The 144179-nt window shown below is 39.7% G+C and overlaps 1 protein-coding gene and 1 long non-coding RNA gene across 3 annotated transcripts; one reads left to right on the forward strand and one right to left on the reverse strand.

Moving 5' to 3' along the window:
- Nucleotides 1-2186: 2186 nt before the first annotated feature.
- On the reverse strand, nt 2187-105535 carry LOC110130462 (uncharacterized). 2 transcript variants are annotated; one of them, XR_011485689.1, is made up of 5 exons: nt 105421-105535; nt 90468-90750; nt 84979-85027; nt 39217-39271; nt 2187-2989 (listed from the first exon to the last, which is right to left on the reverse strand). It is a non-coding gene; the product is annotated as an uncharacterized lncRNA (long non-coding RNA). The 2 variants fall into 2 exon arrangements; XR_011485688.1 differs by lacking the exon at nt 90468-90750.
- CCN2 (cellular communication network factor 2) lies at nt 104595-107909 on the forward strand. Its single transcript, XM_070461725.1, has 5 exons — nt 104595-104961; nt 105076-105298; nt 105599-105850; nt 105977-106188; nt 106560-107909. Exons 1-5 carry the CDS (start codon nt 104896-104898, stop codon nt 106854-106856), a joined length of 1050 nt encoding a protein of 349 aa, XP_070317826.1. The 5' UTR covers nt 104595-104895; the 3' UTR covers nt 106857-107909.
- Nucleotides 107910-144179: the final 36270 nt, after the last annotated feature.

Consider the following 144179-nt stretch of genomic DNA (forward strand, 5'->3'; position numbering starts at 1 on the left):
ACCATAGCTTTTACTAGATGGATCTTTGTTGGCAAAGTAATGTCTCTGCTTTTTAAAATGCTGTCTAGGTTGGTCATAACTCTTCTTCCAAGGAGCAAGCATCTTTTCATTTTATGGCTGCAGTCACCATCTGCAGTCATTTTGGAGCCCCCCAAAATGAAGTCTCTCACTGTTTCCATTGTTTGCCCATCTATTTGCCATGAAGTGATGGGACGAGGTGCCACGATCTTAATTTTCTGAATGCTGAGTTTTAAGCCAATTTTTTCACTCTCCTCTTTCACTTTCATCAAGAAGCTCTTTAGTTTTCTTCGCTTTCTGCCATAAGGGTGGTATCATCTGTATATCTGAGGTTGTTGATATTTCTCCCTGCAGTCTTGATTCCAGCTTGTGCTTCTTCCAGCCCAGCGTTTCTCATGATGTACTCTGCATATAAGTTAAATAAGCAGGGTGACAATATACAGCCTTGACATACTCCTTTGCCAGTTTGGAACCCACCTAACACCAATTAAATCAAAGTCATTGGTTTGGAGGTAAATGCAAATAATGAAGCAGTAGATTATAATGTAATAAATATAAAGATTGAGATAAATAAAGGAAACTTTGAAATAACATAGAAAGTACACATAATTCAGATTTGGGGCTGAGTAGCATGTTTTAAGAGGCTTCTCTTGTAGCTCAGTTGGTAAAGAATCTGCCTACGATGCAGGAGACCTGAGTTCAATTCTTGGAACTCAGAGAAGGAAATGGCAACCCACTCCAGTATTCCTGCCTGGAGAATCCCATGGACTGTAGCCTGCTAGGCTCCTCTGTCCATGGGGTCACAAGAGTCAGACATGACTTAGCGACTAAAGCAACAACCACCAGCAGCATGTTTTAAATGATAATTTATCACTTATTTTAGGAAACAAAGGGAGTGAGGCCATTCAAGACAAAAGGCATATGGAATTCAAAGGCAGAGAGGCACATTTCTGAGAGAGTACAGAGACAGTTATTTGTTATGAGTTTAGCATGCGAAGCCCAAGGTTAGAAGAGAGATATAGAATCATAGGAACTGGACAAGAAGCAGAGCAAGGAAATTCAGATTCTCAGGCTAAGACTCTGGGAGTTTCTGGATTATTTCTGATATTTCTGAAACAAATGGAGCTTTGGAGGTAATCTAAACAAGAGACTAGAGTGATCATTGCCCATTTACTCCCAGGCCATGGATATTTAAATATGGCAAGTCCTGAAGCAACAACATAGTAACCCCAAATTGTGTCATCTCTTAATCACTGGAAGAAGTCAACACTTGATCTGCTACAGCTATCTGTAATTAGTCTACTATTCTATTGAATATGTGTCCAGCTTTCTCTAGATCCCTTGAGCAAAACCAATCACCTGTCTTGCTCTTAAGACTTTTTTCAAGTCTAAGCCCTGAAGTGATGCTGAAGACAATTACCACTCTTATTCACAGGAAGGAGAGAAAGTACAGGACTCTAGAAGAAATGATCTGAGTTCAGCACAGGCCTCCAGTGAAAGAAGGAAGTAAATATTCTAAAATTGTTTTCAAAGAATATTGTCAGCTTGCTTATTTGATAAGGCAAGAAAGATTTTTTTTTTCCCCTGAGAAATAATGGTCATTTCAACTTTTTTCCAGACTGTCCTATAATTGCCTCTATGGGTTTCATGAAGCCCAAAACATGTTTTTGTTATTTATAACCCCTTGTTTTCCCCCACTACTCATGAAATAGTGAAAAACGGTTCTTACAAATAAGAGAGAATTCAAGTACAGTACCTGCTTGTTTGGCTCAATATTTTAATTTGATTTAAAAACCAATAACTTATTTTAACTAAATGACAGACATTTCATTCCTAGGTATACAAAGAACCCAGAAAATTCCACTCAATCTCCTACATCCCGTTTGGTCGTGACAGAGAGAGACTACATTGACAGGAACTATTCCCGGTTCCTGTCAAGAGTCATTTCAGAAAGAGAGCTGAAGCAAAAGCCTCAAGCTATTATTTTTTATTTTAAAACCTGGTGCACTGGGAAGACCCAGAGGGATCGGGTGGAGAGGGAGGTGGGAGGGGGGACCGGGATGGAGAATACATGTAAATCCATGGCTAATTCATTTCAATGTATGACAAAAACTACTGTAATGATGTAAAGTAATTAGCCTCCAACTAATAAAAATAAATGGAAATAAATAAATAAATAAATAAATAAATAAATAAATAAACAACTAGTTGTTGGCCCCCAGGGTCTTCTTGGTTCTGCAAGTGGAAACCTTGGGAGGAAGCAGCTTCATGCTGGTAAAGGACCAGGTTGGCCAGACTAACAGGGACCAAAGACACAACCCCAATGTAAGTACTAGCCTTCTGTAGCCACAAGTCAGACACGGGGTTTTCTCCCATTGAGCTCTGCTAGTAGCCTTCATAGCTGATCCCATGAGACTAAAACTCACATGAGACAAATTTGGGTATTAGTTTCCTTTTCAGAAGAGTCAGGTAGCAGAACACTATATCCTACAGAATAACAGCAGCTATTGTTTGATGTCTTACTCTGTTCTAGGCACCGCGCCAAGTGTTTTTACACACATCCATTTATTTAACTTACACAATAACTGTCCCAAGAGCGTTACATGCATTGTACTGATAGAAAAACAGATGCAGCTAACAAACGGGACAGACAGGATTGGAATTCATTTTCTTGACACAAAACTAAGAGCTCAAAAACCACTATCATTTCTGTTTCTCCACCGTTAAACACATTTTCCATGCATGTCATTATTATTCAGGATACAGATGGTGCATATGTGAAAAAGGCATCGAGAAATGAACTGCTGCTCTCTGATCCATTACATAGAGGTTTGTGCTCTTCAGGTACGTGTCCCGAAACTACAGTATTTACATCTCCAGTGAGGCTCCAGCAATTAGCTGTGGACCAGCTGTAGGTCACCAAGTCTTGCAAAACAATCTCAGTGGTATGTTCATGTAGCTCTTTCCAGCACTGCAGCCAGGAAAAAGGAAATGGAGGATTATCAATGATGCTTTGTTTCAGATCTGCTAATTGAAGTAGATTAACGGTCTGCCAAAATATTTACTCTTTTTTTCCCTGGTGATGTCATTCTCATAGCTACTCTTGATAGAGCTAACAGATTACCACTTGAAACTCTTTTTGACCTCTGAATTCTCCCTGCTGCTATTCTGACTCAGTGATTTAAAAAAATATCTTGTTATTCTCATTCTGTCATTCATTTCCTGACTTTTCTAGTTCAAATTAATGGAGCGATCATCCTGAATAGCCTCCGTGATACCTGTTACTCAAGTCTGTATTTGAGAAGGCAATGTGTCCTAGCTAGAAATAGTCTGGTTTTACAGTAAGACTGGTTTAAAGCCTGGTGCCAATGCTTAAGTGACTTAACCTCTACAGCTTTAAGATCCTCTTTTTTTATAGTTGAAAATTAATGCCTAACATACAGTTGTTAAAAGAATTATATATAAGATATATGTAGGTCAAGTATTTTTCAAAATAAGGCATAGACACTTTAAATATGGCATCCATGGTCTTCCCCTTAAAGGCTGTTCCAATTCTTTCTTGTAAGAAATATATCAAAAAACTAAGTTATAGCAAATACATAGACACTAATAAGATTCTTTACACAGAATCATTAAACAGGAACCTCAAGTGCTACTTTTCTCTATTTCAGTCCTTATTAAACATCACAAGGAAGAAGTGTAGAACTTTAAAAACACAATTAGGAGTCTCTTTTATGTAAATGTGCCTATGACTATAAATTCCACAAAGATACTTTTAAAACCTCATTTATTTAATCCTTTCTGACAAATGTGTAAAATTCACCTTCGTCATAATCAACAGAGTGTCAGTAAATGTCCATGAACATAACAACGGACTAGACCATGAACTCCTACTGGGTGAACATCCTACTGGGACATCTTAGTGTCGTGGTCACAGGACATTTGGAATCACACTTGGGCTTTAATGCTGGCTTTGACATATAAAGAGGTTTGATCTCCCTAAACTGTTTCCTAATCCATAAGCTGAAAATGTAATACCTATTGTTGTGTGTGCATGTGTGTGCATGTCCAGCTGCTCAGTTGTGCCCACCTCTTTGAGACCCTAGAGACTGTAGCCCACCAGGCTCCTCTGTCCATAGGATTATCCTGGCAAGAATACTGGAGTGGGTTGCTAGTTCCTCCTCCAGGGGATCTTCCCAACTCAGGGATTGAACCTGCATCTCCTGCATCTCCTGCATTGGCAGGCAGAATCTACCACTGAGTCACACAGGAGGCCCATTATACCTATTACTACTACCTCTAAATGCAAGGAGGGTAATGAAGGTGTGTATATAGTAAGGGCTTAATAAATATGTTTCCTCCTCTCATCTCTATTTATCTTTAATACTAAATATTTGCACTTATCAGGCTTATTGAATTGAATCAATATTGTCTTAATGTGTGAGGTAAAGACTTTACAAAGCCGTACTAAGCACATTACCTTTTTCTATAAGTAGGGAAACATGTCTCTCCTCAGCTCATTTCCCAATAGCCCTGTGAGTCCACATCTGTACACATACACACACATCACACACGTGTGCAGATATGTTAGTTGCTCTGTTTAGTCCCAGTTAATATCAACAGGCAGAGTTGGGCAGCATCATCACCAGCACAGTTTTGTTTAGAGCTCCCTGGGGTCCCAAACAATTGTCCAAGTGAAATGCTTCATGTCTTCGTTGCTGGTGGGCAGCAAAGCCATTTCTACTGTTGCAGGAAAAGCTATGCAATTTTCCACTGAGAATATGATTAGCCACATCAGAAAATATGAAGTCCATATCCAATTTGTAACTCAAAAGACATTGTGACATCTTCCTGAGGCAAATAGCTGGTTATGTGATTTCCAACAGAAGTATAATAATAGTGAAAGGAAGAAACATAGATACCTCTGAATTTAGCCCAATATATAAAGAATCTCAGAATTTCATAGGTCACTCCAAATCCATTCTATTTTTTATGTGAAAAAATAGAAAAAAATTAAAACTCTTTCATATCCTTCTCAGGTGAAGATTTCACAGTGACAAAGTTTAAAATGCTCTAAGCAAAAAAGCAAAACAAACAAAAACCAAGAAATTTGCAATGATGCAACTTATTTATTTATCCTTAAATATATTTCCCTGATCTGTTATACTGGGAACCATTAGCAGGTGTCTTAGAGTTTCCTAGAGTTTTGCATGTGTGAATTTTTATTAGGCTGGTAAGTGATTATCTTTGTTTATGACTTTCCAGCCTCAGGACCTTTAGTAATAAATTTTGCTGGGGGACTTCCTGGTGGTCCAGTGGTTAAGAATCAGCCTTCCAATGCAGAGGACAAGGGTTTGACCTCTGGTCCAGGAAGATTCCACATACCTTGGGGCAACTAAGCCGGTGCACCACAACCACTGAAGCCCGTATACCCTAGAGCCCATGCTCTGCCGTAAGTCACTACAATGTGAAGCCCGTGTACTGCAAGGAGAGAATAGCCCCTGCTCACCACAACTAGAGAAAGTTTACTCAGCAGTGAATACCCAAAGCAGCCAAAATTAAATAAATAATTATAAAAATAAAATTTAAAAATAAATACATAAATAATAATTTTTACTGGTAATGAAAAACCTCTTACCACTGATACACACACATACACACACACACATCTAGGGGAATTTTTACAGCATCAGGCTGTCATAGGCAGATGGGTTCTATTTTAGGAGACTGCCACCAAACTGATTATCCTGATCCAGCATTTTCATAATTTGCTACTAACCCTTGACATGGAAATCTTGAAATTCTGGATTAAACATTATAAAGCAGAAATATTACAAGGTGAAAACTTCATGTGCCTCAAGTAGACATTATTTTGCTCAGCTCATATTTTCCATTTGAAACTTGTTTTAAAAGTCCCAGTTTTGTTGAGAACTTATGCAGCAGAATAAAATGTGATTTCTAACAAAAAGCCATTTTGACTTTTTTTCCCTTTCTGTTTCACAGTTGAAACAGAAAATTTGCATCATGAGGCGTATCAAAGCCTTCCCTTGACCATCTGATTCCTCCAAAAGTTGACCATGTAATCTGCACCAGAGTGCAAACCCAAAGTAACTTCCTACATATTAAATCCACTTAAAAGAGAACTAAAAGTATAATTAAACAGCTGGAGAGGTTGTTAAAAAATATTTTTTATTCGATAATGGAAACTTGGCCCAGGCTACAGTTACTATTATCTCAAATGGCAAGAACTTGGATATTAAGTCTCCCTCTTGCTAAAAGTTATTTTCTAAGAGCAAAGTTGAGAATGTTGGTAGGGAAGGGTGGGTAAATATGACTTCTACTGCTAAAAATTCATCTTCAGCAGACAGAGTATGATCTAACCATATTACCATTACCTTGTAAAAAAAAAAGAAAGAAAAATATTAATGAAATCATTAAGTAAAAATGGAGTGCCTGAAATTATTAGGACTTTTTCAGAAACTAGATTTTGCAGTAATTTACAGAAACATAAGTCAGTTAGCATTTGTTGGACCTTTTCAAAGACTCTCAGTTTTCTTTTGTTTCACAACAAACCACCCAACTTTTGATAAGGTGTTCAACAAACCTTTAAGGACTTCATCATTCTGTAGGTCAGCTCTTTGGACTGGGCTCAGCTGGGCAGTTCTGATCTCAGCCAGGCTCACTTATGCATCTCCAATAACCTTCTGAGGTTAGTTAGGTACTGGCTGGCCAAGGATGGTGTGATGGGCAGAATTCACAAAGACAGCCATATCCTAATCCCTATATTCTGAGAATACACTACTTTATATGGCAAGAGGGGATTTAAGATTGCAGATGGAATAAAGGTTAATCCTGCGTGCCTGCTCAGTCACTTCAGTCATGTCTGACTCTTTGCGATCCCATGGATTGTAGCCTGCGAGGCTCTTCTGTCCATGGGATTCTCCAGGTAAGAATACTGGAGTGGGTTGCCATTTCCTTTTACAGGGGATCTTCCCAACCCAAGGACTGAACCCGCATCTTTTATGTCTCCTGCATTGGCAAGCAGGTTCTTTATCACTAGCACCACCTGGGAAGCCCTAAGGCTAATCAGTTCATTTTAAAATAAGGAGATCAGTGCACCAGGCCTGAGAACCTGTCTCATACACCCAATCTGGGCTGGTGATCTGTTTCACCCTAGATAATATACATGTTTCAATGCTGTTCTCTTGAAACATCCCACCCTTGCCTTCTCCCAGAGTCCACAAGTCTGTTCTATATATCTGAGTCCTTTTTCTGTTTTGCATATAGGGTTATCATTACCATCTTTCTAAAGTCCATATATATGTGTTAGTATACTGTAATGGTCTTTATCTTTCTGGCTTACTTCGCTCTGTATAATGGGCTCCAGTTTCATCCATCTCATTAGAACTGATTCAAATGAATTCTTTTTAATGGCTGAGTAATATTCCATGGTGTATATGTACCACAGCTTCCTCATCCATTCGTCTGCTGATGGGCATCTGGGTTGCTTCCATGTCCTGGCTATTATAAACAGTGCTGCGATGAACATTGGGGTGCACGTGTCTCTTTCAGATCTGGTTTCCTGAGAGGGAGGTGGGAGGGGGGACTGGGATGGGGAATACATGTAAATCCATGGCTGATTCATTTCAATGTATGACAAAAACTACTGTAATGATGTAAAGTAATTAGCCTATTAAAAAAAAAGAAAAAAAATATAAAATAAGGAGATCACTCTGGATTATCTCAGTTCAGTTTAGTTCAGTTCAGTCGCTCAGTTATGTCCAACTCTCTGTGATCCCATGGACTGCAGGATGCCAGGCTTCCCTGTCCTTCACCATCTTCCAGAGTTTGCTCAATCTCATGTCCATTGAGCCAGTGATACTATCTAATCATCTTATCCTCTGTCGTCCCCTTGTCCACCTGTCTTCAATCTTTCCCAGCATCAGGGTCTTTTCCAATTAGTCGGCTCTTTGCATCAGATGGGCAAATTATTGGAGCTTCAGCATCAGCATCAGACCTTTCACTGAATATTCAGGGTTGATTTCCTTGCAGCCCAAGGGACTTTGAAAAGTCTTTTCCAACACCACAGTTCAAAAGCATCAATTCCCTTGGAGGAAGAAATGGCAACCCGCTCCAGTATTCTTACCTGGAAAATCCCATGGACAGAGAAGCCTGGTTGGTTACAGTCCATAGGGTCACAAAGAGTTGGACAAAACTGAAGCAACTTTGCATGCACATATTTTGTTACGGTCCAACTCTCACAACCATACATGATTACTGGAAAAACCCTAACTTTGACTATACGGACATTTGTCAGAAAAGTAATGTCTCTGCTTTTTAATAAACTGTCTAGTTTTGTCATAGATTTTCTTCCAAGGAGCAAGCATCTTTTAATTTCATGGCTGAAGTCACCATCTGCAGTCATTTTGGAGCCCAAGAAAATAAAGTCTGTCACGGTTTCCATTGTTTCCCCATCTATTTGCCATGAAGTGATGGGACCGGATGCCAGGACTTTAGTTTTCTGAATGTTGAGTTTTAAGCCAACTTTTTCACTCTCTTCTCTCACTTTCATCAAGAGGTTCTTTAGTTCCTCTTCGCTTTCTGCCGTAAGGATGGTGTCACCTGCATATCTGAGGTTAATGATATCTTTCCCCGCAATCTTGATTCCAGCTTGTGCTTCATCCAGCCCAGCATTTCACATGATGTACTCTGTATATAAGTTAAGTAATCAGGATGACAATATACAGCCTGGACTATCTGTGTTGGTCTAATATAAGAGTCCTTAAAAGTGTAAGAGGGAGTCAGAAGAGGAGGTCATAGTGATGTGAAGTGAGAAAACCTTTATCAGCAGTTGTTGGCTTTGGAGATAAAGGAGGTGGCCATAAGCCAAGGAAGGCAGTCAGCCACTAGAAACTAGAGAAAAAGGACTCCCCCCTAGACCTCCTGGAAAGGAACACAGCCCTGGGGATATTCTGATTTTAGCCCAGTGGGGCCTGTGTTGGACTTCTGAGCTACAGAACTGTTGAATGATAAACTAGGGTTATTGTAAGCCACTAAACGTGTGGTACTTTGTTATATTAGCCATAGAAAACTAACAGAGATGGTCTCATCTGAGACAATGTATCTCTGCTGTAAGTGATCTCTCATCCTCTAGCAGGCTATCTCAAGGTCTGTTCATGTGAAAGGTAGGTAGGATTCCAAGAGGTGGAGGGAGGGGAGTGTAAGGTCTGTTTATGTCTAAGCCTAGAATGAGCACATCAACATTCTGACGCATTATATTGGCAGAAGCATCTCACAAGGTTGTCTTGTGATTGAAAATTTAAGGAGTATGAAAAGAAATACCACTTCCTACTAAAAAAAGCTTCCCAGCAGCTCAAAGAAAAGGAGAGGAAAATCAAGTTCAGTTTTGCATACAAATCTACCACAAAGACTAAAACCTTCATCTCTCATAATTACAGATTTTTAGAAAGCAAGTTTAAAATTTGAACAATGGTTTCATGAAGATAAAAATAATATGTTGTGTGCTTTAAAAATTGTATTTGTTTTGAATTGCAGTACTATTTGTCTTCCTCAAAAGGGCAAATCCCATTTTTTTAATTTAAATTAATATTATTCAGGGTATCCAGATTATCTGAACATCTAAACTGGTGTCTGATGACAACATAATGGGAGTCATATATATAATTTCAAACTTGTGGTAGCCACATTAAAAAAAGTAAAAAGAAACAGGTGGAATACATTTTAATATTATATTTTATTTAATCCAATATTTCTAAATATTATCATTCACCATGTAATCAATGTAAAAATACTATGAGATATTTTGCATTCTTTTTCTCATACTGTCTTCAAACCCAGTGCACGCCATGTTCTCAGCTCAGTTCAGTTGCTCAGTCGTGTCCACCTCTTTGCAGCCCCATGGACTGCAGCCTGTGTACTTTTAGCACATCTCGATTGTCTTAATCTCATTTCAAGGGCTCAGGAGTCCCATACATGCTACCACAATAGAGTAGATCTAGATGATCCAGGGAAGACTCCAGACAAAATTAGAAGATGCCAGAACTTTGTCCTTAATGCTCTTCTCCTCGCTTTTCCCCAGTGAGACACCTTCCTTTTCCCCCTTTCAAGGCCCTATCTTCTGCAATTCAAATTTGTGCTCCAGGAAAACAACAGAGAATAGGCATGGAAATACACTGCGATCCAAACAGCCCTGGATTTGAAACCTGAAATGCCATTTACTAGACCTTGTGCATATGTGCATGCCTGTGTGCTAAGTCGTTTGTCATGTCTAACTCTGTGACTGTATAGACTGTAGCTCGCCAGGCTCCTCTGTCCATGGAATTCTTCAGGCAAGAATACTTGTCATGCCCTCCTCCAGGAGATCCTCCCGACCCAAGGATTGAACCCACATCTCTTTACGTCTCCTGAACTGGCAGGTGAGTTTTTTTTTACCACTAGGGCCAACTGGGAAGCCCACTAGACTTTGTAGCATAACTTAATTTGAACTTCAGATGATATTATAAAAGAAAAAATTTGGTCTTAAATCATATTTTACAAATTCATTCAATGTAACAGTTATTTAGTGAAAATATTTTTTAAGCAAAGTTTGGGATAAACCATAAATTTGGTTTACTTTTTTTAAGCCAAGCAGCGTATTGGGTTTTCCAAAATTCAACAATCTACAATATCACTAAATATGGCAATGAAAATCAAGATAAAAGGAGAAATTTGTGGATTATTAATACTTGTTTAAACCTCACAGTTTTTCCTACAAGGTAGGCACATCTAAACGCTGTCACATGATAGCAGCATAGTTCAGACTATGAATCACTGCCCTTCCAAGAGGAACAAAAATATACAATTATTAACTTCCCAGAAAGTGAACACAATATTGGCAAATTCAATAAGCTATTCACTGTGAGTCAGTCAGAATGTTGTTAGGTATTTCCAAGACATACAGTCTCAGTGGCAAAGATATTGTCCTTGGCCTTCAGCCCACGTGACTGGGTACCAAGTTATCTGACTGATGTGACAGGAGCAAAATGATGGCTAGGTGAGAAGGCTCACGGGCTAAATGAGTGTCTGGACAGACCTGGAATGTCTTTCTAAGTTACGTGGTGCACTAGTTTCCCAGGGCTACTGTAACAGAATACCACAAACCTGGTGGCTTAAAACAGCAGAAATGTATTGTCTCAGAGTCCTGGAGGCTAGAAGTCCAACATGACGGTTTTGGCAGGGCTACTCTAAAACCTGCAGGGGATCTTTCCTTCCTTCTCTCCTCGCTTCTGGTGGTTTGCTGGCAATCTTTGGTGTTCCTTGGTTAGTGGCAGCATGACTCCAACCTCTGTATTCACCATCACATGGTCCTTTCCCTGCATCTGTCATCATAGCCATCTTGTTATAAAGACACCAGTCAAACCTCATTAGGAGTCCACTCACTTTGAGTAAGACCTCCTCTTAATTAACTACATCTATCCATCACTTCATGGCAAATAGATGGGGAAACAGTGGAAACAGTGGCTGACTTTATTTTTCTGGACTCCAAAATCACTGCAGATGGTGACTGCAGCCATGAAATTAAAAGATGCTTACTCCTTGGAAGAAAAGTTATGACCAATCTAGACAGCATATTAAAGAGCAGAGACATTACTTTGTCAACAAAGGTCCATCTAGTCAAGGCTGTTTTTCCAGTGGTCATGTATGGATGTGAGAGTTGGACTATAAAGAAAGCTGAGCACAGAAGAATTGATGCTTTTGAGCTGTGGTGTTGGAGAAGACTCTTGAGAGTCCCTTGCACTGCAAGGAGATCCAACCAGTCCATCCTAAAGGAGATCAGTCCTGGGTGTTCATTGGAAGGACTAATGTTGAAGCTGAAACTCCAATACTTTGGCCACCTGATGCGAAGAGCTGACTCATCTGAAAAGACCCTGACACTGGGAAAGATTGAAGGCAGGAACAGAAGGGGACAACAGAGGATGAGATGGTTGGATGGCCTCACCGACTCAATGGACATGGGTTTGAGTAAACTCCGGGAACTTGTGATGGAGAGGGAGGCCTGGTGTGCTGCAGTCCATGGGGTCACAAAGAGTTGGACACGACTGAGTGACTGAAATGAACTGAACTGAACTGATGATAACATTTTCAAATCAGGTCACATTCTGAAGTACTGGAGATTAAAACTTCAACATGTATTTTTGAGAGACAAAATTCAATCTGAAATACTTGGTTCCACTGGGACTTGAATTAAATGGTTGAGAGACCATGCAATAGAGTGGTTAATGGCATAGGCTCTTGAATCCTTACCAGTCTGGATGAACCCATGGGTGCATGCGTGCTGAGTTGCTTCAGTCATAACCAACTCTCTGCAATCCTATGGACTGTAGCCCACCAGGCGCCTCTGTCCATGGGATTCTCCAGACAAGGATACTGGAGTGGGTTGCCATGCCCTCCTCCAGGGGATCTTCCTGACCCAGGGATCGAATCCTTGTCTCAGGCATCTTCTGCATGAGCGCCACCTGGGAAGCCCCTGGATGAGCCCAGGTGAATTTAAATCTGAGCTTTGCTGCCTAGTGTATATGACCTGGAGCAAGTCACTGAACTCCAAGTGCCTCAGCTTTGCCTACCTACAGGAGGGCAATAGCAGCAATACTAACTCACAGTGCTATCCTGGATTCAGTTAACCTACGAGATGACTGAACAGTCCCTACCACCTGGCAGTACTTCACGACCACTTGCTAATTATTATTTTTCCTGGTGTATCACAGGTTACCTCTGGACAGCTGCTCCCACCCAAATCTGGAGTTCTGTTCTTCACAGAGGCGGTTACACTGCTGCTGTGTTTGCTTTGGTTTCTGCTCTTTTTCTTTCATTTTTTTCCAGATAATATTCTCTTTTTCTTTCAAAATTAAATGAATCTCCTATCACTTATGTTTATGGTATGTGAACAGACAAGCTTTCTGGATTTGGTCACAGCATATCAAAAGCCTCAATATGTTTATAACACTTGATCCAAGCACTTTTTCTGAGAATTTATTCTAAATAAATAATTTAAGATGAATGCAAAAATTCTGCTACAAGGCTATTGTTTTTTTTTTTTAAAAAAAACTCAGAGCCTCTCTTTCGATTCATCCCACCCTCTCCATCCCCAGCTGTGTACCATAAAATAAATAGTACTTGATCATTAAAAATTGAGTTTGAGATCATTTTTGAAAACAAAATTTATCTTTATATATTGTTGAGGGAAATAAGGATGCTATTCAGTAGCTTTCTGGGGTGATAGAAATATCTTATACCCTTGCTTTCCAATACACTAGTCAGAGTGGCACACGGTAAGCAACACTTGGAATGTGGTTAATGCAACTACAGAACTTAATTTTTAAGTTTCTTTAATTAATTTTAATTTAAGTAGTCAGAAGTGGCTCACGGCTACCATTAAAAAAAACAAACAAACATAAAACAATGTAAAGTCTATGGTATCTTTTGCTTGTGGATCTTTCTGCCCCTCCTTTCTTTACTTTCCTTTGAAGTCTCTCTCCTGTCTCTGTCCCTCCTTCTAGATTCTACTTGGCAGGTAGTCCTCACTCTTCTCTTTCTGTCTCTTTAGCCAGTAGCTTCTGGTGGCTCAGAGGGTAAAGACTCCGCCTGCAATGCAGGAGACATGGGTTCGTTCCCTGTGTTGGGAAGATCCCCCGGAGAAGGAAATGGCAACCCACTCCAGTATTCTTGCCTGGAGAATCCCATGGACGGAGGAGCCTGGTGGGCTACAGTCCATGGGGTCGCTGAGTCAGACACACTTCTGCTCTCCTGAGACAGCCTAAGAAACGAGCCTTTTCCAAGGCATAAAGAGGTTTGGTGTGCTAATGGCTGTACATGTGAATTGAAGTGTTAGCTACTTAGTCATGTTCCACTATTTGCTACCCCATGGACTGTAGCCCGCCAGGCTCCTCTGTACATGGAATTTCCCAGGCAATACTGGAGTGGGTTGCATTCCCTTTTCCAAGGGATCTTCCCAACTCAGGGATCAAACCTGGGTCTCCCGCATTGCAAGTGGGTTCTTTACCATCTGAGCTACCAGGGAAGCCCAGTCATATATGTTTTCCACTTTAAATTTAATTTGTATAAGTTCTATTTAGAATTTAACCAAAATTTGAACTTCTGCCCCCCAAAATCTTACAAGGATTTCACACATTAAGCTGCATATTGAGGTAGCAAATGAAATTACTTTTCATCATACAATAAGGGAACTTCTACATTCACTTTGTTTTTCCCATATTCACTTTTTAAAACATTAAATGTTCATCTGATGACAAGCAATTAGATTACTTGGTGAGGATTCTATGTGCTGAACTATGACCAAAAAATGGAGCAGTTGTAACTTTGCTGAATTTATTAGCTCTAGTAGTTTCTTGAATTTCCTATGTATAGGATCATGTTATCTGTGAATAAAGATAGTTTTACTTCTTCCTTTCTGATTTTGAAACTTTTATTTCTTTTTCTTGTCTAACTGCTCTGGTTAGAACTTCCAGAACAATGTTGAATACCAGTGGTCAAAGTAGGAATTTTATGGGGAAGCTTTTTGTCTTTCACCATTGAGTCTAATGTTAGCTGTGGTTGTTTTGATTTTGTTTAATATAAATGCCTCTTTATCATGTTAAAGAAGTTCCCTTATATTCCTAGCTTTCTGAGATTTTTTTATAATCAAGGATGTTAAACTTTTTACTTCCAGGTCATTAACATCCTGTACACAGCACCTAGCCTTGAGCTTTGTACAGTCAACAATTTAACAAGTATTTGCTAAGTTAAACCGATCTGAAAACAGCAAACACCAGAAACCTGGAAGCACATGTCAAGAGACATTCTTTGAATAAATTATCCTTAGAGATTAATTTGGAAAAGTTGGCTATTTTTTTTTTCCCCACACAAGCCATGTAACTCACACTAGTTTTTTTTTTTAATCACCTCTTACACTAAAGAAATGTTAAAATATGGAAAGTGTTAAACTCTGGCACCTAACACCATTAGTAAACAAAGTTGTCTAAGAACATGCCTGAATTGAAACAGGCTCAGTCACCTGGGGGAGTGGGAAGACAAAGCCACTACCTGCATTTTCTGTACAGAGCACTGTAGCCTCAGTAGCCTATGCCAAATATAAATGGTTCCTCGACAGCCTGATGTTGAATTTGAATATCTGAGCGTGTCCTCTAATTAGATCACATGACATATATTTTTAAAGTCTATCAACATCAGAGTAGTGTTTTGCAGAAAGGACTCTGTGGCTTCCACTAGAAGGCTATATTTTCCCTCCTGGGTACATCTGTGGCACTTCTTGCCAGGTACCATGGGACCAGGTATTTTATTTTCCTTTCAGGCTGCAAAGCCTAATTGGACTTTGCTGATGAGAAAAAAAAATCCACAAGGAACATGCAGTACAAAATAATATTTGTCACTGATGTGGTAGAAATAGAAAATTACACAAACATTTGGGAATTATAGGTTCATCACACTGGGGTAAAAAGTTATAGACCATTTCTCACCCTCAATTATCCATTGGTTCCTTGTTGTGCCTGAGCCAAATACTTGGTTTCTTCACATGCTTCCCTAACTTCTATTCACCAAGATCTAACACTCAAAAATGCCAGCCAGGAATGACACTGGCCAGGTTCTTGGTGAATACCTTCGAGGGCAATAATATATGTTTACATGTAACTCATAATTAATCACTAAACTTCCTTTTGGGAAAGAAAACATATTTGGGGGTATATTTTACTGTCTGGGGGGCAAGAAATGACAGGATGGGAAGAGAGGAGAAGCAAGTAAGGGGGGATGATTGAAAACATTTGACTTGGCTTGAAATGAAAGTACATATTTCACACATATTTTTAACCAACCCCAAAAGACAGCTTGACTTCGAACATGCTGAACAGGAAGCCATTTACTGTTGGAATGCTTGCTGAGCCCATCCAAAACACACACCCTCCCAATACCCCCTGGGCTATCTAAAAAGGGTTGGGGTGAAAATATTTAATTTATAGGTGCAATCCTGCTTCCTGTTTTATTTTTTTCCTCTTTGCCAACTCTGTTTTTTAACTTCGTGAAAAATGATAGGAAACCTAGTTCATCCCCCCCCCCACACCCTTTATTGACCCAGCTGTACATTCTACCTCAATTTATAGCTCATACCTGGCTCGAAGACCAAAGGAAGAGAGAAAGGTAAAAACGGATGTTAAGCTCTCATGGTTACTGTGGCTGAAAAGGAATCTGGGTGAAGGAAAGCCTGCTGTGGTATCCATATCAAGGGCAGGAAGGCATGGAACAGGAGATTGCCTTGGCTTTCAGAACGGGTGCATTCAGCAGTAGACATTCAAAAAAGAGCAAATGGAAGGGTATAAAGAGGAGAGGAAAAGAAAGAATTTTCTGAGTATTAGATGAGTGACTGGAGACACATGAATCTTATCAAATTTCAAATAATCATCCTGGTTATCGAGAGGAATTTTTAAACATTTCACAGAATAAAAACAGAAAGACTCAAATAATTAAAATTTATAATTCAAGCAAAAGATTTTCCAGAACTTTAGTGATATTGTAATGCCTTATATTTCATTTCACATAGAAGATAGGCTCTTTCAGAATAAATTGAATTCCAGATGGGTGTCCATTACATAGTATACCTGTTACCCTTATTATTATATTTTGATTTCTTGAGAATGCTGAGTCAATGTGCAATAAAACATTTGAAAGAAAACCTGAAACCCAATGGAAATCCAGCAAGCTTGAAGTTCAGCTTTCAAAATTCTTGAACTCAATCTAATTTTCCCAGAAAGCTGACCCCACTCAGTGGAAATCCCGTCAGAGGAACGGTTTATATAATTGAGTAGTTTGTTTTAAATACTTCAAAAGAGGTAGGGAAACCTGTAACTATCGGAACTCAATTATTTCAACATTGCCTGTTGAAGCTCTGTTTCAATTTTAATTACCTATCAGATTAACACCTTACGTGGGACACCATCTTGGGAAATTCTACCTGTCACCACGGACTTTACAACACTTTAATGTCAAGTTAACTAGTTCACCTTAAACTTTGAGTTGATAACGGAAAAGCAGTCAAACCACTTTTACAATCTTGTGGAAATATTCAGCTGTATAATAATATAGTTCTTTATGTCTTTTGTTAAACCAGCTTTCAAAGTTTAAAAGCAAGAAGCCTGATAACATCAATTTGTACTCATGAATTTGAAAAAGTCAGACTTTCTGTTAGCCTGAAAATACTGCCTGGCCACAGATGCACGCTGCAGTCAACACCATGCCATTTCCAGTTGAGATGACATGACTGATTCTCATGCTTGTAACATAGTTTCACCATGGCTTATTTTAAGGGAGATAATATGAAAGTAGATTTCTGATATTATTTTCATGATAGAGTGGATTATCAATCCTGCTGTACTGTCCTAGTGGTGTCAGCCATCTAAAATAATCATCACTGCTGATGCTGCTGCTAAGTCGCTTCAGTCGTGTCCGACTCTGTGCGGCCCCGTAGATGGCAGCCCACCAGGCTCCCCCATCCCTGGGATTCTCCAGGCAGGAACACTGGAGTGGGCTGCCACTGCCTTCTCCAATGCATGAAAGTGAAAAGTGTAAGTGAAGTCGCTCAGTTGTGTTCATCTCCTAGTGACCCCATGGACTGCAGCCTACCAGGCTCCTCCGCCCATGGGATTTTCCAGGCAAGAGGACTGGAGTGGGGTGCCATTGCCTTCTCCAGAAATAATCATTAAGCTGTCGCAAAACTTCTGGGAGCAATTTTCACATATTATATCCTCTGGAATCAGATACCATTGCTATATCATATCCAGTTACCTGTAAATTGTGCCAACCAGTGGTAAGCTGCAATACCAGCTCTTGAGGTGGGAGGAGAGGCTGACTGTAGTATTTGCTGATTTCTATGGTATAAATCTTTCCACCTTAGTTAATTTTAATGTACCACCTTGATGATGCTGCTGAATACGTATAAGCTGGCTCCAGCACATCACTCATGCCAACCTAGAGCCGACAGAATTTATCAGAAGGGTATTTCCTTTCCTCCAAAGAATACTTAAGTCCCAGACACCTTCATCACCAACAAGCCAGAGTCATGAAGCCTAAGGCACTAGGGTCAACTTAGCCTGAGGAGGCCCTCAGCTCTATCTTGGAGAGTGCAGTTGACCTTCCTGACCTGCTCTGGTCCTATTTCTCCCACTCTGGACCTCTTTATGTGCCTGACTCTAGCATCTAGTTGGCACTCTACAGTGTCCTCCAGGGATAGTTGATTAGGGGTCTTCTTCACTTCTATTCTATTTTGCCTCCTAGAGTTAAAATCTAACTCCAGTTCTCTTGACCCTAAGTCAAACCACCTTTCTCAGTTAACAACTCAAAATGCACTTGTCTGGGGTTTGGTTGCTGCCAAAGTTCCCAAAACCTAGTCCCCCACTATTCTCAGACAAGGTCTTCTAACATCAGAGGTTGGCATTTGCTTGCACTGGAATGACATTTTTACTAAACTCCCTGTGAATCTGGGTTTTCATCAGTTGTAGTTTCTTTGTTGAGTTGGCAGGATCTATACAGTACCCTGTCTCCATTACTTCTTGTTTGCTCAACTGGGAGAGCATTTCCATTGCTCTCCTGGGAGCCATTCCTGATAGATGCTGAGTAGGACTGAACCAGGGCTTCCCTGGGGGTGCTAGTGGTAAAGAACCCACCTGTCAAGGCAGAAGACATGAGATGCAGGTTTGATCTCTGGGTCAGGAAGATCCCTCCAGCATGGCAGCCCACTCCAGCATTCTTGCCTGGAGGATCCTGTGGACATAGGAGCCTAGAGGGCTATACAGTCCATGGGGTTGCAAAGAGCTGGACATGACTAAAGAGACTTAGCACACACACACATAGGACTGAATATTTTTCTCCACCTAACATATTCACTCCCAGTATTTTCAAATATAAAGGCCATTTTAAGGTCAAGAAATTGCTCCAAACTTTTTATGTGTAACTACAATTTCAGTATTTTTAATTGGGTGACAAGAACTACTATGATTAAGAAATTTTTAATCAGTTTTATATTTTTTTGGATGATGACAGCCACTCATATATTTTTTAAAAATACATGTAAGATTAAATTAAATGATGCACACAATGCCTAGCATGGTACCTGTACAGAATCTACAGAATATATTAACTATAATTTTGTCAGTGTTCTTATGCTACTAAACTTGCCTCCAAACTTGTCCCTCGAAAAAACCATAAGTAGGAGTGATTATTTTCAGACTCATTCTGATCAAGTTGTAAAACACAAATTTATTGAAGCTTTCCAATGTTTCCCCACCAAACCAAGAATAAAATACCAACACCTTACCTGAGCCTACAATAACCTTCATGGTCTGGTCCCTGCCTAACTTTCTAGCTTTCTTTCTGATCCTCAGATCAAACTTCTAGCCTTAACAGGACCATTACCTTCATTGACTTCCATGTGGTATACTCTTCCTATAGGTCTGCACATGCTCTTCTTTTTAATCATCAGATCTTGGTTTAAATGACATGGGTTCAGAAAGGACTTCCCAGGCCATCCAATTTAAAGAGCCTATCTATTACTCTATCACATTACCTTCTTTTAATCCTCTGCATAGCAGTTTTATTTTTATCTGCTATTTCTCTTGTTTATGTATTTATTGTCTACCTTTCCCAAGGCAGGGATCCTATGTATCTTAGCCATTGTATTCCTGTAGCATCTAATTTATAAAACATCTACTTTATTCACCCTGAAAACAACATGTGTATATTGTTGCAGAGTCTTTAGAAAAAGCCCTTAGGCTGGTCCCATCTATGGCCAACTACATTAGATGGCCTCCAATGCAGAGGCCTCTACATTAGGCCTTCCTCTAAAATCTAATAAATCACAATCCTCGCCCAACTATTTGAAATTAAATAACCAGGCTGGTTAATGGCAAGGCTGGCCAACTATTACCTCCCAAGAGATAGCCATTTCATCTGCCTTTTTCCCAGGTCCCTATCTTGACATCACCAGGCATCTCTGATTAAATGCCTCATAATGTACCATGGACAGAGGAACCTGGCAGGCCACAATCCACAGAGTCATATAGAGTCAGACCTGACTGAAGTGACTTAGCACGCCTGAATGCAATGTAACTGAGAAGGTATATACTAAAAAAATCTAGTTTTCTAAAATCTGGAATTTTAGCATCCTAAGTATTTACATCAGAGTAAACACAGAGCTTCATCTCCAGTTACTGCTGTGAAAAAAAAAAGAATAGGACACGAGGAAGACTGCAAGCTGCCTTACAAAAGCAGAACCTTCTGAGGAAGACTACAAGCTACTTTACAAAAGCAGAACCTTCTGAGGAACGGTGAAGAGTCTCCTGGGGAACCCTCAACCGATGTGAGATGTGACGGAAGTCATGGACGTTCTTATGCAGACCATGCCTAGAAATTTTATAAGCAAATGTTCTGCTGAAATTACTTTCACATAGGATGCAAATACCTCTCCCCTTCATCTCTGTACAGTTAGCAGAGAAAACAAATTTGAAGAACAAAAATTATCATTCATAAAATGTGTTTCGCAATAAATATGAATTATTCAACTGAAGCTTGCCCACTGCAGACATACAGACTGAGAATTTGGCAATAGTGACTGCCAAGGAGTGACAGTACAGACGGAGAATTTGGCAATGGTGACTAATCCAATATGGACTGGCAAGGGATAAAGAGGCTAAGTGGAAACAAGAGTAAAAGAGGAGAAATTCAAGATCATGAAGACAGACTTACTTGGGCAGTGTCTAAGTTTCATCAAAAGATGAAACCACCTGTAATTTGACTCATATTGTTTGTAGTTGCTCTGTACATGGGTTAATTAATATGGTATGGTAATTAATTAATATGGTATGATAAACTGTTAGAGAACTAACCAGTCAATTCATTCTTCAAACACACCTTTTGTAATTAATCAGAGAGGTATAATTTGAATCAAGTGGATCCAATTCTACATTTTTAGTCATTTACCTGGTAAAAGAAAAATGGTTTACAATCCTGATGATGGTCTTTCCTAAAATGCTGTGCTCCACTAGGAAGTGTTCTTTATAAAAAGAAAAGAGGGAGTGGCTTTGTATGCTCATACAGGTTTTGAGAATACTGTATTAAAAAATATTAACATGCTTAAAGTCAACTGCTCTGATAAGCTAAAGTGCAAGATGTATCTAGAAGGGTAGAGAATGCCACTTCAACATGACCATAACTTGTTTTTTCAAGAAATACCTATTAACGTCTAAAGAACATTATGTGAGAATACTGGAAACAACCCAAGTGTCAATCAACAGATGAATGAATATGGAAGATGTGATAGTACATGTATATATATGTAAATAGTGAAATAGTACTTAGCCATAAAAAAGAATAAAATTTTGCCATCTGCAACAAGATGGGTGGACCTGGAGGGTGATATGTTTAGTGAAATGAGTCAGAGAAAGACAAATCTGTGTTTTGTCCTCATTTATACGTGGAATCTAAAAAATAAAATGAATGAATACAACAAAACAGAAACTGACTCAAGATACAGATAAACTAGAAGTTACCAGAGGGGATGGGTTGAAGGAAGGGTCAAAATAAGTGAAGGGGATTAAGTGGTACAAACTACTAGGTACAAAATAAACAAGTTAAATAAGTCACAAGGATGTAATGCACAGCACAGGAAATATAGTCAACATTTTACAATAACTTTGTACAGTTTATTGGAGAAGGGCATGGCAACCCACTGCAGTATTCTTGCCTGGTGAATTCCATGGACAGAGGAGCCTGGTGGGCTACAGTCCATGGGATTGCAAAGAGTCAGACATGACTAAGCAACTAACATACATACTTGTATAGTATATAACCTCTGGAAGTAGTGTCAAATCACTAAGTTGTACAATGAAACTAATATTGTAAGTCAACCATAATAGAATTTTTTTAAAAAAGAAAAGGAAGCTTTATTTAATAAATAATCCTGTGAAAAAAGATTAGCTATTTGGAGACTATATGACATTAATCATCACCTCAAATTAGCGTCAATATACATTCTAGATGTTTAATGTTTAGCCGAGAAGAAAAGATAGGTCAGAGATCTTGAGTTTTAGACTTACCAAGTACAAAAGCTAAGGCAAAAAAAAAAAAAAAAAACCCACAAAGATAAAAGGTAAGCAACTTTGCCTTTGAAAAACAAAAATGTATAGATCACAAAAAATATCCTCAACAAAATTTTTAAAGAAAACTTGAGGACAACAGTTGCCAAATACCTGACAGATCACAAGTTTAAATATTTATATCAAGAATTTTTACAAGCGAATGGGAAAAGGAAAGAGACAACTTATAGGGGGATAACATATAATAAAAAATATTTTAAATTATTCTGAATAGTAGCCACAGAAGGACAAATTTAAATTAAGACATTATTAGTGCAAAAAGTTTTACATAGAAATTCTCAATACTGTCATCAGTGTGGTGAAACAGAGAAGCTCCTTGGCTGGAAGTGAGAAGGTAAAGTTCTGCAGTCTTTCTGGAATGCAATTTTGTCATTTATTTAATGCTTCTGGCTTGTACTTCCACTTCTAAAAAAGTTATCCAAAGGAAATAACCAGAAGGTGGAAAAAGACTGAGTTACAAGAATGTTCATTGTGGCTTAAGTTTTAATGACAAGAATGAGAAATAGCCCATCCAACATTATATTCATTTAATCATGCAATAATGAAAATGATGGTTTATTTTATTACTAGTTAATAATAATGGCTTTTTAATAATAATGTATAGTGGATTACTTAATTTATTATTATAATGACAATCATATTTACCTTGTGCCAGGAATTTTCTGATGAATACAGATTAACCCATTTAATCCTTACAACAATCAACTTTGTACCACTATTTTTATACCTTTTCAGAGGTGAGGAAATTGAGATACTGAGAGGTTAAGTAACTTGCCCAAGGGCACTCAACTGGCAAGCTGCAGCGCTGGAGTCAAACCCAGGTAGTCTGACTCCAGGGTCCATGGCCTTCACTCCTACACATATGACCTCACACTTCTACCCATAAAATGGAACGTGAAACAGTCATTAAAATCTTTGCAAAGTCTATTTAATGATGTGGAAACATGCTCACATTATAATTAATGGGAAATCATTACATAAAAATATACGTGTGGCTTTATCCCAACTTTGCTAACGAGTTAAGTACATATGAATAAAAAAAGTTAAAAGGAAATAAATGCAAAGGTCAAAGCAATTATCCCTGCCTGGTAAGGAAGTTGTGAGCAATTCTCATTTTCACCTTTATATTTTATAATGTTCTAGTGAAAATGTGTTACTTTTATAATCAGAGAAGAATATCAGTCATTTTTTTAAGAGAAAAAAATATTGGTACCTAACTAGAATAATTTGCATCCTATTGTCTCATTTGCCTTTTTTAAAAGATATTTTTAAAACATTTATTTTGTATTTGACTGTAGCAGATCTTAGTCGCAGCATGTGGGATCCAGTTCCCTGACCAGGAACGAGGCCTTCTGTATTGGTAGGGTGGAGTCTTAGGCACCTCACCACCAGGAAGTCCCTTATTTGTCTTTCTAACTGCATTCTCAAGCTGGTATAAATGGCCTTAAGTACACTTCAGCAATGGAAGAGCCTGAACTACATCTTGAACACTGCCAGAGTTATGGAATTTCTTCCCCATTTTTGTATCTGAAATGTTGCTTTTAGCATATTCTTCACAGTGATATTAAAGACATCCCTCAAGGGTGCCATATTGCTATTGTTGAAACAAAAAAATTCCAGAGTTTAAAACTTCCAACTCTGCCAGTTGGGAGATAGGAAGATTTATGAAGAGAAAATGATTCTTTTCTTTTTTTTTCCCCAAAGACATCAAAACATTCCTGTCTACATCCCTTGCTATGCTTCTTTTAACCATAACCTATTACCACATCAAACAAGAAAAAAAAAATCTTTTCAGTTTGATTCAGAGACAGCTTGGGCTTCTAAACCAATTGAAATCAGTTTATTGCATAGAATGCTTTTCATTGAAGCCTAAACTACTAAAGACAGAAGAAACACACACATACACATATCAACCACCTCCCTACACATAAACATTGAAAAACCTTTACATGTATATCTCACTTTATCCTCAAACATCCCTTTGAGGTAATAAAGATACCAATCCTCAGGCCATTGGGAAGCATTCAAAATGAAGTTAAATTACGACTTACTTATTTAAAAAACCCTGAAATATTAAAGCTATTCTCATACCACAGAGTTTCAAAGTCTAAAAGCTGACCACGAGTAATAAAAAGTCATGCACAAGTAAGCGAATGCAGGAATTATGGTCAAGGCGATTGCTATTTGGGGTCTGGCTAAAACAGCTGCCATAAAGTACTGGCAAGGCTAGAATGATTTTCTCATCCTACCGGGGGTGCGGAGGGTTAAAAACATCCTGAATGCCATTTATTTGTTTATTTTTTCCAGGCACTCTCTTCTTCCTTGTCCTTTCAAACCCCACTTCCCTTAAAAACCACCCTCCAGCTCCAAGATCACTGGACATGAGTTTTTAAATCCATCAGCTAGATAAACACAGGAGAGGGTATCTGTGGCCCAGATGTGACTATAAACCCCAAGGGAGGGTATGAGTGTCAGTAACTGAGTTAGCTGCTCATGGCCTTCAGTTCGCCCAGAAGCAAAACAGACATAACTGCTAATTTTAACTTCTCACCTGATTCGGGATACAGGCAGCGACTTAAATTTCTCTTCCCTCATGCCTAGGAAGGAACTAGCTAGGCAAATCATTTAGGGAACTATGCTGCCGCTGCTGCTGCTAAGTCGCTTCAGTCGTGTCCAACTCTTCGAGACCCCCGGGATTGTAGCCTACCAGGCTCCTCCATCCGTGGGATTTTCCAGGCAAGAGTACTGGAGTGGGGTGCCATTTCCTTCTCCATAGGGAACTATGACACAGGTAGAATTTGATTCCAATCGAGCACAGATTTAATTTGGCTACTTCCTCCCCTATGATTTCAATGATTTCCCTATTTCATGAGGAATGAAATCCTCACCACCTGACCTGTCCTCAAAGAACCTCCACAATTATCTTTTGCTTCTTTCTCAAATCCATACACCTGTTGAGCGTAGCTAACTTACAACTCCCAGAATGCACCTTGCCCCATCTTGACTCTGGGCTTTGCTCACATTACCCTTCTCCCAAGGCATCCTTCCCTCCACCTCTGCCAGCTGAATTTATCAAAAGGAACTGTGATCACGGGACTTACTTGGTGGCTCAGGGGTAGAGAAACAACCCACCAATGCAGGAGACAAGGGTGCAATCCCTGGGTTGGGAAGATCCCCTGAAGAAGAGATATAGGCTACCCACTTCAGTATTCTTGCCTGTGAAATCCCACAGAAAGAGAAGCCCGGTGGGCTACAACCCATGGGGTCGCAAAAGAGCTGGACCCGACTTAATGGCTAAACAACTATGATCACCAATTGAGCTCCTACTTTGTGCCAGGCAGTATTCCAAGTGCTCAATAACTACCATCACATGTGACCTTGAAACAGCCCTGCATTGTTCCTCTCATTATTCTTACCACATGGGGGAAAAATGAAGTACATAGGTGTTGAAAATGTTGCCTTTAAGATCAAATCAACACAAGTTGTGGGTGGTTTTTATTTTCTTTTAGATTATACTCATTTAATCATTTTCTTTTCTTCTGTTATTGTCCGTTTCTGCCTATTTTAGGTCATTATCACAAACTGCCTACTATGACAATTCTTGTTCAGTGGATTCTTGAGTGTAGGGAGGGTATCTCTCAAAGTGGGGTCCAGGGATCTTTGGGGTCCCTGAGATCTTTTCAGGGGTTCTGTGAAGTCATAACTATGTTCTTAATACTGCTAAGAATTTATTTGCCTCTGTGGTATGTAATGTCACACAAAAATGATATAAGAATACTGCGATCTTTCCTTAAACTAAGGTTTAAAGATATTTTTAGAATGGAAAACGAAGCCACTTTTCTTACTATTCTTTCTTATCTTGGAAAATAACTATTTTTATAAAATACTGTTTATGTTTACATGCAATGAGATTATTATTTTAAAATAAACACATACAAATTAAATTTTTTCAAAGATAATTTCCAGTGTGATAATTATTGATAAGTATAACCCAAACAAACAAGCTCAGAATCTCCAGTTTCACAAATATTTTCACAGGTTTCTCACCTCTTCTGAAATATTTCCACTGAGAGTCATAGATTTCCCTCCCCTAATGTCACACAAAAGAGCATCTTTTTAATCCAAAGTTTTCAGTAAGATGTACTGCCTGATAAAATTCTGCAACAAAGCTGAAGTGACTGACCCAGTTGACACAGTAGCAAAGTGTCTCCCTCCCACATAGGCCTCCCATTCAGACTGGTGCCTCAGGAAAATTATAGATGCATTCACATCATGATCCTTTGGTCAAAGCAACTTGTAAGTCCTGTTTCTCTTGATAGTACCAATAAAACACATCCCTGGTTCTTTTTTGTATCCTCACATGGTGTTTAGAACTGACCTTATCCATAATCGGTACCAAATGAATTATTTTGACTATTTTTGACTAGAAATAAATCTTGAATTGCCATAAAATATTTTTAAATGTGTATTTTCTAATAAATAATTAACATGTTAATTGCATGATTTTCATTTTTCCTTGTTCAAATAGCTCTCCTTTGCTACAGTTATAAGTTGAAAAATACTGCAATTCTACCTCATTTAAAAGATCCTATAATTCAGTCTTCATGATAATTATACACTGGGCTTGCCCAAAACAGAATAATTAGTAAATTATATTGAAGTATACTGAAAAAAGAAATGAAAAATACTATAAAGATGGTATTACACCATTACCTGCATGTCCTTAAAAGGGCAACATTATTTTCCAAATAATAATCTACACTCAAGACGCAGCTCAGATCAACATTAAAAATTAGGATGCTTGCCTGAAGTTCCTGCATTGTCCAAACTGGTCTGGAAGTGTCCTAAAATATTTCCATCAGATCCAGCCAGAATCCCCAAGAGATCGTTTCAGCTAATATGAGTTGATTCTTCTTAGTCTGACACCAAAGAATAAAATTAAATGGATTGCTAGAAAGAAGGAAGTGCTTCCCAGGTGGCGCCAGGGGCAAAGAATACTCCTGCCAAAACAGGGGAGAAGGCAATGGCACCCCACTCCAGTACTCTTGCCTGGAAAATCCCACGGACAGAGGAGCCTGGTGGGCTGCAGTCCATGGGGTCACTAGGATCAGACACGACTGAGCGACTTCACTTTCACTTTTCACTTTCATTCATTGGAGAAGGAAATGGCAACCCACTCCAGTGTTCTTGCCTGGAGAATCCCAGGGACGGGGGAGCCTGGTGGGCTGCCGTCTATGGGGTTGTACAGAGTCAGACACGACTGAAGCGACTTAGCAGCAGCCAATGCAGGAGACATAAGGGACGTGGGTTCGATCTCTGGGTTAGAAATATCCCCTGGAGGTGGGCACGGCAACCCACTCCAGTATTTTTGCTGAGAGAAACCCATGGATCAAGGAGCCTGGTGAGCCACAGTCCATGGGGTCGCAGAGTCAGACCCGACTGAAGCGACTTAGCACACACACACAGGAAGAGGGAAGGAGGACCCGAGGACCACAACTCCTGAAACTCGGCCTGTTTTAAATGTGGCTACTTTTGCCAACAAACCGATACATCCTCAGTTATTACCAGGAAACATGGACCTAGAACTGCTTTCCTACAGGAAGTTTAATGTGAGCCAATTAAGACCTACATTGAGACCTAACAATCTAGCCCCAGGTATCTCTGGGTATAAACAAACCTCTGGGTATAAACCTCTGGGTATAAACACAAACAACCGTTAGTTTGTGTCATTTCCTGTATGTCAAAAGGCAAAAAATTTTAATTTTTTTAATTTAAAAAAATTTTAGATTTAATTAATTTGCATTTATAACCTTACCTTAACCTGTTTTCTCATACCATTGCAACAGATACATAATAGAAAATTAAATACATGCCAGGGAGTATGCTGGATTTAGGGTAGTCACCAGTGAACAAAACCACCATGGTCACTGCCTGCATAAAGTTTAATATTATGTTAGATGCAAAGATCAAAAGTATATAAGTAAAAACTATGATATATACCATAAAAGGGAAATCTGGGCTGTTTCAGCACAGTATAACAGAACCTAATGAATGTCTACCTTTCTAGTAGAATTTATTTATATTATGCACAAAGATACTAACATAATACAGACTTTTTGATGTTCATGTTACTACATTACTAATTATTATTAGCAATCATTTCCTCACACGCCTGCTTGACTCATTTTCCTCAAGCAATGTTTTCATATGTCACTCTTCTACTCTAAAGTTTATACCTTCTTTTCTGCCTTCATCTATTCATTCATTCATTCATTCAATCAACAAATATTTTATGTGCTTTCTTCACAGGTGGGGAATTATGATAGACACTGGGGAAACAGATTAAAGACATAATCCCTGCCTTCCAAACAAATAGATCAAAAGTTATATCTACTGGTGAAGGTGATATTTCAATTCCTAAAAGATGATGCTGTGAAAGTGCTGCAATTAAAATGCCAGCAAATTTGGGAAACTCAGCAGTGGCCACAGGACTGGAAAAGGTCAGTTTTCATTCCAATCCCAAAGAAAGGCAATGCAAAAGAATTTTCAAACCACCACACAATTGCACTCATCTCATACACTAGCAAAGTAATGTTCAAAATTCTCCAAGCCAGGCTTCAATAGTTCATGAACCATGAATTCCAGATGTTCAAACTGGATTTAGAAAAGGCAGAGGAACCAGAGATCAAATTGCCAACATCCGCTGGATCATCAAAAAAGCAAGAGAGTTCCAGAAAAACATCTACTTCTGCTTTATTAACTACACCAAAGCCTTTGACTGTGTCGATCACAACAAACTATGGAAAATTCTTCAAGAGATGGGAATACGAGACCACCTGACCTGCCTCCTGAGAAATCTGTATGCAGGTCAAGAAGCAACAGTTAGAACTGGACATGGAACAACACACTGGTTCCAAATATGGAAAGGAGTATGGGAAGGTTGTATATTGTCACACTGTTTGTTTAACTTATATGCAGAGTATATCATGCGAAATGCCAGGCTGGATGAAGCACAAGCTGGAATCAAGATTGCTGGGAGAAATATCAATAACCTCATATATGCAGATGACACCACTCTTATGGCAGAAAGTGAAGAAGAACTAAAGAGCCTCTTGATGAAAGTGAAAGAGGAGAGTAAAAAAGCTGGCTTAAAACTCAGCGTTCAGAAAACTAAGATCATGGCATCTGGTCCCATCACTTCATGGCAAGTAGATGGGGAAACTATGGAAAGAGTGACAGACCATTTTTGGGGGCTCCAAAATCAGTGCAGATGGTGACTGCACCCATGAAATTAAAAGACACTTGGTCTGTGGAAGAAAAGCTATGACCAACCTGGACAGTTTATTAAAAAGCAGAGACATTACTTTGCCAACAAAGGTCCGTCTAGTCAAAGCTATGGTTTTTCCAGTAGTCATGTATGGATGTGAGAGTTGGACCATAAAGAAAGCTGAATGCCAAAGAATTGATGCTTTTGAACTGTGGTATTGGAGAAGACTCTTGAGAGTTCCTTGGACTGCAAGGAGATCCAACTAGTCCATCCTAAAGGAAATCAGTCCTGAATATTCACTGGAAGGACTGATACAGAAGCTGAAACTCCAATACTTTGGCCACCTGATGTGAAGAACTGACTCATTTGAAAAGAGCCTGATGCCAGGAAAGACTGAAGGCAGGAGGAGAAGAGGACAACAGAGGATGAGATGGTTGGATGGCATCACTGACTTGATGGACATGAGTTTGAGCCAGTTTCGGGAGTTGGTGATGGACAGGGAAGCCTGGCATGCAGCAGTCCATGGGGTCGCAAAGAGTCAGACACGACTGAACAACTGAACTGAACTGAACTGAGGGTGATAAGAGGTAGGAATAGAATGCCTTGGATGAGCTTGGGACTGACAGTTAACCCGTCTAAGGAAAAGTATTTCGGGGATTTTAGAAAGTTACTAGTTCTGCACAGGTTCTAGGATGGTACAGACCTGAACAAAGCACTATGTCCACCCTTGAGAACGTAAGAAGCAAAACAGAAGGAAAGTTACATCTGCCCCTCCTGGGCTTCCCTGGTGGCTCAGATGGTAAAGAATCTGCCTGCAATGCAGGAGACCTGGGTTTGAGCCCTGGGTCAGGAAGATCCCCTGGAGAAGGTAATGGCAACCCATTTCAGTATTCTTGCCTGGAGAATTCCATGGACAGAGGAGCCTGACAGGTTATAGGCCATGGGGTTGCAAAGAGTCAGACACAACTGAGCAACTAACACTAACACTTTACACCTGCCCCCCAACCAATGGCAACAGCCCCCATTCATCTTCTAAGTCCCAGTTTATATCCTGCTTCCTTTCTGAAATCTTGAATGACCATCCTCCCCTGAAACACATATGATCTCTTCTGACCCAAAGGCTAGGAGAGTCCTTCATGCTGATCCAACTTAACTTTAAGTTACAGTAAGGATAGCAAGGTCACAGTGGTGTCTGCAGAAGGATTCACAACTAGCTATGTATGCTGCTGCTGCTAAGTCGCTTCAGTTGTGTCCGACTCCATAGACGCCAGCCCTCCAGGCTCCCCCGTCCCTGGGATCCTCCAGGCAAGAACACTGGAGTGGATTGCCATTTCCTTCTCCAATGAATGAAAGTGAAAAGTGAAAATGAAGTCACTCAGTCGTGTCTGACTCCTAGCGACCCCATGGACTGCAGCCTACCAGGCTCCTCAGTCCATGGGATTTTCCAGGCAAGAGCACTGGAGTGGGTTGCCATTGCCTTCTCCAAGCTATGTATGAGCAGGGTCCAAATCAGATTCAAGGCCCTGGCTTACAGGCATTTTACCATCAATATCACAACACTACCTCTTAATTCTTTTCTATGGTGTTATATTATTAACAGTTTCATGACTATGCATGTTATTTCTCCTGAAAATTTTCAGTCTCTTCATGTGCAAGGACCATATCTTATGTATATTTTTCCCTCTAAAAGCAATCTCAATACAGTATAGCCCTGAGCTCATGGTTAATACTTGTAAATACCAATTGTTTTAAATTAAATCAGAATAATACAATTTTTAAAAGCATTTTTAAATTGAGGGGGCAAACTGCTAAGATAGTGGGTATATCCTGGCAATGATTATTAAAAAATCTAGAAGACAAGTAAGTATAGAGACCACAGTACACATTTTGCATAGTGTTAGATGTGAGTTTGTGACCTTCCTTGCTCTTTTTGACTGATGTGAAGGGGAGTGTGACATCATTCTTGAAATGTAATTTTAGAGTCCCTGATTACATAAGTAAATAAAATATTTTCATTATCAAATCAAATGTTCACCGCTTCCAGAAGATCTTTCTTGTTATCAACATCCTTTGCTTTTCAGAGTTTAGAGGACTTGCTTATGGCTTTTGATGCATGTTACAACATGCATGAACCTTGAAAATATTATACCAACTGAAATAAGCCAGACATAAAAGGATAACTGTTGTACAATTCTACTTATATGAGTATAGTCAAACACAAGGAGACAGAAAGTAGATAGTGGTCACCAGGACTGGGAAGAGGAGAGAATGGGTTAAGTTGCTTCTGTCGTGTCTGACTCTGCTACACTATGGACTGTAGCCCACCAGGCTCCTTTGTCCATGGGGTTCTCCAGGCAAGAACACCGGAGTGGGTTGCCATGCCCTTCTCTAGGGGATCTTACCAACTCGGGGATTGAACTCACATCTCTTATGTCTTCTGCATTTGCAGGCAGATTCTTTACTACTAGCGCCACCTGGGAAGGCCAAGGAGTTATACAGTTCAGTGGATACAGAGTTTCAGTATAGGCAGTTTAAAAAGTTCTAGAGATAGATAATGGTGATGGTTGCACAATAATGTAAAGAATGCCACTAAACTATACACTTAAAATGGTAAAAAAAAATGGTAAATTGCATAATTATATATTTCTACTATAATAATATAATTAAATGACAGGAATTAAGAAGAAAGCCGGAATAAAGCAGGCATTTTAACTCTTTGGAAGTAACCTTTTGGTTTCATTCCCTTGTCCATCATCCTGTAGACATAGCCTCTAAGGGTGTTATTTATGAGCATAACAGACTCCCTAATATGTTTTCATAATGGCTTTTCAACAATAAATTTTTTTAATTGTCAAGAGACTAGACAGATATTTTATGTTGAATCGAAGACATTAGGGCCTACTTTACAGAACAGAAGTTGGACCTTGGGAATTTAGTTGTTCACTTTTTTTTTTTCCATTTAGAAGTCTTTTATTTCCTCTGGATGATCAGTTTTACTATAGCCTTCCATAATTCATTTTGGGTGCAATAGGTCACACATGTTTATTTGGAGCTCATCCTTGTGGGATGAAGCACTATCAAAGCTGTGGACTTTTGAAATACGCTCAATATTCAATATAATGTGCTTATTACACATATAAAAATACTGGCCTCATAATAGATATGACCTTAGCAATGGGAGAAATATTTTCCAATCAGATAATCTCTCAATGGGAGAAAACAGACATACACTAGGATTTTCCTGGAAACTAAAGAAATAGCTGGATTTTTTCAGGCAATTCAAAAATAGTTTTGCTAATCAGCAAAAATTAATCTATTTTTTGGTCCATGAGATTCTCCAGGCAAGAAAACTGGACAGGGTTGCCATGACCTCCTCCAGGGGATCTTCCTGACCCAGGGAACAAACTCGTTTCTCTTATGTCTCCTGCACTGAAAAGTGGGTTCTTCAGCACTAGCACCACCTAGGAAGCCTTGGAAGATGTCTACTTATACCTATTTCAAGTAATAATTGGAAATAGTGTCATTAAATGCTAGTTCAGTTATAGTAATTGATTGCTATTAGCATTGACACAATGGACACTAGTCTCTTTTAGAAATATAAAAATAATAATTATAATGAAAAGGTCTCTTCACTTTTACAGAAGATCATAAGTGGAATAGTGTTATGTAAAGCCATTCCACTTTCATAACCCTAATCCTAAAGGATCAGAATGAATAAATGAACCTGAAGTGTTATCAATACGCAACTTTGTCTCCCCTTTAGGATCTATATAGAAACACACACACACACACAAAACCACAAAACAGAGATGAGGAGGTTATGGGAGAAGTTTCTTCATGTCATTTATGTCATACCTTGTTCTAAGTAAAAGAAAAAACAAACAGCAAAAAACTCTGAACGGGGCAGAAGAAATCTGAGAGCATTAACACATATACACACACACTGTCTTAAGCATAGTGATAGATTTTGAAATTGGAATGCTCCATTTCAAGAGCTTAATATATCTGAAAGGCCCTTTAAGGTGAGGTTGAGGGCTTTAAAAAACGCAGTCTTTACCAAGTGACAGAATCACTATCACATGGGCATATTATGCTCTCAAGTCAGGAAGGCTTTAATGCTTACTCTTCCATTTGCTATCAGTATGATGTTAGAAAAGTTATTTCATTTTCTTGTGCCTCAGTCCTGATAATCTGTGAAAGATGGTGCCTACCTAATATGGTTATTAAAGAGGAACAACTGAATTAATCCTATATTGAGCACTTAGAACTATATCTGGCACATGGTAAGCATGTATCAAATACTGTTACTATTATTATTTAAAATGTTTCTACATAGGTGGAACATTTCCAAACACCCTTATAAACTGGAATCTGTAAACAAATTAGTGATTTCTGTAAATTGAATTGATATAAAATTTTAGGAATATGTCCAATTTGTATTGAGTAGACTTATAGGTTGTTCTCTTTATGCACAGCTCCTGAATAGTAAGAAATGTTTGACTTTGAAAGCTAGGATTTTAATTTCACACAAGATATCTTTTGGGGGGGCCAAAATACGAAATTAACTTTCAGGGGATTATGTGTCATATAATGTTTCCCTCTGAAAATATTGAGAAAGGAACAATTCTCTTTTCTGGATGAATTAGTCACCTGCTTAAAGTCAGACTCAGTGAATCTTATGAGGTGACTTTCAGTCCAATTATTCTGTTTCTATATGGGGTTTAGTAATCAGGCTTTTATGAGGGTTTCTCTCTAGACTTCCCTTTTTAGAGGCCTTATGAAGGCTTTCTTTAGTTTTCCCTCCCTCTACCTAATACTATTTCTTGGGGAATGGATAGCATTTTGACATCAGAATTGACCGACAGTTTCCAGGGCCTCTTGTGGTTAAGATCTTGCTATGGTGGGCCAGGCCCAGGCCTCCACAGAGAGGTGGACCATAAAGAAGGCTGAGAACCGAAGAACTGATGCTTTTGAACTGCAGTGTTGGAGAAGACTCTTGAGAGTCCCTGGGACTTCAAGGGGATCAAACCAGTCCATCCTAAAGGAAATCAATCCTGAATATTCACTGGAAGGACTGACGCTGAAACTGAAGCCCCAATACTTTGGCCACCTGCTGCAAAGAGCCAATTCATTAGAAAAAAATCCCTGATGTTGGGAAATATTAAAGGCAGGATAAGAAGGGGACAACAGAAGGTGAGATGGTTGGGTGGCATCACCAAGTCAATGGACATGAGTTTGATGCCTGGCGTGCTGTAGTCCATGGTACGCAAAGAATCATACATGACTGAGCATCTGAACAACAAGAAATAGTAACCATTTACTATTCTATAAATAGCAGAATTCTATTCTATAAATAGGCCAAATTCTATAAAGGACATAACATCCCAGTATTACCTAGGGAGTTCACAATCTACACTACTGCTGGCTGTAAGAGCTAGAAGCTGTCACCTGATAATTTTCTGCATTTGAAGGTAATCCAATGAAAAACTCCCCATCAAGACTGTTAATCCAGCCAGCAATACTTCCTTGAGAAAAGTCATCCAGGTGACATTTTTATCACTGCAATGATAGCATTAAGGCGCTACAGTACAGAAAACAAATCGATCCTGAAAATGCCACAGATTCCAAGAGAATCAGAGTGCTTGCTTATTCACCACCTGACAATCACAGTCTGTGATGGCCTAGAGCTTGTCCCTTGGGTCATGCCTTGGACCATTAGCTGTCTATATCCCTCAAATTAACCTATGAGAGGGGCATTAACACTGATGAAGCACAGGGCAAATCTGAATCAAATCTCTACTGAGACCCAAAGTGGAAAATTCTGAGCCCCTACCTCTTCTCTCAACTCCTTCCCCTTTTTAAATTTCCAGGACATTAACAAAAGGTTCTTTTATTAGTGTTATTTCATCTTGTCCCTCTGGGTCTTCTCTTCCCTTCCCCTCCCCACCAAGTCTAAAACACTAGGGATCTCTGGCCTCAAGGGTGCTAGCCTGTTACCTTAGAGACTGTTTCTTTACAAGGCAATAGAGTACAGAGGGCATGCCTTTGCTGCTTACCTTGGCAACCATGAATTGCTGAATGCTGTTCTCATGAATGCAAGTCATTCACTGCCATCTGGACATGCCCACAGGTATAAACATTTTTTCATGAAAGGACCAGGGGATACACATTGCATCAATAAATCTCTTGAATGACAAACAAAGCCATCCCATATGTTGGAAAAGCTATATAACGTTAAAATTAATGTAAATCTCCCATGGCATTACTTCCAGGCAAGGTCAAACATTCAGTTTAGATATCGTTCAGCCTTATCAGGCAAACAGCATGAATCAGGTTGGGGAATGAATTATGAAGAAGGGGGTGGAAAGAGGCTGTCACTGTAAAACGGAAGACCATTGAGATGGACCCAAGAATAAATACACTATCTCGAAGAGCCTAGAAGAGCTTATTCACTTCTCACTAGCATCTCTCTAGGTGGAAAGCAAGAAAGAGTAGGCTTTTTCCTCCTCCTTGGCTCAGTGAAATAAGATCGGCATTTACCCCATTCAAAGGCATTTTTATGTTCTTCACAGACCAACATTACAGAAGAAATTCTTCACATATTTATAAAAGCACAGACCTTGTACTTCATAGGGGGTCGGAGGTGGGGAAGAGGGTGTAACAGGGTTCTCTTATGTTTTCCTATAAACAAAGTTGCTATGAACCTTGGAAGTCATCATATTCAGCCTTAAACTTCAATTCTTCCAAGTGTCGACTTTTTAATTTGGATTTGTTATACTTGACTGCAAAACACTTTAATAATTTACTAGTTTCTCATATATGATGTCCTTTATACATCTATATCATGCTCATTCACACACACACACACACACACACACACACACACACACAAATAGAAGGAAAATATACAATTCTAGCCACACTCAGGCTTATATGTGCCCAGTCGTGTCTGGCTCTTTGAAACCCCATGGACAGTAGTCTGCCAGTCCTCTGTCTGTGGGATTTTACAGGCAAGAATACTGGAGTGGGTTGCCACTTCCTCCTCTTCACAAGCTTATATAACCAAAATAAAATTTCTCCCACGAACCAAGACTTCCCATGGAAAAGAGAAGAGGGGGAGAAATCTTAGCCAAAAAATCTGTTGGGATATTCCTAATATGACAAACAAGGGCACAGGGAAGGAAGAGCCAAGATTGGTGGGCAAGGACAAACAGGGGTCAGAATTTTCCTAATTTTGCCACTTTTGAAGAAGATACATCTTCTAAAAGTCATCAGGGACCAATGAAAGAACCAGGGGGAGAGGTAAATTTCTACAAAAATTACATCACTCCTGCTAACACCCCTGCCACAACCACTGATTAATCTGGTCTGGTCTCAAACATGACTTGGGATGGAATTGGGAACTCTGGAACAACACAGCCTCTTGCCATAACACGAAGTGACATTTTTTTTCCTTCCTTGGTGATAAAGTTTTCCAGTTCCGTAAAAATCTTTGTTTACCAGATATAAAAATGTTCACTTTCAAGCTGTCAAGTTGACCTTGAGCTTTTTCTTCTCTCCCTTCCCCCTCCGCCTTTTGCCCTTAAAAGTTCAGGATGTCTCCAGCAGTCACTGTTACATTCTGTCTAGCAAGCCTGGATTGCGGACAGTGATCTAAGCTCTGGGAAAAAACATGGAGTTCACCCAAAAATTGAGAGAGACATGCTCTCGCCCCAGCCGCCAGCTCATAGGTTTCAAAGCTCTGGGACAGACCTCATGAACAGCTCGGGGCTCTAGCGTGTAAGGTAGCAGCGCCAATGCAAACAGAGAAAGCACTTCAACAGGTATAAACAGCAGCCGCACACCAGGCCAGGCCCCAGGAGCAGGCCATGAAAGGGAAGAAGCCAGGCCGCCGGCCCCTGCCTGCGTCACTCTGCTTAAGCCTTCTCCTGTGTCTGGGGATGCATGGAAAAAGAGAAACTTCCCATTTGGACTGAACTTTGAGGAAATGAGAAGTCTCACATTAAGTGAATATAGAAATAGCTTTCCTCTTGGAAAGAGAAAAGTCTTGCTGATGTGTACACACACACACACACACACACACACACACACACACACACACGTCTCTGCAACAGTAAGTCACCACCTACAATCATTTTGATTTCTTGGACACAGCAAAATTCACCTTTGAAAGGTTATGGAGAAAATAAAGCCATTTTTTTTTCTCCTTTGGAGATTTTGCTCATTGACCTTAAAATATTCTCAGTGTCCATAGTTCAAGGACCCACTGCACTCTTTTAAAACACATTTGGCTTTCAGAATATTCACATCAATCACTGGTCTCAGGCTTTCGACACTGACACAGTTACTAATCTCAGTGGTTCCAATTTAGTATTTAGGATTGTGCACTTGGAGAACAAAAGGGAATGGCCCCACCACCCCAAGTGAAGATCATCAAGCTTTCTGAACATGAAGATACAGGAAGGGCATTACCACTGCCCACTAAAGTTTTAAAGCTGGACTGTCAACCATCATTGACATTACTCATCTACATAACAATTTTATAACAAGATGTATATTTAATTCCCCTGAGTTTATTAGCTACTCTATCTTCTCACAAAAGGAATTATTTATTTTTAAGTTTATACTTTTACCCTATTTCTGTTTAATTGTAGCTCACTCAGTAAACTTTAACTATCAAACAGTTGTTTTTCACTCACTCACTCAACTAGCATTTGTTGCTATTATAGAAATGAGTAATTTACACACTTATCAACAAGTAACATAAAAATCTCTTCGGAGAAACAAACTTCAAAATTATACATGATAAAGTTTGCCATTCAAAGTCTAAACCACTCAGATTGTTTTCATTAACTTCCACTAAAATATCTATGGAAGCACATAGTGTGCTCTGAATTCTCTGCTGACTTTGATGGCACTACAACTCACAGAAAGCATGGTTCATGCTTCAAAGGGACTTTCCCCCTATCTAGGTAGATTAAAGCATTTTTCATGTGTTCCCTGTTTTTTTTATATTTGGAAACTGAGACTTGCAAGAAATGAGCAATTCTATAAAAGCCACAAAAAGACAGTATCATTGAAGGTCAAAACTAACAACTAATGGAGTATACAAGATGATTGATATAATTAACACTGCGGAATGTTATATATGCAAGTTGTTAAGACAGAAAATTCTGAGTTCTCATCACAAGAAGAAAGTATTTTTTTCTTTTTCTTTTCTGTTATATCTATATGGGATGATGGGTGTTCACTAAATTTACTTTAGAAATCATTTCATGAGGTATATAAGTCAAATCATTTTGTTGCACACCTTAAACTTAATACAGTGCCGTATGTTAATCATATCTCTATAAAACTGAAAGAAGAAAAAATAAAGCTCCATCTAATGCTGAAAAATAAAACCCCTTATAACAGGGTATAAGTGTATATATTTGCCACCCAAGTTACAAATGACAGGATGGGACCTGCCCAAATTTGAAAAACTATGTATGGCCATTCAGAGAATTCTGATTATCAGCTGTGACTGGAGCTCAGTAGAAGCACTAAGCTTTGGTCCATGTGGGGACTGGCATCTGTCCTTCTTAGTTAACAAAATCTGAAAATCTATGAAGTACTTCATAATAAGCTCACTGGCTTCTTTCTGAATCCTGTTGATTAATTTAGCAGTAACTTGTCCTCAATAACACTAATTAGCCTTCATAACAAAGTGACCCTTACCTTGGTTTCGAACATTCTTGAATGACTTCTCAAACCTGGGTGAAGCCATTTGGACCTAAAATAAAAAGGGTTAGTGTAATGAGATATTTTTCCATTTATGGATATACAGAGTTTATCAACTTTATAAAACTCTAACAGGATTTTTTTCTTTTTGATGTATTTGTAAACTTAAAATAATTTGCACTTCCTAGACTCACTTATTTGCTATATAATTGATTCACTAATACCTATAGTGTGGAGCCAGTCTTAGAGATTCTGCTGCTGCTGCTAAGTCGCTTCAGTCGTGTCCGACTCTGTGCGACCCCATAGACGGCAGCCCGCCAGGCTCCGCCGTCCCTGGGATTTTCCAGGCAAGAGTACTGGAGTGGGTTGCCACTGCCTTCTCCGCTTAGAAATTCTAGTTTAGTAAAATTAAACATCTTACATTTCCTGCATTGGCAGGCAGGTTCTTTACAACTAATGCCACCTGAGAAGACCCAAATGTGCAATACATTATGTTAATAAGTTATGTTCTCTCATCGAAGGGCGAGAAGGTAGAAGGAAACACACTAAACGGTGCCCTGCTTTTTGCTTGGCTTTCTCCGTTGCCCAAGTCCTCCTCTGCTCCTGCTAGGTCACATCAGTTGTGTCCGACTCTGTGTGACCCCATAGACGGCAGCCCACCAGGCTCCCCCGTCCCTGGGATTCTCCAGGCAAGAATACTGGAGTGGGTTGCCATTTCCTTCTCCAATGCATTAAAGTGAAAAGTGAAAGAGAAGTTGCTCAGTCATGTCCAACTCTTACTGACCCCTTGGACTGTAGCCCACCAGGTTCCTCCGTCCATGGGATTTCCCAGGCAAGAGTACTGGAGTGGGTTGCCATTGCCTTCTCCCAGTCCTCCTGTAGGATCCAGATAAAAACCTAGATTTATTGAGTCCAACCTACATCAAGCATTTTGGGAGCTTGTTTACATATATACCTATCATCTCTTTTCTTGATCATAACAAAGCTATGCTTGTATACATTGTCATCTTCCTATTTTAGAAGTAGAAACAGATTCATAGGGTAAAGTATCATTCTCATTAGCATACTGTCAGTAAATGATGGAGCCAGAATTCCAATCTCATTATTCTAAGAGCTGAGATCTTTCCAAAGCATCATGTTCAATTCTTTATTCTAGACTTTGATATGCTCACATCTACCATGGCTGTGTTAAGACATAAACAATTTGTACATACATAAAGTATAAAATTTCTTTATCAGCTACTAACAAAAAACACCATGCTAAGGATGAAATATTAAAGGCATTTCCATTAAAGACAGGAAAAGACATAAACATATGTTATCAACATGGTTGAATATTCAGGAGATTCTGGTGAATGCAAAAAGATGGCAATAAAAGTATACACATTGGAAAGAGACAAGTCACTTTTGCAGACATTATGATTATATACCAAGAAAATTTATGAGAATCAAATAAAAATTCATTTCAGTAAGTTCCTCAGGCTTAAGACAAATTTTTTAATAGTCTTTACTTTTTAATACAATTTTTAAAGGTTACTTTCCATTTGCTAAGTCACTTCAGCTGTGTCCGACTCTTTGTGACCCCATGGACTGTAGACTGCCAGTTTCTCTGTCCATGGGATTCTCCAGGCAAGAATACTGGAGTGGGTTGCCATTTCCCTCTCCAACTTTCCATTTAGTTATTATAAAATACTGGCTGTATTCCCCACATTGTACAACACATCCTTGAACCTATCTTACACCCAACAGTTTGTAGCTCCCACTTTCCATCCCTATATTGTCCTTCCCAACCACAACTGGTAACTATTAGCTTGCTCTCTGTATCTGTGACCCATTTTTCTTTTGTTATTGAACCAGCTTTTGCATTTTTTAGATTCCACATACAAGTGATATCATACAATATTTGTCTTTCTCTGCCTTATTTCACTCAGCAGAAGATAAATATTTTTAACAGTTAACAGTTTTTCTTTTTATACTAGAAATGACTGGCTACTGGAATAGCTGGAAAATTTCCATTCACACTAGCAAAAATAATTTAAATGCCTAGAAATAGGTTTAGCATAAATGGAGCAAAACTTACATAAAAAAGAACTATAAAATATTAATGAATTACACACAAAACAACCTGAATAAATAGAATTACATTGTTCCAGGATAAAAAGTCTCATTATTATAAAATATGTAAATTGCCTCCAAATTAATCTATAAACATAATGCATTCCCAATAAGATTGAGGTAGTAGTTTGAAAATTCAAATGTGCACATCCTTAAACCTATCAATCTACTTTTTGGTAGCTTCTTTTTTAGAAAAATGTGAATAAAAAGTATGTCTCAAAGTTTCATGACAATTTTGTTATAATATTGAAAAGTGGCAATATCCTAAAGGTCAGTCAACAGGCTAACCATCAGATAATAAAGTACACCTATACAGTGGAACTCCCAGTGGCAAATAAAAAGAATAAAGAAGCTATTTCTATATGGACATGGATAGATCTCAAAATTGAGATGCTGAGGGAAAACATACGCTGTGTATCATCCAAGTTTTTTAAAAAAAGGATATTAAAAAAAATTAGGTGAGTAGTATAAAGAAGTCTACACTTCCCTGGTGCTCAGATGGGAAACAATCCGCCTGCAATGCAGAAGACCCAGGTTCAGTCCCCAGGTCAGGAAGATTGCCTAGAGCAAGGAATGGCAACCCACCCCGGTATTCTTGATCTGGAGAACTGATGGGAGCCTGGTGGGCTACAGTTCATGGAGTCACAAAGAGTCAGACACGACTGCGTGACCAACACCATGGCTGCCACACCATACATCTGTGAAACAATAGAAAATATATACACTGTCCTCTGCCTCTGGTTCCTGATACAGAGCTCCCAAATCCCTTGGAAATTCCTGGGTGACAGGAGTCTGTTTCGTTCTCACGAGGCAACTCTCTGTGGGCTCTGTAATAGCTTGAGGATGGGGGCTGGACACCAGAAAGACCAAATCATGATTATACGTTTGGTACTTTAAGGCTTCACCAACACCCTCCCCCACCACCATCTTCCAGAAGAGAAGAGTACTAAGTTTGAATTAATGATCAACATGCCTAGATGATGAAGTCTCCATAAAAATCCCAAAAGTACTGGGTTTAGAGAACTTCCAGGATGGTGAACACATCCACACGCTAGGAAGATAGGACACCCTAACTTCACAGGGACAGATACAAGTATGCTTGGGATTCTTCTGGACCCTACCCTCTGTACCTCTTAATCTGGCCATTCATCTGCATCCCTTGAAAGTGAAAGTGTTACTCAGTCGTGTCCAACTCTTTGCAACCCCATGGACTATAGCCCACCAGGCTCCTCTGTCCATTGAATTCTCCAGGCAAGAGTACTGGAGAGGGTAGACATTCGCTTCTCCAGGGGATCTTTCCAACCCAGGGATCAAACCCAGGTCTCTTGCATTGCAAGCAGATTCTTTACCATCTGAGTCATCAGGGAAGCCCACCCTTTACTATATCCTTTCTAATAAACCAGTAAACACGAATAAACGTTTCCTTGAGTTCTGTGAGTCATTCTACCAAGTCACTGAAATGAAGGAAGGGGTCCTAGGAATCCCAACTTATAATTGGTAAGTCAAAAGCAAAAGTGACGACCTGGACTATGAATGAAGTCTGAATGAGGGGGAGGCAGTTTTGCAGGACCCATCCCTTAACTCATGGGATCTACACTAACTCTAATTAGTGTCAGAATTTAACTGAATTGTAGGACACTCAGTTGGTATCACAGAATTGCTTTGTGTGAGGTAAACATTACGCATGTTTTGGTCATATGTAAAGTATTCCGTAAGGAGAGGAAAAACAGAGTCCTTCCAAGACAACATCAAGCTGGAAAAGGGCTGGAACATTTGGAAAAGGGAGACAATATTAACATTATCTGCCTCTTTTACAAAAGAATATATTACATATGTAACTTTTAAAAGATTTAATGTTAATTCTCCCAAATTTAACTAAAAATTCAATGCAATACCTAAACAAAATTCCATTCGTTTTCTTTTTAGAAGCTGACAATTGATCATCTGAAAAGAACATGTTGAAAATGCAATCAAAACATTTTTCTAAAAGAGTAAAGAGGGAAAACTCCTTTACCAGACCACACATAGGTACTAAAAGTTAAAATAATTAAGATAATGTGGTACTGATCCAGAAAAAGTCTGGTAGATCAAAGAAATTTTACAGGGAGTCTGAAAACAGATTCATGATTAATTGAGATCTTACTGGCTACAAGTAGCATTCTAACTCTAATTTTTTTAAGCAAAACAGAAAGTGCATTAAAAAAAACCTCAAAAATGTAAAAAAAACAATCCACATACATGCATAATCCTAACAGCATTACTCACAATAACCAAAAGGTGGAAGCAACCCAAGTGTCCATCAAAAGATAAATGGATACACAAAAAATGTGGAATGTTCATACAATGAAATATTACTTAGCCTTAAAAAGGAAATAAATTCTGACATATATACAGCATAGATACATATTTTACCATAATAAAAAATCCAAGGGAAAAGCAGATGTATTGGGGATTACTGAATAACTAAAATCAAGAAGTCCATCATAGCCCAGTTTTTCTTTCCATGCCTTTTCATTGAATTTCTCTGCATACTGATTTTATTTTTCTTTACTACATTTTCTCACATGGTAGAAAAAGAACATATGTCAAGTAGCCCCTAAGTTTTACACTTAGAGCTTCACATTCTCTCTGGTTCCAAGCCCCAAATCTCAAAGAACAGACTCAGTAACAACAACTCTAAATAGGTGCCCACACTGAACCAATTAAATATGACTTCAAGGATAGAGTCACAGTGAACCAAGAGAGCCAGACATCCTGGAGTGCAAAGTCAAGTGGGCCTTAGGAAGCATCACTATGAACAAAGCTACTGGAAGTGATGGAATTCCAGTTGAGCTATTTCAAATCCTAAAAGATGATGCTGTAAAAGTGTTGAACTCAATAGGCCAAATTTGGAAAACTCAGCAGTGGTCACAGGACTGGAAAAAGTCAGTTTTCATTCCAATCCCAAAGAAAGGCAATGCCAAAGAATCTTCAAACAACTGCACAATTGCACTCATCTTACACGCTAGCAAAATAATGCTCAAAATTCTCCACACCGGCTTCAACAGCACGTGAATCATCAACTATCAGATGTTCAAGCTGGTTTTAGAAAAGGCAGAGGAACCAGAGATCAAATTGCCAACATCTGTTGAATCATTGAAAAAGCAAGAGTTCCAGAAAAACATCTACTTCTGCTTTATTGACTACGCCAAAGCCTCTGACTGTGTGGATCACAATAAACTGTGAAAAATTCTGAAAGAGATGGGAATACCATATCACCTGACCTGCCTCTTGAGAAATCTGTGTGCAGGTCAAGAAGCAGCAGTTAGAACTGGACATGGAACAACACACTGGTTCCAAATCGGGAAAGGAGTGCGTCAAGGCTGTATATTATCATCCTGCTTATTTAACTTATATGCAGAGTACATTATGAGAAATGGTGGGCTGGAAGAAGCACAAGCTGGAATCAAGATTGCTGGGAGAAACGTAAAAAACCTCAGATATACAGAGGACACCACCCTTATGGCAGAAAGTGAAGAAGAACTAAAGAGCCTCTTGATGAAAGTGAAAGAGAAGAGTGAAAAAGTTGGCTTAAAACTTAACATTCAGAAAACTAAGATCATGGCATCCTGTCCCATCACTTCATGGCAAATAGATGGGGAAACAATGGCAACAGTGACAGATTTCATTTTTCTGGGCTCCAAAATCACTGCAGATGGTGACTGCAGCCATGAAATTAAAAGACGCTTACTCCTTGGAAGAAAAGTTATGACCAACCTAGACAGCATATTAAAAAGCAGAGAGACATTACTTTGCCAACAAAGGTCCGTCTAGTCAAAGCTATGGTTTTTCCAGTAGTCATGTATAAATGTGAGAGTTGGACTATAAAGAAATCTGAGTGCCAAAGATTAGATGCTTTTGAACTGTGGTGTTGGAGAAGACTCATGAGAGTCCCTTGGACTGCAAGGAGATCCAACCAGTCCATCCTAAAGGAGATCATTGGAAGGACTGATGCTGAAGCTGCAACTCCAATACTTTGGCCACCTGATGCGAAGAATTGACTCACTGGGAAAGACCCTGATGCTGGGACAGATTCTAGGTGGGAGCAGAAGGGGACGACAGAGGATGAGATGGTTGAATGGCATCACCAACTCAATGGACATCAGTTTGAGTAAACTCCGGGAGTTGCTGATGGACAGGGAGGCCTGGCGTGGTGCTGTTCACGGGGTCACAAAGAGTCAGACACGACTGAGCAACTGAACTGAACTGAACCAAGATGGTGGCCACCATATCACTGATGGAAAAAGTATGCTAATTTTTTTAAACATTTGAAATTAGCAAATCATAAAAAAGTATATAACAAGTACACTTGATAAAAGTATACAGAGAAAAAATAAATAAATAAAAGAAAAAAAAAGTATACAGAAATGTCTAACTTCTGATCATGATGGAGTAATTTCCATCAGACCAGTACTTGTACCAAGAACATCTAAATAAGATTGATAAAATGCATCTGAAAACAGCTCGAAGATGTCACAAAGCAACCAAATCAGTCAAAACTTGGTGCAGAGATCTGAGGTCAAGCAGAAAGCTGTGATTGTGGTTAAAAAAAAACAAACCCTTTTCCTATTTTAATAGTGTTAATGAGACAAAGCACTGGTGTTCAGAACTATAGGAAAATAGAAATTGAGGATCTAAGACTCCTGAAAATAGAAATTGAGGATCTAAGACTCCTGAAAAAAAGAAAAAGCAGAAGACCAGAATGATGACAAGCAGAATTAAACTGTTTTAAGTTCTTTATATTGCCACAGTGTGGTAATGCTGTAGCTCTACTAAGTTAAGAATGAATGTTGTAAGTTCTAGGGTGACTTCAAAAAGAATGATAAAAGGAGGCATAAATAGCATGCTAAAAAGAAAAAGAAAAAGAAAAAGGAGATATATTTAATCTTTAAAAGTGATAAAAGAGAAAAAAGCAAAGAATACCAAAAAAAATGGAATTATAGTAGATTTAAATCCAAATATATGGATAATTTTATTTAAAGTGAATAAATTACGGGCTTCCCAGGTGGCTCAAGAGGTAAACAATGTGCTTGCCAATGCAGGAGACAAAGGAGATGTGAGTTCCATCCCTGGGTCAGGATGATCCCCCGGAGTAGGAAATGGCAAACTACTCCAGGGTCCATTCTTCCCTAGACAATCCCAAGGACAAGAAGAGCCTGGTGGGCTACAGTCCATGGCGTCGCAAAGAGTTGGAGATGACTGAGCATGCACGCACACAAAGAAATTAAATATTCTAATCCATGATAGTGTCAAATGGATTTTAAAGTTCAGGTTTATACTGTTTAAAAGACATGTCTTAAATAAAGGACACAAAAAGGATAAAGTAAAACAATGAAAAAGATATTACCATGAAAAAGTTAAGCAATGAAAGCTGATGTATCCATATAAGTATTAACCAGATAAAGATGTTAAAAGAAGTAGAATTATTTAAATGGAAGCTATAATTTATAATGATAATCCAAGGCAAGATGAACAATCAAAATACCTACAATGCACCTGGTTACATAGGCTCAATATGTATAAAGCAAAAACTTCAAACAGAAGTAAGAGAGGAAATAGACAAATCTACAACAATAAATGACGATTTTAAACACCTTCTTCAATAGCTGACTTAAAATTTGATAAAATAATCAACAGAGGTACAGATTATAATATCAGGATCAGCAATATGGAATGTTAATAGAACATTCCATACAAGATATGTATTCTCGACAACTGCAAATGGAACATTCCCCCAAATTTACCATATTCTCAGCCACAAAGTAAGTCTCAAATTTTCAAAGGGATGATATCACACCATGTTTACTGACCATAGAAAAGAACAATTAATTGTTATATACTAGCAGAACACATATATTTGCTAAGAGAGTAGAACTTAAAAGTTCTCATAAAGAAAAAAAAAGCAAATTTATGTGAGGTGACATATATTGATTAACTTGAAGTGGGAATCCATTCACAATACATACATATTCAAGTCACCACAATGTACGCTTTAAGTATCTTACAGTTTTATTTGTATACAGATGTCAGTAAAGCTGAAATTTTAACAAATAAATATATAAAATATTTAATATAAAATATAAATAACATTGAATATCTAAGAATAAATATGATAAAATATATCCAAGATGTCTACTAGCTCTACTACTTAGAGACCTAAATAAATGGAGGGTTGTACCGTTTTACGAATTAGAGGACTCAATCCTGTAAAACTGAAAATTCTCCTGAAGCTGGAATATAGATTTGTGTAATCTCAATCAAAATCCAAAAATGATTTGTTGTGGAAAGTGCTAAACTTATTTTAAATTGCATATGAAAAACCAAAGGGCCAGGGGTAGCAAGGCCAATCCTGTAGAATAAAAAAGTAGAGGGGCTGCATAGTGGACAGGAGGACTTGTCTCAAGCACGTAGTTTTGACAAAAAGATAAATCAACAAATAAAACAGAATAGTCCAGAAAAACAGATATACATGGTCATCTGATATACAACAAAGATGCCACTGTAGCACTTTTCAATAAATAGTGCAGAAAATTGACTATCTATATGGGGAAACAAATTCCCAGGTGGCTAACTGGTAAAGAATCTGCCTGTTAAAGCAGGAGACACAGGAGACACGAGTTTGATCCCTGGGTCACAAAGATCCCTTGGACAGAAGAGCCTGGAGAAGGAAAAGGAAATGGCAATCCATTCCAGCATTCCTGCTGAGAAAAGCCCATGGACAGAGGAGCTTGGGGGCTACATACAATCCTGCCCATGAGACTGCAAAGAGTCGGACACGACTGAACGACTGAGCACATGTACAGGAGGCAAATAAGAAGATGGGCTACTTTCTTACACCACGTAAAATCAATTTATAATGGATTATAAATCTAACCGAAAAACAGTGAAATGACAACACTTCTAGTAAAAACAGAGAATGCCTTCATGGCCTTGGGGAGGCCAAGATGTCTTAAACAAGAAACAAGTCACCCCAGTAAAGGAAAAGGTTAAATGGGCAGAGCTCATTAAAATAAACAACTTGCTTATTTAAAAACAGGATTAAAAGAAAAATATCTCTAATTGTATATGTTCAGTTCAGCTCAGTCACTCAGTTGTGTCCGACTCTTTGCGACCCCATGGACTGCAGTACGCCAGTCTTCCCTGTCCATCACCAAATCCCAGAGCTTGCTCAAACTCATGTCCATCGAGTCAGTGATGCCATCCAATCATCTCATCCTCTGTTGTCCCCTTTTACTCTTGCCTTCAATCTTTCCCAGCATCAGGGGCTTTCCCAATGAGTCACTTCTTCGAATTAAGTGGTCAAAGTATTGGAGTTTCAGCTTCAGCATCAGTCCTTCCAATGAATATTCAGGACTGATTTCCTTTTAGGATGGACTGGTTTGATCTCCTTGCAGTCCAAAGGACAATCAAGTCTTCTCCAACAGCACACTTCAAAAGCATCAATTCTTCAGCACTCAGCTTCTTTATAGTCCAACTCTCACATCCATACATGACTACTGGAAAAAAACATAGCTTTAACTAGACGGACCTTTGTCAACAATCTAATGTCTCTACTTTTTAATATGCTGTCTAGGTTTGTCATAGCTTTTCTTCCAAGGAGCAAGCGTCTTTTAATTTCATGGCTGCAGTCACCATATGCAGTGATTTTGGAGCCCAAGAAAATAAAGTCTGTCACTGTTTCCATTATTTCCCCATCTATTTGCCAGAGATCAAATTGCCAACATCCATTGGATCATAGAAAAAGCAAGAGAATTCCAGAAAAACATCTACTTCTGCTTCATTGACTATGCTAAAGCCTTTGACTGTGTGGATCACAACAAACTGGAAAATTCTTAAAGAGATGGGAATACCAGACCACCTTATCTGCCTCCTGAGAAAGCTATATGCAAGTCAAGAACCAAGTTAGAACCAGACATGGAACAGACTGGTTCCAAATAGGGAAAGGAGTAGGTCAAGGCTGCATATTGTCACCCTGCTTATTTAACTGATATGCAGAGTATATCATGCAAAATGCCAGGCTGGATGAAGCACAGGTTGGAATCAAGATTGCCAGAAGAAATATCAATAACCTCAGATATGCAGATGACACCACCCTTATGGCAGAAAGTGAAAAGGAACTAAAGAGCCTCTTGATGAAGATGAAAGAGGAGAATGAAAAAGCTGGCTTAAAACTCAACATTCAAAAACTAATTATATATCTTAACAGGATATATATAAAATATATATATACATATATATATATATAAATAATCAAGAGACACATCCAGAAAAAGAAAAACTCCCACTAAAATAAGTGAGAAAAAGACAAGCCAATTTTAAAAATGGTCAAAAGATTTGAAAAAAGACTTATTCATAAAACAGAATATACAAATGACTGATAACCATACAAACGGGTGTTAAATTTCATTAATTATAGGGAAAATGCTGTTAAAATCACAATGATATACCACTAAACACCCATCAGAATGACAAAATCTTTAAAGCTAATAATATCAAGGATAGGCCAGGACGTACAACTGGTGCTAGCATACATTGCCACTACTGTGATAAACCGGCGCAACTTCGAAAACTTCTAAAGCCAAATGCAAACTTTCTTTGGCAACTAGCAATTTTACCCCAAGGTAAGTTTCCAACAGAAACATGTATGCGTGTGTGCTTATGTGTGTGTAATATATCATGTATATGTTATATATATGTGTGTAAATATACATATACATACATATATACCAAAAGGAATGTAGAAGAATCCAAATAGTGCTATCTGTAACAAACATAAAACAGTCAAACACATAAAATGTCTACCAACCATATAATGGATAATTTACAAGATAGTCTAAAATATGATACCATGGAGATGATTGAACCATTGATATTGGCAAGAATATGAATGGTCCCAATCATCTAATTAGAGAAGGAAATAGCAAGCCACTCCAGTATTCCTGCCTGGAAAGTTCCATGAATAGAGGAGCTTGGCGGGCTAGCGTCCATAGGGTCGCAAAAGAGCTGGACAAGACTTAGTGACTAAGCAACAACCATCTAATAAACAGATAACAGTGAGTGAAAGAAGATATATGTAATAGTGTAGAACCAATCCAGAGTGACAGAGGGGGGAGAGTGCTTAACTCTGGGCGGGGAATGGCAAATGAATGAGTTGCAACTCAAGGGAAGCTTCTCAGATGGAAACGTACTCTGAATTGAGCTGGATCCTGCTTGCATTTATAAATTCACTTTGTTGAGTCAATATTCATCAAGTATCTTATTTTTCTATATGTACGCTATGCTACTATTGAAAAATTTAAATAGTGTCAGGAAACAAGAATTCTTTATTCACCGAAGAAAGGGAATATGACTTGGCAGAACCTTTTTCAAGGGCAAATTCATAATATTTATCAGCTGAATAATTTCATTTCTAGGAGTCTGTCACACAAACATATTCACTAGTAATGAAAAACAAATAGAAAAATAGTTCAAAATTACTTTTTGAAAGTCTTAGGTGTCACGTACTCTTTGGACACTTTAATAGTGTATTTATTTACTCATTTGGACAAGTTTATGAGATAGGTGATGTTATCCTATTGCATAGAAGGGTGAATAGCAGCATTACTTGTAATAGTAAAAACTAGAAGTGTGAATAATTTCTTCAATGATGGAAAAAATATTAGCTCAGTCTTACAATAAAATGAATGAGGTAAAAATCATATATGGAAATAGGTTCATAATTTACTGACAAAATAAACAGAGGCTAAAACGGTAACATTAGAGCTCATTTTGTTTTAAAAACTAAGGACATACACATGTAGAAATAAACCTGAAAGGATACAGATTGAACCACTAAATTTGGTTATCTTGGGAGGTGGGATGTGGGGTGAACCTATTCTTTGTAGTTTATATTATGCATTTCTCTGTTGAGAGAATGTTTTACATAGGCATATATTCTATTTCCCTATTCTTGAGCTCAGACAAAACTCAAAGCAATATAAATAAATTCAAGAAGATAACTCACATTAAAAGATAGGCCATGAGGAATAAATAGAATACATTTCAACTCTCATGCATCAAAGTCCTCTCACATTTTTTTTCAGCCAAATCTTAAGAGTGATCTTTAAATTTTTTTCCTCTTAACACCAGCCAACACCAAAAATGTGTATGGGTAAGGAATATTTTTATGTCCCTTTTATGAGAAAATTATGTCTATATTTCTAGACTCTTTGTTGGTGATATTAAATGGAGACTTTAATTCACAAGATTTAAAAGTAGCCTCTGTGCAACAACTCAAGTGTTAAAAGCATTAGTGGCAACAGCATTTGCTAAATACTGACATCTGATGGTGTGATAGATCAAGTTTAGCAGCTTTGGGGTATCTAATTCTAAAACTGAAGATATATGAAACAAAAATAAGAAGTCTTTGGCACCTAGGTCAACAGAATTTCTTCTGACAGAACTGCTGTTTTTCAACCTTACCCAGCTAAAATGGCATGTTTTGGAGAGCTGGGTTTCGAAACAAGTGGGTCGAATTACAAGACATAAACAGTATATTTATATGTACACAAGGAAATCCACAGCCAGGAGAAAAGCATTTTTTTAAACAAAAGGTTTAAACTTTTGCTTGTGTTCTTTCGTTTTGGCTTTCTAATTAAATAATTCAGCAAGAAGAAAGATTACAGGCCCTTCGGTAATCATCCCTAAAAGTTCAGGGAACTCTGGCAAAAAGAATAATAAAAAGAAAAAGAAAAAAAGAAAGAAAGGAAAACAAACACAGGACTTGAAGGAACTGGGAGCATCCAAACCCTGGCATTAGATTTGGCAACAGGTGAATTTTCTTTGGAGGGTATTAATTTTATAAGTCAAAGCTATTAAAACCTGACTTCCCGTTGCAGGCTTGGAAGGCATAATGTGCAGGTCTCTTGCTCAAACCCTCCCTAGGGGCTGTATTTTATCCAACTAGCCCCACTCCCTTCACTGGCACACATTTTAACTGCAAAATCTACTGGCCAAGACTACTCATTTAGTCTTGCCACATACTGTGCGGAAGTCTATGTCAATGTTAATCTGGCCTTCCCGGATAAGTATACATGGCTCTACTAAATGTACAAACCTACAGTTCCCAAAAATGTCTCACGATACTTCTACATCTCAGGGAAATGTTCAATACTCTTTAGCCTTATTAATTTCAGCTGGGAACAGACTACCCGCCATTCAATTTATAAGACAACTTCACCATCCTACATTTTCACCTTACTGCTTCAAGACATCTGACTCCAACAATCCTTGGATCACAATGGAATCAATCTATCATAGTTCCTTACTATGTAGATTCTCCTACTCTCTTGCATTAATAATTGTTTCGAATCTTCTCCATTTTTCTTCTTAAATTTCCATTCCTCCATTATTCTCATCAGTCTATGAGCTGCCTATCTATGATGCCAACCCTTCCACTTGTGCCCAGCTCCCATCTCTTCTTGTCCAAATTTCCTTTCTCTCTCCTTCAGCACCCATCTTCCCCGTTCTACTCATTATTAAAAAACAAACATCTTAGTCCTCTCATCTTTCAAAACACTCTCTTAATAGCTCTTACCCTCTAGTACTGGTCTCCCATGGTGGCTCAGTGGCAAAGAATCTGCCTGCCAATCCAGGAGACTTGAGTTCAATCCCTTGGTCAGGAAGATCCCCTGGAGAAGGAACGGCAACCCACTCTGGTGTTCTTGACTGGAGAATCCTATGGACAGAGAAGCCTGGTGGGCTACAGTTCATGGGTTACAGTTCATGACTTAGCAACTAAACAACTCCAACTACCACCTTATTTCTCTTCCCTCTGTCACAAAAACCCTCCCCAGCACTGTCTGTATTTATGCCTTCAATTAACTCCTCCTACTTTCCTGTCTCACTTCAAAGAGTCTCTCACACCACCACTACTTCACAAAGCAGCTTCGGTCAAGAGCACCAAGAACCTCCACATTGCCCAGTCTGATAGTCATTCCTCAATCCTCATTTACTTGATCAGTTTTCAACATCTGACAATCACTGTCTCCCCCTGGAAACACTTTTCTCACTTGACATCCAAGATTGGACCACACTTTGGGTTTTCCTCCTCACTAATTATCCACTTCTGAGTCTTCTTTTCTGGCTCCATCATCTCTCCAAATAGGCAGCTCACCAGGCCTCAGACCATGGTCTTCCTTTTTGTGTTTACTCACTTTCTAGGTCATCTCATCCAGACCCACGTCTTTAACGTCATCCATCTTCTCAGTTCTCCCAAATATATATTTCCTAACCTCTCCTTTGACTTCCAGACTTAATAACCAGCTGCATACTTGACACATTCACTGGGCTATCTAACAGGGATCACAAATGCAACTGGCATAAACTCAGTTCCTCCCAACTCTGCCAAAACCTGCCCATAGTCTCTTCCATCTCAGTAAATGGCAACTCCATCTATCCACTGGCTCAGGTTAACAAACCCCAGAGTCTTCCTTGGTTTCCTTTCCCTACCCATGGTGAATTCATCATTAAGCCCTACTGGCTCTAGTTGCAAAATACATACCAGTGTTTACCACGTCTGCTGCTATTACCCTGGTCCACACCACTGCTTTTACCTGGCTTGCTGCAACAGACACCTAACTGGCCTTCCTATTCATACCCTCGTCCCTTCATTCAGTATATTCTCAACACAAGTGACAAACTGATCTCATAAAACATGTCGAATCATGTCACTTCTTTGCTTAAAACCTTGAATTGGCTCCTTCTGTCACTTCAAGTGAAGGGCAAAGTCTTTGCTATGCTCTTAGGGAGTGTCCCTTCACATCCCCTGCCACATCCAAGTCTCCTCTCTCCTAATATGGCTCTTCTCTGGCTGTGCCCAGCCACAGAGGTCGATTTCATGTTTCTGGAACAATTCCGGTTCACTCTCCTCTCAGGATCTTTGTGCTTGCTATTACCTATTGTCAAGAATACCCTTGTATCTAAGAAACATGGTCCACTATCGCACTTCTTTCAAATCTTCACTCCATGAGACCTTTCCTGAATCCTTAGTTATAAAAGTTCAGCCCTTCACACTCTCCCAGCAACTTTTCTCAGTTTTTTCTACAACATTTACCATCATATAACCATTTTTATAGTTTGTATTCCATGTTAAGCCCCATGAAGACAGGATATTTATTTTGCTCATTGCTGTATTCTCAGCACCTGAAATAGTGCTTAGGACACAGGGTTCAATAAATGAATTGAATGAATAAACGTGGTCAGCTTACTAAAAGCTTATGTGCTTGCTAGGTATGGTACTGTTTTACTCCTCTAACTGCATCATGGTTTCTATCTAGTCAAGATTTCCTGTTTGGATATCTCTGAAATAATTTTCATTCCAGAAAATATACAAAGTGAAGTCTTTTAATTACCAGACTTAGTTTCAGACACCTGCCAGGATAAGGACCCTTGCTACAGAAATTCTCATAGATCTGCCTATCAGTGTAAAGCAAAGCATTTTTTCTCTTTTAAAAATTGATGTAAAATTGACATATAGCATTATATTAGTTGTACAACATGACTCAATATCTGTGTTTATTGCAAAATGATCACCATAATAAGTCTAGTTAACACTCATCACCATAGATACTTACTTTGTTTTCTTGTGACAAAAACTTTTAAGATTTATTCTTTTACTCTCATAGCAACTTTCAAATATACAATATTGTTTAGTTAACTACAACCACCATGCAATAAATTGCATCCCCATATTTATTTTATAACTGGAAATTTGTATCTTCTGACTACCTTTACCATTTCACCTGCCCCCCTACCCCACATCTCTGGCAACAACCAATCTGTTCTCTGTATCTATGAGTTTGGATAGGTTTTCTTTGTTTTAGATTACATATAAATGAGATCATATGGTATTTGTCTTTCTCGATCTGACATTTCACTTAGTATGATAAGTGGCTCAGCAGTAAAGAATCCACTGACCAATGCAGGACATGAGGGTTCGATCCCTGGGTTGGGAAGATCCCTTGGAGAAGGAAATGGCAACCCACTCCAGTGTTCTTGCCTGGAGAATTCCATGGACAGAGGAGCCTGGCGGGCTGCAGTCCATGGGGTCGCAAAGAGTCTGACTCGACTTACTGATAAACAGCAACAACAGCATTTGAAATTTCAGTTAGCATGATACTTTATCCACTCATGTTGTTACAAATGGCAAGATTTTATCCTTTTTATAGGCTCCATAATATTCCATTGTAAAATATATATACCATAGTTTTTAATCCATTCACCCATAAATGAACACATAGGTTGTTGATACCATATCTTTCTTGGCCATTATAAATAATACCACAATTAACATGCGGTGTACATATCTCTTCAAATTAGTGTTTTCATTTCTTTCCAATAAATATACAGAAGTGAAATTGCTGGATAACAAGTTAGTTCTATTTTTAATTTTTTGAGGAACCTCCATATTGTTTCTCAGAGCGGTTGTAGCAATTTACATCTCATCAACAGTGAACAAGAGTTCCCTTTTTGTCACATCCTCACCAACACTTGCTATTTGTTACCTTTTTGAAAACAGTCATTCTGACAAGTGTGAGGGGATATCTCAATGTGATTCTGATTCTCCTGGATGATTAGTGACGCTGAGCATCTTTCCATGTTCCTGTTGACTATCTGAATGTCTTCTTTGGAAAAATGTCTATTCAAATCGTCTACCTATTTTTTAACTGGACTGTTTGGACTTTTTTGCTATTGAGTTATAGGAGTTCTTTATAGATTTTGGATATTAACCCCTTAAAGATGTCTGATTTGCTAATACTTCTCCCATTTGATAGGCTGACACATCTTTTCTTAAAAGCATACTTCCTAAGAGAATCATATAGAAGAAAGCAACAACAAATCCTCTACCTTCTTTAATATTAAGACTAAGAAGTACTATATGAACAAACTCAATAAGAAAGCCATTTTTTCCTTAATTTTTTCAATGCATATAACGGGTTTTTATTCGATTTTTGGCACCAAGATTCCTACATTCTGCGAACTTATTAGCAAAAGCTACATGGTAGGTTTCTCTCGGGAGAGTGAAATTCACTTTTTAAAATTTGAAGGAAAACTCATTTATAACAAAAGTGAAAGAAACTAAAGAGAAGCCAAAGCAAAGAATTATTTAATGAGCTACTTCATGATTCTGAGGTCTCAATCCTTAAGCACAGCACTGTTAAAGCTAACTGCAGTTGAAACACCAGGTTTTGGCTGGTGGCTGTGATCTTTCGGTATTCACCAAAATTCTTTTCTTCTACCTCCTCAGCCCGCAGCTAGATGACACCACCATTACCCTTGAGTTTGCATGCATGGCTACATGACTGAAACCCTTGCATGATTCTACCCAATAATTTAGGACGAAGCATTAAGAAACCTCCCTTGAGATTTTCTCTATTACCCTAGTTTCCGGCTGGCTATAGAGGTGACATTAGAAGACTCTGAAGTCCTAAAAATTGGTGGAGGAAGATGAGATCCCTGCAGGACCACAAGAGACTGCTCAGTGATCCACTCTGGATCAGGTGTGAGCCAGAAGTACATTTATCATTGTGTAAAGCTGTTGGAATTTGGGAGTTTATGGCAGTATTCATTGTTCCTTATCTCAAGTAAAATGCTGCTAGAAATTGTGCTCCTCAGAGTTGACTGGCACATAGTCCTACCAAAGGCATATCCTCCAGATGTCTGGCAGAAAAATAAACACACTGGACAGCATCAAGGAAAGCTGTTTTCATTGGTTTTACTCAGTGACTACTACAGCATGACAGAAGTAAATTAAGGCATCCTAGAAAGAAGGAATGAGTTCTTAAATATAGTTTGAAATGACTCAGCACGCGGTTGCTTAGTGAATAAGAACCTTTCTTCCTTCCTTAAATCAAATGTAAGTTTAACTGCCTTCCTTTACTCCCAAGAATAATGAATCTAAAACATATTTCTGAATTCTTTTTTACTTATCAGAAAAATCTTCCCGAGTTCTCTGAATATCACCACCACACCATAATGCTGCTGCTGCTGCTACTGCTAAGTCACTTCGGTCGTGTCCGACTCTGTGCGACCCCACAGACGGCAGCCCACCAGGCTCCCCCATCCCTGGGATTCTCCAGCAAGAACACTGGAGTGGGTTGCCATTTCCTTCTCCAATGCATGAAAGTGAAAAGTGAAAGGGAAGTTGCTCAGTCGTGTCCGACTTTTAGCGACCCATGATGCACTTCCTTTTAAAACTATAAAATAAATCCATTCACACATATTTTTGAATGTCTATTAAAGTACTGAAATGAATCTTTGGAGGAAGAAAAGAAGAATACATGGTACTCGCTCCCACTCCTAAACCTAACTTTAATTAGGAAGGTGCGGTAGGACCAACTATTAACCAATGATGAAATCAACAAGATATTGTACTGTTAACAAGATACTGGGCTACTAACAGGACATTCTAAGCTACAGTGGTTTCCCTGCATCATGCAGGTATTATTCAGCTCTATGGGTTCCTAAATAGTCCAGCCTTGAAGTTTCTAGACAGGGTTACCGAGCTCCATGATTGACAAATTACACTCTAACTTTGGAGTCTCTGGGACCAAGGCTGAGTTTACAGGGCTAAAGATCCTGAAAATATGCCCAAATCCTGAATTAGGGTCTGGACAGGGATTGGATTAAGCTATGACCTGTGAAGGAACCCAGGCCCAGATGTTCTTGAAAGACAGAGATGAAGCCTAGCTTCTGATTCCTTACAACTCCCACTGGCATTAAATAGATGGAGCTTTGCATCCTCTTCTATCGCTATGAGCTGATAAAGTTGACAGACAAACCTAGACAACATATTAAAAAGCAGAGATATCACTTTGCTGACAAAGATCTGCATAGTCAAAGCTATGGTTTTTCCAGTTGTCATGTATGCAAGTGAGAGTTGGACCATAAAGAAAGATGAGTGCCAAAGAATTGATGCTTTTGAATTGTGGTATTGGAGAAGATACTTGAGAGTCTCTTGGACAGCAAGGAGATCAAACCAGCCAATCCTAAAGGAAATCAACCCTGAATATGCATTGGAAGGACTGATGCTGAAGTTGAAGCTCCAATACTTTGGACACTTGATGTGAAGAGCCAAATCACTGGAAACGCCCTTGACGGTGGGAAAGATTGAGGGCAAGAGGAGAAAGGGACGACAGAGGATGAGATGGTTGGATGGCATCATTCATACAATGGACATGAGTGTGAGCAAACTCAGGGAGATAGTAAATAGGGGCGCTGCAGTGAAGAAGCCTGGCAAGCTGTAGTCCACGGGGCTGTGAAGAATTGGACATGACTTAACAACTGAACAACAACGACTCTATTATCTGATTTACCTGGTTATGAACTAACCTCAAAAATGCTCTCAATTATTTTTGAATACAAAGAAATTCTTTAAAGACTTAACAAAAGGCCTTCATAAACATGTCCCCAGACTGTATGGCAGAGGTTCATAAGAAATTATTTTCTCTTTTATGGTCATTACCAAATAACTGCCTCACTGAAAGAATAGATTCTAGAGATTGCCTTTGGTAGACTAACATAAGTTTGTTGAACAAAAGTCATATCATTTCCACTAGAAATTAATTTTCAGTATCCAATCAACTAAGATATTAACCTTTCAGCTGCTACAACATCAGGAGATACATGTGTTAAGTAGAAGTGAAGCAGCCAGCATAGTTGAAGGGTTGGTGGAGGGTGGGACATTCAGACAGCTCAAGGAAATGGCAAATGACCAGTCAGCATGGGAATACTTAGTCTTAACCAACCCAGTGGCTTTTCTAGTACTGAATACATACCAACTGGTATCTGCCTGCCTCATATCCCATACAGAATGGCTAATAACAAAGCAAAGTGAATTTAGAACTCTTTAAAGTACTCACCTTTCCTTTGTAACTTAATCGTGACCCTCCCCTTTGCTCTTTCTGGAAGATCCTTACATTATAAAGCCTAAGAGACCCATCTCCATTGCTACAGAAGTATTACATGAATTATTTTAAATTAATGTAAGCTTAAAATTATTATTTTCAATTATTCAGGTAACATACAGATTCTTTGTGAGTTATACCTGTCAGATTACTAACCTGAAATAAAAGACTTTCTCCATTCAGCAGGAGTTCAATTTCCCTACATTATACAAGCAGACAGTTCACTGAGAATACAGTTACATTTACTAGGCTCCAAATAAAATCAAAAGGATAAACTCCCTGCAAATAAACCCCCTAAAACATATTAGCTATTTGATTTTGGATGAGAGATTTGCATTCCCTTGGGGTGCTTGCTCTACTGAAAAGTGAAGGCGTGGTACTAGACAATTTGTGAAGTTCTTTCCAGAAGTAATACTTTGAGATCCTCTCTCAAAGCTAATATCCTCCATTAGCTGTGACTTCCAAAATAACTTAGTCAAACCTAATCCAATGCTGGAATCCCCACTACAACATCTGTTTGACCATCTCCACTGATAGGAAATTTACTACTTCTGAGGCAGTCAAATGAAACACCCAACAGTTATTTTCACCAAAAGGTTCTTCTTTCTCCTAAGTTAAAATCAATGTCTCTGAAACTGTTGATTGTAGACCATGAAAACTGAATATCTTTACATAATTACATCTCTCTACAGCAGGTTTACTATATTGAATTTAACAACTTTTTAATCAAGACTTAAAATTGTATGTAAGTTTCTTGGTGGCTCAGTGGTAAAGAATCTGCCTGCAATGCAGGAGATGGGGGTTCAATCTCTGGGTGGGGAATATCCCCTGGAGAAGGAAATGGAAATCCACTCCAGTATTCTTGCCTGGGAAATCCCATGGACAGAGGAGCCTGGCAGGCTACTGTCCATAGGGTCGCAAGAGTTGGACATGACTGAACAACTAAACCATCACCACCACCATAGTTGATTAACAATGCTGTATTAGTTTTAGGTGTACAGTAAAATGATTGATCTTTTTTCAGGGCTTTCCAGGTGATGCAGTGGTAAAGAATTTGCCTGCCAATGCAGGAGATGCAGGTTCGATCCCTATGTTGGAAAGATTGCCAGCAGGAGGAAATGGCAACCCACTTCAGTATTCATGCCTGGAAAATCCCGTGGACAGAAGAGCCTGGTGGACTACATTCCATAGGATAGCAAAGAGTTAGACATGACTGAGCACTCACTATTTTTTTCAAATTCTTTTCCCATTTAGGTTGCTGCATAATACTGAGCAGAGTTCCCTATGCTATACAGTAGGTCCTTATTGGTCATCTGTTTCAAATATAGCAGTGTGTACATCTCCATCCCCAACTCCCTAGCTATCCTTCCCCCAACCCCTTTTCCCCTGATAACTATAAGGACATCATTTCTTAAGTTATATGGTTTCAAACTACATCTTCTATATGTTCTACTTTCCACATTGGGCTTCAAACCAAGAAGCACAACCACCACCACCTAGATTTTATGAAACATACAACACAGATTAAATATTCTCATAAATATCTTCATTATCATGTGGATTTTGTACAGACACTTTAAGAATAAGTGACTCAGTAAGTAAAAGGTATATGGTATACACATATATTCATGAAGAATGATATTCAAGTATTTAGAAAGTGCTGTTAGATTGAGTCAAACATAGTGTGACCTCATGGACTGCAGCCTGCCAGGCTCCTCTGTCCATGGGATTCTCCAGGCAAGAATACTGGAGTGGGTTGCCATTCCCTTCTCCAGGTGATTTTCCTGATACAGGGATTGAACTCCCATTTCCTGCATTTCAGGCAGATTATTTATCATCTGAGCCACCAGAGAAGCCCCAAGGATTACCATACATAGTAATACTGTCTCTGAAACTTCAACATACTAAATACATGTGAGAGAGTGCTTACAAACCAGGTTTTAAGCTAATGAGTTCTATCCAGTCAAATGCTACGAACAGCAATGTATTCAGTTTGTTTACTTTCATTTGCCACGGTTATAGGCATCCACATCACTCCTATAAATGTTGGGATACAAATCCTACTTAATTTTAATCATAAACTAATTATTTTTCCATGAATTTGGACTTATCTGGCTGCTTCTCTACTTTCAAATCAATATTAAATTATAATTCTGTATAAGGGAAGGCAATGGCACCCCACTCCAGTACTCTTGCCTGGAAAATCCCATGGACCGAGGAGCCTGGTGGGCTGCAGTCCACGGTGTCGTTACGAGTCGAACATGACTGAGCGATTTCACTTTCCCTTTTCACTTTCATGCATTGGAGAAGGCAATGGCAACCCACTCCAGTGTTCTTGCCTGGAGAATCCCAGGGACGGGGGAGCCTGGTGGGCTGCCGTCTCTGGGGTCACACAGAGTCAGACACAACTGAAGAGACGCAGCAAGAGCAGCATAAAGTCAAAACAGCAGAACAACTTACTGAATATCTGAATTCTAGGAAAGAACAGACCAAGCACAGCAACTTGCATAGATAAGCCTGAATACATCTTTTTTTAGATTATTTATAAAGTGAGGAATATTCACAAATGATACTGGGAACAGACCTCAGCACATTCTGTGTTTCAGAATAATCTTGATGTACAGCTAGATCAAGAAACTTGAAAGCATTTATGGATGCCTATGCATTAAAAGGTACTATATGCAAAGCAACAAATAAACTTTGCCATGAATATTGTGTTTAAGCGTCTCATTTGTAAAACGGAAGGAACACCACCAAACTCTTCTGCCTGATGCTGTGCAGCCATCAGAGGAGGGAAAAGCATGTGAAAGAACAATGGAAATCCTAGAGGGACCCTACAGACAGTAAGATGTTTGAACAGTTGCAATTACTGTTGGTGTTCATATAAGCACAATGCTTATTCGACTATGAACCTCAAGTCATGAACCCTGTATTTTTTTTTTTTTTAATTCAAGCTAGAATTTCCTTGGGGACAAATTTTCTTGAGACATTTTAGAGATTTTCGTACTTATTTTACTTCTAACCAAAAGTGCTGCAAAAACAGCCTCTGTCGTAATTCTTTCACACCTCTGTTTCCAATCTTGGCCAGATTCTCAAAAACAAAAAAGATGTGTTAAGATAGTCAAGGGAAAAGTTCAGTGGATGCTACTGAACCTCTAAAACAAACTTTGGAACAAAAGTGATGACACTTACTTTTTGGTACTCAGTTTGAGGTTATTCAACCTACTGAGGTGGTCAATCTGCCCTAATTTCTAGAGTTTTGGTGATTAAACATTTTAATTGTCTATCCTGTTTTCCTTATATTTATAATCCTTATTCCCAGAACTGAAATCCTATAACTGCCTAAGGCAATGGAACATATAGGTGCATTCAAACCCTGCCAGATTTGAAAACGGGTTCAAGCCTACATATTTAATATTCATTAACTTCAGTAATAGAAGCACTTGATAATAAACCATGTGTTTCCTCTCACACTTACTCTAATAAGAATTCACAGGAGACTCAGGAGAGTGTGGAAAGGGAATAAGAGCCATCCTGTTAGGATGGAAAAATCTCAATATTGAATGATCTCCTTTAAGTTCATGCTAAGATCCTGGTCTGGTAAAGGAATTTATGTCAATCTTCTTCAGCTAAAGAAAGAAGGACTCTATAAGACAGACAAAGAGTAAGATGGAGAATAACAGCATGAAAAAAAGAGAAACAGAATTCTTGATGGTGAAAAATCCCCAAAAACAAAATGGAAACTAATATCCAGGTAGATTATTTTAGGTGTTTTGATGATGTCATTCTTTCAAGGGCCATTAGAAGTCAGTGAGTTATTTAAAAGGAGAGGTTAAAAGGGTTTAGGGGAACTAAAGTCCCACAATTTCCAGGAAATAAAAAACACACGTCTACCCTCGTATGCCTTTAAGTGTATAATTAAAAGAAGAAAGCTTTAATGCCTTTCTAACCATGGCAGCCAGGACCTCTATGCTTTATTTTTTTACCTAAAAGAAGAAAAACAACAACAGTGAAACTAAAACCACCAAGTTCAATTTCATGGGCCAAACCCTAAAAATAGGTCAGACTTTGCTTTCTTACGGAAAGAAATACAAAGTAAGAAAGAAAAAGCCAGAAGATCTGAACTGCTTTGCAATGTTGTCTGAATTTAATGTCAAATCCACAAGGAGGCTTGGTTTTCAGGGGCTTCCTGTGAGCTGTGTTGAGGTCTAAACAGTCAACAGTGACCAAATTCACAGTGCTGGGAGGTAGTTAGGGAAAAAAATACTATTAAAAAGCATACATGCTTGGCTCTTTATGTTAATATTTGAACATACAATTTCGGTTATTACAGAAAGTCTTCATAGCTGTGGTTTAGAGTTTTATGTTAGGGCTTCCCTGGTGTCTCAGATGGTAAAGAATCTGCTTACAATGCAGGAGACCTGGGTTTGATCCCTGGGTCGGGAAGATTCCCTGGAGAAGGGAATGGCGGCCCTCTCCAGTATTCTTGCCTGGAGAATTCCAAGGACAGAAGGAGCTTGGCGGGCTGCAGACCATGGGGTCACAAAGAGTCAAACACGACTGAGTGGCTAACACTACCACTATTCTCCATAAGCTCACACAAAATGGTAAGACTAATCATGCAAGACAGTTTACTCTGCATTTTGAATACTAGTTTCAGTATGTTTTTCTGCATGTATCATAAGGACTATGGTTTAAAATAATCACACTCACCAGTGACCAAGCTCACAATGCTGGTAAGTGACAAAAAACACAGGTTATTAAAAACATATGTGCTTACTTCCCATGCTAGAGTTTAAACAACAAATTCAGTTATTACAGAGGAACTTCATAGCTGTATTAGTTCTCTATAAGTTCACATATTAAATGATGGACTTAAATATATAAGACAATCCAACTCTGCATTTTAAACACTGCTTTCAGTGTGTTTTCCTGCATTGTCATAAGGGCCATGGTTTAAAATAGTTTATCTTAACATTTGTATGATACATAATTAAATATAAAAGAAAACAACTTAAGATTCAGAATTTTTCTTCAGTATCACATCATCATTCATAAATATCCTCCTTAGTTTATAGAGTATATGCTAAGATAGGTATTTTCATTGGAGTAGTATTCCTAATGGATCAACTCAGCCAAAATTTTCATTAAAATGATACATCTATTGAGATCAAGAGAGGAAGCTCAGAATCTCATTGTTCTACATGTATTTGCCCTCTAGATTCATCTTTCAGCAAACACTTATAGAATATCTGCAACTGTGCCATGGGTTATGTGGGAGACAAAGATAAATGAATAATCAGCGTGCATTAATGGAAAGAGGTTAAATAATTTATGTTATTAATTGTTTAGTTCATTGCCTATAACAGAATAAACACTCAGAAGGTTTTAGCTATTGCAATGGTGGCAGTGACAATGATGACCCATAGGAAAACATTCCAGAATTTCTGTGCTTTCAGTTTTCACAAATATACTGTGCCATTAATTTAATTTTTAATAGCAACAAGCTTTCTTCCTGCCAGGAAAGAAGGGTCGGGCAAATGAACAAAAACAATACATAATACAATGCATAATGCAATTAGACAGGTAAAGCCAAAGTATTGTGGTCCCTCCAAAAAGGGTGTAAAAATGAGGAAAGACTGCTTTCTTGCAGAGGTTAGTATTGAATCTAGGTTTTGAAAGATGGGAAGCACTTAATCAAAGAGTTCAGCTAGATTACAGAATACATAAAAGGAGTTGCCAGGTAACAGAGCAGCTGATCTCGAATGCCAAGCTTAGAGTTTATCTTAGATTTTATTCACCAAAAAAATAGGAAGCTTGTAAAAGCATTTGAAGAAGGAAGTAAAATATACAAATTCATGTTCACATATATGCAAGCATATGTCTGTGTACACATATATTTCAAAGTACAGTCCTATCCTATTCCAAAGTACTTTCTTCCTTCCTAGTCAATAATTCACTTTTCCATTCTGGGGACACGATGAGCGAGCTGCAGAGGGCAGGCTCAAAGAGCTGGGTGCACATGAGGTCAGGCACTGTGTCCTCGTCTTGGCAGGCAGGCACGCAGGCCTCAGGTGGGGAGGCTGGGTGACAACCTGGACTCTGCAGGGCCTGAGCAGACTTTGCCCCAGGAGACCTGTGGACACCCTCGGGGAAGGCTGGAAGCTGCCAGCCGGTGTCTCATGACAGATGCCTTATTTGTTCTGTAGCGCTTGCACAGGAAGGACTGTACTAGAAGCCTGAAATGCTACCTGTCCTAGAGGCTGGGAGAGAGACAGCTCCTGTTTAGATCTGGAAAGATCTGGGAGCAGAAAGGTTGCTTGTCTGCATCTTAAAGCTTGGATGATTCTTTTTCTACTGCTTGAAGTGTTAGTTTCCTAGGACTGGAATAACAAACTGAGTGGGTTAAAACAGCAGAAATGTATTCCCTTCAAGTTCTGGAGGCTGGAAGTCCATCAAGGTGTTCTCAAGGCCGTGCTCTCTTTGAAGACTCTAAGGGAGGAGTCCTTTCTAGTCTCTCCTAGTTTCTGTAGATTGTTGGCAATTCTCGGTATTCCTTGGCTTGTCTGCAGATGCATGACTCTAACCTCTCCCTCTGTCTTCACACAGCCTTCTTCCCTGTTTGTGTCTGGGTCCAAATTTCCCTCTTTTTACCAGGATGCCAGTCATTAGATTAGTGCCCACACTGACAGTGTGAACTCATCTTAACTCGATTACATCTGTAAAGACTGATTTCCAAATAAAGCCATATTCACAGGTTCCAAGAATTGGGACTCCAACATACCTTTTGGGGGGAACACAATTCAACCCCAGCAGTTGGCTTGTTGATCACCAAAGAGAAACTGCTCTATCTCCCATCATTCTCTTTGATCTAGAGACCGAATATGCTAACTAAGGTAGGAGAATGGTAAAGAGAGGCTGGGTTCATAGAGATTTCTAACAAAAAAACTGGCAGGATTTGGTAACAAAACCAAATATATCTTCCATCAAATATGGGAACTTTTTAGTTCATTGCAGGAACTTTTTCCTGCACTGTTTCCCATGTCCTTTTCAGACCCCACTTTTATTCACATTAGACCTTCTGATTCTATCCTACAAGTGACAGAGTCTTAGTTCATTTTTACTTCAAATCTTTTTTTCTCTTTATTTAGATTCAAATTGAATTATTAGTATTAGCTGTCTTCAGGTTTATTGGCTTTTTCTTCTGTCATCTTCAATTTTCTCTTAAGCCCATCTGGCAAGTTATTTTCCCTTTCAGATTGTGTTTTTTCAGTTCTCTAATTTCCATTTGGTTCTTTTTTGTTTGTACAAATCGGGTTGGTATTTATCTGTTGAAACTTCCTCTACTGACTTATTGTGATCATATTTTTCTTTACATTTGCATATGGTTACAACAGTTGCTTTAAAATCTTGTCTGCAGATTACAATTTCTTGGAGTAAGGCTCTACTGATTACTTTTTCTCTTGAGTATGGGTGTCACTTCTCTGTTCTCTTCATATATTTAGTCATTTTGTTTTGCATCTTGATTCTTGTAGAGAATATGTTACATTTCTCTGAAGAGTAGAAATGATTTGTTTGTTTGTTTTAGCAGGAAAATACCTAGGAAAACTCAAAGTCCAAATTCTGTTTGCCTTGTGGTGGCCAACTGCTAAAATCTATTCAATCCTTTCAGCATTAGGATTGCCCTCTACCACACACGCATACTTCAGAGGCCAACCAGATATTCGGATAGAGTTAACACAAAGAATTTTGAGCTCTCCCAATGTGTTTCTCTCCTTTCTAAGATTTTCACCCTCACTGTCCAATCTCTGTGCTAAGTACAAAGTCACTTCAGTCATGTTCGACTCTTTGCGACCCTATGGACTGTAGACCGCCAGGCTCCCCTGTCCATGGGATTTTCCAGGCAAGAATACTGGAGTGCATTGTCATATCCTACTCCAGGGGATCCTCCCAACCCAGAGATCTAACCAGCATCTATTGTCTCCTGCACCGGCAGGCGGCTTCCTTACCACTAGCGCCAAAGGAAGCCCAGTCACTATGGTAACCCTGAAAATAATGTTGAGTGGGAATATGGGAAACTCACCTAATGCTATTCTCTTCTTTGAAGTATCAATAAATCTTCATTTCTACCCACCTTTTTTTGCCTTCAAATAGCTTCAGATAGTTGTGCAAATAGCTTCAGATAGTTGTGATATATATACACGCACACACACACACATACACACATACACAGAATCACACACACACAATATGTGTGTATGCAACTACATATATGGATATAAAATTATGCATATATTGCAGATTTATGTATATATTGTTTATGTGTATAACGTTCTCATTGGAATGATTGATCTGATCTGAGTTACTCTGCCATTACTAGAAGGACAATCCACACCTAACACAGCATTAGATGCATTCCCTTTTAAAAAATTAGGAAAAAAAGTAAATAATAAAGTCCTTAAATGAAAAATGAAACATAAGAAAAAAAATAACTCAATACAAAAATGAGCAAAAGAATGAATAAACCACCATTTAATAGAGGGGAAAACACAAATTGTCAATAAATGTATAAAAAATTATCAACTCTAGCAATAGTTGAGTAACTTCAAATTAAGATAATAAAATTATACCTATTTTTAAAAAGTTGAGACAAATAACAAAACCAAGAGATGGATCGATGGGAACTGATCTGCTTGTGGAAACAAAAAATTGTACTTTGGAAAAGAACTTCATGTTATCTTGAGAAGCTGATCACTTGCTATGATTCAGCAATTCCATTCCAAAATATAAACAACCTAAAAAAATCTCCTTATTTGTGCATCAGAAGTGTATTAGAATGTTTAGAGAAGTATGTTTCATAATAACAGTAAAAACTGGAAAATCATCTCCGTTTCTAAAAAGACAAATTTTGATACAATCACAAAGTTAATATCACACAGCAATGAAAAGAAATGACCTACCACTACAGACACTAATGTGTATTATCGTAGAAATAACATCAAGTAGAAAAATACTAGAAAGATAAGTATGAAACCATTTTTATAAAGCTTAAAAAATATAGGTATGTTATATCTTATTTCAATTCATGTGGATATGTGGTAATTTTTAAGAGAATGATTAATGAAAAATTCAGCATAGAGGTTACCTCTTAGAAAGAAACAGGAGATGGATAAGGAAAGAATAAAAAGATTTTTGGCATTTTTCTAATTCTTATAGAGATGATGGGTTCATAGGCATACTTTTTTAAATGTACTATGTAAGTATTTACATTTACAGAAAATTTTATATGTATAAAATAAAATGTAGAAGAGGCAGAAAATGGAGAGGGCTTAGAAAAAATTGAAGGCGAGGGTGGGATGTTTCAAGAGAACAGCATTGAAACATGTATATTATCTAGAGTGAAACAGATCACCAGCCCAGGTTGGGTGCATGAGACAAGTGCTCGGGCCTGGTGCACTGGGAAGACCCAGAGGGATCGGGTGGAGAGGGAGGTGGGAGGGGGGACCGGGATGGGGAATACATGTAAATCCATGGCTAATTCATTTCAATGTATGACAAAAACTACTGTAATGATGTAAAGTAATTAGCCTCCAACTAATAAAAATAAATGGAAAAAAAATTGAATATTATAATAGCAGGGAGAATCTCTTGCTCCTGTTTTCAGCTGAGTAAATACTTCTTGGCTAAATATATATTTTTGTAAATCCCAATTTGAATGGCATTTAAATAATTAGGTCATCAAATGCCTTTAAAATTAGCCTACTTTTTGGAGTTACAAGGTTTTCAAAGGTCATATTTCTGTTAAAAATGATATTCTGGGTATTTAGAAACTGGCAATTTGTAAAAAACATATTTTGATAAAATAATTTTGACTTCAATTTTATGTACTCTTGTACATCATAGTGGCACTTGTAACTTAGTAATAAAGCTTATTACTTAAATAAGCCCTCCCCTTTGGTTTACAAGTAGTTTGATAGTATATACCTAAAAACTATTGACATAGAAGATATTAAAATCTATTATTTCCATGTGAAAAGAAAACATACCAAAGATTTCATCTATTGTGGTTTTAAGCATTCAGTACTGCTGTCTGGAAATTATGGAACAATATTATGACCTAGTCTAATTCCTGTATAAAATATAGGTGCATTTACATGTATATATACTCATTTAATATTAGTAATGCATAGAAGAAATGTAGAAAAAGAATAGACACTAGAGTATTAACATTTATTACCTCTAGGGTTCCTGGAAGAGGAAATGGCAACGCATTCCAGTATCCTTGCCTGGAAAATCCCATGGCCAGAGGAGCCTGGTAGGCTACAGTCCAAAGTATTGCAAATAGTCAGACATGACTGAAGTGACTTAACACACGTACACACATCTCTAGGACTGGGATTAGACCTAACTTAATTTTTTAAGCAATATAGTTCTATAAAAAGTTTAATGTTTCAGTAGTTTGTGCTTTTTTATAATAATAAAAATAATGAAAAAATTTAATCTATTATTTCTAGATAAAGTTACTGAGTCAAATCCTCTCCATCAATATCTCATCTAAACTGATATGAGTTTTTTTCTTTTCAAAATGTGGGTCATTTTGAAAGAAATGCTTTCAGAAGAAAACCGCATATGATTAATGCTAACTTGAAAAGATACTCTAAAATTCTGTGGTCTTCTTAACATCACATGTTGAATAAAGCTATTTGGGATCATATGATCATATTGCAGACTTCCCAAAAAGGCCACAGAGCCTATTTCTAGTAATGTTATAGAGTTCATCTTGAAAGCAGCTGGGAATATTTAGGGAAATAGTCACAATTTGGAATGTAATTAAATTCTTAGTCATTAGGGCAAAGAACATACCAGACAACAATCAATATGCCAGGCTTTCTTAGGCCAAACAGAGTGTGAATTATAAACCTAGAAATAAATTCCAGAAAGGAAAAAAATTCCTTATTTGTTTCTCCTACTTAACAAGTATGTTTTAAGTTCCAATGGGTCAGATTCTCCAATCTGATGATCTTGGAACCCTGAAGAATAAAATATAGGTGATTAAGAGCAGGGACAATGCCCATTTGGAGAAAAGTTAACATCTTTCCTATTCAAGTGTGGTCTGTGGGCCAGATGAGAGTTTGGTAGAAATGCAAACGTTGGCCCACCCAGACTTACTGAGTCAGAATCTTCATCTCCACAAGACCCCCATGTGATTTATGTGCACATTAAATTGAGGGACTCACTAGTATAGATTAAGTTTATTTCAAATAAAGTTACGTAAAAAAACCATTTGCTTTTCTTCAGGTCATTAAATTCTACAGTAATATATACAAATAATATGAGAAAGATGTTGCTGTTGCTCTTTTCTTTTAATCTCTTTTCTACTAAAAAAAAAAAAAAACTATAAGATATATCTTTTTCTGGATATTTGTTTCTGTAAACTAGAAAAAAACAGGAAAGGAGGAATGTCCCTTAGGATAAAGGACACAGGCAAGATCTTCAAGGGCAAATACCAAGCTGGAATCATTGTTCTGTTAAAAATCCTCTTCTGCTGTTGTTGCTGTTTTTAATTAAAGGATAAAAGAAAACAGTTATCCCAGTAGATATTAACATTTTAATGTATGAAGTTTGAGTTAAGAAGAACTGGGAGAACCCAGTTAGGATGCTGCCATTGGAGTTTACAGATAACACAAAAACTAAAAAGTTCTAAAAATACTTAGAAACAAGGCCTTTCCTAATTCCCCTGTGTAATCCATAGGCAAGCACCATCCGTTTCTGCCCCGCCATACACTTCCAAGTGTTCTCCATTTCCTCTGAAATCCTTCTCATCCAGAGCACCAGCTCTCTCCTCGGCCAGAGCATTAACGCCCTAACTGGTCCTCCTAACTGGTCTCCGTTCCTCCTTGCCTCTCTCCAGTCCTTCTCAGACGACAATCAGAAGGACTTTTGTAAACATAAACCAGATTGCCGACTTTATGACTTAAAGTCTTCCACTGGCTCCTACACAACGGCCCAATGGGCCCTCTGGGAAAGACCCCTGCCTCCTTCACCACCAGTTACCCCGCTACTCTTCCCAGGCGCACCCACACCAGCCTCAGGTCCTTATTTCTGGCTCTTTTCTGCCTCTGGGTCTTTGCATCTGTTCTTCTCACTTCACCCTAACACATACACTCTGGCTTTTTTCACACTCAGCTCACTCTCACTGTTCAACTCAAAGACCTTTGCAGACAGGCTTTTCCGGCCTGGCGACATTATTTGAAATAGCACCTGACCCCTCACACCCCAGTGACTTTATCTCATCACTCTGTCTTTCCTAGTATCCCATGTGTGAAAGTGTTAGTCGCTCAGTCATGTCCAACTCTTTGCGACCCCAACGACTATAGCCCACCAGGCTCCTCTGTCCATGGAATTCTCTAGGCGAGAATAGTGGTATGGGTAGCCATTTCCTTCTCCAGGGGATCTTTCCAACCCAGGAATTGAACCTGGATCTCTTGCATTGCAGGCAGATTCTTTACCAACTGAGCCACCAGGGAACTTCCATAGTATAAAACCTAATAATATTTCTGATTGGGTCCCCTGCTAACTGCCTGTCTCCCCAGCTGGACTCTGTGGTCTGTGAAAATAGGACTGGCCTATCTTTTTCACTGCTCTGCCCCTAGCACACAGAGGTGCCCAATAACCATGTGATGATGAAGCAGTGAATGAAATGAAATGAATTAACATTACCAAGACATGCTTCTTGCTACTGCTGCTAAGTCACTTCAGTCGTGTCTGACTCTGTGTGACCCCATCCCTGGGATTCTCCAGGCAAGAACACTGGAGTGGGTTGCCATTTCCTTCTCCAATGCATAAAAGTGAAAAGTGAAAGTGAAGTCGCTCAGTCACGTCCGACTCTTTGCGACCCCATGGCCTGCAGCCTACCAGGCTCTTCCATCCATGGGATTTTCCAGGCAAGAGTACTGGAGTGGGGTGAGACATGTTTCTTAGATGGTTATTATTATTGTTAATTATTTCTTAGTAACTTCTTTCAAATAGAAAAAAACTTAAAACATCCCAGAGGTATCACTGTACTATAAGTCATCATTAATATCACTTTCATATCTTTCAGCAATATAATAATCTCTAGATATCATGACCACTAAATTTAGGAGAATATGTTAACCAAGTCATCTAGCTCCAAATCACCTTTGATAGTGCCCACAGATATCTTCCTAAGAATCACATCTAATGTCACACTTCACAGATAGTTGTCTACACAATCTGTTTTCCTTTCTCCCTTCCTAACAGAACCTGCATTGTGGGAACAGAAATGTGTCCAGATAGCATTTCTCAGCTTTCCTTGCAGTAAGTTGAGGGCCATGAAACACAGTTCTGGCCAGAGAGACAGAAAGCTAAATCTTTAAAGAAAGTTTTGCATTCTTCATAAAGACTCCACTAGTTGCTATGAGTTGCTTCCACTAATTTCCAACCTGAAACTTGAATATGGTGGCTTCAGCCACATCAGCCACCACTCAACCACAAGGAAAATATGAAGAGAATCACAGAGAACTTGGATCTGATACCCTTGAGATGCTGAACCAAAACCAGCAACTACTAGTCTTCAAAGAAAGGAGGAAGGAAGGAAGGGAAAAAAGGAAGAAAAATTGACACACACACAAAATGAAAAATCTCAATAACACTGTACCTGCGAAAGAAATTAAATCTCTAATTTCTCTCTCAGGAAGAAAACTTTAGACCTGGGTTACATCAGTGATGCCTTGAAACCTTCAAGGAAGAAATAACACCAATCTAACACAAAGGCTTCCAGAAAAAAAGAGATAAGGAAATATTTCCAATCTCATTTTGTGAGGGCAACACATGATATCAATATTGAACAAGAATTTTGTATGAAAGAAATACAACTATAACAAGCAAATCTCTCCTCTGAACACATATATAAAATTCATGACACAAAATATAAGCACAAAATTAAATTCAGTTGCAAATCAAAAGGATAAATACCAAAACTAAGATTTGTCTCCACTAAATGTGCCCAGGTGATTTAATATTTAAAATCTTTTAATAAAATTCAACAAACTGAAAGAAAAAGAGAAATGTTTTTTCATATGTTGTTGTTATTTACTCACTAAGTCATATCCAACTCTTTGCCATCCCATGGACAGTAGCCTGCCAGACTCCTGTGTCCATGGGACTTCCCAGGCAATAATACCCTTGTGAGTTGCCATTTCCTTCTCTAGGAGATCCTCCCAACCCAGGGATCAAACTTGTGTCTCCTGCATTGCAGACTGATTCTTTTACCAACTGAGCAACCATGGAAGCCTGAAAACTCATATGGTTATCTCAAAAGAGCCAGGAAAAAATAATCATTTGATAAAACTCATGTTCATTCACGGTAGAAAAACTTTTTAGCAAATTAGGAATACGGACGAACTTCCATAATCTGATAACCACAAAAACAACAAAACAGAAAAAGCCAAAGGCAAACATCATAATTTATAACAGAAGAAGGTGTGTTTAGTCAACTGGCACAAAGTAGGTACCCAATAAAGAGCTGCTGAATGAATAAAGTTTAATTTATCTTATTTGAAAACAAAAACACTAAAATATACCTGTTATAAAATAAAGCTTTCTGAGTAAGACAGTAACTGCTACTAGGTAATATTTCCAAATAAATAGAACAACATAGATACGCTATCAAGTGTAAGATGGATAGCTAGTGGGAATCTGCTATAATAGCACAGGAAGCTCTGCTCATTGCTTCCTGGTGACCTAAATGAGTGGGATGGAGGGGGATGGGAGAGAGGCCTAAGAGCGAGGGGATATATGTTTACACAGAGCTGATTCACTTTATTGTACATCAGAAACCAGCACAATATCATAAAGCAACTGTGTGTGTGTGTGTTAGTCACTCAATCATGTCCAACTCTTTGTGACCCCATGGACTGTAACCCGCCAGGCCCCTCTGTCCATGAAATTCTCCAGGCAAGAATACTGGAGTGGGTTGCCATTCTCTTCTCCAGCGGATCTTCCTGACCCAGGGATTGAATCTGGGTCTCCTGCATTGCAGATCTGGGTTTGAACCCTGGCTCAGGAAGATTCCCCGGAGAAGGGAATAGCTCCCCAGTCCAATATCAGTTCAGTTCAGTTCAGTCGCTCAGTCGTGTCCGACCCCGTGAATATACCCCTCAATTAAATACATAACTAAATAGTCTGGTAATGGCACCAACTGTTGAGAATTTACTGTGATCCAGTCACTTCACATTTGTTACCTTATTTAATTATTACAAAAGCCTCACAAGGCAGATACTATTAATATATGCAATTTACAGATGAGAGAAATAAGGCCTAGAGTCATACAGCTTGCCTAACTCACAAAGATACTAAATGGCAGAAGGGTTTGACCTCAAATAATCTGTCTCTCACAATACCTTTTCAACCTCATGTGTTACTCTATCTTTGATTTCTAAACCATTTTTCACTTACAGTATGTAGTTTTTAAAAACCAATAAGAAAAAAGAAAAGCAATAAGCAGAGTCCAACTTCCTAAAAGGAGATATGAGACATAATGAAAGTGCTTATAATGGCACCTAGTGGAGCCAAGATGGTGGTTTTAATAAAATTGAGAAAGAGTGGATTGCTTTCCCACAGAAATTGTGGAAACACAGAGGCCGTCCAGCCTAAGAAATATAAAATTGTTCATGTTTTTGATCTCTAGACCAAAGGAAAAACTACAAATTCCAATGTTTGGAACATTAAATGGAAGAGTTTTAAAGGAAACCATTATAATCATGGTACCCACCAGCACGATGAGAATCCAAGCCCTGTCAACATTTCTTTTTAAGTTCACTATTAGGACTTTCTAACTTATCCAGCATTATTCAGCTAGAGCTTAAAAATCTTAAATGTAAGATCTTAACTTGTGAGTAATATTATTCCAAGAATCATGCAGAGGAGAATCGATATCATGTGATACAGACACAATAGAAAAATACTTGGCTTCTGCAGCATTTTAACAGGTATTAGCCATCTTTTACTTTATTTTTCTTGCTTTGGAAGAAGGTTTAGGGGAGGATGGTTGACCTGGGATGGAAGATTATATTGTCAACTCAATCATGAGCAAAATTTTTAAAGTTTAGTATGTTATGTACAGTTTGATAGACTCTTTAAAAACCTAGATACTGTCTCCATTATCTGAGTCTACACAAAGGGTTGAAATCTCATAAAGAAAGAGTATTTTTAAGAACTCTGGCACTCTCCTTTTTGTCTGAATCATAAAAAAGGAAAGAAAGAACAGTCTTTTCTAATCCTGTCCAGTACATTCCAGCTAAATAGCAGCAAGAAACAGAATAAAAGGAACTACTACTTGGTCATTTCAGAACTTCAACAAACATTGAGTTAAAATCTTTCCTCAATAAAAATTAAGGCTAGAGAGCCCTGATTCTTCTGAAAATGCTTCTGTTATCTCTAACCACCATGTTCCTTGACATTATTATTTTTTTCATCTCCCTTCCTTGAGATGACTTTAAAACTAAATGAAAGGTGAAAATAGAAATGTAGTAAATTATATTTTACAAAGGCAAATGAAATAAACTTATTTAACAATTCAACCTGCAATTATAGTTCATGCCACCATTTATCATGCTTGAAAACCAAGATGAATGTTTTTGTAAGATTACAGTACATGGCTAAGTCAGAAGAGAATGAATGAAACAATGCAACCCATCCAGTTCATGACAGTCAGTCCACACAGTCACATAATATGGAAGAAACCAAGAAAAAATAGGCCCCTTACTGACACTGAAAAATAACATAATGTATTGTCCAAGGCCACTCTACTTTTTTGGGATCAAATAAACATAACCTTATGTGACTTATTTTCTTAATTGACCCAATGAGATTTTTACCTCACTGGATCTTGAAAAAACACAGTGCACATGAAGTTCTAACTTTAAACTTCCTCTGCCTCATGGGATTATTAAAAGTCAATTGGTTGATTATCAAAGGGCAAAGTGATTTAGATTTTCTTCCTGGTAGGGCCTGATAATCCTCACCAAAAGAGTTGTTGGACTGTTTTTACCTAAACTAGAATTTTTCCTTCTGAGTTTATTTTACATAACAAATTTATACATCAAATATTCACTTAATGGGTAAAACCTCATAAAAATAGACCCATTTTAAGTAAACTGTCCAATAAATAAGGAAAGTCTTGAAACTATGGGAAGTGTATCTCTTTCTACAATTATGCTCTAAATCTTATGATTCACACAACTTTCTCATGTCGATTTTTTTGGCTACAAGTACATCCTAACATTAAATAAAAATGGTTTCAAAGCAAACTAGTCCATGTGTCAGCATAGTCTAAATATAGAAGGCATCATCTTATAAGTAGAAATGGTGCTAAAATTCTGAAGTTAGAAGATTTACTGTAAGTAAGAAGCCAAAAGTTCAGATACTCAAAGTTGATCCAAACCTTTTGGGTTGGAAATATCACAAAAGTGGGCTTTTCCATGAAATGGCCTGTATTTCCTGTTTTTAGCTAAGCTGGAAGTGTAGTAGGAACAATACTCATTATGGCATGTCATTGCATCTACTTTGGGTTTGAAAACACCAAGCAGAGACTATGAGCATGACGAATCAAAAAAAAAAAAAAAAAAAAAATGAGTAGAGAGGTGTTCTGGGCTAAGAAAAGGAGAGTTAATGGGAACAGAATTTCCTAACTTGACCACCAGTTAACCATAGCTTGGACGTCCAACGTGCTATGAGTCACTAGCAACTAGCTCCAAAATAACACAAGAACATCTTGGGCTAGATCATTACTGGAGTATATTGTTAATAATATTTCCAGAAAAAAAAATTAAGCAGAAACAGTTTGAATAACTATTCAAGGGATAAAATGGTGCACATGTAAACTTCATTTTCAGAATAATCTGGAAACGAGATGAAGCAAACAACTTGCTAGACAGATAGACAAACAACTTGGTAGACATTCACCACATTCATTTAGAAATTTTAGGCAAAAATCACAGCTCTCATCAACAGGGTTGATAACAGCTCTTCACAAGAAGAGTGTGGAATTGTTAGACAGAACACAGACTGCATTTTCAAAAGCAAAGTCTCAAAATGTTCATGGATTGTGAATACAGAGGTATATTTTGCATTTTCCAGAAGGCCACTTAATGATATTGTCTGTGATTTAATTTCCTTCACTCTTCAAAACTAAAACTCCTTAGTTGGTAAATTCAAACTACTAACATTCAGTCACTTAGTTTAAAAAAAAAATCACTTAGTTAATATATATATTGGATCTGAACAATATTGGTTATGCATACGCAGTTAAGAAAGAAAATTTGAGAGCTGCTCTCCTTTTCTACTTGATTGCTCCATAATCAAGGGCACATTGTGAAGTTGGACAAGTCACTTAGTGATGCAATACCTAAGGGTCCCCTTAGAAATATTACTTGTCCCCTAACAGATCAATCCTCAAAATGAAAAAGAACAAAAAAAATTAATAATAATGAAACACAGGAAAAGAAAACAAGTGTCTAGGATTTGCATCCAGGAAGAGAAAGCCTCAGTAGCATAATACATAGACATTAACTACAAATGAAGTTTGTGAGTCCTTGCAAAGAAGAGTGAAAAGTAAGAAAAAATGAAATGAGATAGCAGAACTGAGACACTGGTCTGGGTGTCACTATCTTCCTCATCCATTGCTGTGTGGGGGTCTGTCCATCCTAGAAAAAGCAGCAGGCTAGGCAGGGTGGGTGAGGATGGCATCCCAGGTGTCTAGAACTTGGTGGTGAAGTGGCCCAGTCAAAATCAAACAGAAGAGCAGAGGCACATTGCTCAGAAGTGGCCCTAGAGAAAGTTCTCCTTCAAGACTGGGTATGAAGCCAAGCAGGAAAAAAGCCCACAGATTCTGGAATAGGGAGCTAGGCCAGAATCACAGGCTCAAAGATGATGAGAGGGCCCAGCCCTTTGCAGAGAACAGGGAAGCATGCCTAGAATGTGCTCTTGGTGGGTACCAGAATTGAGGACATGTCCCAGACCCTGGGGCAGAGATCCAGCCCTGGAGTATCCTATTTCACCCTGTTTCTATGGTTTCGGGCAATCTCCCTTTTTCCACAGTTGCTGTCTCTCCCCTTTGTTTAAACCCTTGACTTTGATATGTGTGTGATTTGTGCGTCCTGAGGAGTTTGTACTCCAGATATGAGTGACGCTTACCATGAAAACAGATTAATCAAGTGCACGTACAGTGTGTTTATTCACTGTTTCTATGGCTGGATTAATTACTGAGCAATTTTACTCAATTGAGTAATTGAGTTAATGGTTTAAAAAGACAGAGAGATAAAGAAATAACAGGTTTCTTGTTTGGGGGCAGTCAGGCTTCCTTCCTGGAACTGGGCTGTCGGTAGGCTCTGAAACTGGCCTGTGCTCCATTGTGAGGCCACATTCAATTGAGGGTAAAACCTAGAATAGTATTGCTGGACTTGAACTAGAAGACTATGTATATTCATTTTTTTCCATTTATTTTTATTAGTTGGAGGCTAATTATAATATTGTGGTGGTTTTTGCCATACATTGACATGAATCAGCCATGGATTTACATGTGTTCCCCATCCTGAACCCTGATTCCATGACAAAAAACTCTGTTCCTTTTCCTGAGAAGGACTTGCCTCACTGAGGGAATTCTGACAACAAAGGAAACTCAAACTACACAGAAAAGCCAAAAAATCACAAATGATGTGACTCTCCTAATTTCTCAACTACCTGAAGATGAAACCCGGATAGTGAGTTATCGACTGGGGCAAAACCCATTCATTTTTTACTTCCCAACATCTAAGCATAATGTCTGGTATATGGTGGGCATTCTGTAAATACTCAGTAAGCTGAACTATACCATGTTGTTTCATATTCCCATCACTGGTTTCCTTCCATCTGGGTGACAACTGTACTCGACCCTGGCTCAGCTTTCATTTCTTCAGAAAGACACTACCTGACCACCCCGACTTAATTCACTCCCCCTAATGCTTACAGTTAAACTACTATGTACTTTCCTTCTAAGTACCTATCCCAGCTTTATTTTTATATTCATTTGCAAGGCTCTTTGATATAAACAATCAAACCAAACCTTCAACAACCAAGTCTGAGGAGGCGAGGACTGTGTCTTTTTGTTTTCCGCTCATGCTGTAAATATTGTTTTTGTTGGCCCTCAGTAAATATTTGTTAAAGTAGTGAACCAAGAACCCATAATTTTCATGGTTTCCTCTCATTCTAATAATACTCACAAGACCTCAAATAATATGAAATAAATTATTCAGCACCCACTCACATAATAGAGCTGGGAAAGTAAGTTTGTGCCACAGGCCATTCAGTTAGGAAGAATTCTGATAAGGCAAAGGAAAAATACCAATACCTTTCATTATAGCCAGAAGTACACCACCATGGAATGTACCATAGAAATTTTCATAGAGAAATTTTTATTCTTTTTAATCATCCAACTAATATGCAAGGGAGCTGTGTAAATGAGCAGTTGGGTGAGAATACACACGGCTTGCTTTCAACAAAGGTCAGCTTTTCTAGTTTGGCTCTGATCTTTTACCTGATCCTGTGACAAAGAAGACAATTTTATGGCTGATTTATATCAGCTTTGGCCAAAAGTAAAAGTTCACTTCTCCTCTTCAACCACAGAATATGTGCACCAGATGCCCCTGGCTCTTTTAGAAGGTAGAAAAGAATCTCAGTTCTGTCACTGCGTGACTTTAGAAAAATTACAAACTTTCTCTGTTGTGCCCATTTTTTAAATCAATAAAATAAATAATTGATGTATTGATAATAATACAGTAACTTTGTGGAGATTAAATAAGGCTATATATTAATATCTAAAGCACTTGGCACAGTATCATAAGCTCTCAGCCAATGTTGTTATTATCATATGATTTGTGGCATTATTACCACTCTCTCCATGTATTATTTTATTGGAAATCAAGGAACTGGTTAGATTGAAGAGCACTGGTTAAGACTCAAATAAAAAAGATCCAATGCCTTCATTGAATAATTCTACAAATGTTTACTGAGCTTCTGCAAGGCATCAGGGTTGACCAGCAACCAGAATCAAATGGGTGACTTATTGAGAAGTTTGAAGGGAGAGGGTAGAACTGAGGAAGAATAAGTGAACCATAAGTTAATAGTACCAAACTGAGGTCCAGACCCTGAAGACAAGAATTTCCCTGGCTGTCCATTGGTTGGGACTCCGTGCTTTTTCTGCAGGGAGCACAGGTTCAATCCTTGATTGGGAAACTATTAATAAGATTCCACATGCTACGTGACACGGCACAAAAAACCAATGAAACAAACTCTGAAGATAGTATAAACAAAATGAGTCATGTACAGAAGTGAACCTCAGAGTCTTTGGGCATCATTGCTGCTGCTGCTGCTAAGTCACTTCAGTCGTGTCCAACTCTGTGCGACCCCATAGACAGCAGCCCATCAGGCTCCCCCGTCCCTGGGATTCTCCAGGCAAGAACACTGGAGTGGGTTGCCATTTCCTTCTCCAGTGTGTGAAAGTGAAAAGTGAAAGTGAAGTCGCTCAGTCATTGTCCGACTCTTAGCGACCCCATGGACTGCAGCCTACCAGGCTCCTCCATCCATGGGATTTTCCAGGCAAGAGTACTGGAGTGGGGTGCCATTGTCTTCTCCATTGGGCATCATTAAATCTAAAAAAACTGTATTAACCTTTCATGAGAGGAGATGCCAAGGTTGGAGAACTTTCTTATCCATGACTAGCTCCCACTTAATCTACAATACTATAGAAAAAAATCCACATCTTAAATGATCTTAAATCTCATCAGAAATGGTTTGTTGTGTTAATGTCAATCATTCATGGTAATATCAAGAATTATCATTCAAAAATGAAATGGAATTCATTTCAAGTGTATTCAGAAATGGAAGTCTAATACACAGTTAAGAATGAAAATCCAGGCCACTGAGGAACAGTGAGGATAATTTCTAAATATGTTAAGTAATGAAAGGAAAAAGTAAAAGCAGTTCCTTAGACCAAAGACCTATACCCCAGGTTTGCTCAAGGCTGGTCTTAAAGAGACTGAAGTCCGCAGGAGAGGAGCAGAAGTGAATTATCTAAAAGTCCCCAAATTCTCTGCAATGTCATGATTGGCTGATTAGTCTCCACCAACTACATATCTGGTTTCCACAAACAATGTGCATTCTGAGATGCCAGAATCATCTTGCTAAAAATACACAACTCAGGAAACCATACTCGTGGACCCAAAATGTCTTGTGCTTTTTTTTTTTTTTTGCACTAGACCAGAGATTAGGAGAGGGAAGAGATGGCTTGTCAGCTGTCAGAACTGTGCTGTGAAGGCTATGTGCAAACTAACATTCAGCCTGTCATACATACTTTTATAGATGCTGGAAGAAGACGTGACATGCCTGCATCAGAGACAAAAATACTGACTCTATTTCTCCTAGCACTAATGGTAGCCAGAAGATCAGTATAGAAGGTCAGGTGACACCTGGACATATATAATAAGCTTTATAGGAGAGGGACCCTGAGTTTAGGGAACCTGAATCTTTTATACTGGGCAGTAAGCATGCCTGCTCTTTGCTCTGAAGGGAGACAGTATCTCCATTTTTAAGGCTGTTCACTGTACAAACAGTCTGGATATAATAGAATGGAACAAAGTTAGCTATTTCTTTTGCTCACAAGACAGAGAAATCCCTGACACTCACAGAACATGCTTCAGTGCTTGGCATCCTGTGGGTTGACAGCTGAAATAACTGTGGATCTGCAAAAGCCCTTTCTGATTCAGGATGGGTCAATCTGAACAAACTATTATTGCACATTCCCAAGAACATTTTCCTGAGCTTGTCAATTGTCAAACCACTTGTGGGTATTCATCTTCTCTTTTTAAAGGTCAGCAGAAATTTCTAAAACTATTGTCTTTCCCCATTTCCCAAAGACATTGAAGGATTTGTATTGTAGAAGGCTTCTGAAAAGTAGCAATAAGTGAGCCAAGGCACCACAACTAGAGAATCTGTGCACCACAACAAAAATCCTTTGTGTCACAACTAAGACCCCAATACAGCCAAATGAATAAATAATATTTTAAGTCTAAATAAAAAGTAGTTAATATCCTGCCATTCTAGTACATAAGGATTTCATTTACCATGAACAGAGCATTATATAATGATAAATATTTAATGCTTAAGGAATTAACATTTTCACACAATTTTCACTTCCTAGTTAAGCCACTTCAAGATACATAGTATTTGTTCATGTATCTCTCTGTATATTCCTCTTATAGCTATGAGGAAAATGATAGCAGTGCCATCAGCTTGATATTCCCAGGGAGCAACATGGTGTCTAGTAGGTGCACAGAGCAGGTGGTCAAGACGATTAATGAGTTAATCAGTTAAACATTGGGAGGATTTGCACTGATCCAAGGGCATGTCCATCATGCTGATGTCAAGCCAAATGGACTTTCTGTCAGGTATACCTCTGTAATAAAAGTGGAGAAGAGAAAAGAATCTGGACTGTTAAAGGGCTCTAATTTATAGATTCTTTGCTAGGAAGGATATATGGTACAATCAAAAGAGCAGAAGAGGAGAAGATATGTATTCAAGAACTGGCTCTGCCACTGTCCATCTGGGAGTGTCTTTGAGCAAGGCACACACAGTCTATGGAGTCAGTTTCCTCACCAGTTAAAGGAGAGGTACGTGGGACTTTCCCAGTGGTCCAGTGGCTAAGACCATGCTTCCTCTGCAGGGCATGCAGGTTCAAACCCTGATCGGGGAAGTTCAACAACAAAAACAGAAGAGGCGCACTCATGAGTTTTGCAGGAGTGGTGAGTTTTGCAGAAACAGTGAGTCCAGCTCCAGCCCCTCGTTCTTACAACACCATAGGTGCTCCTTTTGGGTTTTATAGATTCCATTTGTGCAATAAGGTGCTAGATTAGAATTTTGTAAAGCTTAAGACCACATGATCAAAAATATTTTTCCAACTTTACTAGTTATATATATTAAACTGGATGAGAAAAAAAGAAGCTGCCAGTTTCTATAATCAGAGCCAAAAATTAAACTATTACTTTTATAGTACTTATTTTTGGCAGATTTTCTAAGACAAATTCTCAAGACTTTCATAATTTTTAAACTCACATACTTAGTGAATATTTAATCCACATCTTAAATTCACTTACCTAGAATTCATCACAAAGCTTCTATCCTGAGGACTAATGCCACATCTAAAGGGACTTCTTAGTCTATTTGACAAATTTTTTTTTTCCAGAATAAAGCCTGAGTTTCAAAGCGTGATAATTTAATTTAGTGACTAAGCTGCTAATTAACCTCACTTATGAAGTTTTTACTAATTGAAAACATTATCCTTCTGTTTCTCATTTATTGGCCCTTATCATGAGCTAACAAGGCTTATGAGCAAGATCACTGGAGCACTGAGAAGCATTTTTTCCAAAACTGAATTTCTCCTGGTTCCTGATTTTTTAGTATTTTGATTGGGGAAAATAAATCTTTCATTTTCCTTGATAACATTTAAAATTAAAGTAAATATAATAGTATTTAACATTTGGGGAGCACTTACTATACGCATCAACACTATTACAAACACTTTAAATAAACAATACTTCATTGAATTCTCACAATCTACCCCAAAGGTAGGTTTTGCTACACTCTGCATTTTCCAAAGGAGCAGCTGAGACATAAACTCTCACATTTAGTGAGGAGAAGCACCAGCCCTGCCCAAACCCTGCCTCCTGAGCCCAAGTCTGGAACCACACAGCTGCATGTTAGCATCCACTGCAGGACATTAACAGCCTGAGGATGAAAGAAACCAAGACGCTGAAGATTACTAAAACAACATCCGTAAGTCAGAATCCACATTACTCTTTTCCATTTATGTTTATCTTTCTCAGAATATATTTTCCCACAGTAAATTAAATAAGATAGGATGAAGTAATGAGAAAAACAAAACAAAACAATGGAGATGGAGCTAAAGTCAGTAAACCTGCCCTTAACATCAGTTCTGTCTCTAACTGGTTTATGTGGCTTTGCACAAGTCTTTAAATATCTGTTCCAAGCCTTAAGAGAAAAAAAACAACAACAAATCTAACAACTTTACATAAAACTCATGAGACTTTTAGGGAATCATATCAGTAGTATTGTTAATCACCAAAACATGTGTGAAAATTATTATTAAAGGAATAACTGTAAATAATAGGCATGCTTTATTATACGATCTTAAACTAGCTTTAAAAAAACCTATTCTAAGACAGTTTAAAAATGGCTTTCTTTGTTTCATGGAACTTTTCCTAAAGATAACACTGAACTTGTCACTACTTCCTGTATGACTCTTCTTCATTACTCTGCAACTTCCAGAAGATGAACCACATTAAATAAACTCTAGAGAGGCCAGTACTTAGCAAACACTATTTAAGTTGATACATCTCATAGGATAGATGCTTTGTCTTTTATTTTTCAGAAAAAAAAAAGAAGCTGAAGTTAAAAGCACATATTTTTAATCTATTTATGTTGAGTAAAATCTAGTCTACAAGTGTAAATACTCAACAGTAAGATTCGGTCAATATGTGATCTTATGCTAGGCTTTCCACTAGGATTGTTCCTTTCTTCCATACCTTACCTTTTTCATAGTAGGAAGTCAGGCTCTAGCAGTCACTTCATCCTGCTACCTGAAATGAAAGGTCATGGTGTTATTTTTAGGAAAAAGCTGAAAAGAAAACTCCTATTCTTAAATTTGCTAGTTGTATGCCCAAAGTTGAAATTACTTTTCCCTCCTATTCAGGATTTGCCCATATAAAAATATCTGCTAACACCTATATATGTAGAAATTTATAACCATTTAGGGTAGCTGTGCTTTAAATAAGTCAACACAGAAAAATGTGTAAGTTAGTTTTTCAACTCCCTTCTTTGGGATTAGGGAGTGGAGGTAGGAATTTGATCTTTGCATTTGTTTTTCAATTTTTGGCTAATCATATGCATCAACAATTATTCCACAAATTATATGAGTATAAAATTTTAAAACTACCAATTTTCAGTTGGGTTTACTTTTGATTTAATGTCCTACGTCTTTTTTAAACTTAATTTTTCCTTTTGAACATTTTATTTTGTTTTGGGGTATCAGAGGATGAGATGGTTGGATAGCATCACTGACTCGTGGATATGAACGTGGGCAAACTCCAGCAGATAGTGAGGGACAGGGAGGCCTGACATGCTGCAGTCTGTGGGGTTGCAAAGAGTCAGACACGACTTAGTGACTGAACAACAACAACAAATAATCAATTAACAATGTTGTGATAGTTTCAGGTGAACAACAAAAGAACTCAGCCATACATATACATGTATCCATTCTCCCCAACAGCCCCCTGCAACCAGGCTGCCACATAACATTCAGCAGAGTTCCATGTTCTGTACTATACAGTCCTTGTTGGTTATCCGTTTTGAATACAGCAGTGTGTAAATACACTCATGAAACACTGACTCTATATTGTTTTACCACTCACCTTCTAAGTCAATTGTTTCTCTTGATTGAGTGATAATAACAATCACCTTCATAGCCTTCAGGCTTTAATTGGTAATGCTCTCAATGAAAATGACTTCACTACTTTCATCCATATGTAAACACACCACGTAAGAGACAAATTCTTGGACTTCCCTGGTGGAGTAGTGGATAGAAGTCCTCCTGCCAATGCAGGGGACAGAGCTTCGATCTCTGGTCTGGGAAGATTCCACATGCCACAGAGCAACTAAGCTGGTGGGCCACAAGTGCTGAGCCTGCGCTCTAGAGTCTGCAAGCTGCAACCCCTGAGCCAGAGTGCCTACAGCCCGTGCTCCCCAACAAGAGGAGCCACCACGATGAGAGGCCTGTGAACCACAGTGAAGAGCGGCCACCTCTCGCTGCAGCGAGAAAGCCTGCGAGCAGCAGTGAAGACCCAGCACAGCCAAAAACAAAAGACCAAAAGATTTGTTAGAAATAACATAATTCAAAAGGAAATAAAGGACATTTGGAATTTAAAAAGAGACAAAATCTTGACCCAAATAATGCCAAGAATTTAACAGTAGGATGTGGCTTTGAGTTTATGCATAATTCCTGAAATTGTCACTCCTGATACTTTGGAGTGAAGGGAAAAGAAAGCTGATAAGGTTGGCTTATTGGGTCTGTAATGTCCTGCTTTAATATCCAGCTGTTTTCCATCCTATGTGACAATTTGTGAGAATTCCAGGAGTTATATAGAATGGGAAATTGTTCCACAGATTAATTATTGAAAAGGAATGCTCTATCCTCATGCCTTTGGGGGTGCCAGTTGACTGCAGGTGGGTCCAAAAAAGATAAATTCAGTTCAAGTCAACTAATACTTACTGATATGCAAAGTAACCTGTGAAGGGTATGGAGAAAATTAAAACAAGCATAACCTGGGCCTAAGGCATCTCTAGAAAAAATAATACATTTCAGCAAATCTCATGAGACAAAAATCCACTTGTGCTAAGCCTTCCCCCTCATTTTGCATTTGTTTCAACTTCTCTTCCAAATAGTGTTCTAAAGATGAAATGACATCATTGCCTTTACCCAATCCAAGACTTTTGAGTTGTCTCGAACCTCCAAACACATAAAGGCACATGTCTGATTATAAAGTAAACTTTACCTTAAATATAGATTCTATTTTTTCTCAAAAATGTCTGGTGGTGACTGAAAGCTCACAATCAAATATAAATGTATAAAAGCCTTAAAAAAAAATAAAGCTCACAATCAAATAAATAAGGACATACTAGTGGATTCCCAGAGAAGGCAATGGCACCCCACTCCAGTACTCTTGCCTGGAAAATCCCACGGACGGAGGAGCCTGGTGGGCTGCAGTCCATGGGTCGCTAAGAGTCGGACACGACTGAGCAATTTCACTTTCACTTTTCACTTTCATGCATTGGAGAAGGAAATGGCAACCCACTCCAGTGTTCTTGCCTGGAGAATCCCAGGGACGGGGGAGCCTGGTGGACTGCTGGCTATGGGGTCGCACAGAGTCGGACACGACTGAAGCGACTTAGCAGCAGCAGCAGCAGCAGCAGCAATGGATTCCATTTTATTTGTTACAAACAACATTGCTAAGTTTTTGAAAAATATTTTAAATCTCATCAGTCTCTACTTCCAATCTAAAGATAACAATTGTTACTTATTTGATTTGAGACTGTCAAAAAGAAATTGTGTTATTTAATTTGGTTATTTAAAGAGACAGTCATTATTTATTTAAACATTGAATAAATATCACCCTTTCATTAACAGTTAAGGGCTCCCCTAGTGGCTCAGTTGGTAAAGAATCTGCCTGCAATGCAGGAGATCCGGGTTCTATCCCTGGGTTGGGAAGATCTCCTGGAGAAGGAAATGGTAACCCAACTCCAATTCAGCCTGGAATGCTAAACAAAGTGACAAGAGAGTTAAGAGTTGAAGGATCAATCAGAGTCGGACAGCCTGTTTAGTTGCTAAGTCATGTCCAACTCTTTGCAACTCCATGGACTGTAACCAGCTAGCCTCCTCTGTCCATGGAATTTTTCAGACAAGAATACTGGAGTGTGTTGCCATTTACTTGTCCAAGTGATCTTCCCAACCCAGGGATCAAACCCACATCTCCTGCATTGGCAGGCAGATCCCTTACCACTGATCCACCAGGAAAGGCATAAAATCACCATCAGACTAATAGTCCTTAGTACAGTTTCTGTGAATGTACTCATGACTGAATGGCTGAATGAATGAAAGAATGCATGAGACAGTTTGACCAAGCAATATTGGCTTCAGTATGCTTGTTTCTCAACAATATAAACATTTTCAGTACTTTATAGTTAGTCCACTGCATGTAAAACAACATATAGGAGTCATGGAGAATGACAAAAAAAGAAGAAATATAGTCTCTGCTCTCAAGAAAGATGCATTAATTCAACAAATGTTTATTGTGCTTTATGTTTTTTCATATTCCTGGTGCTTTGCAGGCTGTAGACAGAAAAAATAATAGATACTACTCAAGGCCAGAGCTGCTTGCAATGCAGGAGACCTGGGTTTGATCCCTGGGTTGGGAAGATCCCCTGGAGAAGGGAATGGCAACCCACTTCAGTATTTTTGCCTGGAGAACCCCATGGACAGAGGAGCCTGGTGGGTTACAGTCTGCGGGGTCGCAAAGAGTCGGACACGACTGAGCGACTAACACTACTACTAAGGCCAGAGGAGAAACAGAAGCATGACAATAATGTCAGCATTACTAACTCTGACTTTTGAGACTCTCTTAATCACTCCTTATAAATCTTCAAGTGTATTCTTAACATTCTCTAAGCTCTGAAAATTATTATAAAGCTATATATATATATATACACACACACACACTGGCTCAAGACAGTAAAGTGTCTGACTGCAATGCAGAAGACCTGGGTTTGATCTCTGGGTTGGGAAGACCCTCTGAAGAAGGGAACGGCAGCCCACTCCAGTATTCTTGCCTGGAGAATTCCATGAACAGAGGAGCCTGATGGGCTACAGTCCATGGCATTGCCATATGTGTTCTAAAGACTAGAGGACTAAAGGACTAAAACTAAAACTGAAGTATTTAACATCAGAGTAAAAGAAAGACATTAGGATTGCAGTTCCTACACTGTAGTTCCTTCCTTAATACTTCCATTTCATTCCTGTGAGTTCAGGTCCAAACAGCCCACCTATTCTCTTCCATATACGTCACAACATTCGCAGAGTCAACTGATTTCACCATTCCTAAGGTCTGGAAAGCCCTTGCTGTTTCCCTTGTCCTCATCTTTTAACCCAGCTTGTAGCCATTAAAAAATCACGTGGGGTTTTCCACATTGGTTACTTCTTCCTCTTCACTTACAGAACACTTAAGGCTACATCCGCTCATGACCACTCAGGGCTCAGTACCAACCGAGTGACACTGAGAAAAAGCTCTCAAGCCTTAGAGCATGCAGACCTATCATAATCTATACCTCAAAGTTCTTCAAAAGTTCTAATAAACTTTGGGGTCATAAAGTATTACATCACACCAATCCTCCAGAATTTTCAGTGTCATGTGGTTCCCATGTCAGAAAACTGAGTATCATTGGTTTAACACTTATAACCTGCTTCTGCAAATAGATCATAAACTCTTCATAAGCAAAAACTAGATATCTTTTAATACCCCACTGTGTTTGAAACAGAAGTATATCAAATGCTCAAAATATTTGTGAATTACTTATTTCATTGGAAGGGAAACAATAACAAACGTCTATTTGTTTAATTGAGAACATCTGAATAAATTTACTAGCCTGCAAGAATCTTCCACTAAGTTCTTCTTATGCCTAAGGTTAGGCAATTTTGACAACTGCATTAATTGTTAACAATACATCAACCAGCAACTTTTCTTATACTCCTGATATCCAATTTTCTAAAGAATTCTTTACTTCAATAAATTATGGCTTGAATGAAATAAACATTGTATTCCCCAATGTCCTGAAAACCATAAGTTTACCAGATATGAATACATAAGCCTCAGATACTTTATTTATATGATCAATAAATGAGTTGATAGAAATAAGCTATATAAATATAAATCACCATAGTTCCTAATACCTTAGTAAATTTGCAGTTTTAGCTAAACACAGAATATTTATAGAATATTTTAAAGCTCAAACTAGTTCTCAAACTTTATATAAGGAATTCATTGAATGGTAGATTTGTTTGTACTTGATGCTATGTGAGAGGTTATTCACAAATACTCAGAAATCAGTTTCCAAGAAATACTTTAAATTACCTCAACACTTTTTTTAAAAAGCAGCAAGTTTCCAGTAAGCTTCCCTATGATCTTTGATATCTTTAAACCAAAGGAATTTCTATACCTTTACCGGTCCAAAATTTTAGAACTTTTAGAAAGCCTTTGCCCCAAAACATCATATCATACTATCATTTTCTATGTATTCCATTATGTTATTTTAAAAAGGGATTGCCTGGAAAGCACTGTTATATCCTAATACTATGATATAATTGGAAAAGATTATAAGTAATTACTTTAGAAAATATAAATGTGAAAGTAAAACTATTGTCTCTCAGACTGGCAAAGTCTGCTTCAGCCAGGACATTTTGGAGTATGATACCTGGAACCCAGTGCATTCTCTTGGCAAAACTCTGTTAGCCTTTGCCCTGGTTCATTCCATACTCCAAGGTCAAACTTGCATGTCACTCCCGGTATCTCTTGACTTCTGACTTTTGCATTCCAGTCCCCTATGATGAAAAAGACATCTTTTTTTTTTTTTTTTTTTTTTTTGGTGCTAGTTCTAGAAGGTCTTGCAGGTCTTCATACAACCATTCAACTTCAGCTTCTTCGGCATTAGTGGTTGGGGCATAGACTTGGATTACTGCAATACTGAGTAGTTTGCCCTGGAAACAAACAGAGATCATTCTGTCATTTTTGAGACTGTACCCAAGTACTGTATTTCGGACTCTTCTGTTGACTCTGAGAGCTACTCCATTTCTTCTAAGGGATTCTTGCCCACAATAGCTGATACAATGGTCATCTGAATTAAATTTGCCCGTTCCGGTCCATTCTACTTCATTGATTCCCAAAATGTCAATGTTCACTCTTGCCATCTCCTGTTTAACTGCCTCCAATTCACTTTGATTCATGGACCGAACATTCCAGGTCCCAGTGCAGTACTGTTCTTTACAGCATCGGACTTCACTTCCATCACCAGCCACATCCACAACTAGGCGCTGTTTTCGCTTAGGTCAAAGCCTTTGACTGTCTGCATCACAAAAAACTGTGGAAAACTCTTAAAGAGATGGGAATACCAGACCATCTTACCTGCCTCCTGAGAAATCTGTATGCAGGTCAAGAAGCAACAGTTAGAACCGGACATGGAACAACAGACTGGTTCCAAATAGGAAAAGGAGTACATCAAGGCTGTATATTGTCACCTTGCTTATTCAACTTACATGCAGACTACATCAATGTGAAATGCCAGGCTGGATGAAGCACAAGCTGGAATCAAGATCGCCAGGAGAAATATCAATAACCTCAGATACGCAGATGACACCACCCCTTACAGCAGAAAGCAGAGGAACTAAAGAGACTCAATGAAAGTGAAAGAGGAAAGTGAAAAAGCTGGCTTAAAACTCAACATTCAAAACGCTAAGATCATGGCATCAGGTCCCATCACTTCATGGCAAATAGACGGGGAAACAGTGGGAACCGTGACAGACTTCATTTTCTTGGGCTCCAAAATGCTACTGCAGCCATGAAATTAAAAGCAACTTGCTCCTTGGAAGAAAAGCTATGACCAACCTACACAGCATATTAAAAAGCAGAAACATTACTCTGCCAACAAAGGTCCGTCTAGTCAAGACTATGGTTTTTCCAGTAGTCATGTATGGATGTGAGAGCTGGCCTATAAAGAAATCTGAGTGAGGAAGAATTGATGCTTTTGAAGTGTGGTGTTGGAGAAGACTCTTGAGAGTCCCCTGGACTTCAAGGAAATCAAACCAGTCAATCCTAAAGGAAATCAATCCTGAATATTGGAAGGACTGATGCTGAAGCTGAAACTCCAATATTCTGGAGTGAAGAGCCAACTCACTGGAAAAGACCCTGATGCTAGGAAAGATTGAAGGCAGGAGGAGAAGGGAACGACAGAGGATGAGATGGTTGGATGGCATCACCGGCTCATTGGACATGAATTTGAGCAAACTCTGGAAGATGGTGAAGGATAGGGAAGATTGGCATGCTGCAGTCCATGAGGTCGCAGGATTCAGATATTATGGAGCAACTGAACTGAACTGAATGGATAGGGAACCCATTTAAAAAAAGGAGAGCTAGACATACTGGCTCATGAAACTGACAAAACTGATTTAGTATCAAGAACTCGGGTTTTCTCTGCATCTCTGCTCTATATTTTGCTAGGATTCCACATATTCTTCTCCCAGCAACTACAGGTGCTCTTTTGATGATCCTTAAATGTCTACAGCATCCCCAAACCTCACATCCTCACATGATCTTCCCCTTTCTTCCAATGCTTACTCAGATAGCCTATCCTGATAACCTGGGATTGCAAAGTTATATACATATACCTTATTTCTAATGTGTGGTTTCCATGAGACAGTAAAATAAGCTTAGATATTGAAAGCGTTCTTAGATCCAATTTCAGTGTGTGTGTTGCGGGGGGGTGGGGGGTGCTTCTCCGCATTAACAAATAATTGAGATTGCACAATTAAAGGGCTCAGTCTCATAAGACTGTCCTCCACTTCAGAAGCCAGTTGCAAGCCCATGTTCTTACCAGTGCTTCTGACTGACTGCTTATAAATTAAAGGTTTCCACAATCCCCTCCCTGCTTTCTATTAATTTGTTGAACGGCTCACAGAACTCGAACAAACATTTTATTTCACAGCCAGATGGAAGAGATGCATAAGGCAAGGCAGGTGGAAAGGGTGCTGAGCTCCACGCTTCTGCAGCCACACCAGGCTCCTAAACCGCCACGTGGTCACCAACCCAGAAACTTCCTGAAGCCTGTCCTTTTGTCCTTTTATGGAGGCTTCATCACATAGGCATGGCTGATTAAATTATCAGCACTAGCGATTGACTGACCCTCTTGCAGCTCCCCAGAGGTCTGGTATGGTGCGGGTGGGAAGAGGGGGAAAGGAGGGCTCAACCCTCTAATCTCAAGGTTGGTGCCAATGGCAGCCCTTAAGTGCTTCCAAAGGTTACCTCATTCATATAACAAAAGACACCTTTATCACTCTCAACACTTAGGAAATTTCAAGCGTTCTGAAAGCTGTGAGACAGAAATGGTACAAAGACCAAGCATACATATACCACTGAAAGACCATTATATATTTCTTATAAATCACAGCATCACTGAGGCCAAAATCAACATTTTTAAAAAATGAAATAGAACTCATTTTAAAGTACCAAAAGTATCACATATGGTAACAATAAATATTGTTTCTATAAGTTTTTTGTTTCACTAAATGCATGTGTATGTGTGAACGTATACTACTAGATCAAAAAAAAGCTCCTAATACAGTTGAAAGTTTGTGTTTGGAGTAAACACACTTTACAGCTCTTCCAGGTGCTGGATAAGCGAGGTGAGTACGTAATAAGGTCATGATTAGCATAGTGAAACTAAGTTACTGGAACAGAACATGAAATGAAAACAGGGCAGGGGTGGCGGGTATTGAGAAATAAGAATGGAAAAGATAGGAACCAGACAAAGGAATTTATTTTGAAGGCAATGAAAACCATGTGAAGCTTTTAAGCAGGTCAGTAAATACTTTGCAGCACTTCTGGTAGCAGTAGAAGGAGCAAATTAGAAAGGGCAAATAAGGTAGGTCAAAAAATAGTTAATAACAAAAAGACTAACACAGGGGTTCAGACAAAAGATGCTAATGTCACGGCATACTGGGAAAATGTCATGAAAGGTAGAGTCCATAGAGCTTTGGGGCTGACTAGACATAGGACACGAAAGAGAAAAAAGAATATCAGTGGACAGGCTTCAATCTGGAGTGACACCGGTTCCCAGCACTAAGACTGGGAAACTTAAAGGGAGTAGATTTGGGGGTGGCTTTGAGTACTTGAAGGTCTGCGTAGGACATTCAGATTAATGTCTTGTGCATAGCAAGAACGTTTCTGGTGAAGATCCAGACATACATGAGGCAGTGGAAGAACATGTAAGTAAAAAGAGGACCAGGGACAAAAGACTATAGGGCGTCTGTGGTAGGACGAAATGAGACTTCAAAGGGAGACTACAGGAAATGGTCAAAGAGATGGAGAGGGGATGAGACTCAACTACAAAACCCAAGAGAAATCAAGTTATATATAAGGACGGAAAAGAATCCACTAGATTTGGCAATGAATAGGTGGCAAATCACTGTGCTAAAATCAGAAACCTTATTACAGTGGGCTGTATGGTAAAGATTTGGAGACAGTAAACAGAGAGGGTGTGTGTGTGTGTGTGTGTGTGATTGTGTGCCATGCGTATACGTGTGTTTTAGGAGCTTCAGAGTATAAAAACACACTCTATAGAAGGATGTGCAGGACAAAGGGCGGTGTGTTTTGTTTGACTGGCTTCAAAGAAACAGGCAACAAGAACTTGCAAGTCTTTTCCGGTGGATATTGGAGTAAACCCACGGTGTTTACAGGACTTAGGGCTCAGTGGAAGAGCAGGAGCCAGATACAGAGCCCCCAACAAGTCAGAAAATTTGTAAGTGTGCTGTAAAGACACACAGGAAGATATTTCACAAGAATAACATCTTCAGGACAGGGTTTGTTGAGAACACTGCACCACTCTGGAGACGGGGGAAAGGGAGGCAGTGTGGGGAAGGAGTTCTCATCTGTGCATATCAGGATCCTGAAGGCGAGCTTTGGGGGAAAGCAGAGAGAGACAAAGAAGGCTGACCAACCACTGTCGAGATGACTACTTTCCAACAGGGAAGAGTCACACGGTACCATCACCAACCTACCCAATCTTTAGGTTTCTCTATTCAGCTTCCCTAACACTTTCGTTGTGCCTCACTTTCTCCCAAGAGGCAGACGAAATACCACATCTTTTACTATTAGCATGATAAAATTAGGTCACCTCTTTTATGGCCATGAAGTGCAACTGCATCATCCCAAGGGATATTTCATTTTCCACTTGCACAGTTCTACTTTGACATTGTCTTTTCTAGCAACTGAATTCCATACAGTTAAATTTTCCCATATGTACCAGAGGGGACTCAGTATCAATCACGATGTGAGGCTGTGTCATATTATTATAGCCAAGCCATTCTCATCCTCATCTTATACATATTAGATTTTTTTTCTCTCTTTCCCTCTCTTTCATTTCATGATTTTAACAGCAAAAACTAGAAACTTAAATCTTCTTCCCTCTCCTACAGTGTCAGTATCACCCATGTGGATACACAGACAAACACACACATCTCCTGTCCCACAAAGACATTTTCCAGGCATTTTTTTTCCAACTAAATCCAAGGTGGAACAGCAGCCTAGTTTATTATTTTAACATAAATACTTTTACTTTATCATGTATATTAATATAATCTGCTTAGATGGTGTCAATATGCATACTCAATAATAACTGGTATCAAATTCCTTAGTCGTATTCTTCACTTCTTATTTTCACTTCTTTCAAGAATTTATACTCCGCCCCCTGCCCCCTGTGGCACTTTGATGGCAAAAAAGAAAAAAAAAGGGGATCTTAAGGACAGAATCACAAGTCATAAATCATTCACAAGTGACATAACAATGGTATGTGTTTTGCTGGAAAAGGGCTGTCAACAGAAACTGTTAGCACATTCTTTTCTTTCCATGCAATATGCAGACAGCAAGGCCCCGAAACCTACTGGGCTAAGGGGCTGATACTCGGTCAGTGTCCTAATGTAGAAATTTAGATCTGAAAATATTTAGATATGAGCTAAAAGGAAAGTTTTATTTTCCTTTAACGAGCATTCATTAAGTGCTTATACTGTGACAAGCATTGTCCTTGGCACTTTACAAGATTTGGAGATTTCATTCCCTCAAACTCTCCCAACAATCTTATAAGGTAGGTACTAGTAGATCTCCAAGAGGTGCCAACTGAGGCTCAAATAGGTTAGTTTGCACTATGTCACACATTTAATAAAACAGCTGATTAATGAAATAATAAAGAAAAAGGAAAAAAAAAATCTCTCCTGAAGCAGTCAAAAATAGAAATACTAAGTCCAGCAAATCCTATATTCACATCACCTATGTATTACTTCTATCAACAGAACATTTGAAATCAAGATAACAAAAAGTCAGCCTAGTTAAATCCACAATGGTGGCTAATTATAGGAACTATTTTAAACTATAGAATTAATCTACTTAAAGCAATAAAATTTCATACTAGAATATCAAAAAGTATTCAAAGGCAGTGACTTCAGCTTTATATATATATTGTTAGTATTAAAATCATCTACATTTATTTAAACTTCTAAATTGGACTGTTCACCATTACTCTTTGTAAAGACACATGCGTACGTGCTAAGTCGCTTCAAACGTGTCTGACTCTTTGTGACCCTATGGACTGTAGCCGGCCAGGCTCCTCTGTCCATGGGATTCTCCAGGCAAGAATACAGGAGTGGGTTGCCATGCCCTCCTCCAGGGGATCTTCCCAACCCAGGATCGAAACCACATCTTTTAAGTCTCCTGCACTGGCAGGTCATTTCTTTACCACTAGCGCCACCTGGGAAGCCTGTAAAGATGTGTATCTTTCAGTAAACTACATTTTTAACTTTTCAAAAAAGAATTGTTGAAAGTCACTTTAATTAAATACAAATCAAGTTTACTTTGTAGGCTTTATTCTTGAGATCTTAAAATGTAAGCAACAAAGGTTTTCAAAACATGCTCTACTGGTTTCTTTGGTTTTTTTCCCTTTGCTTTCCTAAGTTTGTCTGAATACTGGGCAGCCTGAAATAACAGAACAGTAAAATTTCCTACCTCCATCATTGCCGTTAAAAAGGAGGAGCCTAAGCAAGTGACCTTCAGCAGTGCATTTCTAAAAGGAGACCACGTGATGCACTCTCAATGACTTGGTCATCTGCCCTCACACAGAGTCTGAGAAACGCCCCAGTCCTTGGCAGTTGTGGTAGGCAGAAGTCTACAGATTGCCACTTCCACTCAATAAGAGGTCATTTTCCCTTCCTGGAAAGTTGTATGTGAGCAATTAGGAACTTGGCGTTCCTGAGCCCCCTTGAGATTAAGACCAGGCTTCCGAGAGCAAGAAGAGAACATCAGAGAAGCGTTAAGAGGTACCGCCATGCCATGGCAGCCCCTGGCTGGCAGCTCCTCTGAAAGCTGGTCTGGTAGACCCTGGGGGACTGGTGAGCAGAGGCCTGTGCGATGGAGGGTCTGCGCTCCGTTCTACTGCGGCAGCGCCCGCCACAGCGCCCAGCAGTGCCTCACCTCACTGCAAAGTAAAACTGGCTCCCAGTCTACGTGAAGACAGGCCGGAAGTTTGCCTGCCTACCTCCAGAGTCAAAAGCAAGCAGTGGGAGTCTCAGGGATCCGCCACACTTGGAAACAGCTGGGTAAAACATCTGACCAAGAAGAATCAACAGAGACCAGTGGGAAATGATGAAGATACCACCAAAGATTCATTTGGGCAAAATCAGCTTTCATCATCTACATGTGAGAAATGGCTTAATGGTAAAATATTTCCAGACATGAGCAAGTTAAGTCTGTGGTTACATGAAACTTTATCCTGCACTTGTTAGCTTTCATACACACACATGGGTCAATAAGAAAATCCCCACATTACAAACCTGCCGCTCCCAGACAACAACACTCTTAATCTCTGCCATGTGTGGTGATGACACAGATCTCATTCCATGGACAACATGAAACTCAAAAGGATTCAAAAAATATATCATCCCATCAAGAAAGAAGGGGAAAGTTGTAAGACTGAAATGCACACTTGATTCAATACGAGGAAAGTGCACTTTCACTGGAGATGAAGTCCATAAAATAAGCACTATGTTAATAACCTGCTGAGACATACCTACTAAGTAACAAGTGTGAAAAATCAGACTATGGCAGACACTGCTTCAGTGTTCATGGTCTGTCTGAGACTCTGTCATAGTATCTATTCACATAGGTAGCTTATCAGGGAATGATGCAATTATTCAAGAAGATATTTTTTTGATGCCTGTGGTTGGTCCTAGTCTCAGCCTAAACAAGACAGCACTGAGTTAGAGACTGAACATTTTCAGTGTGGGCTGAAGCTTATGTCACAGTAGTACACACCCTGATATTAAGCCTCCCAAAGCATACCCATCATCTTGATTCATGTTTCCTTTTTTAGCTACATTAGTTTGTTAGTGGATAAGAAGCAACACATCTGCCTACACAGCAAAATCACAAAAATCTTAATTGTCCGGGAAAAAAAATCTTTGTCTAAGCCCAAGAATCCCTCCTAACCCAGATCAGTAAATGTTATCTTTCTACTTCATGCTTATCTCAGCAACATAATGCTAACTCTGCTAATTATCCCACAGTGTTTTACATGCCTTCTAGGGTGTGTGCTTCCAGAGTTTTAAGAAGCTCTGAAATAACTATTTTAAGAACATGCACTTCTCAGAGATCAGTGTATATAAAAAGCGAAGAAGAGGGGCAGTGGAGCTTGCGAGAAGCGGGAGGGTATTCCCTTTAAAACTGAATTTAAATTCACATGTCCCTGCTCCACCTCTGCCCACGCTTATGTAAAGTTACTCAGTCTTCCTAGACCTCGATTTCCTCACCTACAAAATGGGAGCAATATCCCTCACATGGTTGTTACGAAGTTGAAGCGAGATCGTTTCGGTAAAAGGGCTTTAGTAAATTTAAAATTTCTACATAAACACAAGGCGATACAGCCACAGAGGGAATCCATTTCAGGCACACGGACAGAGCGCTAAGAAGCATTCCTGTTAAATTGATCAGACAAAATTGGCATTGTGCATTCTAATGTCAAATTAAACAATGCATTAGTTCACATTTACTTCAAATCTGATTCTGTCAAGAGTTTAAATAGAGTGGCTTTTCTTCCTTTATGGTGTAAGCTCTGACCTAGAAGCTCTGATACCTTTGCAAAAAGCCTTACCCATCTGTCGAGGTTTTAATATACAATCCCCATATGCACAATTTTTTAAAAACTCACACATAGGGGAATATTTAGAAACTCTTTGGACAATTTGAACAACTTAGTTTTCAATAGTGTAGAATGTACTGGCTACCAGTTCCCATTTAATTTGAAAATCTGCTTGTCATTCTCATGGTAGCACAGTTTGCATTATAAATTAAATGAAAGAAGAAAGTCAGTCCAAATATATGTAGAGTGTAAAATGTATGTGGCATGATGTTAAGCATAAAATATCATCTTGGCTGAGAAATAAATAACCTAAAGAAAACATCATGGACACAGGAAATAATAAAAGTTCAGTTGTGTCCTGAATATTTATATTCTATATTCTTACCTAAAACTTCATTTGCTAAATGTCCCTACCAATTCTGAGCACCTAGGCTAAAAAATGAAGAAGTCAGATTTGATTTTCTCTAAGCTTTCGCACAGCTTTAATACTCAGAAATCCCTGCAAAGATAAATGGTGTTATCAAGTCAAACTGTGATGGAATTTTTAAAAATCAAAGCTCCGCTGAACTCAGTCCTAAGAAGAGCAAGAGCCACAGAAAGAAGAGATGGGTACATTTAAAGTTGCCAGACATTATCTAAAAGTACTTTCATAAACACGGTCTCCTTAGGCTAAAAACACTATAAGCGGGTGAGAAATTGAGTACTCGGAGATCAGGGCCATCTCTGAGCTCCCATGGAAGGAAAACAGCAGGCGTGGAACTCACATCTCCAAGTTCCCAGCCAGTTCTGTTGTTGCTGTTGTTGTTTAGTCACTCAGTAGGGTCTTTTTGTGACCCCATGGACTGCAGCCTGCCAGGTTCCTCTGTCCATGGGATTTCCCAGGCAAGAATACTGAAGTGAGTTCCCATTTCCTGCTGCAGGGGATCTTCCTAACCCAGAGATCCAACCTGAGTCTCCTGCTTGGCAGGAGGATTCTTTACCGCTGAGCCACTTGGGAAGCCTAGCCAGTTCTCTGACTCCTACCTAGTGATTTTCAAAAAGTATTCCAGGAAGCCCTGAAGTTTTGAGAAGGGGCCTCAGGCTTGTTGACAGGAGGTGGAAGTACATTTCAAAGGATGAACTGATGGCTCTGGCTTCATCTGCCCCCACCTTCCTGCTCCCCAGCAAAATCTCTAAGGACACATTCAAGTATATTCTACATTAGTCTTCTCAAAATATTCATCCTTTCACTTACTCCCATTCTCCGAAATAAATGATATCATCTAAACTATATCTGCCTCTTAAACCTATTGATTTCCTTTCCCCAAATCACACATTTGAAAAAATGGTTACCTCCATTCTTTTCATTCCTACTCACTTATCACCGTTAAGTATCAAGGAGACTCTACCTAAGGGCTGTAAATATTCCAGGTTGCTATGGCAATACACTTGTGTTGCTAACCTATCAGGAAAAGTGTTAGACACATCTCCATGTAGAAGCATCTGTATTCTCCAGCACCATCTCAGACTAATTAATGCAAGCAGACTAGAAGCAACACAGGATTCTCATTCAACGAACAGGATAAGTGAGACAAATAGCAAACTGAAGGAAACAGCATATTTTTTTAAAAAATTCTTTACTTCCCTCACTCCTCTAACCCTCAACTTCATTTACCAGCAAGTAAATGAACAAGCAAACATAAAACACAGACCACATGGAACAGTCTTGACTACCTTCTGACAAATACCTTTGCATCAGAAAATAGCCTCAGAAAGGCAGAGAACTAATTATAAGCAGAGGAAAGCATGAAGGAAATGAATGTCATTTCAATAGTAAACATCCCTGTTTCTTTCCCACCTCTGAACTCCCAGGGAGTACGCCCTCTCTTTAACCTTCATCTTAAGCAAATACAAGGAAATGTAAGCCAAGCCAGGGTCCCGGAAGATTTTAGGATAATATTTATTACTATTTTTCCAAAAGCCTCTGGCACACCTTTTTTCCTTTTCTTTTTTTTTTTTCTTTCTTTCTTTTTCTTTTTTTTTTTTTTTTTGCTGGAACTCATTTACTTGATTGGATTTGAGACATGTCAGAAAAATCATAAGCCCACTCCCAACCCACGACAAATCACTCCCTGTCCAGATGTCCTTATACGGCCAGACTACCTATAAATCTGACAGCTCAGTGTATGCATTGCGTACGGCTCTTGGCTCTGAGTCACATTCCCTGGGAGCTTTGATTTCCGCTTTGAGGGCTGGCACAGACTCCCGCTTGCTCTTATAAGAAAATGTCTACGACTGAAAGTTGAAGTGTGCAGGATTTCTTCTTTAAGCACACAAACACTCCAAGTCTGGTCACTTTCCTGTAGTCCTGCCAGATTTTCTGTGTCTGATACCTGATCAAGTAACTTATCTTTTTTTCAGGGGGGAAAAAAAACAACAAAGAACATAGGAGAAGGAATGTAGTACATCCGCAGCTGAACATCTTACAAGCCTTAACCAAACGACCTGTACAAAGGATGCCTGAGTAGACACACGCATACCTTATATAGCTCTGTAAATAGGACTCAGCGGCCATCTCAGTGAATTCCTCATTTTACCAGGGGGAAAAAAAGTGCTCTCTAAAAAGCATTGGCCAGATAAACACTTGCTTACAAGACAAAATTAGTGCATCTTAACCATTCTGCACACAAATTCAAAGAACTTTTTTCTTCCATTTCTGACCTGCTGTCAGTCAAAAGCATTGGGATAAGTCAGAGCTGGAAGAAGTTGTAAGAAGCCACTATTTCCACTTTACCGCCCAGGCACACACAAACATTTGCTGAGTCATTTATAATAGTACAAGAATTCAGATTCCACGGCATGAGTGAAGGACAGAGTGTCAGCCTTTCCCTTTGAATTTCCTGACACCAGATGATCTGTATCACAATATAAACATACTTTTGGGTCTGTGAATGTCTTGGGCGTATTCACTCTTTCTCTCTCCCTCTCTTTCTGTCACTCTCTTCATAATCTTTTGTTTTAAACCTTTCAAAAGAGTTTTGATCATAAAGCCCCAATCTAACCTTACATGCAGAGCATGTTTTTCTATTCTGAGATTCCATGTTCTGTATATTTCAATATGCTGTCTTCTTTTAGCCAATATTAAAAGCATCCAATTGGAGCTAACTATGGACTTTTGAGACTTTGAAAGACCATGTGAATTTTACAGTAAAACCAAGTTCTTTTTATAATATGCCTTGATATTTTTTTTAACAGCACAGCAGAATAGGAATATACTTGTTATGTGCTTTTGGAAAAACAGGAAATCAAGAAAGATAAATAAAATAAAGCACTAATTCTCTGAAAACTATAATCTAATTATACTTAAACCCGATGAAATAAAAGTCTTACTATTACCATCACTTTATAAGTAGAAACTTAAGAATATGACTCCTACTTGTGACTTCCCTAAAATTTGTGAATGGCAGTTCCAAGAATACAACCCAGGTCACCCAACTGGAACCCAGTCTTGCAATTTAGCCCCTCCATGAATGAGTCTCCACTCTGCTGGACATGAAGCTGGTGGTGGTGGTGGCTCTTAGGACCTCTAGAGGATTCAAAAATCCCCAACTGGTTTTCCCAGCTCTCTCACCCTGCAAGCCACGAGGGCTCATGGCCTAGGCCGCAGGCCACCTTGGGCGAGGTCCCAGCTTCTCATCCCTACCCTTCCCCATCTACCACACCTTTCCAGCCATTAGTGGTAGATATAATTGGAGGTTTAGGTCTTGAAAGATTTCACTGTGGCTTCCCACATATTTTGGACTTTTAAAATCATCCACGGGGGAAGAAAAAATTGGGGACCAAGTTGCCTTTAATACACATGTGGCTATTAACATAACTTGGAATGTTCCTTCTTTAAATAGGAATTTTTAAGGCCTCTTCTCTTTGAGGAATGCTTGGAAAGAACATTAAATAACAATGATGAAAATTCTTCCTCAGCTTCATAGGCCCCCATTGCTGGCTGGCCATTCACACTGTTGACATGCAACTACACTGTACAACATGTGGATTGCTTAACAAGGTAATTGTGCACAGATGATGTGGTTTGTGCTGAAGTTAGTTATTTTTTTCTCGGCTCCTTTTCAACAGAATAAAAATGAAACTTGAAAAAAATGTGGCCCGTTGAAACAGGCTATTTTCAAATTATAATCTATAATGTTCTGAAAGCTTGCATTTGCATCCTAAACAGATAGGTTAATCTTCAACTTATACACAAAATAATCAACGGCTAAAATGAATCTGCTCATGGGTAGCACCAGCATCAAACAATGTGACATTACAACAGGAAAAAATGGCATAGCCCTGGAATCATTCTCTCCATTAAACGGAAACTGGAGTTATTAACAAATAAGCAACTAAACTATAGATTCTAAAAGGAAGCATGGTTAATTACCTGATTCCTTAGTTAGCTAGATAGCAATATTAGGAAAGGGACATATGTTTAGATTTTATTGGCTATATTTGACATCTGCACAGGAGCACAGGGAATAAAACCTGTTCCTGCCTTGATCTAATCTCACTCTATTTCAGACTCCTAGGGTAATAAGAAGTAACAATCACTATTTATAGGTGTGTGGAGAGTCACTAAAATATATTATTTACTGACACTCAGTTTACAATCAAATATAACGGTATACAGTGTTCTTGTTATATAATTGGATTTTTTTTTATACTGCCAGACAAACCAAGTCCAATTCACATTCAAAGATTATAGGTTTTAGTATAAGAAAAATCACTCATTTTTCAAAAACCCATGACTGTGTTTAAAACTCCCCAAGTAAACCCCAAGCTTCATGCTGGTCCCCTCCTGTAAGGTTTTCCTGTCTTCCCACCCCTTTTTACATCCCAACACCCGGGGCTTCTACCTACCCAGCACAGAATCAGTTGTCCTGTCATAACAGACCGATTTTTCCTGAAGTGTTGATGCCCAATCATCCCTTTTCCCTCTCTATGCCCCCAACACTAAAACTGCTACATATTAAGAGAACACGAAGAAAAGAGTGTGGAAATCTCTCCCATAAAACTGCATCCATCCTCAGACCCCTGACTTTATTCTCTTTCTACTCTGGTCATGGGCACCCACGTTATTTCATATGACAAATGATCAATTTCCTACATCCCCAACATATGGAACTCAGAGATTTGCAGGCATGCCTCTGCTTCTTGGGAATTTCAAGCAGTTAAAAACAATGAACCCCTCTTGTGCCCTCTGAAGAGTTTCAAAGGCAGACAGCCTCTAAAACTAAAAGTCATTACCAAAAAATAAAAAGGAAACCCTTTCGAATTTTTCAGGAATCCCTGCTGTTAGCCTCTTCTCAGCTATCTATCTCCTACAAAGGATTTGTGTCAGTGGGTAGAACAGGCACAACTATTAGAAACAGAAATGAGTGGTATTTAAAAAAAAAAAAAGTGGTATAAAAATAACGATAAAATCACTGCCTATGCGTTTTTAAATGATATAAATCAGGAGTAGTGCGAAGAGGCAAGGGGGGTAAAATCCTATTTGGTGGCTGGAAATACTGAGCCTTTTTTTTTTTTTTGGTGAGCCGGAGTGTGCCAGCTTTTTCAGACGGGAGGAATGCTGAGTGTCAAGGGGTCAGGATCAATCCGGTGTGAGTTGATGAGGCAGGAAGGTGGGGAGGAATGCGAGGAATGTCCCTGTTTGTGTAGGACTCCATTCAGCTCATTGGCGAGCCGGGGCCGCCCGGAGCGTATAAAAGCTTTGGGCCGCCCGCCCCGGCCTCACACAACAACCCTTCCCCGCTGAGAGGAGGCAGCCAGTGCGACTCCCACCGCCGGCGACCCACCTCCTCCAGCCCGACGGCAGCCGCCCCGGCCGACAGCTCCCGAGACCGCAGCCCGGCGCGCCCCGGCCCCCGCCTCCGGCCCAAATCCGCGCCGCCCGCCGCCCGCCGTCCGCAGCGCCCCGACCATGTCAGCCACCGGCCTGGGCCCCGTCTGCTGCGCCTTCGCGCTCCTGCTCGCCCTCTGCAGCCGGGTAAGCCCCGGAGACCCCGCGGCGGCCGGCGCCGGGGGCGGGACGCGGAGGGCGGGAAGGGGGCCCCGCGGCGCCGTGGGGCGTGCAGCGACCGACCGCCGTCTCCCTCCGCAGCCCGCCTCCGGCCGGGACTGCGGCGCCCCGTGCCAGTGCCCTGCCGGCCCCGAGCCGCGCTGCCCCGCCGGCGTCAGCTTGGTGCTGGACGGCTGCGGCTGCTGCCGCGTGTGCGCCAAGCAGCTGAGCGAGTTGTGTACCGAGCGCGACCCCTGCGACCCGCACAAGGGCCTCTTCTGCGACTTCGGCTCCCCGGCCAACCGCAAGATCGGCGTGTGCACCGGTGAGACCTGCAGCCCCCGCCCCCTCCCCACCTCCCCGAACCCTCGCCCCCGCCCCCAGCACCGGGGTCCCGGGCAGGTCGGGACGAGGGGAACCCTCGATGACCTCTTCCCTCACACCCACCTTCCCGCCACCGGAAAATAACGCCGCTCGAATTGGGTCCCTTCCTCCCCTTCGGCTGTTTCCAGCCTGCCCCCTGGAGCCCTGCTCCCAGCTCGCATCTCCGATGCGCTTCCTGTTGGAGGCTCCAGAATGATGCTTGACCCCTGCACCCCCCTCTTTTTCCCTTCCTCTCCTTCAGCTAAGGATGGTGCCCCCTGCGTCTTCGGAGGAACTGTGTACCGGAGCGGAGAGTCCTTCCAGAGCAGCTGCAAATACCGATGCACGTGTCTGGACGGGGCGGTGGGCTGCGTGCCCCTGTGCGGCGTGGACGTCCGCCTGCCCAGCCCCAACTGCCCCTTCCCGCTGAGGGTCAAGCTGCCCGGGAAGTGCTGCGAGGAGTGGGTGTGTGACGAGGCCAAGGAGCACACGGTGGTCGGCCCTGCCCTCGCAGGTGAGCTGAGCCTCCAAGTCAGCCTCGTGGTTCTCCCCCAGGGGCCGAGTCCCGACTTGCCCGAGGGCAGGGGCAAGTGTCTTAGCCTGGCGTCTCACCTTGTGTTCATGTGCCCTGCTCTCATAGCTTACCGGCCGGAAGACACGTTTGGCCCAGACCCAACCATGCTCCGAGCCAACTGCCTGGTCCAGACCACAGAGTGGAGTGCCTGTTCCAAGACCTGCGGAATGGGCATCTCCACCCGCGTTACCAATGACAACGCCTTGTGCAGGCTGGAGAAGCAGAGCCGCCTTTGCATGGTCAGGCCTTGCGAAGCTGACCTGGAGGAGAACATTAAGGTATGCTTTCTGTTTCTGTTGACTTCTGGTCATGGAATAAGAGTGGACTGGCCCAGAGCTCGGTCTCTTATCACCCTTACAGAGGTCTCTTATCTCCAAAAATACCATTGAGCTGTTTTACTGGGATGAGACCTTCCCTAATAGAAACCACCAGTTTTCCACCAGGAAATCCTCCACAGCCCTGTTTCATTCAAGACACCTCCAAAGAGGCCATGTCTATTTTTGGAAAACTGGCAAATGAGACTCAAACTTTCCCTCCTCAAAATATAAACAGAAGTTGGATGCCGGGGAGACTAGAACACACAGAGGTTGCAGAAAGCCACACCCCTTGCAGAGTCATTGATTTTCCTCTCCTCCCTTGTCTTCCTCAGAAAGGCAAAAAGTGCATCCGGACCCCCAAAATCTCCAAGCCTATCAAGTTTGAGCTCTCTGGCTGCACCAGCGTGAAGACATACCGCGCCAAGTTCTGCGGAGTGTGCACAGACGGGCGGTGTTGCACCCCGCACAGAACCACCACCCTTCCCGTGGACTTCAAGTGTCCTGATGGGGAGGTCATGAAGAAGAGCATGATGTTCATCAAGACCTGTGCCTGCCATTACAACTGCCCCGGAGACAATGACATCTTTGAGTCACTCTACTACAGGAAGATGTACGGAGACATGGCCTAAAGCCAGAGACAGTGAGACACCTGAACGTTTTAGGCCGGCACTTGAATCGCTTCACATCTCATTTTTGTGTACACATGATTTCAGTGGCACGAGTTATTTAAATCTGTGCTTCTAACTGGGGAAAAGAAAAATTCCCACCAAATTCAAAATACTGTGCCATGTGATATTCAAACGAACAGTCCGTCAACCCCAGACACTGGTTTAAAGAAATTGAGACTTGACCATAGAACTGTATTAGTGCACAGCGCCAGCATGTATGCTAGGAGCAGTGGGAGGAGGCCAGTAGAAAGCCTTGTCATCTTTAGGGGTAGTGTGACTGCTGTTTGGAGTGTCACTGAAAAGGAAAACTTTAGCATGCTCACTGACCTGCCGTAGCTCCAGCGACAGCTTGGATGTGCGTTCTCCAGCCATCATGAGGCTGAGTCAAGTTCGTCTTTAAGTCAGAACAGCAGATTCAGCTATGACATTCTGATTTGATGACATTGTTCAGGAATCAGAATTCTATTAGACTGGACAGCTTGTGGCAAGCTAATTTGCCTGTAACAAGCCAGATTTTTTTATTGATACTGTAAATATTGTGTGTGTATATATATATATTTGTACAGTTATCTAAGTTAATTTAAAGTTGTTTGTGCCTTTTTGTTTATGTTTTTAATGCTTTGATATTTCAAGTGTTAGCCTCAATTCTGAACACCATAGGTAGGATGGAAAGCTTGTCTGATAATTCAAAGCATGAAATGGATATTCAAATAGAAATTCTGGGCAGTTGGAGCAACAGTCCATCCAAACAGGTTGTTTGCTGAAGGTGAGGCAGTGATGTCCTTCAAAGTCTGATCTGTAGGTTGGAAACATGGTAGCCTCACTTTTAACAAACAAATGACCTTTATTAAAAATGAGTGGCTCTGTATAGCTGATTGGTTTTTCCACCTGGAAGCATTTGTTTCTACTTTGACTATGACTGTTTTTTGGACAGTTTATTTGTTGAGAGTGTGACCAAAAGTTACATGTTTGCACCTTTCTAGTTGAAAATAAAGTATATATTTTTTCTATAAAGGGCTTGGTTTTTCATTTATTAAATGGGAAGTTTTTGTCTTAAAGCTATGTACTTATAATTTTCTAAATATCTTTTCTCATCTATTCTTATCAATTGGTTGATCCTTTCAATAGGATTTTTACATAAACATTTCACAGTGAATCAGGTGTCACAAATATACAGGTATACACACTGTTGAGCACATAGGCATTTTTCATTATCTTCACAATACTTTATAAATACTTCAGTTCTCTTCAGATTATTTGTTTCCACCAATCCCTGTCATTATGCTTGATTCTGTTTATATTTAATATCACCCTGCTGTTATAGGCATTTAATTTCCAACCCATCATCATAAACTAGCCTACATGTGCCTTGCACGTAGAAGATTTTTAACTATTTTTTGAATTTGCATGCTTTACTGTAGATCTATTTCTGAGCTTCAGTATCTTTCTCTTAAATCTGTAAAAATAAGTTATTTTGCATAATTCTGCTTTCAGTTACCATGATAACCAATCACAAATAGATGATGGCATAAGTACAAAAAGAAGGATAAGTCAACCTTCCCTTCATTTGTATTACAGAAATTTGCCTTAAAACCAACTCCCATTTGCCCAAGTTTTCACTATATCAGATCTCAAGATCAATAGTTCATTAAGTAGTTTGACAAAATGAAGTTGTTCAAGAAGCCCTGTATGGAAATGATATTGGATCTCTCCTGGTCTCCACTGAAAAATCAACTAACATAAGTGGTAGACAAAAGGAATACTCCAGAGACAACTGGAAGCCCATTTTTTCTACATAAGAATAGCTATGGAATCTAGGGGAAAAAATAGCTGCAGACAGACTAAGCCATCACAAGGTAATTAGCAATGTCGTAGTGCCAGAGTCATTCTAAGAGACAAAAATACATCCGAAAATAAAGGCTAGTTCTACAAACAGAGCCCATGCCACAAACCAAAGGGAAAACTTCCCGTGTTCAAAATGTGAAAAGTATTTCTGGCCAAAACATTGGACTTTTAGAATACACCCACATACGTATATAGCAACACCGCCAGTGGCTGTGCCCCACTTCCCCAAATAAATCCACGTGCAAACACACACACACACACAACACAGAGCACACTGCTTAGTTTACATTTCCTTTCTGTCACTTGACTCCTAGCTGCAAAGGTGAAGAGCCATGGTAAATGAACCTGACCGTTTTAAAAGGAATTTGAGAATTCTGGGAAGACAGAAGTAAGAATGCAAACATAGATTTTAAGATTTTCCAAATTGCCACGTAAAAACAGAAATTAGATTGCGAAATCAAAACACCATGAGACATATAACAAAATTAGTTGGCAAAACATCCTTTGCACCCTAAGATATGAGTTGGGGGAAATCAACCACAAGACTTTTACTATGTCAGAATAAAATGTGAGAAAAAGCAAAGGAATACAACGGTATTCGATGCATCTGAGAAGAGGAGAGCTTCAAAATAGCTAACAGTGAAATACAGATCAATCTGAAGATAACTTGTGAAACTGGTAAGAGTTTTGTTTTGCCCATTCCAACAAAAGTTACAAACCAAGCCTATCTCCCAAGGGAGGACTCCGCATTCTTAGGAGTAAAATCAAAATTAAGTCAGAGACAACAAAGACATTCTGAGAGAAGGTCCAGATAAAAATGAGAAGAAAACAGGTTCAAAAGCTCAAGAAGCAGATGGCCATATTTTTAACACATGAAAACAATAAAAGAGGGAACTCTGTGTAGTTAGAAAAGCTATTTAAACCAAGCTGTCTTCCTAAATAAAGTTCAGGAAAAATAATTTTGTATAAAAAATAGAAAAATAAAGTCATCACAGCCAAATCCATATGAAGATATTATATGAAAAAATAATAATAGGGGATAGAATAGCATTTCTACAGATAGAAGGAGATTGCCAGAAATACATGTCCAGAAAACATGCCAAAACTATAATCTACTATTTCGAGAGAACATTAAGAAAATAACACTAGACATAAATAATTAAAAGGAAATGACTAATGACATTAAATAGCAACATAAATGAGTTAGTAAAACTTGGAAATAATTTCAAGAAGAAATTAGAAATTAAAGAAATGTTAGAAAACTACATGGGACATAAGGATGAACAAACACAACAGATAATTCCTTAAGAAGAGTAGTCGATGAGGAGGAGGAAAATATTTTTAAATAAAAAATTTAAAAGTTTCAGAAGTGATAAATATTATAGATAGGCAAAGAAGGTCCAACATATGGATAGTAGGAATTCCTCATGAAGAAAAAACCCAAAAACTATCAATTAAAAAAAAACTGAAATAAAAAGTGATTTCAAAGTGATACAGGAAGGTACTAGTAAAATCAACCAACACTGAGACATATTCCAGTAAAATTGATGGAATATAAAGAAAAAGAAAAAATTGTTAGAATATCTAGGCAAAAAGAACATGAACCTTATAAGTAAAAGAAAAGTAATTCATCATTCTGATAATGACTACAACACTTCATATCAGAAAAATTACAGTAACATATTTAAGGTACTGAAGGAAAGAAAATGTGAGCCAAAGAATTTTCATCCTTCAAAACTGATACTCAAGAATAAAGGACACAGACAAATCATTAAAACCATATAAGATCTCAGGACATATTATTCTTATGAACCCTTTCGAAAGAGCCTACTGCACAAGAGGCTCAAAAAACAAAAATGCCTGAGAAATGTTAACATTAAGGACTGGTGGTGGGCATTAAACATCGCTTATCTTTAGAAGTGAGACTAAATAAAGACAAAAGAAGAGAAAGTACAGTATACAGCAGCCCTACACTCTGACAGTGTAGAGTGCAACCATAAAGGTTTGCGGAGAGAATAAAAGTAGCATATGACACTCACCCCCCGACACACACACACACACAAACACACTTAATTACTTTTTTGGTGGTAGGGTCTTCCCCACTAGTGGTAAAGAACCCACCTGCCATAGGAGACGTAGGAGACTCAGGTTCCATCCCTGAGTCAGGAAGATTCTCTAGATGAGGGCACAGCAACCCACTCTAGGGTTCTTGCCTGGATAATCCCATGGACAGAGAAGACTGGCAGGCTACAGTCCACAGCGTCGCAGTCAGAATCAACTGAAGCCGCTGAGCACGCACGCATGCACGCTCTCATTGGTTGTAGTTGCGATGGTATTGTTATTCTGAGACTATGGAGTGTATAATGCAGGTTCAAGAAAATTAACTGCTATAGACATTCTAATACTATCCTTAGCGGTGGTGAAATACTGGGATTCTTAGTAAGAAAGTCAGAAAATACAGATTTAATATAAAAGTGGTTAAGTTCCTATGGCTGTTTCATGTTGATGCTTGGTAGAAACCAATGCAATAATGCAAAGCAATTATCCTTCAATTAAATTTTTTTTTTAAAAAGTGGTTAAGTTAGATTCTGTAGTCCTGAATTTGGATTAGAAATATCAGCATAAACTTATGATGCAGTTTATCTTTTAAAACACACACACAAGGCTTCCCTGGTGGCTCAGTGATAAAGAATCTGCCTGCCAATGCAGGAGACATGGGTTTGATCCCTGATCCAGGAAGATCTCACATGCTGCAGAGTAACTAAGCCCACTGTGTGCCACAATAATTGAGCCTGTGCTCTGAAGTCCAGGAGCCACAACTATGAACCTACATGCCACAACTCCTGAAGCACATGCACCCTAGAGCCCATGTTTCACCAGAGAAACCGCTGCAATCAGAAGTCTGTGCACTGTAACTAGAGAGTATCCCCCTCTCCACAACTAGAGAAAAGCCCGTGCAACAATGAAGACCTGGCACAGTCAAAAATAAATGAATAAGTAAAATCATCTTTGTAAAACACACACAATTATATATATACATATATATTTTGCTACATCTGCTCACTGAAAAAACTACAATGACAACTCAAAAACAATGAGCATCCCTAGGCCCAAACTGTACCCTTGTAATGTTACTTTCCGCCAAAACAGCCAGAGCTTCTTGGAGAATAGCTGATTCCAGGACTGGAGCAAAAAAATGTGTAAGTTAAAAACAATTATGCAGGGAATACCTCTATATATTAGGTAATAATGAAGTTCACAAGGACGATTAAGATCATTTTGAAAGGATTCAAGAGCCAAACTGAAGAGACTCCTACTAAAGATGAGGCAATTTGAGCTTCTTAGGACAATAAAAATCACAGTGTATTAAGCCTATCATCTATACTTAAATTCATTACCTCATTATGACAATTAAATAAAAAAATAAACCCAATTGGTCACCTGATAATCATAGGGAATCTATTCATTATACACTAAATGTAATATTTCCATGATGACTTCTGTGTCATATCCTTGTTCTCCATAACTAATAGTGCCTCAGAAGAGATTGGTCCGATCTGTACCAACCCCAGACATAATCCATAGATGACTTTTAAAAGAAATTAATCTCTTAATAGTATTCATCACATGATACTCAATTTAAAACAATTTTATATCCTTTTAAAATAATTTTCTGTAATTTTCCAAATTTCCAGAAATGAATATGCAATATTTTATAATCAGAAAAAGTTTAAAAACAAATCTTTTAACTCCTCATTTTAAAAAAGTAGCAAAGGATATGCCAAAGTGTTCAAGTTTTTCATAATTTCAGATTTAAATAAACAGTTCACAGTATATAAATAGATGACTAAATGGCCTATGATAAACCATAATGGAAAAGAATATAAAAAAGAATGTATGTATATGTATAAGTCAATCACTTTGCTGTACAACAGGAATTAATATAATATTGTAATAAACCAAGTATATTTCTATTAAAAAAAAACAGATGACAAAGCCATTCAAGTCACTATTCCTTAATTTTCCAAGTTCCTAGGAGCATGTGCAACACACATAGAGACTCTATGGAATTCATGTATTCATGTAAATTCAATGTATATTCTTACCTCATTTTCCAACTCCATAAATAAATTCATGGAAGATTTTTCTTTGGTAAGTTTACAATAGCTATTTTTTATCTCATGAATCACACTCATTATATATAGACTGTTGCTAAGACTAAGAATAAGGCAAACATAAAATATATTAAAATACTATCAGATTCCAAATCTAAATACAGGATACAAAGCAAGAGACATAGAGACTCTCTTCTCTTCTACACTGTCGTTGTTCAGTTGCTAGACTTTTTGTGTCTGACTCTTTGTGACCCCAAGGACTGCAGCATGCCAGACTTCCCTGTCCTTCACTATCTCCCAGAGTTTGCTCAAACTCATGTCCATTGAGTTGGTGATGCCATTCAACCATCTCATTCTCTGTCGCCCCCTTCTCCTCCTGCCCTCAATTTTTTCCAGCATCAGGATCTTTTCCAATGAATCAGTTCTTTGTATCAGGTGGCCAAAGTATTGGAACTTCAGCTTCAGCATCAGTCCTTCCAATGAATATTTGGGGTTGATTTCCTTTGGATTGACTGGGTTGATCTTTGCTATTTAAAAGACAAAGAAAAATTAGTAAGAAATGTGTAATATCAAGTATTAATTAGAATTTATGTCTCAAGAAGGTAAAATAAATTAACACTTGCATTAGGTTAACAAATTCTAACACAATCTTTATCAGCACTGTTAATAGTGTAACTTAGATAAGCATAATAACATTAAAAAACAGTCTGGCAGAATCTGCTAAACCTAAACATTTTACATAGAAAACTTTTACTCCTAGTATAGATCCAAAGAAATGATCGATACATGCATGCAAAATTCTGAAAGCAGTTTTATCTATCCCCAAAGCTGAAAACAACCCATATATATATTAACAGGAGAATGAGTAAAATATAGAATATTCATGCAATAGAATAGTATATATTGATAAAAAAGAACTGCTGATATACTAAATGAAAGAGGCCAATATATACAAATCACATACACTACATATTTCTACTTACAATGACATTGAATAATAGGCAAAACTAATCAACAGTGATGGGATTCAGAATAGTGGTCATTTTGGAGGTGGAAGCATGAGAAAACTTCACATACATTTTTAATATGTACTTGATATCTCAATTGAAAATTTTTAAAATAAGTAAATGGATTTAGGGAATTTTTTTAAAAGAATACTACCAAGACATTAAAAGGGATTATTTGGGGGTTATTTTTTCCATCTTCATAATATTTTAGACTTTCCAAATTGTCTACAAAAAACTGTCATCACTATATAGTAGGAGAAAAAGCCTTCCTTTTAATATTTCAGATAATGAGCTCCTGAAAGATAATGCATAGTGCATATAACAAGTCCAGTGTAACAAAACCACTACAGCCCCTTTGATATGTATGGGAAATGAAATTGAGAAATTAGTAGAGATAGAAACTCAAAGCTGGAATTATTTGTAAGTATTTCTCAAACTGCACAAAGATCTTAGGGAGGCATTGGATTTCCCTTTCAATATCAGATGTACTCATGCCAACTTTTATTTAAATCTCAGAGGACAGATTGATCTTTTCCAACATTTTTTATTAAGTTATCAGCAGGCTTTTTCATTAAAACATAATTCCAAAATGAAGCTAACTATTAGAAATCATGAAACTATATATTTGACGTATACTTAATGGGACTTGATAAATACCATTTAATTAGAGTGCACAACAAGTTTTTAAGATGTCTAAAGTCCCTTGTGGAAAATAACTTCTCATTCTGTAAGTTCTACTTCAGCAATAAGGTTTATCAACACTTTATTATGTGTGGTACATTCCAACAGGATACAGACAAACAAATGAATAGCAAATACTATTTTATGAAAAACAATAATTTCCTCTATCTAATTAAAACCAACAACAAAACAAAAGCTAGAGATGACCTAATAAAGCATCCAGGGACACAGCAGAAGGGGCTAAGAGAAGAGAGGAGGAGGTAACACTTTCAATCATGTTTACTCAGTGTGAATAAATGCAAATTTCAAACTAAACCCAGCTGTCTGATCTTTAAAAAGTAGTTTCTACGTACAGACTCATTTTCATGCTCATTTTCATTTTCAACCAGGCTTCATGAACATCACTTATGGTACCTTGGGTCTTTTCCCTGAAAAGGCTGGGCTATAAATAAATACTATAGTGATTACATTTTAGTCCTAAATATAATAAAGACCAAGAGAATAATAATAGACCCATGAATCTAATTGGCTTAAGCATATCTTATATTTATTATCTTATATTTTCAAGTGATGTCCTGTCAATCATCATGTTTATGAAAACAATATGGAAAGCACAGAAAGTGCCCAAGCTGTCGCTGATAACAATGGCCGCTGTACAAAGAGGTTATTACACAGTTTAGGAAACACAGGTAGATTTAAAACAAACCACATGAAATCCAAGGATCAGTGTATGTTAGTCATGTCCAGCTCTTTGCATCCCCAAGGACTGTAGCTCATCAGGCTCCTCTGTCCAGGGGATTCTCCAGGCAAGAGTAAAAGAATGAGTTGCCAGTTCCTTCTACAGGGGTTCTTCCCGACCCAGGAATCAAACCGGGGTCTCCCACACTGCAGGCACATTCTTTACCATCTGTAGAGCTATTTAAATTGGGAAACTGAGATCAAAATTTAAATTTATACTTCTGCATTCACTGCTAACAATATCGACTATTTTTCAATCCAATGTATATTGATTTATTCTAGGTTTGTGATTGAAATTCTCTAATACCAAAACCCTTAGCATAAAAAAAAAAAAAAAAAGACAAACTATGGTAGTTATACTCTTTTTTTGAATGTTCCTATATACCATTCCAGAGGGACTTTTGTTTTGTTTTTAATAAGAATAGATTCAACTTCTTATTTTTCTCCTCAATCTGAATTCTCTCTACCTAAATTCATTCTGATCTGTGGTCAGTATTTGTTGTATCCTCTCTAGTGAGCTATTATAGAGTGCTGAAAATGAAAATGACATTAAAAGCAGGGACTTGGGAAATATTTTCTACATGACTGAGTTTGCTGTTGTTCTTTGCTTTGTATTTTACTTATTTGCTGATTTTTAACCTTTACCCATAGTTTGAGCTGATGACTCTCAGTGTGAAATTTATTTCATGTCATGATAATTTGTAACTCAAGGCATTTCCATGTCTGCATTAAGGAGCCCTGAAAAGTTTGAGGCAATTCTGAGAATTCCATTTGCATAGACATCTTGATAGAGGGTTGTGGAGGGAGAAGGGAGCCATGTGAACCATGAGCCAAACACTAGAATTCCCTGGATGTGGGGAGGGAGTTGCGGGTTTTATAAGGAGGCCTCTGGTAAAAGTGAAAGTGTTAGCCACTCAGTCCTGTTCAACTCTGTGTGACCCCACAGACTGTGGTCCCCCAGGCCCCTCTGTCCATGAGATTCTCCAGGCAAGAATACTGGAGTGGGTAGCCATTCTCTTCCCCAGGGGAATCTTCCCGACCCAGAGAGATACCTTTTAAAGAAGACAGGAGCTTTGCTCGAGCTGCGGAGAAGTCAATTCATGTATCTGCCTTGGTGAACAGTGAGAGTGGGAAAAGCAACTAAAATGGGTTCCTGAGAATATTATACACATTCTCAGTTCACTCATACCGTTTCTGACGGCTTTCATTCTTTTGGGTTTGAGTCTTTGTCAATTTTCTAAGAATCTTTTTGTGGTAGTCTTTCTGCTGCTCTGCTCAAAACGTGGTTGTCCAGTGACCTCCTTCCCACACGCAGGTTGCTCAGCTCTCTGGAGTACCCAGAGGATCCCACAGTGAGAAAACACCCATCAGTCTTTCAAGCCAGAATCCCAACATCTCTGCCCATGGGACTTTTCTGCTAGAGGTATGGAGAGTAGCCAATGGAGATATAAAGAACTTTAAAAGAATAATGTGGCATCTTAACAGCCCCCTAAGGGCTTAATACGGAGCCTATTGAGAGCTGGCCTTGGGGAGTGATGCTGGAAGTCTAATGTGCCCATTAGTCACTGAGGGAAACCATAAGCCTTTTAAGATGTTTGGGATTGAGATCCTTTAAAATTAAACCTTTTGGAATTTAAAGGGATTCCAGGGATACTGGGGTCAAGAGCTGCTGCCAATCTCTGGCAGTCTCATTCACCAGATGGAAGACCTGCCCGGAGATGCTGCCGCCGGCTAGGATCAGTGACAATATGGGTGGCCGCTGGAAGGTGCAGCTATGGAAATTCGTGCTGACCACTGTTGGAAGTAGTGGCCAAGAAGGGGTCATTGCCAAGAACAACAGCCAAGAGGCTCCCCTGGGAGATGTTGACTGGAGGCACCGTTGGGTTTAATAGAGAGCTAGGTCTGGGGATCATCTACTTGAAGATTTTTTTGAGGGAGGTGGTTGTTTGTATAAACATGGTTTGGTGAATCATCCTTGATGTTAGGAAAAAAAGAGAAATACCATTGGTCTTATTATGCTCCTCACTAAGAGAACATCACAATTTCCCTCAAAATAAGCTTTTCCATGTGACTCTGCATTTCTATTAATAGCACTATTCATCTACTTGTTACCCAGGTGGGAACTCTTCATTGTCATGGAGTCCTCCACTTTCTTTTTACCCACCCTCAAATATTTTAACTTCAACTTAGAGATTCATTTACAGAGAAAGTAGCCCCAGATCCAGTCCTAAGGGAGTCCCATGCTTTTGTGATTCATCTCCAGGACTTCTATGTATATTGGAGGAAAATTCTCTCTTGTTTCAAGCAGGGGAAAAGCAAAAGTGACCATCTAAAAATATACCAGAGCACTCTGTTCTTAACAAGGCCAAGACCAAGGAGAAGGTATTTCACTAGAGCCTAACCAACTGGGGTGTTTTTAGAGCCTAACCTGTCTGGAGGGTTTCCTAGGCGGTGCTAGTGGTAAAGAATCCACCTGCCAATGCAGGAGAAGAAAGAGATGCTGGTTCAATCCCTGGGTCGGGAAGATCCCTTGCAGCAGGAAATGGCAACCTGCTCCAGTATTCTTGCCTGCAAAATCCCAAGGACAAAGGAGCCTGATGGTCTATAGTCCTTGGGGCCACAGAGAGTCAGATGTGACTAAGTGACTGAGAACAGCCTGTCTGGAGGAAGGAAAAGACTTAATTTCAGCTCCCTCTAGCTACGTGGTCACACCAAAGTTGGGGACACTGAGAAGGATTGGTGATGTTAGCAGGGATACAAGCTCACCAAAAGATTGAGGGAGGAATTAGGATCTCTTCTGCTATTATTAAAGTACTCCCCGTGAAGGGCTTCTCTGGTGATTCAGATGGTAAAGAATCTTCGTACAGTTCAGGAGACCCAGGTTTGATCTCTGGGTTGAGTAGGTCCCCTGGAGAAGAGAATGGCCACTCATTCTAGTATTCTTGCCTGGAGAATTTCATGGACAGAAGAACCTGGTGGGCTACAGTCCAGGGGGTCACAAAGAGTCAGACAAACTGAGTGACTAACACACTTTCACCCATGAAGTAATAGAGTGTTATATGAAAACAGACTTGAATTTTTTTTAACTGTGTAGTGTACTCTAGGGCAACTACTAAAAAATGTTTAAAAAGAAATATAACTGATGTGCTAAGAAAGGACAAAAAAATGGAATCACATAGTAAAGATAATCACTTTAAAAGTCTGTGTTCTAACCAATTAAAGGACACAGATTATTAGAATGAATCAAAAAACAAGACTCAACTATAGGTTGTTTACAATTATCCCACTTTATCCCATATGTACATTAAAATGAAAGAGGTGGAGAAAGGTATGCCGTGGTAACGCTAATCAAATGAAAGTGAGAGTAACCATACTAATTTTGGAAAGAGCAGACTTTAGAATAAGGTAAGTTAAGCATATAGAGGGGCATTGTGTATGTATGTAATAAAGGGGTCAGTAGTCCAAAAAGACATAACCATCTTTGAGGTGCAGTCACCTAAACAATAGAATATTGAAATATATGAGGCAAAAGCTTACAGAATTATGAAAATAAATAAATGAACCCACTGTTATTCTTGGAGGGAGATTTTGATACCTCTCTATCAGAATTGGACAGATCCAACAGGCAGAAAATCAGTAAGGGCACAAATGAACTCGAAGCACCATTGATCAATAGGACATAATTGACATCTATAAGCTACTTGATCCAACAACAGTATATTAAACCTTATTCTCAAGCTCACGTGGGACATCCACCAGTATATATTCACATGCTGGGCCACAAAATGTAATTTAACAAGTTTAAAAGAGTTGAAGTCATATAATGTCTGCTCTGCAATAGAATTAAACTAGAAATCAAAAACAGAAAGATAGCTGGAAAATCCCCAAATACCTGGAGATTAAATAACACATTTCTCAGTAACACATGAGTCAAAGAAGGACACTCAAGAGAAATTGTTAAATATTTTCAACTGGATGGTTCTGTAAGTAGGGCTTCCTAAGGGGGCCAAAGCAATCTCTGGGCAGTTGTATTACTTTTGTGTCTTCTCTAAACTCTCAGATGCTTTGGTGACCAATGGAAACTGAAGTCCCCTCTCCTTTCTCTTTGAAAGCTTCATAAAGTTGTTATCAGGTCGCAGTTCCCTCCATCTTATTCCCAGGTGCCAAAATCCCTTCTCACTTCGACAGTGGAAGGTACCACTGCATGCTATCCTATCATCACAAATCTCCAAAGAAAAATGGTAGGTACCAATTTCTATTCACATGCCTCCAAACATAGAAACTTCTAAACCATCTCAAAATTTCCATTTCTGTCATTCTTGTTACATATTTCACTATTTTGCCAGCAATACTTGTATGAGTCTGCTAATACAAGTTTTCATTTTCCTGTCCCTCCACAGTTCTTCTTAATTACTGCCATCAGATTGTCATCTCCGGTCACATAAATTTGGTGCTCCAGAAAAGATGCAAAAGCTATTACCAAGGTAAATACCATCTTTTCAGAATGGTAATCAAGATCTACAAAATAACATCAAAGAATCTACCCAGAATAATTTCATATTACTATTGTACATACTTTTATGCCAAAACCAAGCTGGCCTTACCAGTTTCCAAATAGTTTCCACACATTGTTTTATTCACTCTAGTCCCTCTCCCTGCAAACTTCTTCCCCTGATTCTTTCATAATGTGTATGTGTGTGTGTGTGCATACACACATTTATATATAAACCAATACTACACATCTTTAAAACTCTTCCCAGAAGTCACTTGCACAAATGCTTTCCTAATTCCCCTGACCAGTCAGTAGTGTTATTTTTTCCTAAAACATTCTAGCAAACATACTGTTTATAACCTCTTATGTCGCTTATGTCAGTTTTACCCATTTTCTAGTTCTTTGCTGTCCAGATGGAAACCAATAGACAAGTGTAGCTATTAAATTTGCATGAAAAATTAAATAATGTGCAAAATTCAGCTTTTCTTTCACTCGAGCATTATTTCAAATGATCAGAAGCTCATGGATTCTATATTGGACAGCATAGATGTGGAACACTTCCATCATCATAGAAAGTTATACTTAAAAGCAGCATTCTAATTGTGTACTTTAGATTTGCTTTACAGGATATTGGTAGATCCTATCTGCTTCAAAGTTCTTGAGCTCAGAGGTTCAACTTTGACATGGAAGGGTTTTAGTAAACATGGGTTGAATTAGTGAGTTATTTAATTATCAGTTCAGTTCAGTTGCTCAGTCGTGTCTGACTCTTTGTAACCCCATGAATCACAGCACACCAGGCCTCCCTGTCCATCACTAACTCCTGGAGTTTACCCAAACTCATGTCCAGTGAGTCAGTGATACCATCCAACCACCTCATCCTCTGTCGTCCCCTTCTCCTCCTGCCCTCAATCGTTCCCAGCATCAGGTCTTTTCCAATGAGTGAGCTCTTCAAATCAGGTGGCCAAAGTATTGGAGTTTCAGCTTCAACATCAGTCCTTCCAATGAGTATTCGTGACTGATTTCCTTTAGGATGGACTGGTTGGATCTCCTTGCAGTCCAAGGGACTCTCAAGAGTCTTCTCCAACACCACAGTTCAAAAACATCAATTCTTCAGCACTCAGCTTTTTTTATAGTCCAACTCTCACATCCATACATGACTACTGGAAAAACCATAGACTTGACTAGATGGACCTTTGTTGGTAAAGTAATGTCTCTGCTTTTTAATATACTGTCTAGGTTGGTGTTATGGTCTTCTTGACAGACCAGAACCTTGGGACAGGAGTCAATGAAAAGAAGGATGCGGGGGACCCAAGTCTCTAGCAGAACAAGGATGCTTTACTCATGGCAGCGTGTGTTTATATATTGTTATACAAGGAAGCTTTAGGCAGAAAAATAGAGTTGAGTAAAAAACACCGAAACCAGACACATAGCAACAGTAGCTAAGGGGATAACAAGAGTCATAGGTCCCTAACAACTGTAACTAGGGAATAACAATCATCACAGCGCCAGAAGACAATCCATGTATTGGAAATAGGAACATGACTAAGTAACTTTACAGAAAAGTAAAAAGGTTACTGAAAGGAATCCAAGTATGTGTTCCGCCTCATGGCCTCAGTCCTGAGAACTGTGTGCAGCTCTGCTCGTTCCTGTTTTCCAGGAACTGATAAGGAACAGAGGGCCCTTGAGAAACAGAAAACAACATATGCAATTCCTTAAACATTCCCTGACAGGTTGGTCATAACTATCCTTCCAAGGAGTAAACATCTTTTAATTGCATGGCTGCAATCACCATCTGCAGAGATTTTGGAGCCCCCGTCCAAAATAAAACCAGCCACTGTTTCCACTGTTTTCCCATCTATTTGCCATGAAATGATGGGACTAAGAAGCCATGATCTTAGTTTTCTGAATGTTGAGCTTTAAGCCAACTTTTTCACTCTCCTCGTTCACTTTCATCAAGAGGCTTTTTAGTTCCTCTTCACTTTCTGCCATAAGGGTGGTGTCATCTGCATATCTGAGGTTATTGATGTTTCTCCCAGCAATCTTGATTCCAGCTTGTGCTTCTTCCAGCCCAGCATTTCTCATGATGTACTCTGCATATAAGTCATATAAGCAGGGTGACAATATACAATCCTGACGTACTCCTTTTCCTATTTGGAACCAGTGTGTTGTTCCACGTCCAGTTCTAACTGTTGCTTCCTTATCTGCATACAGGTTTCTCAAGAAGCAGGTTAGGTGATATGGTATTCCCATCTCTTTCAGAATTTTCCACAGTTTATTGTGATCCACACAGGCAAAGGCTTTGGCATAGTCAATAAAGCAGAAATAGATGTTTTTCTGGGTTATATCTTTAAAATAAATTAATCAGATCTAATGTTTATTTGTAGATAATATTTAAAAATTAAATATCTTTTTAAAGAGTTGATATTTTGCATTTAAATCCCAAAGCTACAATGCAAAACAAATCAACCATGAAATGTGCAAATAGCTTATGGAATGGATTGAATTCAGAAAAATACACTTAGGATTTAGTTTAATTTCTCACCCATCCTCCAACCCCTAGCCATTAGACATTTTTGGAAGGTATTTTGTACTCTATTTCTTTACATTTTGGGTAGATCCCAGAGCTTTGGGATTATTTTTGTCTATGAGTGATAGTCTTTCAATCGTTTCTGATTCTTTGTGATCCCATGGACTGTGGGCCGCCAGGCTCCTCTGTCCATGGAATTCTCCAGGCAAGATTACAGGAGTGGGGAGCCATTCCTTTCTCCAGGGGATCATCCCAACCCAGGGACGGAACCTGGATCTCCTTCATTGCAGGCAGTTTCTTTACCTCTGAGCCACCAGGGGAGCATTTTTGTCTGTAACACTATTTTTATATTTAGTATTTTAAAAGTTTACTCCAAAAAAAGCTTAGTAGTTGCTACTGTTAGGTAGTTAGAATAGGAAAAAGGAGTCCAAAATGGTGGTGGTTAAAAGACAAAGAAGGGAAAAGCCCGGGAAGATAGAACAAAGGAAGCTCCAAGGACCAGAGTGAGGAAAACAAACAGCCCTCCTGGCTATAGCTCAGTTTACATAGGGCAGGCTCAGGGGGAGGAGAAAAAACATATAAAAAGAGGAGCCAAAATTGAGTGGGGGGAGGGGGGTATTGAAGTGGGGAGGGGACTTCTCTTCTCTTCACATCTTTTGGGGCCACCCAGCCTCACGCCTAGAGGATATATTTTCCTTTGCTTTCTAAATAAAACTGAGCTGTAACACAGAGCTGTAATAATGGTCCATCAGTTCAGATTGTTGTAGCCACGTGTTCTGGAAACAAACTCACTCAGAAGGACAATGCAGATAGTGGAGTGCAGTTTATTACACCGGTCGGCCCAAGGCAGAGTCTCCTCTTAGCCAAGGACCCTGACCAGCATTTGTGAAAATCTTTTATATCCCATGTGTACGTGTCAGAACCCACCACCCCAAATTCCTTGAGACTGACATAAACTAAGGAAGGGTAAATACAATCCCAATAACCCCATCACTCATGTGCCATGTGCTCAGACAGTTAAACAATTAGCCAATAATCAATAAGCATGAGGTTACACTCCGACAGGTACAGAAAAATTTATGGCCTGTCTGGAGGAAGGGCTGATTAGTGTACGTCTTATCTTAGGCGATGAGTAACCTGGATAAGATCTTCAAGGTTCCCCTGTCCAGAGGCGGTCTTATCCTTCTGTTGTTGTTTCCATAGGCACTAAACCCAGAGTTCAGAGTCCATTGGAGAGGTGGCTGAGCGTGGTCAGCATGAACAGGCCTAATTTGGAGTCCAGGCCCTATGAATTCCTTCTTCATTCCCCGCTCTTGATGTTCCTAGTTTCCGTAACGAGCATCATTTATTGTGATATATTGTACCCTAGCCCTCCGGCCACCCACATGAGAGAACGCTATCAACCTCTGGGTTACAAAGTTCATAATACATTGTAAAACTCAGGGTCCACAAAGCAGAACTATCAAGGCAACTATAACAGTGGTAAATATAGTTCTCCACCAATCACCCTTCACCCAAGATAGGACCAAAGTCCAGAAAGGAATGTTTTCATTTGACATTGCCTTTACCTGGTTTTCATGTCATCTAAAGCAACTGATACATTGCCAGATAAATCAGGAATATATACACAACATTCAACCTTAATTATAGCACAGGTCCCTCCTTGAGCAGCTGTGAGTATGTCCAAAGCCATTCTATTATGAATTACTGCTTTTCTCATTTGGATTTGTTCTTCATTTAAGGCTTGGATGGCTTCTGTTCTATCTAGGAGGGCCTGTTTGTGAAATTAGTCAAGGCCTCTACTTTCATCATAATATCTGTTGTGCCTCTAGAGAGTACGAATAAGGCAGCACTATACTCATACCATTGAAACACAGATCTTGTCCACCTAGCATGTAAATAAGGTAGATTTACCAGGGCTTGTTGTAGGTTAGGCTTTTGTTACACTGGCTTTTATATCAAATGTAACCCAACGACCCAAGTCTATTGACTGTAGGTCTTACACCAAGAGAGCAAGGAGAAGTTATGATTGACAGGAGAGAGGAAAGTCTCTTTTTGTCATCCCAGAAAAGAGCAGAGTGGTTTAAAATCTCCTTGGCAGAGCGGTGACACCCACCAAGGAAGATCATCCATCACTGACAGAGGCATAGCCCCACATACCCAGCAGCTGGAGGTGTTGTGGAGGTCTGTGTAGGAATGTGCCCATGAGATGAAAACATTGTCCTGAGTTGAAACGGAAGTTAAATTCAAAATCACGTTGATGAGGCCAAGCAGCAGGGGTTGACTGTGTGGCTTCATCCTAGAGGGGCTTGTCCGGGATCTTCTTTTCCTTCTTCTTAAGGATGGTCTTAGTCTCTCGAGGGTCAGTGGGGTCCCTCTGTGCAATCCACTCAGCATCTTCTGGGTCTGTGTGGTATGTTCTCTTCACCCTCGTATGATGGATCCAAGGGACAATACCTGCAACTTTAACTGCAGCAGGGGTAGTTAGAATAACATAAGGGCCCTTTCACCAAGGGGCTAGCAAATCATGTTTCCAATCTTTGACCCATACTTGGTCACCAAGTGTAAACTCATGAATGTGTTACCCAAAGGGGAGAGGCACCCTTTCTTGTACAAACTTAGTTACCTGATTTTTTTTACCTTACCAAGTTCCATCTGCTGTGAAATCCTATCCCCCCTTACCTGAGGCAAATTTGTTGACACCTGTTTTATTATGGGAAGGGGCCTCCCATACACAATTTCATATGGAGAATAGCCTTGGGACTGTGGGGTCATCCTGAGTCTGAGCAGAGCTGTCAGAAGCAAGTCCACCCAGGAGCGCTCAGTCTCTATGACCCACTTGGAGAGTCTCTTAAAGTGTCCGGTTGGTTCATTCCACCATCTCAGAACTCTGGGCCTATATGCAGTATGCAGTTTCCATTTGATGTTTAGAGTTTTGCTTACTTGTTGTACTAAATCAGCTACCAAAGCTGGGCCATTGTCTGAACCAATGCTGGTAGGAAGTCCAAATCTGGGAACTATTTCCCTAAGCAGGCACTGGGCTAGTTCTAATGCTCTTTCAGTCCAGGTAGGAAAAGCTTCTACCCATCCCGAGAACATACATACCATGACCAGCAGGTAACTGTAGTGTCGGTGAGGTTTCATTTCTGTGAAGTCCCCTCCCAGTGTTTAAAGGGCAGCGTGCCTTTCAGCTGAATACCTGGAGGTTTTTGTCTGAATACCAAAGAGGCAGCATTCACCTGTGAGCAGGCAGCATGGCCTAGGTGGGTCCCTTGGTGTGTTTGGCTTACCAGATTGTGTGCCAGCTCCTCCAGTACCAATAATTTGCCACTTGGCAATTCCCACCATCTCTTTTCAGTCTTGATGACCCCTTCCGCTTTGGCTAACCTGATAGCCATTTTCCTTATTTTATCAAGCTAGTGCCATCAGTATATAGGACCCAATTAGGGTCTGGAACATTGTGTCCTTCTTTAAAACAAACCCCAGATACCTTACCTCCTCCTTGCAGATCTGTGCCTTCTTCGACACCCGGTAACCTGCTTCTATCAGCAGCTGGAGCAGGCCTTTTGTCCCTTTCCAGCATTTTTCCTTGGTCTCGGCAGGCAGCAGCAGGTCATCCCCGTATTGTAGGAGCCAACATCCATACTCTTCCGGATGGAATGAGTTCAGTTCAGAAGCCAAGGCTTCCACAAAGATGGCTGGGGAGTTCTTAAACCCTCGTTGGGGAGGCCAGATGAGCTGTTTGGTGCCCCCGACTGGATCTTCCCATTCAAAGGCCAAGATGGGCTGCGACGCTGGGGCGAGGCATATGCAGAAGGCGGCATCCTTGAGATCTAGGCAAGTGTAAACTTTAGTCCTCGGCGGGAGGAGGCCAAGTAAGGTGTAGGGGTTTGGAACAGTGGGGTGTAAAGTCACAGTAGCCTGGTTGACTAGCCTGAGATCTTATACAGGCCTGTAGTCCTGTCCTCCTTCCTTTTTGGCTGGCAGGATTGGTGTATTCCAAGCTGACTGGACTCTACTAGAATGCCCGCTTGTTTCAATCTATTGATGTGGGGCAGCACGCCGGCCCAGGCCTCTATCGGTAGCGGGTACTGGAGCTTTCTAACCGGGATGGTGCCTGGTTTGAGTTCTATTATCACTGGGGTGTGATGTTTAGCCAGCCTGCGGGGACAGGGCGGGGTTGTCTTCCACCCAGACCTCAGGGAATAATTGAGTTAACTCTCTTTCATGCTCTTCTGACCCACCCGATTCTTTCTTCGGAGGCTCATGCAACTTCCACTCATGTTGGTGGGTATTGAGAGAGAGCAAATAAGTCATGGAGTCCGTCCGGAAGGTGGGCCTCTCCTCAGGGGAGAAAGTCACTGGTGCTCCTGGTTTGGAGAGCAAGTCTCTTCCCAACAGGGGTACTGGGCACTCAGGAATGTAGAGGAATCCATGAATCACTTGGTGCCCCCCCATCTGACATTTTCTGGGCTGACAAAACGATTTAATCATCTCTTCTCCCAATACCCCAGTTACACTGGTAGTCTTCTTGGACAGTGGTGCTGCAGGTTTTGTTACTACCGACAGTTCTGCTCCTGTATCCACCATGAAGTCAATGTTTTGGTCCCCCACCTTTAAGGTTACCATGGGCTTTCGGGGACCTGATATCTCTGAGCCCCGGTCCAAGATTTAATTTCCAAGTCAGCAAGCCCCACAACTGTGGGAGCTTCCTCTTCCTTCCTTGCCTTAGGACATTCATTCTTCCAGTGGCCCAAAACTCAGCACAGGGCACACTGGCTTGGCTGTAACGGGGCCCGGGGCCTCCGTTGGGACCGGTTGGAGGGCTGTCCTGACCTCGAAGCTGGGGAGAGGGGTTCTTTCCTTTGGCGGTGGAAAAGTCTTCGGAAGACTTTCCAAGCACAGCAGCGAACATTGCAAACCTCTCGTCTGTTCTCCTCTGCTCGTCTTTATACCTTTTCTTGTATTTCTTTTCTATTTCCGTGTCCCTATTCCAGAACACCTTATCTGCCATTTCAATCAGCTGAGAACTAGACATAGATAGAATTCCCTCAGTCTTTTGAAGCTTTCGTTTTATGTCAGGAAATGCTTGCGAGCTAAATGCCGAATTGATAACAATCTGGGAGCCCGTAGCTTCTGGATCTATGGGTGTATCGAATCTGCAGGCCTCACAAAGTCTCTTGCAAAATTCAGAAGGTGACTCGTTCTCCTTCTGAACTATTCCGGCCGGTTTTGACATGTCCATTGGCCTCGGGGCTCCCCTTTTAAGTCTTTGTATAATCGCTGTCCGGTATCTGTCTAATTGGATTTTTTCTTTCTCTGTATTATAGTCCCAACTAGGTCTGTGGGTGGGAAAGGCTTGCTCTGTCCACCTCTCTGGGTTAGCAGTGCCCTCAGGAACCATCTCCTGTAACCACTTTCTTGCCTCAGTGTTGATCCTGTATCTCTGTTCGGTACTGAAGAGGGATGCTAGTAATTGCATTATATCGTCCCAGGTTGGTCACTGGGTGCGGAAAATAGTCTGCATTAGTCTAGTCATGCCCTGGGGTTCCACCGAGTAAGAGGGGGTGTGTTTTTGCCAGTTCAGTATATCGGTTGATGAAAAGGGCTGATAGTAATAGGCTACAGGAGCTTGGTGATAATTACCATCTTCCCCTATCATTGGGGGTTGCTGGACGTCTCTAGGAGGCGTCTGCAAGGATACTCTTTCTTGCTCCTTGGCAGAGCGGAGACTTTAATTCCAGTGGTTCCTCCCCCTTGTCCGGGAGTACTTACCGGGAGTGGAGGGTAGTTTAGGGAATGTAGTGGCAGCAGCCAGGGTGATAAAGCCCGTGAGCTCACTGTCTCTCCAGCTGAGGCTGCAGCCTGCTGGGGCGGGCGGCTCTACAACCTGTGGAGCTGTCGGGACCGCTGAGGAGTCCGGAGGCTTACAGGACTCGGGCTGGTTCCTCCGGTTGGGCCTCCAGTGGCCGCAGCGATACTATCTGGTGGGATCATCATTCAATACGGTGGTGGGGGAAGTTCATCTCCTTCAGGGTCCTGTAAAATTTCCTTCTCATCCTTGGTTACCTTTTGGGCCATCAAGATTTTTCCTCCCCCACCATGGGCGAAAAAATGGGCCCATCTGGGGGGGGGGGGGGGGTCTTGGGCTATTCCCAGCCAAGAGTCTATGTACGGGAACTGGTCAGGGTGTCCGGGCTTTCCTGTAACTATAGCATAGACTGCCTTTATGAGATTTAAGTCCATAGTTCCCTCTCGTGGCCAGCCAACCCCCACTGAAGGCCATTCGACTTCACAAAGGGTGCGGAGCCGGCTGTGTGTCATTTTTTTCCCGTAGTCTCCATCGAATCCTTTCTTAAAATTCTTAATCATATTCTCCAATACAGTGGCCTTAGTTTTAGATACACTTCCTCCCATTTTCTTACCTCTGGACTCCCACATTCCAGGGCCTTCCCGAGAAGCCAATCTACCTGTTCCCACTGGCAGGGGAGATGATGGGTCACACAGCAGATGGGTAGCTCCTAGGGGAGGGCAGAATCCGAGCGTGTGGAATTCGATATCCTCTTTGTAAAAACCCTGTGGTGACAGCTCGGCACGTCCCCCAGGACGGCGTGGACACACCTACTGAGTGGCTTTCTTAAACCCTAAGTTCCCTTTCTTCATCCCTGGCACGGCCGTCGACCTGAGTCCCGAGCAGCTGTTGTCACCAACCTAAACCAGCTTCCTATGCGGCTGCCTTCTGGTCCCTCCAGGAGGGTGATCAGGCCCCCTCTTCCACCCTACTGGGTGGGCTCCTCCCCACCTGGGCACTCAGTTCCCTTGCTGCTGTTCACTACCTGCCAAAGGGAAGAAACCGGCCGTTGAAAGGCCGAATTCTTCCAGAAGGGCGAGGCGCCTTCCCCCATCTAAGAGATTCAAGCCGCAAAGCCTCGGGGTGGCCTCAAATGAGACCTGTCTCCTCAAAGCGAGGAGTTCCCCGGCCCGTGCACCAAATGTTGTAGCCACGCGTTCTGGGAAACAAACTCACTCAGAGGGACAATGCAGATAGTGGAGTGCAGTTTATTATACCTGTCGGCCCAAGGCGGAGTCTCCTCTTAGCCAAGGACCCCGACCAGCATTTGTGAAAATCTTTTATACCCCATGCGTACGTGTCCAAACCCACCACCACAAATTCCTTGAGACTTGCATAAACAAAAGAAGGGTAAGTACAATCCCAAAACTCATGTGCCATGTGCTCAGACAGTTAAACAATTAGCCAATAATCAGTAAGCCCAAGGTTACACTCTGATAGGTACAGAAAAATTTATGGCCTGTCTGGAGGAAGGGGTGATTAGTGTATGTGTTCTCTTAGGCGATGAGTGACCTGGATACAATCTTCAAGGTTCCCCTGCCCAGAGGAGGTCTTATCCTTCTGTCGTCATTTCCATAGACACTAAACCCAGAGTTCAGAGTCCACTGGAGAGGTGGCCGAGTGCCATCAGCATGAACAGGCCTGAGATGGAGTCCAGGTCCTGTGAATTCCTTCTTCAAGTTCAGTTCAATCGCCCAGTCGAGTCCGACTCTTTGTGACCCCGTGGACTGCAGCACACCAAGCCTCCCTGTCCATCATCAACTCTTGGAGTTGACTCAAACTCATGTCCATTGAGACAGTGATGCATCCATCACTTCAAATTTTTGCTGCGGCCACACAGAACCGAGGAAATTACACACTCCCCCAACACTGCTTTAATTAATGAAAGGTTATGTTCTCCTGAGTCAAGGTACATTTATTTATCTAGAACTCAGAGAAAAAACAACAGATTCACACTACAATGGAAAAAGTAGTGTGCTATATTAAGCTTGTAGGAAATGAGTTGATTTAATTAATGCTGATTTTCTAAGTACAGAAAGAACCTTGCAAAGTATTCCTAACACTAGCAAAATTGGCAAGAAAGAATAGCTCACACTTATAACTGAAAAACGTAAAATGCCTACATCAGTAAATCCCAGAAGATGTCACTAGGGACAAATAAGTAACTTTTCTGGTGTTCAAACCTCTCTGTGACTCCACTCCCAAACTCCTCATGTGACCGTGTGGTCTGTGACACGGGTGGTGCAAGGATTATACCTTTAATGTTAATGTACTAATTCTGTTAAAGTGCTAATTATCAGAAGTATGCACAGCATTGTTCTGGGAAGAGTGGAACCTGCTGGTTTTCTTTACTGCTGGTTAATGCAAAAATCGTCTTTTTCAAATTAGATCCATAAAAGATGAAGGAGAGTAATGCTCTCACTTGGGGGTGTCTGCCTCCTAAATTCCTATATCAGTCAGCTTTCCTGTGGTGACAAACCAGTCCCAAATCTCAGTGACTTATAACAACAAATGTTTATTTCTCCCAGAGCCCCAGGCTAGCAGCTCCACCATGGCTGTGGGCTGTGGCTTTGCTCCATGTGCTTTCTCATACCAGGAACCAATCAAGAAGAGTAGCCCTTCTCTGGGACACTACATCATTATGGTGGACAAGGAAACTGCCAAGAGGCAGAGCCAAATCATTCCACTGCCCCTAAAGCTATTATCTGCATGTGGCATTTGCACTGCACTGGCTGAAACAAGCCTGGTGACCAAGTTGACGAGGTGGCCAAGATTATTCAGTCTCTAGGGTAGCTCAACAAGTTCCATGAAAATGGGTGAGAATGCATAATTATCCTACAGGGAAGGGAATGAGTCATGGAAACAATGATGCAATGACCACAAGAGCCACTTAGCACTCTTACCTTAAGTCTCTCTTTCTCCCAATAAATAATGCTGAATTTTGTAAGGTTTGCAGTTCTGAAACCTGTAGTTTTTAACTCCTAAGTTAAGTCCTTGTTCCTGAGTTCAATTTTATCCCTCTGTTTCTGTTTCCCTATAGGACACAGGGATTTAATCCATCTTCTCTCTTTCTGCACTGTCCTACTGACCTACTAGATACTAAGCCCAATTGTCATTTTCTATAATTCTCCCAGAAATCTCTGAATATTCACATAAATGGAAGGTCTGAGAGGCTAAAGAAGTTGTCAACCTTCTCACTGCTAGAAATTGATGTGTTCAGGATGTGAATTTTACAGATTTTCTGAAACATCATCAGTCAGTTCAGTTGTTCAGTTGTTCAGTCGTGTCTGACTCTTTGCGACCCTGTGGACACATCATGCTACCTGCTATATGGACTTGCCTTATCCAGGAACAGGAAAGGCCAGGAATGGGTTGGATGGAGATGGGTTCTCAAGATCATTTTAAGGCCTTGATAGATGCTGAGTTATTTCACTCTGCATCATATAAAACATATCAAAACAAACCCCCATCCCACACCAAAGACAATTTGGAGGCAAACAGTTTTTGAAACGATGCTTATAATTTTACCTTTGAAACCATTTTGCTACAGATAGCATTTGATTTGTGGTTGACTATGGTCTGTCAGTTATCACTGTGTATATGTAGGGAATGTTTTAGAGTAAGAAATTCCAACTTCCAAACTTATACTCAAAGGTGTGAAATTGGTATAAATACTAAATTTGACAATACAATTGACATAGTGTTATATTTGTAAATCTTATTTTTAAAATTTATTTCATTGAAATATAATTGCTTTACAATATTGTGTTAGCTTCTGTTGTAGAAGAACATAACTCCCTGTTGGGCCTCCCTCGCATCCTCCATCCCCATCCACCTTCCCTATCCACCCTTCTAGGTCATCACAGAGCACTGAGCTGAGCTCCCTGGGCACTTAATACTTTCAATTTTCCAGTCTTATATTATTCTGAGCCATAAATATTTTTTCCAGGACTAAAATATCCTGCCGGGGTAAGGGGGCGGGTAATCTCTAAAATGTTCATAGATTCCAGGATTTGTGCATATACTACCCAATGGATTAAATGCTTTATCCTAAAGCTATTCTGAATGAGGAAAAACACAACCTCAAAACATGGAGTCCAGAGACAGTTTTGAGAAGAAATTAAAAGTCAGATAATGTCAAAAGATCAAAGCAGAGAATCTATGTGTAAGACAGCAGGACAAAAGGCAGAGACTTGAGATTAAACCTGAGGAATAGGATTGAGTGGGAGAAGCCTGGAAAGAGAGGCCTTCACAGTTTGATGGCTGCAGACACTGGCCTCTGGGGAGATGGGAGCTGCTGAAAAACTGGCTTTTAAGTTTAGCACATTTTTGTGGTTGACCCAGGGCAAAAATGTGCCTTCAAATTTCTGGCCCCAAATGATTGCCCCCTCCCAGGCCCAGAACTCCTGAACTGACACCATCCTCAGCCTGTCTGTTTTTCCAAAAGGTCCGTAGCTGCCTTTCTGGGCTCCTTGCAAGACCCTGCCTGAATGGTCCCCAGGGTTCCTCCCTTGGGCATTTGGCTGTCCTGAACTTTCAGTGAAGGGTCACTGATTCTGATCCCTGAAAAGCCTATTTCCTCTTCTTGACTTAACTCGTCTTGATTCCTCTCAATTTAACTTGTCTAATGGAAACTGTTCAGTTGTTGAGGCAATTTCTTTCAGGGGTAAAACTGCACGTCTGCTCTCGAGATTCAGTGATTTTCATATCCTGCTCTCATTGTATTACTCTGGAACATAAACTCTATTACTCTTAGAGCCATGTGACCTCAATGATGAATGGATTTCTCTGGGACTATGATGGAGCATCTTGGCCCTCTGATATATTTTATTTCCCACTGAATTCATGTTTCCAGCCTGAAGTAGATATCACTAGGTTTCCAATTGATTTCTTAAGCAAAAATAATCAGTATACAATTAGTAAAATTGTTTCTATGGTTTCTCCTTAATGATAAATCAGGTGATTCTTCCCCTAATTCCAGCAAGAAAACTTCTGGAATCTAGCCACTGCTTCATATATTTATGAAAATGTTTTTTCACCTTCAGTACATTGGTTGATGAGGACTGAGATTATGAGTTTGACTCCCAGGTCTAATCTCATCTCTTCCTCATTACGAAACATAAAGGCAGCCTCAACTGTCCTGAGTTTCAGAACAGGAAGATCATCCTCTGAGTCTGGATGTGATCATGCAATTTGAGACTTCATTAGAAAACATCACAACCATACCAGCCACTAGCCACATGAGGCCACTGAGCAGTTGAAATGAGTCTAGTGTAACAGAGGAACTACTTCCTGAACTTCATTTTAATTTTAATTAAGTTTAAAATTGACATTCGCAATTCACTTTTGGAAAACTTTTGTGTATGACTTGTTATTTGGCATCCAGGTCCGGTTTCATAGAAGACAATTTTTCCATGGACCAGGGTTGCAGGTGGGGGGTGGTGCCTTCCAGATGATTCAAACACTTTACATTTATGTGCACTTTATTTCTATTATTATTACATAAGCCCCACCTCAGATCATAAGGCATTAGATTCCAGAGGCTGGGGACCCCTGCTCTGGATTGTTGAATAAACATATTTTTTAATGATCAAATATTATGTAAACTTTTTAATAACGTTTTTTCCACTTCTCAATGTCAAGAACATTTTGTCATATGAATAGATGTTCATCTACAATCTCATCGGGACTAAAATAAATGAGATCTTTGTTTACTGGGTGAGCTTATTGCTGAGCAAATTATATGAGTTGAATCTCCATTCCTTAATTAGACTTCTTTCTTAAACTATTGATGACAGAGAGCTAGCAGGCGGGGGAGCCCTGAACATTCAATGAGATATGTTTTTTAGGAACCAGAATAGAGACTTGGATGAAAGGAGTGTTTATGAGCTAAGCCTTTCATATTACACTTGTCCTGGTCCCAGTAACAATAACACCACATTGTCTGTCAATAGTAGCTATGGGCTATTCTCTTACAACCTTATAACCAAGCAATAGCACTATTTTTAGGAGATGACTCTGTAGAGCTGACAAATCATGATGTAGCCACAGACTGCCTCTAAGCAACCAATACAAAACAGATTGATGGAACTTGGTGTGTTTAAAGTCTTATAAGAGAGTGGGGAGTAATAAAGTCTCAAAATAGACTTTATTATAACAAACTTTTCCCCTAAATGTCAACTTTTGAAGTTCAATTCAAATATAGCAAATATGGACTTCTCATACATAAAGAATAATTATTTTGTATATATGCCTACATATGCTGGCATAGAAAGGCTTAGTTACTTCACAAATTTCCAGATCCTGAAACAATAATAAATGGCACCCATATGTCTTGTATAGTAAAAATTGTCCAGAGTTGATATTCACTATTAACACTACTCCTCAGAGAGGTAGCATGCTAGGTGGAAAAATCATGAGTGTCAAGTGTCTCAAAGATATTTTAATCCTGGATCCGTATTTATGGTTGTGCAGCCTTAGAATGTAACTTCCTAAACTTCAGATTTCCCATCTGTAAAAAGAAACAATAGTCAATGCCTTCTTCTTTAATGTGAATACTGAATTTAGTATTGCCTTCAGTGAGTTCTCCCAATCATTTGTTAGGTAGTAGGCACATAGTAGTTGATATATGGGCTTTCCCCATGTCTCAGCGGTAAAAGAATCCACCTACAATATAAGAGATACAGGAAGACACAGTTTTCCATCCCAGGGTTGAAAAGATCCCTCAGAGGAAAAAATAGCACCCCACCCCAGTTCTCTTGCCTAGGAAATCCCATGGACAGAAGAGCCTGGTGGGCTACAATCCACAGCGTTGCAGAGTTGGACATGACTGAGCACGCAGGCAACAAAAGCTGATATATGGTAAGCAATCAATAAATATTCCTTCTTTTCCACCTCATGTTACTTAAATATCTCATGTCATTACATTAGAGAATATAGAGGTAAATGAGCAGAGAGAAGAAGAAAATAGAAATCAAGCATGATGCCCTCCTGTAACAAACCTTTAGGGCTATATAGTTTGGGTTTGTCTTTTCTTTCTTATTTCATTTGTCTATAATAATTTAGTTTAAGAAGCCATTTCAGTGGGAGTTCACTGCAGCATAGTAATTTTCTCTTTCCTTTAATTACGCCAATATTTGTGGTCATCTGAACACATGTCTGGAAATTGATGATGTCCCTCCTGCATATTTAATGTTCATCTACAAAGATGCCATATAAGAAATTGAATTTCTATGTTCAATAATTAAACAACAAAACAAGACCAAACTATGCACCTATTTTGAAGATACACATATCATATTAAAAGACACCTACATTTCTAATTAAACATATAAGTAGTTTTAAGAATTTAGGTTTAGTCGACTGACATACTGTTTTGTGTTGTAGATAGTGACCAATGTGTTAACTTTGATTTACAGTTGGGTATTTTCTTTCTGTGACTTAGAGATTACTTTGTTTTTCAAATTGCAAACATTTTTCAAGACCTTCAAAATCTTAGGTACCTGGTCAAGCACTGTATCAGAGTATCTAACAGATAAAAGACTATATGTGTTGTCTGACAGGGTTTCTTATAAGGCAGTGAAAACAGACTGTTGGTCCCCACACCCAGAGTTTTTGACTCAGCATGTCTGGGTGAGATCTCGGAATTTGTTTTTCTGACAAGTTCCCTGGTGATGTTGACCCTATTAGTCTAAGGCCCACACTTTGAGAAACATGAGTGTTGTGGCTTCCCTGGCAGCTCAGCTGGTAAAGAATCTGTCTGCAGTGCAGGAGACCTGGGTTTGATCCCTGGGTTGGGAAGATCCCCTGGAGAAGGGAAAGGCTACCCACTCCAGCATTCTGGCCAGACAGTTTCATGGACTGTATAGGTCATGGGGTTGCAGAGAGTCGGACACGACTGAGTGCCTTTCACTTTCACTTTGCAACTCTGCTCTAAGGGCAATGAGAACAGACAGTTAGGAGAGGAACTAACAGACAGGGCTTCCCTGGTCGCTCAGCAGTAAAGAATCCACCTGCAATGCAGGAGCTGCAGAAGACACAGTTATGATCCCTGGGTTGAGAAGATCCCCTGGAGGAGGGTGTGGCAACCCACTCCAGTATTCTTGCCTGGAGAATCCCACGGACTGAGGAGCCTGGTGGGCTACATACAGTCCATGGGGTCAGAGAGTCTGACATGACTGAAGCGACTTAGCATGCATACTTAAATAAGAAAAGACTTCTGAAGATATACAGGCGTTGCTTGATTTTTACCTCAAACCGCCTACTGTGTGGCAAGAGTTAGTGTCTGAAAGATATGCTATTTGTACAGAGAACAGCGGGGCTCCAGTTTTTCCATTAATTGGTAGAATTCTCTTGGGAATGTCACTTTTTTTTCCCCCCCTGGGTCTCAGTATTACCTGCATAAGGTGAGTTTTGAGTATTGGTAAATTACGAAATTGTAAATCATCATACTAATAAAATCTGATTTTTTTTTTTTTTTAGTATAAGGGAGAAGTTAAAAGAATGGGAGCTTAATTAATGTCCTTGAGAAAAATATACACAGTATAAGCACTGTTACAAAACAGGAGGCAAGAAGGAGTGAGATGAACCACTGCGGACAGCAGTTGGCTGAGGCAAAAAGGCCCTCAGGCCCAGCCACTGTCACAACTTTAGGAAACAGTTGCTGAAGATCTGGGAATGAACTAAAAGAGCTGCAGTGTAACCTTGCTGGCCAAACGAGGGAAGCGGCAGGGAAGAACGTGGAGCAGTAACCCGACCAACCCCGGACACAGCGGGACGCCGGCTCAACAGCGACCCCGTGTGTCAGAGACCGGCATAGCTGCGCGGAGGGGCTGGGCCGTTCTGTCTGGGTCTTAAAGAGGCTGACTCCCTTCGTAGTGGATAATCCCTAGGAGTTCTTGAATAATTTTCTGGAGAGGGTGAAGCCTTAACAGAGAGACAGTAGACTCCTTCAGTAAAGGCAGTTGGATTTAAAGTGATTCTATAAAAAATAAAGAAATGTGACCATATTTGTACACTAAAAATTGTTGATTTGATTCATGCCTGAACTATTAATATATTATTTGTTTCTGTCATAAGGAGTAGAAGGCAGGACGCCTTCTATATCTAGAATCTGTAGAGGCCGAAATAATCAGACATTGTCACAGGCCCCGCTCTGTTTTCATGTCTGTCTATGGATGCTAAGGATGGCTTGAATGATGTTAGGTATTAAGTGTTTGCTGGACAGTTTCTCTTTCTGGGCAGTAGACAACTTGAACATTCTCCTACCATGTCTAAACCAAGAAATTCTGGGTAAAATGTAACCAAAAGTCTTTAAAATGCATGGTTTGCTCTCAAGGGGAAAAAAAAGGAATTCTATACTGTCTTCAAATAATAAGATATTAAAAACTAAAGCTATAAATACAAAATAACACTGGGGCTGTCCAGGAGGGTTTCTAGTCCCAGAAAACATAAGTCTGGGGTCTTAGCACCCATGTGAACACAGAGTGTGAAGCCAAGAGGTAGAAATGAAAATAAGATCACCACCCTAAGCTCCCGGCCCAGTAAAGCAAGAACACTTGAAAGGATGGTCTAGAAAAAAAAATCAAACTACTAGCACAGAATAAATGTCTTTGTCTACCCGGATAGGAAAAAACCCTCTCTTCTGACATTGAAAGTTGTGGGTCTTTTCATAAGTAGTTCGAGGTTTGAAACAGTTTTGAAATTATTTAATCTGGGAACCCTCAAACTAGGAGATTAACACAAAAGTTAGTCCCCAAATGCTAATATCTTCAATGTGCCTGACTAAAGCAAATTGGAAACCTTTTTGGAATGGTGCATTCCCAAGCCAGGCTGTGGAGAATTTCCATGGATGAAGATAAGTTCACAATTTAAAATTATAAAGCCTGGAATAATCTCTCATCAGGGAATGTTAGGCACAAAAACAGGAATTTCAGACCGGTAAGAATTAAAGGAATGGAGGAGCAGAGCATCATTTCAGGAGGGAGACCAAGGGGAAAAATCAGTCTCTGTCCTGTGAAAACGGCAACGGCTCTGAATGGTTCCCCGGGCTTCGTGTGGAGAGGAGTCTGGAGGCTCAGTGGAAAAGCCTAATTGTCACAGGTAGTGTTCTCTTCCTACTGGAAAATGCTGTCTAACTTTACTCTCTGAATCAGGGATGCCAGGGCCTAGCAAGTGTGTGATGAAAAAGCATACGAGTGAAAGAGAGAAAAATAGCAGCAAACTGTTGTAAGTCCCCCGTAATGCCTCCTTCAGCTTACTCTCTCTGACATGTCTGCCCTACAGTTTGCCCCTCCATCAATTACAACTGATCTAGGGATACTGCTAGAAGTTTACGAATCTGCCTCCAGCACTAGGCAGTGAGCTTCTTACAGAACAAATAGATGATGTTTGACTCAAATGTATATTCCTAGGGCCCATCAAAGTATTTAGCACAGGGTACAAGTTTACTAAAAGTGTGCTAAGTTGAAATGAAGAAGAGGAGTGAGCTCTGAGAGTCATCAGTCGCAAGGTAGGGACTTCCCTGGCGGTCCAGTGGGTAAGACTCCATCCTCCCAGTGCAGGGGGCTGCGTTCAATCCCTGGTTGGGGAACTAAGATCCCGCATGCCTCACAGTGAGGCCAGGAAAAAAATCACTAGGTAGAATCATTTTTAGCATAAGCAACCACTTCTTTATGTTGTCTTCCCAGATGAAAACCATTCACTTTATCCAAGGCACCAAAGGGGAAAAAAAGCAAAACAAAATTTGAATATTGTGTTTATTTTTGTATCTCTCCCTCTCCTAGCACCTGTCACTGTTCTTGGCAGACACTCAGCAGATACTCTTGACAGATACTTAGTATCTGTTCTTAGCAGATACCCAACAAATTCTTGAAAAATGATTGGTAAATCAGCTTTTTCAAAACAAAGCTTCTTTAACTCTGCTAAGCTACCTGTCTTGGGGAATGTCAGAATCCATGGCCAGAGTAGTGATATCCGCTGGTTAGAAGTGCTGAAAACAGTAATCGGCCTTCAGAGCACATTCCCGGGGGCACAAGAAGTCGACTAATGAGAGCGTTAGCAGCCCAGCTGCCTCATATGCCACCTAAAAGCTACTATTTTTACTCCTCAGGAGATATTTTCCACTTCAAAATTGTTGCCTTTTCCCCCTTGATAAATCTCTTACTTTCCCAATTCAGTTTCAGGCTTGCTTTCTTCCAGTTTCCACCCCAAATTCCCTCCCCAGAGATAGCTCTCCAAACAGGCTTTTATGAGGAAGGCTAACAGACCTGGCCCGAGGGTGTTAACCGTACCTTTGATATGGATGAGAGCGCAAACGGCCTTCTCGCCTCAGGCAGGGAGGGCTGCCAAACAGGCAGCCGCTTTAAATAGACAGAACTCACGTCCTGCCAGCCTTGCCCTCCTCCCCTTCATTATACCCCACATCCGAAATCTCTATCCATCACTCACACTCCGGTTTGGTCTGGACAAGGGAGTGACTTTGGCAAGACTCTCAGAATATTCTTCATGAACTCTGGCATTCCCCTATGCGGTCCAGTCAACCACAGTGCATTAGTTCAGTTTCCCCTTTTCATGGAATTTTAGGAATTAGTGGACAAGTTTGGAGACATGCTGTGGAGAGATCAGATTACTTAGTGGCAGAATTGAAAGAATAAGGACAGAAAAAAGCACCGCAGAAGAAACACAGCATCTGAGTAAAACCTTGAGGGTGAAGACATTCCAGGGGGATGGGGCAGAGCACACACAAAGATGGGGTGGTGGGAGGTGGCCATGGGGGTGCATCGTGGGTCCTGGTTTGAGTAAAATGTAGCAAATATACAGGGTGAATGAAGATGAGAAATAAAAAGTGATGTTAATAATTTGGTTGGGGTGAAATGATCAGTGTAAAAGAATTGCAAACTTCAGTTCAGTTCAGTCGTGTCCAACTCTTCGCGACCCCATGAATCACAGCATGCCAGGCCTCCCTGTCCATCACCAACTCCCGGAGTTTACTCAAACTCATGTCCATTGAGTCGGTGATGCCATCCAGCCATCTCATCCTCTGTCGTCCCCTTCTCCTCCTGCCCCTAATCTCTCCCAGCGTCAGGGTCTTTTCCAATGAGTCAGCTCTTCGCATGAGGTGGCCAAAGTATTGGAGTTTCAGCTTCAACATCAGTCCTTCCGATGAACATCCAGGACTGATTTCCTTCAGGATGGACTGGTTGGATTTCCTTGCAGTCCAAGGGACTCTCAAGAGTCTTCTCCAACACCACAGTTCAAAAGCATCAATTCTTCGGTGCTCAGCTTTCTTCACAGTCTAACTCACATCCATACATGACCACTGGAAAAACCATAGCCTTGACCAGACGGACCTTTGTTGGCAAAGTAATGTCTCTGCTTTTTAATGTGCTATCTAGCGTCTTTTAATTTCATGGCTGGAATCACCATCTGCAGTGATTTTGGAGCCCCCAAAATAAAGTCTGACACTGCTTCTACTGTTTCCCCATCTATTTTCCATTAAGTGATGGGACCAGATGCCATAATCTTAGTTTTCTGAATGTTGAGCTTTAAGCCAACTTTTCTTTTAAGCAAACTTACTCTGTGGCAATAACCAAAACCACAGCCATATGCGTATACACAATGTGCCAAGTTCGACCATAGCCAGTGAGGATACCATGATGTCTCAGACGCGGGCTCAAAGTCCCCACTAGAAACCCACAGTGTAATATCTACTCGCTAGACTCCTGAGAAGTACCTATTATAAAATAAGGGTATTTTACCCTGTGGCATAAACCAAGTCAGAATCTTCCAGAGGCATGGGGTTAGCTGTGAAGGGGAATTGATACGGGTGGAAGCCAGAGGCATGGGGTTAGGGGTGAAGGGGAGTGATAGGGGTGGAGAAGCAAGCCCAGTGTCATTGCTGGAGGAGGTGAATCCTTTTTTTTCTGTTTTTTGCTTTTGACACTGTTCACCTATTTCCCCTAGTTGCTAACTCTGGCAGCCACCAATCCGTTCTCTTTCTGTAAGGTCAGTTTTTTTTTTTTTTAATTCATACAGTGTTTCTCTTTTTCTGTCTGAAGTGCTTCACTTAACATAATGCCCTCAAAGTCCTTCTATGTTATTGCAGGTGGTAAGATTTCCTCCTTTTTTGTGGTCAAATAACATTCTATTGTACATTTACACCACGTTATCCATCAATCCACTGGAAAGATTGTTTCAGTGTTTTGACCATGGTAGATAATGCTGCAACAATCATGAGGATGCAGATCACTCTTCCAGACAGTTACTTCATTTCATTTGCATACATACCCGAAAGTGGGATATCTGGATCATGCGATAGTTTTATTTTGAGGAACTTCCATACTGTTTTGTACACAGCTGCTATAAGCTGTACATCATCAACACTTGTTATCTCTTGCCTCTTTGATGATAGCCATGCTCATTGTGTTTTTGACTTGCGTTTCCCTGATAATTAGTGATATTGAGCACCTTCTCATGTACCTGTTGATCATTGGAAAATGTCTATTCAGGTCCTTGGCCTATTTTAAAAATTGGATTTTACTATTTTATTATTCATTATTATCACTGTTGAATTGTACGTGTTCCTTGTATATGTTGAATATTTACCCCTTATCATATATGTGGTTTGCAAATATTTTCTCCCATTCTGTAGGTTATCTTTTCATTCTGCTGACTATTTCTCTTGCTGTGCCGAAGCTTTTTAATTTCATAGAGTCCCACTGACTTATTTTTGCTTTTGTTATTTTGCGCTTTAGAAATCACATCTAATAAAAATCATTGTGAAGACCAATGTTAAGAAGCTCTTTAACCAAGTTTTCTTCTAGGAGTTTCATGGTGTCATGTCTTATATTTAAGTCTTTAATCCATATTGAGTTAATTTTTGTGAGTAGTGTAGGATAGGGGTCCAGCTTAATTTTTTTTAAATATGAATATCCAATTTTCCCAGCACCATTAATTGAAGAGAATATCTTTTCTCCATTGGGTAGTTTTAGCTTCCTTGTCAAATATTAGTTGAGCATAGGAGGAAGTGAATTTAAACTGGACTTTGGAGACTGAAAGAATCAGAGGTTTGGGAATTGATAGGATGTGTAAGCAAGAGAAGAGATGTGGTAAGCGTGGTTGGATAAGTATGATATTGGTGAATATTTAACAACCAGCTGGAAGGCACTGGTTTATAGCAATAGAAAGTTTCTATTGTAATTGTTTCCATGATAGTCAATTTCAAGTTACCAATGTAAAGTCAACGCCAAATCTCTGACAAATGATCAATCAGCTTTTATGAGCCTATTGAGGCTGGACCCAGGGCATAATTGCTTGGTTTGAACATATTAACTTTGAGATGACTGTCAGACATCTCAGATGGAGGTTAGTCACCTAGTCATTAGAATTACTGGTCAGTTGTTCCAATGAGAAGCTGAGCCAAAACAGGGTCTTTTTGCTGTATCTAGGGGAGAGTGGCGTCATGCCCCTCCTTCAACTAAAGTAGCTCAGCTGAAAATCTGCTTTATGCTTTGAAGGTGCCACTTCACTAGTTTAGAGGCACCAAATAAAAATATTTCAGAAGATATTCAGATTAAAAGATAACTTGAGAAAAGCACGATGTCCAATACACCCTTAGAATTACTTTTCCAAACAGCCCTAGGTACCAGGTTCTTCAGGGCGATTATAGCACTTCTCATAATCACTTACCGCCACCTGCTGGATGAAGAGAAGCACTGCCGCTGGACAAACTATATCAAGAACCAGATAAATTCTATGTAGCTATCGTTTCTGGGCTGTTCGTCCTCTGTTTATCACTGTTGTTAAAGCAAACGCCAGTAGAAAAAAGATAGTACAAACCGTTCAGACAAATGTGCCAGTGGAATCGGCAGCCATCGCTGGCCGTTCCGAGAGCTTCCACTTGCCTGGGGAAGGTCTCCACTGATTGGCCGAGGCTTCAGTGTCTCTTGCGATGCTGGAGAAGGCAAGTCTCCAGGATACTCTGGCAAACAGCTCGTCTCAGTGTTCAGAGCTCTTATGGACACTCGAAATGCCAGGCAATGCTCCCCAAGGGATTCCCACGGCATCTGTATACCTAGTTCATGTGCATCCCATGCCCCTAATATTTCCTCAAGTGAAGAGGTCCTATGATGATATTTCACTCTATTTCACTAAGAGATCTAATATTTTAAAGGTTTTGATTTTCCACTTCATCCTATCAATAAAGTGACAGTCACCTCATTTTTTTTGGCAAAGTGATTACAGCTTATCAATTCTACATAAAGACAATGGCAAGAGCCAACTGTAGTTGGTGATTTGGTTTTTTTTTTTTTTTTTTCTTACTTTAATTCATAAGGATGAAGACTTTGTGATAAGAAGAAAGACAATAACCAAGAGCAAATATAGAAGATATTTTTAAAGCAATTGGTCAAGTAATTGTTAATGTGATCACTACGTTGCATATAGTCACTATATGAAAAAACACAGAAAAGAAAAAACAAAAACAAGAACACAGGAGTGTGTTTTCTTTGTATTGAAGGGGTTCAGAATGACTCTCCCCACAGTGAATCCCCCCACTCTAGTGGGTAGATTATTTTGTACTAAAAGCAATGGCGACTCTGTGGATTCAGGAGAAATTTTGCCCCTTTTTTAGGTTAGAAGCATTTAAATTAGGAGTCTTTCCCAGAATTAGAATTATTGCCAGGGGTCAATTTTACTTAAGTGGCCCATATATGTGGCAGGGCAAACAGCCAATTACCCCCACATCTGCTTTTCTTCTTATTGTCCTGTAATGACCATCCTGTCCTTGGAAGCCCCAGGCCCCTAACTTGGAATGGCATACAGATTTCATTTTAGCTTTCTGTCTTTGAATTGCTCATGTTCGTGGAGCCCCCATAAGTTTAAATTTTGCTTTTCTCCTGTTTAGGACTCCCCTGGTGGCTCAGATGCTGAAGTATCTGCCTACAATGCGGGAGACCTGGGTTCGATCCTGGATCGAAAAGATCCCCTGGAGAAGAAAGTGGCAACCCACTCCAGTACTCTTGCCTGGA

Source organism: Odocoileus virginianus, chromosome 34, assembly GCF_023699985.2.
Source record: "Odocoileus virginianus isolate 20LAN1187 ecotype Illinois chromosome 34, Ovbor_1.2, whole genome shotgun sequence".
Lineage (NCBI taxonomy): Eukaryota > Metazoa > Chordata > Mammalia > Artiodactyla > Cervidae > Odocoileus > Odocoileus virginianus.

What these genes read in the sequence shown, in the direction of transcription:
- CCN2 (XM_070461725.1), top strand. Translation starts at nt 104,896, where the DNA reads ATGTCAGCCACCGGCCTGGGCCCCGTCTGCTGCGCCTTCGCGCTCCTG. An exon ending in GGTCGGCCCTGCCCTCGCAG is followed by an intron (nt 105,851 to 105,976) that starts GTGAGCTGAGCC and finishes CTGCTCTCATAG; the next exon opens with CTTACCGGCCGGAAGACACG. An exon ending in ACCTGGAGGAGAACATTAAG is followed by an intron (nt 106,189 to 106,559) that starts GTATGCTTTCTG and finishes TGTCTTCCTCAG; the next exon opens with AAAGGCAAAAAGTGCATCCG.